The 144,179-nt window shown below is 38.4% G+C and overlaps 3 protein-coding genes and 1 long non-coding RNA gene across 8 annotated transcripts; 2 read left to right on the top strand and 2 right to left on the bottom strand.

Annotated features, from left to right (window-relative positions):
* Nucleotides 1-4,317: 4,317 nt before the first annotated feature.
* nkx2.2a (NK2 homeobox 2a) lies at nucleotides 4,318-90,100 on the top strand. Of its 3 annotated transcripts, XM_059354024.1 has the most exons (5): nucleotides 4,318-4,696; nucleotides 28,053-28,110; nucleotides 66,145-66,243; nucleotides 88,119-88,443; nucleotides 89,120-90,100. In XM_059354024.1, the coding sequence occupies exons 3-5, from the start codon at nucleotides 66,157-66,159 to the stop codon at nucleotides 89,671-89,673; spliced, it is 966 nt and encodes a 321-aa protein (XP_059210007.1). In that variant the 5' UTR covers nucleotides 4,318-4,696; nucleotides 28,053-28,110; nucleotides 66,145-66,156; the 3' UTR covers nucleotides 89,674-90,100. The 3 variants fall into 3 exon arrangements, with proteins under 3 accessions (XP_059210007.1, XP_059210008.1, XP_059210009.1); XM_059354025.1 differs by lacking the exon at nucleotides 88,119-88,443; XM_059354026.1 differs by lacking the exons at nucleotides 28,053-28,110; nucleotides 88,119-88,443.
* LOC131988777 (uncharacterized) lies at nucleotides 16,129-17,650 on the bottom strand. Its single transcript, XR_009395892.1, has 3 exons — nucleotides 17,521-17,650; nucleotides 17,341-17,437; nucleotides 16,129-16,716 (listed from the first exon to the last, which is right to left on the bottom strand). It is a non-coding gene; the product is annotated as an uncharacterized LOC131988777 (long non-coding RNA).
* pax1a (paired box 1a) lies at nucleotides 47,896-52,225 on the bottom strand. The gene is made up of 5 exons (XM_059353537.1): nucleotides 52,222-52,225; nucleotides 50,896-51,525; nucleotides 49,785-49,918; nucleotides 49,027-49,243; nucleotides 47,896-48,507 (listed from the first exon to the last, which is right to left on the bottom strand). The coding sequence occupies exons 1-5, from the start codon at nucleotides 52,223-52,225 to the stop codon at nucleotides 48,398-48,400; spliced, it is 1,095 nt and encodes a 364-aa protein (XP_059209520.1). The 3' UTR covers nucleotides 47,896-48,397.
* A 21,416-nt stretch (nucleotides 90,101-111,516) lies between the features above and the next one.
* On the top strand, nucleotides 111,517-113,373 carry nkx2.4a (NK2 homeobox 4a). Of its 3 annotated transcripts, XM_059353629.1 has the most exons (3): nucleotides 111,517-112,053; nucleotides 112,602-113,050; nucleotides 113,132-113,373. In XM_059353629.1, the coding sequence occupies exons 1-3, from the start codon at nucleotides 111,684-111,686 to the stop codon at nucleotides 113,291-113,293; spliced, it is 981 nt and encodes a 326-aa protein (XP_059209612.1). In that variant the 5' UTR covers nucleotides 111,517-111,683; the 3' UTR covers nucleotides 113,294-113,373. The 3 variants fall into 3 exon arrangements, with proteins under 3 accessions (XP_059209612.1, XP_059209610.1, XP_059209611.1); XM_059353627.1 differs by having other exon boundaries at nucleotides 112,602-113,373; XM_059353628.1 differs by having other exon boundaries at nucleotides 112,629-113,373.
* The last annotated feature ends 30,806 nt before the right edge of the window (nucleotides 113,374-144,179 follow it).

Raw genomic sequence — 144,179 nt, forward strand, 5'->3', positions numbered from 1 at the left:
ATGGAAAATACAAAAACAATCAAAGGAAGACTGTTCTGTATGAGTGTAGCAGGAAACCATTAGACGTTAGAACACTATCAGATTGTTATACTTTTAAACCTCTCATATAAGATAACAGACATTTAAGAAAATCAAAGTACCACACATGTGATGTAATGACACTTTAAATCTCACTCTAAAAATACTAAGAGTCAAAGTGAAGCGGAATGAGTCAGAGACTCAGTGGTGTCTGTGGTAGTGCTGACAGCTTTTAATCAGGTTGCCAGGTTGAACATAGGTTACTGTCAAAGGAATAATACTCTGATTATCAACTCGACTGCCACATGCAAAGCATAAATACTGAATGTAAACAGGTGTCTCCAGTAGATCACTCGGTGCTAAACATACTAACTATGTATCATAGTACCATATCACCACCATGGTGAGTGATCATTTAAATATGGGTTTTTGGGATGCAATAACCGGAGTATTTAAAGGTGCTGTACTCGAAATACAAAAAAAAAAATCTGTCTGCGCTAGGATTGTCTCCACACGGCTCTCAGGAGAGTTTGATTGACATTCAGAATCTGGGCCAGGAAAGGCTGCACACCGCCGTCGCCTCTGACGTGACGAGCAAACATTGAGGTGGCTAAGCTGTTAAGTGCTCTCAGTGGCTAGCTAATTGTTGCCGCTCTGCATTGTGCACTAACCAGAATGGCCCTCCGTGGGAGATGGGTGCTCAAATGGAGATAACTGTTGATCAGTGCATTATGAAAGGAAGGAGAGGATGGAAGACATGGGGAGAACGAATGGCAAGACTGACAAAGCTAACAGTAGTAATGGGGCTTAGCTAGTTCACACTCATCAGCAGTAATGTTAACCGTACCGTACGATCTCCAGAAGAAGCCTGGTCATGGCAGCGCAGTGTAGAGCTCCAGTAAGTCGCCGGCGACTAGCCAGTTGGCAGAACCTGCACACAAACAGAGGGGCCAACGGTTTCAACAAGTCATTCCCAGGAAGTCAAATACATAATAATGATGACAAAGGGAGGAACAAAGAGGTTCGAACTACAACACAGACAGGTTATGTGACACAATTCTTTGCTGCAATACAAATTTATTACAGTTACATTACAGGAACGGTAAGCTGTTGTCAGTGTCCCAAAACACTACTTTTATACTGCTTTAAGATTAACTGTCTCTACTAGATCCTGACCTTACTCAGCAAATTTTATTAAAAGATTTCATTATTTCAATCTATAAAGCTCCACTTTCATAAAATAGCTTAATCTGTTTACATTGGATTACATGTCAGAAGGTCATGTACAGGAACATCTCTGAAAACCTTTCTTATAATAACATTCATTAAAATGTTATTATAAGAAAGGTTTTCAGAGATGTTAACCCTGCTAGTTTGACTTGGATAACTGCCTCTGTAAATACTTAAGCTTACACTATTTACTCATTGCTGGATGAGTAAGGTAACTTTACCTTTGTGTGCACTTCTTTGTATGAATTGTTTGTATATTGAGTTGCGTCCCTGACAGGATGTAGGAGCAGTGCCCTAAAGCAAGGCGAGAAAAAAAAGAGCAATCAGATTAGGACGTAGTGACATCATCAAAACAGTTTTTCATGGCTATCAGCGCGCTGGGCAACACAAAGCACTTGAGTCGAGGACATGAAAGGCCTGTGACAGCATTTTCTCATTTGAAGTAACTTAAGCTAAACTTTCACCTCTCACTTGTGCTACAAAAATACCTGTTGTGAGAAGTCTGGCACGGTCTGTTTGTGGTTAAGTCGGCCATGGTTGCCCCTGAGGCAATTTCATATATTTCCTTCACACTTCTGTCAAAGCTCGTAATATGTGACAGACTATACCCCCAAAGAAGCACTAGAAGGAAAAGTACAACTTCACCACCTTTAGTGTGTTGGTGTACACCCCGCTGCTATCATTAGTATAGCAGTCATACAGTATGTGACTAGCAAAACAACAGTGCTGTGTCTTCAATAGTCTATATGCATTATTTAATATTGTAAATGTGCTCTAGTCCCTTGTTTTATGCATGAGAAATCTGCAGTTAAATTACTATTTTTTCCACTAAAAAAAATCACTGTTTCTTATGTTTATGATTACGTGAAAGACTATCTGTCTCTTTCCTTTTTATCTATCGATCCAAACCTGATGTTCTGTGATTTAAACCATCACAATTTCTGCCATCACAATTTCTGCAGCTCTGAAATGGAATTCATGAAAATAAACAAATCTTTTAAATAACAATTGCACTGCCTGCGATATTAAACCTCTGTGAGCCACATGTTGGTACTAAAGTAAACTATGCAAGTAACTGGGTAGTTTATGTAAACACAGTGAAAATGGCTGCTTAGCCCAGCAGCAGCACCAAATCCCTAAGTACTGGAGCCTATGATTAGACTCACTCAACCTTTGGAATAATAAACTTCAACTTCTGGTCGTCCTTAATCGGACATTTAATCTCATTTTTTTTCCTAGATCAGAGTTGGTTCAAAAGCTCCTAACTGTCCTTTAATGCCCCTTAAGTGTTCATGTTGAGCAGCTGTGTTTCATGTGCTGAAGCCAGCTTTTCATAAGCTGAATAAGATAGGGGATGGAAGAAACAACTTGTCCGAAGTGGGTGATACAGGAGATGTTGAGTTAGTTTCAGTACTGATTCAAATTTAGTAATGTCTGTTTCAGCACAAAAGGAGAAAAATCTAAGATGACACTACAGTATTTCAGGAATTGAAGAAAAAAAGAGATGGCAGAAGTCCCATTAACACTCCAAAAGGACCAAGACAGATCATTCTCCAAAGAAATGTACGTCAATATTCTGCAGTTATATTAATAATATTCGGCAGTTCAGAAACAAGCTAAACATAAACATTAAAAATGGTGAAATAATTCAAATGACAAATATGTTGAAAGTTTCATTGGTTTTTAGAAATGTAAAAAGTAAACTGCTGTTTGCATCCTGTGTGAAACTGACTTATTGTAACTTACGTTCCATATGTAAAACATCACATGTCAAAAGTTCATTAATGCTTCACAAAGTTTACGCCCACAATCTCTTAATAATCCAATCATAACCCCCAAATGAACTGCAAAGTGCGCAACCTCAAGGAAATCTGTGTTTTTGTCAGCAAAGGAGAAAAAAGCCAGCTTTACCTCCCAGTTTCTCCAGGAGTTGCCACTGCAAACCTGCCTAGGTGCGCCTCTTTTCACACAGCAGTGTGAAATACGAAATACGCCACACGATCTTGCGAGAAGTGATGAAGAGTGGTGAGGGAGGAGTACATCTCTGAAATAGAGGGGAAATATCTGTTCAAGGCGTCACTTTAAACAATATGAGATCAAGGTTTATTGTGTCATTAATTGTCAATGAGATTATGCCACATAGAAGACCAGCCAGTGGGTATCTTTTTCTCTAAGTAATAGGCAACATAGTTGTTAATGTACAGCTTGGTTTCCGACTTTTCAATGGTAGTGCAATGCATCTGACTTATGAGACGCTGTTTTGGCCTCGATGGTGTGAAGGCTCACCATACTCAAAGCAAAGAAAGCTAGATACAGTGTTGGAGGCGGACTGTGCTTATTCTCTATGACAGTTGCTCAATGGCTTATGAAGCTAGAAAGTTCAACTTCTGTGAATTAAAAATACAGCTCTTCCACATCTATTGGGCCCATGGAGCATATGCACTAACGACTTCCAATTTAGGCCACGGCCACACAACCCTGAATTTAAGATTATTCACCTGCTATTCACCTCCATTCTATGCAGGCCAAAGAGGGAATAACACATTCACTTCCAGTTGCGAAATAAACTTGTGTACGTTATTGTTTGATGCTGAACTACACAATATGCAAATACATGTTTGTGGTGAACTCAACTTAGACCGCATACCAGTGCACAAATATCCCTGTGAGTCACATATTTTACTGCCCTAGTGGACAATGGTCACTCACCTGCATACACTCATGTGGGACTGCAGCCTTACAGATGTTCTTCTTCTTCTTCTTCTTCTTTTTCTTATTCTTCTTCTTCTTCTTTTGAGTTTTATTGGTGGTTGGCAGACCAACTTACAGGTACATTACCGCCACCTACTGGACTGGAGTGTGGAGCAATAGATTGACAGGAAATTAAGGAGAGAAGATAATAATACCATAGACTGTATAAAATGAATAATACTGATTAAAATATAAATAAATGATTTAACGGGAAAAGGGAGGGAACAATAGTGTAAATAATAACATTTAACAATACAAATATAAATAATTAATTACATATCTAAATTGACGTTTCTTTACCAAAGTAAGTATATGGGAAAAAGTCTTCCTACATCACGTGACAGACACGTTTCGCGCTCTTCTTGGGTGGGTGGGGCTATTTTGGTGCGAAACCGGTAGCTAAAATAAATGGCGTCTCCGCCAGAGTTCAATGCCACTTTAAGTCAAAGTACAGTGCAAAATTTGCTTGTTTAAAACATTACCAAGCAATATAACACCTCCAAAGTGATTTTCACAAGTCTTGAAACAGCCGTAACGGAAAATGTTGCAGGCCAGCAGTGTTCATACATCTATCCAGTGGTCAACTTTCATACATCCTACTCGAGAGTCCCTGAAAACCTACAAAAGCCTGGAGGGGTTCAAATTGACTAAATCCATGGGAGTCTACCAGCTGAAATTGCTTGACGACGCTAAAAGGGTAAGCAATGGCAAAGCAACGTTAATGTAACCGGTGTGATAGCTTGTATGTATCCTTAATTGGTCTGTATAATTGATAAAGTTACCTAAATCATTACTGTCTTGGTGAATTTCGAAAGACACCATCTCATACGTGAAATTCTACCTTTATGATAAACAGCGGTTATCATGGAGTTGTACGGTGACGGTAATACAAGCCTATTACACAAGGTGGTAATGGTAGTAAACTATGTATTCTGTACCTGACATCAAGTTGTCACTACACAGTCCGAGTCCGTTGCTTGTGAGGTCCCGTCGTTCAGTTTTCTTGTTTTCTTCTCGTTTTACAGCAGTTGTTGCTGTATAAAATGCTTTCCAATTAACTTTTCCCTGTTTGTTCTGGCATGCCAGCTATTTACCACACTCACCCTGTACTGTATAATTACAGCAGGTGCTTGCCTGCCAATATGGCGGCGTTTTAATTACGATTAATTGCGTGACAAAAACTCCCTGTGCTCTCTATTATATTGTAAATATCACTGTTACCGAAGTGTCAATTCAGACGCTGTTAATCTCTTGATTTCCTGATTTGTGATGTCTAGAGGGAATCCCTGCGAAAACGCGTAGTGGACTTTTGAGTTGACTTACTTGTAGGCTAGTTGTTGTGGACTGGATCTGGACTGAACTGTTTTTTGTTGTTGGGAAAACAAAGCGGATTCAATGCTGAGTGGACAGAACTCTGAGGTACGATTCTTGAAACTGAATTAAGTTGTGGTCTATTTGTATTTGCCTTGGTGTTTTTTGGCGACTTGTATTTTATTACAACTCTCAACTTTATTGTTTTTTTTTTATGGTTTCATGGAGCTATTTTCTTTCTACGTTGTAATCATTATATGTCAGCTGTGACTCTGATTGGCACCTGCAACTTCATACTTGTGATTAGAGGAAATCATAATTAGGTAACTATTATGTAAATAGTTTTCTTACTCTTGTGATCAAAAATGTTGATCTAAAGCTCCATCCCTAGTCTGTTTTAGAAAAAGATTTCTAATAAATAATAAATAATAGCAACTTTTGATCAACCTATATCAAGTTTAGGCTAACTAACTTCTGCTTATATCCAACCTGCAGTTTAAATTACACCTACTGTAAGCCACCACACTCATTCTGAGTAAGGATAAAGATCATTTAGTTGGTTAAACAGATACAGATAATAGTGTACTTGGCCATCCCTAGTAAAGCACTTAACTTATGTTACATTTGTAACATACTTAGCTTTAAATATGTAACATACTTATTTTAAACCAAATCATGAACTTTTCCGAAACCTAATCAAGTATTTTGTTGTCACAATCTAACAAAGTCAATGTTAACCATGCTTACATTCAGTCGTATAATAGTTTGATTCATACGTGTGTTTTTGATGTAACTTTTTTTATTGAGGCAGAGACAGAAAGTCCCCAAAAGATTAAATATCTACAACAGACCCTGTGCTATAAATGTCCACTTTATCATTTCCTGCAGCTGCTAACCATCATAATGATAATTTGTCCTATTGAGATGGGTCCACCTCAGCAATTTGTGCTGATTTAAGATACTAAATTGGTTGCCCTGTTTGTTTGCTTCAGTAATGTCTAACAACTGAAGAAATATCTGCTGTCCCAGTCTGGAGCAATCAGGGTGTATTCTGATTGGCATGCTTGAGTGCTCCTGTAGTCCACTGGGTGAAGGGGAACTACACTGGATCTCAGCCCAGCTGGAAAACTGTCCTGTGAGCAGCTCATCAGCTGTGAAATAGACGGTCTGCATTTGATACAGCACAACTGCACGAGCACTCATGAACTGACAAGACAAACAGACGTCTAAAGACTTAAAATCAAATCAAAATTCTTAGAAAGATTTAGGGTTTACATTTAAAAGACCTCAAGTTGCCATTTTTGAGTGAAGCAGTTAAGTTTTGTTCCATTCATATCATGTTTATTTACACAGTGATCAATTGGTTGCAAGAATAGCAGTCAGCTACAAATTATGTGCGAGCACGAGTGCTTACCACGCTGCACTCACACTCAGCTGGTTTTGATGCAGGGATGGGATCATGGGACAAGTCTTGGACGGCTGTGAAAGGGCTGTGGACTCTGGCGGTCTGCTGCAATGCTCTGTGGGTGGGAACACACACCAGTGTCCTCAGCAACCCAAAAGCAGCCCTATGGTACTGGAATAAGTAGGCCCGACCCCGTGGCCCGCGACGCAGTGGTCCAACGGCGCCTGTCGGCTGAGCCCAAAAACACCATTTCTACCCCAGATGTATTTCTAAGATTTGGTAGTACAACAACTTCAAAGTCCCACTTGATTGTTTTTGATTGTATGATTATTCAACGCTGCCGTCTTTTTCTTTTATTTCTGGGGGGAAAAGATATTATCATTCAACCACACTTATTTAATTGCAGCAATTGGAGCCACTCTAATTGGGCCTTGCCTTTCATCTGTAATGGTAATGATTATGAGATTGTGTTTGTGCTGAGCAGTCTAGTCTGATGAGTCAGAGTGAAATGATATGACTGCTTTAGCTCCCATTTCATCTGTTTTTTTCTAGAATATTGTGTTCTAGCCTCCTACGCAATGATGTGGTTTATTACAACACATATTTCTGTTTTTACAGATATCAAACAAACCGTACGTGCGTTCACATTGTTCTCCATCTTGATGCTTGCAGCTGATTGGATCTTTGTAATGGAGGTCTTGAATAAGTAAACAGTGAATGCCTGTTCACAATGTCAGCGTGCTTTGTCAGGGCCACGCAGACATTTTAAGAGCATCTTATCATGTTGATTTAAGCAATTAAACATGAAGTTGCCCACTGCAAGCTCCGACTGACTGTATCATCTTAATTATTATCTACAGAACCTTATCCTCAAAGCATTTTCTGAACCCCGATAACGAGGACTTATCACGGTCATTATGTGGTTAAATGTCTGGCTATTTGGGAAAAAAAAGGTTGAATTTGGGAAATGTTAGACGCAGTACAACCTAGCCTTTAATGTGTTTGGGTATGGTGGTTTCCAAATGCTTTCAGGTTGCATGTATGATAAACAAAGTAATTAATCCTTAAATGATACCTTCTACTCTAATCATTTCGTGTGACAAGCAGGTCTAGATTAAAGCAGTGTAAACAGACTGTGCTTTGACCCAGGAAATTGTTAGTGGGGTCTGAAAAGCTGCTAAATAGGCAGATCACTACACTTTTCACTTTGCATTTTTCTAAAACCTGGTTTGATAGTTCCCAGCCGTACATTTCGTGCAGGATTCAGGATTTGCTGTTATAAGTTTGTGATCCAAATCAATTTTAACATCAGTAGATTTTTTTTTCTCCTATTCACCCAGTATTAAAGACAACTCTGTAGCTGCAGTTGTGCATGAGTTTACTAATATTCATTCTATGACTGCAGTCTTTTGCCCCTAAGTCAACCACATCCAGATCCCGATCTAATCAAATGTGACAAAGCTTTGCAGGGAAAGATGGGCAGCGATCTGGACTCTGCCCATGCCAGTATAGGAGCTGTTTTGACAAGGATTATCACTTTCATCACCAGGTAATTTATAACAACCCCCAGCTTCTACAGACCTCATATCTCTCCTAAAGAACTGTGCTTACAAACACGGGAGCGATGCTGGTAGCTCGGTTTCTCACCTTCTGCCTAAGTAGGAGGGGGGAAAAAGCCCCAAACATTCAAACATCACGTTATCTTTGGCCCATATTGCAGGCTGACTCTTGCACAGAAGCCCGGGCCATGAGTGTCTTGGCAGAACAATCACCTGCATAGTGATGCAAAAGCAAAGGAATTTATCCAGGAGCCTTCATAAATCAACCCTTTACGTTAAAATAAACTCTGCCCATGCAGCTCTGAAGGGCAGTGGATTAATTCGGTAAAATTCAAAGTTTTGAAACCACTATCTTGCTTATATTATTATTCATAGTTTTCAGTTTGTGACATATGGAAGCCCATTTCTGCCAATGTGATGGAAAAAAAAAGATCTGAAAATGTTGCATCTGTCAAAATAAAGAGAACTTTTTCAGAAAAAAATATAGTATCTTTTGAGAACTTTTCAACATTTTGAGATAAGTAAGTCATTAGAAATAATGGCTTGGAAACTAAAATAAAGAAGTAATTGTTTCGAGATAAGCCATTATTTTGGCAGACTTTTTCCTTTTTTTTTGCGATACTAAGCATTATTTTTGAGTTGTTAGAGAAAGTTTCCCTTTTTTTTAGATATTAGGTTAGTTAGGTTAGAATTATTAAAATAATTCTTTTATTATTAAAAGTAAATAATTATTTCAAGTTAAGTTGGTCATTTTGTTTTGCAGTATTATGTCATTATTTTTAAGATACAAATCATTCTTTTTGCAATATTAAACCATTAATTTGACAAAAGTTAGTCATTACATCTATTTTCACTTTTTTTTTTTTAGATAGAAGTCATTGTGTTTGTCATTATAATAACTTACAGGTTCCATTTTCTTTTACGACAAGGCTAACAAGTTTTTTTTACTGGCAGAAACGGGCTTCCATAGTGACATGTTCTCAAAATATTCACAGTTATTCCTGTAATCTTGACAGGTTCAGGAGAAAAGATATTATGATATGACCAGTATAAACCTGACAAATGATACCACAATGCATATTATAGCAAGCTCAGTCTTGTAATGAATTACAAACACGAGTGATAGTTAGAACATTTTATTTCAATCTATCACAACAAAATTATGAACAGACTTTGCCCACAGTCCATGCAAGAATGTGCAACAGTGGATTAACCAGAACCCCAATCCAGACGTGGATATGAAGACTGTTTATGATGTAAGCATGCCATCTTTTCAGTTTGTGCAATACAAATGTTTTCACAGTGGAGTGCTATCATAACAGCATCTGAAGTGCCTCCACCCCTTCCTTCAACATTAACTGAACACTCAGGTAATACAATTATACTGTGGCGCCAGTGGTCTGCAAAGATAAGCAGTTTAGAGTATGCTGAAGCAGCACTTTAATGCAGAATTTTTTAATTAATTTGTATGTTAACTAAAGACTTAATCCCTGCCTAACAGTACATTTTACACATCTTGAATCCGTGAATGAAAACATTGCGACTTTTAAAGAAATCAGCAAAAATATTAATAAAAAACCAGTGTGAAAGCTCCATGATTTACAAAAAACAAAGACAAAAACTATTAACAGCTATTTGTTACTGTGGTTCTGGCAGATTTTCTCCCAATTTCTCAATAGATTACTTTTAAACGTTAACATTTGCAAGATGTCGACTACATTTCAGATCTACTCACCACAGAGTAATGAGACTCAGTCCAATGGAATCCTTGTAGGAATGCATGTTAACATATAATATACAAAAATCAAAGACAGAGAGACAACCAGAGAAACCATCCACCAATGCTCGAGCCATGTTCTTGTCAGTCTGCCTGCTTTGGTTAAACAACACTGAAAGGGCGCTGTGCTCAAGCATTCACAAGGGATATCCTACACATGTTTGTTATACATCAAATTGAAAATTATCACACAGAATTTGCAAAGAGGGCGAGAGAATAAAAGCGAGAGGAAAGGAAACCAAAAATGTGGCCACACGAGATTTTCCTCATTGCTTTTTTCTGTGCTTAAACTATAGTTCCAAAAAGCCACCCACGCTTCACCACGTAGGGAGAAACCAGTCTCAAACTGGCACCTATTTATGGACTTTGCTACTGCCAGAGAGAAATTCCTCCTACAGTGAAAAAAGCCTATTGAATGTGTAGCTCATCCATCATTCTAAAGCCATTGGCTTCAAAACAGAAGCAGCAAGGCTATGATTTGGTTGCACACTTTGCTTTGATTGGTTCCCCACTTATGCTTTTGACTTCTCTTTTAAACTTTTATCCTCCAAATAAAGCCCTTCCTCTCTGCAATACAACTTTTTTTATTAGTTCCACTCGGTTCCTTCCGTGGCCGAGTTTATGACCTTCAGATATGTGCAGTAAGCGAGTTCCCGAGGTTCATCGTATGTCGTGTGAACTCCTCATTGGTGTGAGTGGGCGTCGAGCTGACGTCATGAACTCCACTTCACCTGCACAAGCTGCAGCTCATGTAAAGAAAGACGTGGTGGCCCCTGCCCTACCTGCTTTGAAGCCAATTAACTAATCTTCTCACCGGCTTCTTAAAGTATGAAAACACCATCGCGCTATCTGTGTGAAAATCAGCCCAATAGTCAAAATGACGTCTATTCAGCACGCTCAAAACCAAAACAGGAGAAGCATTCCTGTGTGTGTGTCAGGGTGTTGGTGTGATATCCATTCACTCTGTTATTTATGATCCACTGAGACACTCATGGTAGCCATTGGTGAAGCTGTAAATATCCACAGTTTAACTTTGGCTGCTATGTTGTTATTATAGTCATTTATCCAATTGTAATCAAGAGTGTGTTGCTTAACTTTGCAAAGTGCTGGGAATCATTCATTATTTATTAGAATAACAAAATGAATAATGGGTGCCGAGAAAAGCCTTTTTCACCATAACAGCTGATATTTAAAATAGACCTATTTGCTGTTTAGGATATAAATGTATTTCTTAGTCTGACCTATTTTTGTATTTTATTTCCTTCTGGCAAAAGCTAAGTCCCTGCGCTACTGTAAGTCACTGCTCATTTTAGCTGAAGAAAGAAAAAAAAGAAGAATAGACTTTGATGCTGACAGCTTTATCCGTGCAGCCCCAGTGTGCAGTATGCTGGAAATGGTGCAGACAACAACACGGACACATGAAGGGTTTGGCACCAGCGGCCACAACGTTGTATTGTTGTTTTTGCCCTGAATTTTCCAGAGATCACGTCAGTCAAAGAAGGTGGCCAGTGCGCTCTCAAGTGCAGAGACGGCGTGAGACAAAGCAGACGTAGTTATACATTGTCATGTAGTGTCTGGGAGATAAGAAGTGACAGACTGCAGAGATCTAAGTGATACGGAGACAATAGAAAGCTGAGCAGGGTTCAACTTTATTCAGTGCAGTGTGGTATATTCAACAGGCTCTATGATTAAAGGCATTGTTTGGATTTTTTTAAGTTAAGTTGCATGACATATCCTGATCAGTGTATTACTAACATTGTACATTGCATTGCTTCTTTCGCTTCTTTAAGTGTTTGATATATTCAGAATATTTTCTGTTAGACAGCCCTTTGCTTTGGCTCTTTAGTTCCTTAACTGTACTGTATAACATCTGTATTCCTACACATAAGCATTGTGCTGCAAACTGTATCAAGCTGTAGATTGAACTGTTTCAGTCAGACTTTACCACAGGTTTTGGAAGACACAACAAAAAAAACTGGAGGCAGAGAAAAAGGCTGTCTGATGACACGTTCAAAGTGGTGGCTTTTGAAATTAACTCACATTTGTCTGATAACATAATATAATATAATATAATATAATATAATATTGTATTATATTATATTATGTTATCAGACAAATGTGAGATATAATATAATGCAACTTCAAATTAGCGAAAAAGCTGACCGTAGCCATAGCCACAAGTGTCCCCATTGATTTACAGTCATGGCAAAGAGAATAAACCACAAAGCACATTTTCAGGTTATAAGGGTATAAGGTAAGGGTATAAGGTCCTTGGTAAGAATTAGGTCTGGGCGATATACCGATATAAAAAATATATTGAATATTTTTAAATATACAGCCTAAATACATTGGGATATGACTTTTGGCCCAGCCCTAGTAAGGATTATACAGGACTTGCAAGTTGGTGATAAAAATGGCAACATTAACATTAGTACCATTGGTTAAGTTTATTTTGATCCTCCTGGAAAAACTACCAAAGAACTCTTATTGGGTAGGATTTGTGCATGTATCCCGCTCAGATTCTCATGTATGTTTTGGTTACCACAATAAGTTTCACACCTATCAGATATTACCACATAAGCAATATAACTCTCCAGTAAAGTCATAGCAACCAGAAACGGATGGCAGAGTGATGCATCTGGGCTTTTAAGCGGAGTGAACAAATATTATCAGTCAGGGTCAGTGTGCTGAGGCTGGTGCTTGTTGGACCGCTACCAGTAGGGTCTTTCCTCCAGTTCACAGCTTTAACAAGTCTGATTTGAGTGACCTGGGGAAACGGTTTAATGACCGTGTGTCAGCGTTTCAACACTGTGTGGGTGGGTGGTCTGACGCGACTGGGCAGGGACCGTACACTGATGTACAGTGCTGTAAATGGATGTTTCAGCAGAACAACAAACACTTTTCTGTTCACCATCCCAGGAAAGTCCCTGATTAGGTCATGTTGTGTATTTATACGGCGGTTCTAAATTGTTTGTTTTCTGAAAGAGGTTAGTCCAATGATTTCACACAGATAATATATTGTGTCCTAATATTTTAGAGCTTTTTTATACCTGAAATATTCTTAAGTTTGTATTTATGCCACATTTCTTTTTTCCCATAATGTTATCGTGAGCATTAAGGAACACCTATATATATTATACCCTTTATGCCAACCTGCATGACGTCCTCTAAAGATACTGTAATCCATTTTCACTGGCAGAGTCTTAATAACCGTCACAGACTTTTATAGGAGGCCCGGCGCCACATCTCTCTAGTCAGCTGTGCTCCTCGAGCACATTTCCCAGGAGCCCAGTGTCCGAGTGTCATTTGTTTCATCTGCAATTAATCAGCCATCATGTGTATCCTGAGTTTGTTAGGTTTACCTCCCCATCCCTCCCCGCAGCTCCTGCAGGTTTATGGTCAACACAGAGCCGACGCCAGGATTTAAGAGAGTTCTGCCACTCGACATGCTTTTCAAGTTTTTATTCCCTTGTAACACTCAATAAATAGATGACTGAGTAAAGCAACATGTGATCTTTTGAGATGCAACATGTGATCTTTTTAGATGCGGCATGTGAAATTAAATTCAGTATATAAATGCAATTATTAGTTTAATAATGTTTGAATTAATATGTAAGACATTAAAATATTGACATTTTTTCATCTAATTTCAAAATTTTTAAAGCAGCTTTCATACTCACAATTTATCGAGAGAAAAAAATGGGTCACTAAAAGTGATTTGTCATGTAGTTCTGCATCTCCTCTCAGTTCTACAGAGTGCTTAAGTGTCATTCAGTTTATTGTATTCTCACAACTTTACTGTTTTGGTTCAGTCTCACTGCTCTCGTCAGTGTTTTCTGCAGCTGCAGCAGGCAGCTGTTTTCAGCTGACACTACCTGCTCATGCACCAAACTACAGACACAGAGCAAGCAACTAGCTGATGAAGATAATGGAGCATTTAGCAAATAAAGAGCCAAATATTTTCAGCCTGAGTTGTAGGAGACCAAAATAGAGCTTAAAGGAATCTGAATATTCTCTCTGCCAGGCATAAGCGCGTGTGTATCTGTCTGATGCAGAAAATCTTTCATACTACCGGACTCATCAGGCTAATGTGTTTTGTGCACATTTATGACTGTATGTTCAAGGAATTACCATGGTCGCAGTGAATTATACTTTTTGAAAAAAAAAAAAAACTGCTTATTGACTGTTCTGTTTATACCTAGGGACAGCATATGTGGCGGTTATGTAAGTGTTCTTTTGTCAGTATTTTCACTTTGAAAATTTTTACACCACTGGAGTTTATGAATTGCTCATGTCCTGATTTGGAATAATATTTATGAAATATCAGAGAGAAGTAGAGTGCAGAGCGCACATAGTGGTCTTTTCTGAGTGCATTTTTCTAGTTTGTTGTTAGTTACATTCAAGAAAAATGAGTACTAATGTTGCTCCATGTCTGCAGGATTTGCTAATATGTTTACCTTATCAACTTTATATTCTAATTTGTCCATATATTGTGTTTACAGCTTGTTGTGAAACTCCCAAGGAGCCCAAAAAAATAATTAATGCAGGTTTAACTTGCCTACTTATACTCTTTAAAAAGTGAAAACTAAAGCATCACAATAACTCTGTTTTCAAAGTTATTGTTTGCCTGAAGCACCACCTGAAATATACTGAGGAGAAAAAACGTGTGTAGTTACACGTCAGCTTCTCAACCAGAGCCATGTTAATTTATTTTCACTTCCCTAATGGAAAAATATTCCCCTAATTACGGTAAACAGAAAGTTGCTATTTCATATGGAATCATTCATGTTTGATGCCTGACTCCGATAAGACACTTTTGAAGTTCCACTGTATATGTTGTAAATTGTTTCTTTGAGCTTGCTCAAGTACCAAAATCACCCCTGCTTCACCCACGGGAATAGCGAGCAGAGCGGGTACCACTCCAGCCCTTGGAATCTGGGCCAGAAGTTTCCAAACATCTTTTCCTGGTGCCTAAAATTAGCAGCATAATGAGCTAGTGGCTTCCTTTTCTCTGAACTAATACCCCATCCCTGTGGGACGGCATGATGTGGACTAACACTCGAGATCAACAGAAAACTCTCCCACTGACACTTAAGGCCCCAGGGCTGAACATTTCAAACTGAAAAGAAAGAATTTATCTCTAGTACTTTGAATTCTAAACGAAATATCTTGTAAATGTACAAAAGTAAGAGCAGTTTTATAAATAATAATCTGATCTTTACATAGTTTTTTTTTCTAAGCTGCTGCATTAAATGGTTGCAAACACAACCCAGAGCAGTTAAAATTTCCTCAGCAGTCTCCTTCACCACTGTTTCCAGCGTACACCTTCACTGAAACAAGTTTTATGTGGACTCTGGGACGGCTGGGGAGAATGGAAAAGACATGCTTAAGTAGACTCCACTTCATTATTAAACCTATAGGTCACATTTAATTGCACTTGCATTAATCTGTTTTATTTCAACTAATGAGTACTGCCATAAATTTAACTGAAGGTGAGGAATTTTTATGACCTTCAGCAAACTTTTGATCAGGTGCTGAAGCTGTTCAGGGGAACACGACTTGGAGGATCTTTACTGTGTACAGTACAGTGTCCGATTACACAACGGTTTGATTTTCAGCTCTCATTAGGAATTCTTCATCACACATAATGGATGCCTTTTGGGTTTAGTGGACTGCTTTCTTTGAGGTCCACTATAGGGACCACTACAGGTAATCTTTCAAACACAGACTGGTTGCGTGTTATTTGTGTCTAAAATTCTCGAATGATGGCAGGAAACGTCTGGCACACTAATCAGCCTGCGATTGCCAAGTTTTTATTATTTTGTTGGGTTTTCCTTATTAGCTTTTGTTATATAGTCTTTTTAATGTCCTAATTTTGATGTAAGAGTACTCTGTGTCAACAGCTGAAAGTCACATTTACTTAAACTGCTAAAAAATCTTAAATGCTATCATAATAGGCATATATAAAAAAAATTCACAGCATGTCGAATGTATTTTAACTTTAATACAGAGGTAGGATTTGGGGGGCTTAAAGCATAGGACAGGTTTGATCTCAGTTTGAAGAACATTTTTATACATTTATATTTTATCATATTTAAAAAGATTAAGATTTCCTTTAGTCCTACAATTGGGAAAATTCAAGTATTACAGCAGCAAAGTGGGCTATCAAAATACAATAAATAGCAAACAGCAGTATAAAATAGAAATATAAGAGGTATTGGCAAATAAAAAAGTAGAAATATGAAAATTATTAACAATTCAAAACTAGAATAAAATATAAACATTAACATTAAATACAATGTAGACAGAGTCAGCAGTTGGATATGTATCCTGTTATCTAAGATTAGCACATTACTGAGCATTACTCAAGCAAAATGTGTCATATTTTTATGCGATTACATTTTAAGCATCTACCCATACACATGTTGCATTATGACTTCCCCTTTTTTCCTTTGCAACACAAGTTAACTTACTACATCCCCTTTTAAGTGAGACGCTATTTACAATCATCCATCCTGGACATGATCACTAGAAACATGAACAGAGATCAGCAAAGACTCTGTTTGTTACTTCAGTGTAGCATAGAGGTTGCCTGGATCAGCAGAGGAAGCGTTCACCGTGCTGTAGGTCACTGCATCTACGTCATCATCACGTTTTCTCCCAATCTTGATAGAAAAAACAAGATGTAAATGACACAAAAGGATACTGCACTACTTAACCAACCAAAAAGCATTAACAGTATCCAACACAAAACAACATTAAAGGTCATGCTCTCAGATTTAATGCTTTGCAGACGACATCCCGCTTTAAAAAAAAAAAAAACAAACACGAAGACGTACAAAACAATGAAAAGAGACTGAAATAGACTACAAATGGACATAATATAACTACATCCCCCCAAAAGACTACAAAAAGACACAAAATGACCACAAATAGACACAAAACAACTAAAAGAGACACAGAATGACTACAAAGGGACACACTACAACTACAAAAAACCCAAAAGACTACAAAGAGACACAAAATTACCATAAAGAGACACAAAACAACTTTGATAAAATGCAAAATATCAACAAAATGATTATAGAGAGGAAAACTAAAAAGTTACTCAACATGGAGTAACAGAATAACAATAGAGATGAAAACAATAGGGCCTAAAACAACTTCAAAAGGACACAGAAAGACTACAAAGAGACACAAAATGACCATGAAGAGACACAAAACAACTAGAAGTGACACAAAATCAACAGAGAGATTCTAGGTTCCCAATTATACAGACACTCACACACCTTTCAAGCATGGGTTAGCCATGCCGGCTAGCTATAAGAACAAGCTGTTCATGTTTGTACCGTTACATGTTCGTCATGGCTGAGCCACCAAAAAGACCTAAGAAATGGTGTTCAGTAAGTACCACTTTGTTTTCAGCTTATTTATTATAGTAGTGTTTGTAAATGTGTTCAGTCCATTACCATTGTCGGTCACTGGCTTGCTATCAGCTAGCTCCAAACCTTCCAGAGTTCATTAGCGTCTCTTTGTCCTAATAATGTGGACTGTCTGTTCCTGTGAGCCTTGTGTGTTTCTGATGTTTATCCGGTTCTTATTAAGGGTAAAACCTCCCACAATGTTACAAAATCACTTCTCCTTTAGTTTTCAGATGAAAACAAACTGCAAAGATGCAAAGAGAAACCAACAGGTCTCTGAACCAGGAATGTTTTGTTGTCTTTTCCTCCGGGGAGGTTGGGAAATGTAGTTTCTGTCTCAATTCAGTCTGAAATATTACACAGTTTCAAACAGGTGTTGCAATTTTGTCTCAGACGGTTCAAGTTTTTATTCAAAAGTAATTAAAGCAAACTAATAGGAAGTGAGAGTTAATTTGCGTCACATAAGAAGGATGACTAGACAAGGTTGCACATCAACAATTAGAAGAAGTTAATGCAACGTTTGTCTATAAGAAGCAAGTCTTTCAGAGACTTAGAGCAGTTTTATTCAATTATTTAATTGCTTAATTGTCTTTAATGTTAAATTTCAGTGATTTCTATGTAATAAATGAATAAATAATATATATATATATATATATATATATATATATATATATATATATATATATATATATATATATATATATATATATATATGGACCATAGAATATTGCACATATAAATTAAATTATCGAAAGTAGCATTTATACATAAAATAACTCTCTGAAAGCTGAAATAGGCTGGAAATTCAACAGCTACTTTAAAGCAGCATGAGCTGATTTTTGGCCACTTGGGGGCAGCACAAACAAGCTGTAAACACAATATGACATATTTTACTTATTTTATAGGCTATATGAATAACTTATCAGCAAATTGTTGCTTATTTAAACATCAAGTAAATATGGAGCAACATTAGAATTCATTATCAGTTGTGTTTTTGACCACTTTGCAAATTCATTCCTCTTTAAGCTCTGTTTTTGGTCTCCACCAAAAAGATTTCTTAATGCTACGTTCACCAGCTAGTTGCTGGTGCTGTGCAGGTAGCCTACAGTGTACCCAAGATTCTTGCTTAAAACAGCTGCATCTGTAAACAATGTTAATGAGACCAGTGAGACTGAATTAAAAGTGAAAGTCGGGTTCTGTTAAACCAAAACAATGAGCTGAAAGATGCTAAAACAGTCTGAGGCTGAGGGAAACTGCAGAGATAAATGTGAAATAGGTCACTAAAAGTGACAAAATTTACAGTCATCATCTGTCTTATAATCCATTTTTAATAATGAAATATTGATTTGGTCAGTGCAGGAGGGGTGCACTCTTCACCTCTGTTAACATGTGAATGGAATTCGGATATCAACAGTTGCCTCGTCATTTTAGAAATACATGGTATGAATGAATCATCCAGCAAGCCATATTACTATCTGACACGCAGCTTTTCTCTGTGAACCCTAAACTTCCTCTAGTCCATTGACTACGGGACGCCTCTACAAGAACCAAGCATGTTCTCAAAACAAACAGCACAACCTGTACAGGAGTCCAGACCCGGACCTAAAGAGCCAGACACTGGGATTGCCTCTGACAGCTGTTTCCTGTTATGTAACTACACACAGCTGCTATTTCTAAGAGAGGGCATCTTGGTGTTGTAGACATTTCCAAGGGTCAAGAGGAAGAAAAATAATGCAGCTTTAATAGTGACCAACAATGGACCACCAAGGTTTCCTCCTGTAGCATGCAACGTTCTGACTGACCAAATATGTCAAGCGTCTTCACAGGATCTCTCTTTAATGAAGTTGTTGTGAGCGCTTTAATGTATGGGTGGTGATATTATATGCTGTAATGGTTCTTCAGGGGAAGTTTTTGAAGAGGCAGACTGAAGGAATCACATGGGTCTCTTAGTGGGTTTTCACCCAGACTATTTGCGGAACCATAAGTGATCCACACGCATGCGATCACTCTTTATAGAACCTAATTGTTGTGGTTGTGGATTTCACTGTTCTGTTATTGCCTCATTGTTCAAGTCAAATTTTTCTATTCCAAGAATAGTTGAAGTCTGTGAAATACTTAAAAATAATACAGAGAAAATATTATAGTGTCCTTGAGGCTTCAGACGCATTAGTTTCCTTGTCGACATTTTGCTCAGGAGAATAGAAGATAAATGAGGGAGCAGTAATGGCTGGGAAAAAGGCAGAATATTTGGCTGCCGTACTCTGTAAATATTGTTTCAGTTTGTTTGAGGTCCCTTTACAAAATAAACATTTTACATATTGAATAGATTATCATACTTGTCTGACCTGGATTCTGTATGATAGCATGTGAGCATGTCTTTAACCTCCACGCATGGCCGACGGAAAGAGACCACCCTTAGAACGAGAGGAGTGGAAGTCACTTAATGTGGAAGTTTGTGTCCCTTTGAAATGCACCATTTGTGATGGTTATCAGACATCAGCATCTCAGTGAGCATCACAGTCCAACCTTCACTAAGGACCTCACTTATGTACAACCTCGATTACAAAAAAGTTTGGACACTGTAAAACGTAGCCCAAATAAAAACTAAATGCACACTGGAGAATAAGTGTACATTTTTACCCCCCTGAAATTTTTTTTTCCCAGTTTGACCATTAGATATCTTGTCTTTGTATTGCATTCCGTTCCATTACGTATTTAAAACAAGCACAAACTACAACCCCGATTCCGAAAAATCTGCTGTCAAAGTTACAATTATTCCCAACAATTCCATCAAACCATATCGTCACTTGAGTCATTTGTTCCTATCATGTAATGCCACCCACACGAGTATTTCCTAAATTAGCGCCCCAAGTGGTCATAGCCAAGACATCAACACAACATCCTCATTCCTCAGCTGTTTTAAACCCTAAACTGTAAAAGAAGACAACTTGTCTCAACCTTCTCCACTCTACAGAAGTGAAGCCAAAGTATCCTGGATATGTGATCTGCCATCTTGCATATTTAAAGCCTGAGTAGCTGTAACAGGGTCTTTACCATAACATCCACCTGACCAATAGCTGCCGAACATGATGCTATCAAATTAAAATTTACTTTAAACCAAACTTGGCAAACTTGTCTTGGGAAGACGTGTAGGTTTTTTTTTTTTTAGTTTGGCCCATGTCCCATATGATAATATAATTGTCGCCATCTTGGGTCTCCAACTTTTTTTTCAGAACTGCGGAGCAGACCATTTTTGTTGACTGTGGAGGAGCGAGAGGGCTCTCACGACAATGATACCATGGATACGCATTGCTTTGCTTCTCTTCTGATGACTGCTCGCCTTGTTAGTGACCTGTCAAAAAGTGTCAAAAGTAGCCACGCCCCAAATCATACAATTCTTTATCTTCTATTTTCTTCTAATTGGGGCCATTATTTACTCTATTAACATCAAATTGTCTTGAAGAAGATTTTTTACTAGGGATTGAGACCATAGAGTTGTCTTAAAAAAATTCTGAGGTAATAAATCAAGTGAGAAGTTTAATCATTTTGTATTGAAATGAATGGCGCTGTCAGCGCCTCCTGTTGGAATTTTCGGTAGAATGCAGCTTAAGGCATTTCCTGGTTTGCCTCGCTGCTCAGACCCGGAGGTTGCCGCCTGGCTAACATGAAGGCAGGGTTATTTATTACCTGTACTGCAGCCAGCCAACTGGGGGTGGCGAGTGAGATGTTTTGGCTCACTTATGGGGAGTTGTCATGTCGTCCATCTTTGTATACAGTTTGTCTTTTGGCCACGAAACTACTTGCTTAAGTTTAGGAAAGCTAGTTTGCCTTAAAATAACAACTGCCAGACATGAGAAGGAGTTATGATAGTTAAGTAGTTGTTATTTTAAGTTACATATGTAATTTATGTCACATATGTCAAAGCTGATTTTGGGTTTAGCTGAGAACTCAAACTCTGGTGTCCTTGGTCAAAGCCTTGTGTTTGTTTGACACATTCATCACCACTTGCCCATGCCCCAAGTGGACCTTGTTGTGACTTCCCTCATAATAATAAAATAAAATAATAATTGAAATTTATATAGCGCCTTTCAAGAAACCCAAGGACGCATTACATGGGACATAACTGACAGATAGAGAAAGTGGGCACTTATGATATTTGCTATGGCCACTACAGGGTGTCGCATAACAATTAACGCAAATATGGGTCGGAAAAAATCTGCTGTACAAAAGACACATAAGGTAGTTTTTTGAAGGAGGACAGTCTTATTCTTTTTTTAATCTAATGACTGAATAAAACAAGTAAATTTGGCAGTTACACTGTAGATTAGAAACGACTCTCCTGACAGGTTCTGTTTGTAAAATGATAGATCAAAACTGGCCGCGGTGATTGTGAAATTCCACCAAAACGGAAGATGAATCGGTATAACTAGAAATCAAACCTAGGCAAAAAAAAAAAAAGACACACCAATTGACTCAAACATGCTAACGTGGAAATGCCACATTTTGGGCCAGACCGAGTTTCAAAGTCAATGGAAAACCGAAGACATGTTGCAGTAAAGCACGAGAGGACATGTAAATCTCTCCTTACAGATGTTTGTGGAAAGATTAGAATGGCAAGGCGATAGGTCATAACTTAGTAGCAGACCTTGTAACAGGAGGCAGATTGTAGCGGTTCTCACACTGCTCCCATGGGAGCTGGCAGTGTGTGTAAGCTAAGCCGTTACTTTACCCAATGAGTTTTTAAAGCATCGCTGTTTCTCAAACACCTATGCCAAATGATTACACGAAAAGAGCCTTTACACATCTATATTGTAAACCTTGCAGTTTGGTCAGGTGTTGACCAGCTAGACAAGCCAGACTAGCACGCTACAAAAAAAAAAAGACCTCGATCACACGCTGGAATGCCTCCACGGGTCAGGGGTATTTATTGATGACATCTGTTCTAGGTTAAAGGGCCACAGAAGGTACAAGTACATATGGAAGTCTCTTTTCACAGTAGAGGGGGCTTTTCCTCCATGACTGCGGATGTCCAGTGTGTGTGTGCCCTTTTTTAACCACATACCTGCTCCTGCCTTACACTTCAACTCTTGTGCACATGTCAAGTGACAGGCGTCCATTGAGATTTATCAGGGCAAGATTTATGCTTTTAGCAGCCAGCTCTCGCTTCTTAGTAGCCGCGCTCACTGCGGGCGGTGTTTTTCTTCCTGCACATTCTTATTAGTTTAGTTTATTACAGCAGCACGTCTGGTGAGGTCATTTATGGCCAACCATGGTGGTATGACAAACTCATTTATAACGGTGAGGCTTCAGCACATTGGATGAGATCACTTGTGCCTTCCTCCTCTCTCTCTCTCTCTCTCTCTCTCTCTCTCTCTCTCTCTCTCTCTCTCTCTCTCTCTCTCTCTCTCTCTCTCTCTCATCTGTTTATCTATATATTTGTGCAGGAATACGATGGACTGGGGGATCACTGTTGTTGGTGTGCAATCGCTGGCTTGGGGGCCATTTCACACACTGCTAAACACTATTGAGATCATATGAGAGAGGCGGCAGGTTGGGACCACATGCTGTCAGTGTGGATCACCTCCTGACTGCTTGTGCAGCAGTGATGGAAAACACTTTCTTTTAAGCTTCTGTATAATAATCGGCATGTGATTATCACCTAGAAAATAGAAGGTTTCTTTTCTGCTAAATTTATATTAAAGTCCTTGTAATAAGCATTAGTAATAGGTAATAATGTCTTATATGTCATTAAACATTATGTCTCAGTATTTATTAAAGCATCATAAACGCATATAAAAATGATAACTTTTCATAAAGATGTTTAGCACTGGTTTAACAGTTAAAAGACTGCTTATGAACATTTATAAAAATTGTTATGAGTTCCCATAACACTTATACTATAATAACTAACTAACATTACAACCATGTTTATTGAGTGTAATTACTTTACTACCTGTTATGTGATTGTAAAACCTTTACTAAGCTTTTTTGTTTTATTAAGATGAATACATACTTTATTACACATTTATTAGTAGTTGACTTTGCACTTACTAAGAGTTAACTACACTCTTTGCAGCTACCAGATTTAATTTTTTTTATTTTTTATTTTTTATTGGTGAAATGACGTAACAAACAAGGTGACACGAGAGACAAATACACTACACCATGTGGACCACAAGTATACAGACAGCAGACATACAGCGCAAACAACAACAAAGAAAAACATAAATTATAGAAAAACATAAATGATACCAGATTTAATTTGATGCATCCCAACTTTTTTGAACAACTGTTGTATGCTCTTTTTAGCCACCGTATTTAAAGCATCAACAATGCTGTATTAAGGTTATAAAAATCTTTATTATGCATTAATTAACGGTACAATATTTTAGTGGCAAAGCACAAAAACACTTTATGTTTAAAATTATTTTTTAAACTTTCACATCAATGGCAGTTACATGCTGCTACAAAAGCAATGTTATAATTATTATTACCATTAATGTAGCATCTTTCAACATTCAGGTTAAATGTATATTACTGTATAAACTGTTAACATGTATTATAAATGCATGTTTTGAAATCTATATCTCATACCTATCTCTACTTCTGTCGTTCAAATAACATCTTACAAGGACTTATTACAGCCCTTTTTAACCTATAAATTTGTTACAAGGACTTCAAGTTGTTGTTTTTTACTTAAAAAAAAAAAGAAGTAGTACAATTAATCCTAGTTTGCATTAGTCATGGCTGACGAGATGCTGAAGGATAATTAGCAGCTCAGCAGCATGTGTTCGTCTCAGCACAGGTTCCCTGCTGTTATTGAACTTATGACCCTGATCCCAGAGGGACGTGTTCAGACAAAGATAGAGGGCAGCAGAGAGATTTAGACGTGCTTATGGAACCTGTGTGGTCTCCAGATATGCAATGTGCAGTCCAACACACACATTCGGGCCTTGGCTGAAACTTAGCCCTGATTCATACCGAATATCCATCTGGTAGAATACCCAGCAGTGTTGTACCCAGCTCTCTGCAGTTCCCATCCAGGAGAGAAAGCATGCCGACAGAAGGAAGCACAAAGGAATAAAGCTGTCCAAATGTCCAAATCCCAAATGATGAGGATGCCACATAATTTGCTTATTTTGAAAAGGAAGTGCTTGCTCCAATAGATGTGTATATTTAACATTTTCAGAATGAAAAATGACGGCAAAACAGTCAATGTGTAAAGACTGGAACTTTTCCACGTAAAACATTCGGATTTCTGTTTTGCCACAAACGTTTTTCACATTAATATTGGAAATATATTTCTTCAGCTAAACCCACAACTCAGAGCTTATGTCTATCCAGTTGTCATACATATGCGGTGGTCAAACTTTTAATATTTCTATTTTCTGTGTAAACATTTTTATATAATTCAGTAAAAAGGTTCCAAGAAGATGTGGCATTTCATCTGTTTTTCTTTTGCTTTCTAAATCACACAACACTTCACATCCATTTGTTAGAAACAACTAAAATGTTTGTTTTATTAAGAGCGGGGGATTAAGTTGCACCGCATGCTTTTTATTTTGAAAGGCAGTGGAAATTTTGCTATTGTGAAAGCGGAGATGGAGAGTTTTTCTCAGGAGGACTAGGCTGCACAATTGCTATCCTTTGGTCGCAGAGTGTAACAGGAGTCGTATCTGTGGCAACAACTTCTCACAGTGCGGAATGGGGCGCAAGCGACAATAAGGAAATGTTACTCATCATTTCATAAAAGTGGATCATACCCAGACTCTTAACAGATATTTATGTTTTATGAAAACCAGTCTTGCAATTTCACCAACAGAGTCAGTGATGAGGCGTCTTTTACCAGCTCTGAATGAAGGCAGCTGAAGTGGATTAGGCTAAATGTCCTTGGAAAAAATGCTCACCACAAGAGTGAAGGAAAAAATTTACAGCACAACACTGACCGCTTGGTGTGTTCCAACAGATACAAGTACCAAGTTTGGCCATCTTGTCTTGCATGCAGCAATAGAGAAGAAAACTTCTCCTTATAGGGATTAGCAGTGGTTTCCCTTATACCTTAGGGCTGGGCGATGTATCGATATAAAATATATATGGATATATTTTTAAATGTGCTATGGAATTAGACCATATTGCATATATCAATATAGTTTTTTTTCTCTTCTTTCTTTATATATAAATGCTGCCTTACTAGGGTTTGTCATATTTAGTTCATTTGTAATGTTTGTTATTCTTTTCTCATATAAATATATTTATTTCAGAAAAAGATTGGCCTATTTTATTTCATAGGCTATGTTTTTTTATTTAAATGTGCAATTTATGGAGCTTTGTTTTTTTGTTTTTTTAAGAAAAAAAGGTACTCCTATAGTATTTATGTTCACTGTTTCAATAAAACTACTTATGACTTTTGGACCATATTGCCCAGCCCTACTACATATACTTATATTATAATATTTTTGGACACAGCTTTACCACAGTATCTACTGATGCTATTAACTACCTACCGGTGGTGTAGTGGTTCGCGCTCTCGCCGCACAGCAAGAGGGTTCGCCTCCAGCTTGTGGCTCTTCTGTGTGGAGTTTGCATGTTCTCCCCGTGTCAGCGTGGGTTCTCACCGGCTACTCCGGCTTCCTCCCACAGACCAAAAACATGCACTTAGGTTTAATTGGTGACTCTAAATTGCCCTAGGTGTGAATGAGAGGGTCCAGGGGTCCTGTAGCTTGTTCGAGGTTAAAGGGGCAAGGTAAGAAAATGCCTTTAGTCCATAATCCATGGTCCTAGATTACCTGTAATACATGGTAGTTGGCCCCAGCTTGGAGAAGCAGGAAGGTATGTTATAATATGACTTGTGAACCTGAACTAACCGTTTAAAACACCAAAGTCACACAATCACACAAACAATCTAACCGATCGAGGAAGCAATAGAACTCCCATATTAGCAAGGTAAAATTACTTTTCTTGGTGGCTTTTATAGAGACCATAGATAGATATAGTGGCTTCCATTCCCTGTCATGAAAGGTTGTCTGACTACAAGGTGAAGCGACGAAAAATATTCTGAATATTTTTCTTTTTCAGGTAGCTAATATACGTTTTGCTACTGCCCCTGTCCACAGCAGTAATTTGCTTAACTTCCATGTTAGCACTCCTGCTTGCTTCCTTGAACTGGTTGCGTGCCAACCAGCCATCTAACATAGAAAATACACTATTGATAAGTATCTCATTCAACCCCACTAAAAAAATCCAAACTATGCCTTTAATGTACAGCTGCACTGTCAGCAGCTGGACAGAGTAACAGTGTTGAGATGAAATATAAAAGGTTTGGATATTGGATGTGGAGGAAAAAATCTGCACTAGGAAATATCTGTGTCATACAGAGTAGAAATCAGTTCATTGCGTTGACGTGTAACCGTCAGTTTGTTTGCCTTTCAGCACGCAGAAAAGCGAACGTGGATACCATTTCCATTTTCCTCCTTTACCACCCATGTGGATGCCTCCTAGATTGAGATACCTCCCTCCACTGCACACAGTCAATGTGCCCTCATGTAGGACAAACCCTACACAATCAGTTGGACCACAGCCTATTCAGATTGGCTGCGATTAGAGAAAGCACATTTTGGCAGTTTTGCATTGGCTGAGTCAAAGAACGATGCTGATGCTGAGGAGGGTAAAATGCATGTTGCATGGGTGGCATTTTTTCTTTTTAATTGATAAGCATAAACATAAGATCCCTTTGAATTGCTTCACAGAACGTCTGATGGCCCTTGAAAGAGATTAGAAAGAAAAGTATGATAGGTGTAGTAAGAATACCAGCGACTGACAAGGTTTTACGGTTCATATCACATAGATGAGGAAGGAATGTTTAAACATCTGAGATGAAAATCCAGCTTTCTCCCAGCTGTTCCAAAAAAAAAAAATGGAACTGGGCACGAGAGATCATGTTATACAAGTTTGTTGGGATGTGCAAAGGGCTTTTTCGAAAATCATCAGCAATCATTTTAGCCACATCCATCCAAACCAGTGGAAAATAAATGATATGAGGACGTGCTGACATGTTGAAGTTTACTCTAATTCTCATTTTGGCTCACGCTCCGCTGCTGTAGCCACAGAGGAGGATCTTTGCTCCCATCTGGCTGGCTGCGCAGCACTGAAGTGCAGGCCAGCTCAGTCGCTCATTATGGAACTAAATCCAACTCACAACAGTAATTGCTGAATGGGTAATATTGGAGTAAAGCCTTTAACTGGATTCAGGAGGCCGACTCAGTTAGGATTTGAATTCAATTAGAAGGACTGTCAAATAAGACATATTTTAAAAAAAAAACATTATAACTCTAATGTTTATGTTAAATTAAATATTTTGACAAGGCTAAATTATTAAAATGACTGTGGACTAAATTCTTAATTACAACATATAATAGATTAACGATAGATTCAACGTAATTATTTTGTTATATAAAGATCGTTTTTGGGCTATTTTCTTTGCTGACTTTTCATTTTCATATATTCCATTTTTATTGCACAAATTTTAAAAAGTCAGCAGTGAAATATATAATAATATCTGGTCTTTTCTCTGTCATCCTTAGAACCAGGAGTCCCCCCACCTGCATGCAGTGTTGATCCTCTAATCCCCTGGATCTGAAGGTAAACACACTGACTCTCGGATATAAAGGGGGGCACTCACAATATTTAGTTAAGAGATTCAGGCTGGAGGAGGGTTACTCACCTGAGCACTGGGAATGGCTTTTGTGTGGCTGGACAGGTCAACAACATATCCATTTTCACTAGCGGATGGGAATGTGTTTGCTCAGGCCTATCTCCGGTCTCATGGAAGCCCATTTCATCCTGAATGGATAATCTATCGCTGATGGTATCTCCCATCAATTTTTCACCTCGATTATCCAAGAAGGAAACTGTTTAGTTTTAAATTTATTTCAATTAAATTACATGTCTGTGTTACCTGCTTTGAATTGAGTGTAATTAGATGAGAGTTTAGCCCCACATACTTGCCAAAACCTCATTAGCTGTACTTTGAGGTGAGAAGACATTTCCTTACCTGTTCAGGGCAGGTCAGCACCTGTCACCCTGAGTAAAGCTCTTCTCTCAGCAGCGTCTCATCTTCTGCTTTATCTGCTCTTTGCTCAGATAAGCCCGTCTTAAATGGATACCAGAAACTTAATATTACCTTCTTATTAGGTGAAGGCGAAGGAAAGAAATGTGCTGACAAAATAGTAGTTAATTGGAATACTGAAATTAATTAAGCACAATAATCTATCTCCCTGCTGATTTAGTTTTGTCTTTATCAATATCCTAAACTATTTATCAGTGTTGTAGTACAGGAGATCGGTCTTGGTCTCAAGACCACTTATTGAAGGTCTCGGTCCCATCTTGGAATTGACTGCATTTTTACCCGGTCTTGTCTCGGTCTCAGACTAAGCGGCCTCTGCATTTTATTTCAAGACCGGTCAAGACCACAACAGTTTATGTTTTGATTTACTTGTTAATACCATTACTGTGATTTTGCATAAATCGTATTGCTTCAAGTACAACCAGTAACGGTACTCATATATCATTTGTCCATGTGAGTGACGGGAGAAGAGGCCGTGAGAAGATGTCAGCCAACTCGTCTGTAATAAAATTTGGTTACCTGAACCACAAAGATGTTTTGTGCACAACTATAAAAAACAAAAAAAAAACAAAGCACAACTTGTACATTCTGCAAAGCAATGCTAACGGAGACGGCTAGGACTGGTCTTGGTCTTGTCTCTGCCTCGACCCCTCAAAGTCTTGGTCTTGTCTTGGTCTCCATACACTGTGGTCTTGGCATTGACTTGGTCTCGGTTTAGGTGGTCTTGACTACAACACTGCTATTCATCAGCCATGCGGGCGGTATGAGGATGTCAATATCAGTCTGTCGGTGTGTCCAAGACCACAATATTTTAACAACTATTGGATGGATTATATGGAAGCTTTTTTTTTCTGTAATTCTTCTGCGTTCCATTTGCATTCTCCACAACTCAAGTGGGCACACCTTCAGCTCTGGCTGGCTCAGACACAAGCATTATTACAGCTAGATAGATTACTAGCAGAACTAGTTAGCCTAGATCTCTCACAGACTTCTGCCGAGGCTGATTGACACATGCTGTGTCAGTGATTACGACTTTCACCAAGGGAGCTTTGGCTGTTGCTGTCACTGTGATTGTGGCTGTGCTTTTATGTCATGATTATGGATGTGACATATTAGTTTATAAGATGTGCATGCTAATTAGATTAGGGTTGTGTTTGTGCAGTGAATTGACCCATATTTGTAGCTTTTTTTGCTCACGTTCACAGGGGCAGTAAAGATTTGCCATATTGCATCTTCTGTATAGCCATATCAATATCACTGTAGATTCAACCACAAATGCTGCCAAGCAATAACAGCATCCACGGCTTCAACCAGCACAGCCCGACAGAGCAGCTGTGCTCACAGTGGCTGTATACTCTCAGATCTCTGCCTTTTTCAAAGGAGTATTAAACAATCAATGCATAATTGAAAGCGTCACATCATCTCTCCTTTTGGTAGGATCTTCAGAGCGTTAACTGACAGTGTATACAAAAAAAGACTGGACCAACACACCACAACACAAATGTTATTACAAGGTAAGGCAAAAGTATTGCAAGGGAATGGAAAAGTTGTTCAAAAAAGATTTTCCACTATGACCATTTCAGTAATCACATACTAACTTTAGTAGTATGTGATAGTTTTATTAATTCTAAATATAACTAACTACTCTAAAAATTGAGTATGTAGTTTGTTCATACTGCATACAATGTGCATGCAAGAACTGGATTTATACCACATTAGCAAGAGTTCCTGAGTTTCTGGTGAGCATACTGGACACACAATACATGCTAAAAGCTGTTAATATGTCACATTATTAGGTTTTTAATATTTTTCAGGTGAGAAAGTAGCCATTTAGATTCCCTGTGCATGGTTGTTTAAACAATGCCTCTTTGGAAACTTGCTGCAAAATTTTTGGACTTAGCCATTGGCCAAGTCAGACCCTCCGTTAGTATTATGTTGCAGTTACACGACTGACTTGCTTGAACAGTCTGTTGGCATATTTAATCATTCATTTAGTAGGCAGTATGATGTCCATACTAATTGAGTATGTAGCAGTACTTTATGTGATTCTGAGTAAGCGTCTCTTCACAAATCAGTCATCAAAACACCACCAGAAAGAACTATCTTCTGTTCCAAGTTTTAATAACTTAAACAGCTTGGTTGATATCAGCCAATAAATTTGTAATTGGATGACTCCCATCATCATCGTTATTATCATTAAACCTAGCTAATCTGGCTAAGGGATGATCCAAAAATCTATTCCAAGAACATATAAAAAAGACTGTGTGGCTGGAGTAAAGAAATCTCTGGCTTAAACTCCAATCTGTCACGTTACAAAATTTCAAATGCAAACAAAAAAAGATCCCTGACGAGTAATCTTTTAATTTAACTTGCTTCTATAGCAGGTACTGGGCAGACATGTTCTTAAGGTGGACTTGTCTGGCGTGACTGATGGCTTTGATGACAGCATCAGCCATGATTACAGTAATAAGTCATTTTCATTTCGCTCTTTTATAGGGTTAGGTTAGAAATTAGCAAACAGAGCCGCGGGTGTTACAAAACACAGCATTAGGGTTGACAGCTTGTCAAAGTGAGACTTGACTAATTACAGTTCTCATCTAGCCCTGGGGAGATCACAGTACAGAGCAGTTTGCTTGCTTGTCTCATTACATTGTCAGGAAGAGGATGAGCAATCCCACAAACATCAGTCAAGTATGACAGCAGACACCCACTGACTGATGCCTTGACTGTTCTCTTGTGTTTTTTTTCTACAAGAAAATGTCTCTGCTACTGGTTATCAAAAACCGCAAACCTACATTATGAAGCTTAACTGGGCCTCAACAGCTATTAAACCTCATTTGCAGTATCAGCATAGTATTTTGCAAATTATACACAGTCTACTCTGGATCTTGCAGACGATAAGGACTCTCCCAGGAGATTGGGGGAAATGGCTCAATTTGGGCTTTTCAGACGCACTCACAGGGAGCTGTGCTTGTGCCTTTAGTCGCCAGCCGCGCCATCCCGCCTTTTTATAAGGCGGTTAGCCGTGCGGTATCTCCACCTGAGATCTGAAAGCGCCAACAAAGAGTCAGCGTTCACATCGACAGATAGATCGTGGAGCTGGGAGGGGAGGGGGGTGTTCAGACTTGGAGTTGTCGAGTTGGGCAAGAATGTCTAGCTGGTGCCAAGTTTTATTTTGGTGTAGGTCCATTGCGAGAGCAATCTCAGAGTGTGTGGCATTATGGAGGACATCCAAACGGTTAAGATGGAATTCCCTGATTGTTATTGAGACCTGAACCCTACCGTTCCTGCAATGATCTCTATCAGCCAGCACTCCTTGAAGCACACAGCTATTCATTAAAGATGGTTATCGGCTGGTCTGAGACGAGAGCGGCGTTTTCAGGGGCAGTCATCGAGGCGAGATCATTAGGTAGCATCTAAGATTGTCTCGGCTTGACATTTTTCTACGCCCTTCGTTTACAATTAAGACAACTTCAAACAGTCTTGCAGGTATCCTTTTAGCTCCTTTGGTGTCACTGAGAGAAAGGGGACTAATGAGCTTGCATTCATAAAGCGCACAAGTAAATAAAATCACCCAACGTCCCAAAACAAATAAACACAAAACACCTCACAGTTGCAACAAAAGATCAAAGCAGCGCTGCTAGGAGTTAGCCATGCTCAGTTCCCTTTGGACCCAGTGTAGCATGAAGCTGCTATTATCTCCGTGAATGTCATATCTAGAGCCTATATTTTCCATGACTGAGTTGTGCCTATCTTGCAGCTGCAAATCTGCAAGATTTGTTCGTACAGCAGCTCATGCGTCAGTGTGGTTTAGCTGGATCTCATCTTTGTTGGTTACTTTCATGGTCGAGTGATTGCATGTTGTAGTAAGAAAGTGGGGTCATTTATGTTTCAGGGGTTTATTGCAAAAAGTCCGAATGCATTATCAGTCTGTCAGTGTTGTGTCTTCTTTGACCTGTAAAGATTGGTTCAAAATTGCTTTTTGTGTTAAATCTCTAATTTATGAGAAGCTTGTGCACTCTTAGTGACCTAATGAAGTAGCAAACACTTCCTGATTTATTACTGCAGGCATGGATGGATTACTGAATGGCTGTAGTAGGCACAGGCACAGACCCAGGGCACCCCTGGGCTTCACCCACAAAATGCCACTCAAAGAGACACGTCCCAACAAGGAAGAGACTCACAATGACCACGAAGAAACATAAAACCACTACAAAGAGATACAAAATGACCACAAAGAGACTAAAAGCATCTACAAACTCACTTAAAGCTTCTACAAAAAGTGGCGAAACAACCTCAGGAAACAGAAGTAACTGCAAAAAAGACCAAAACAACTACAAAGATACACAAAATGACCACAAAGGGATGGAAAACGACTGAAACAGGCAAAACGACCTCAGACAAAAATAATAACTTCAGAAAAGACCAAAAAACTACAAATATACATAAAAAAACTCTGACTACAAAGAGACACAAAAAAAGGCTTAATAACTATAAAGTCTGTGTGTCTTGCTCATATGTAGGAGAGGTGGTGGAGTACTTTTCATTAATGACTGCAGGCAGTAAGACAGGAGAGTGTGTGTGTGTGTGTGTGTGTGTGTGTACAGAGCTGTATGGTGGCTTGACTCAGCAGTAGAGGGCTCCCTTTTCCCTCTGAGCCTCTAATTTTGCATTGGTCACTACAACAGGAGAGATCACACAAATAACAGATGCATTTTGTAAACCAAACTGTTGGATAAACCTTTAAGAGACAGTTGATAGTGGTTTTCACAGCATTATCTACAAAATGAACACTGCAAACACTCTATACAGGACCGGCATCCATGTATACCGCATGCTTCTTAAAATAGTATATGCATATTTTTATACTTTTGAACAACATAGTCCCTCACATGCTCCCAAAGCAACCTTTTCTGCTCCAGCTCTGTATCTGAGAACTATTTCTCAAACCAAGTTATCTGTTTTGATTGAGTGGGATGTTTGCCAGATAGGAGTTCCCCTGCCATTAATCTTACTGTGGGCCTGAGTGACAGACCGGATTATCAACTAAAACTTTCAGCCACTTGAGACTGCTACTGATGTTTGGGCTTTCAAGAAGAAGAAAGAGTGGGAAACTATTCTTCTGGTTGGAAAAGAGCAGACGCTGGTGTAACTTAAGCATTGTGGAAACCCTCAGCAGCCCCGTAGCATTATCTGGACAAACTAATATTTACTCTTAAGACCGAGCAAACACGCTCATTTACTCTGGCTTTATTTAGCGCTCAGGCATTGTTGATGGATTAACTCTAATGATGAAATCGAACCTATCTTCTCAGTTTGATCTAAAGGCTTCACTTCTGAGAGAGCTGTGCATCAATCACTTACAAGTGAAATTACTAGAAACAATGTCAAGGAATCTGACCAGTGGTGGAAGATGTATTCCTGCATTCAAAAACTTAAGTATCACAATCAAAATGTACTCAAAGTATCAAAAGTAAAATTACTCATTATGCAGAATGGCCCCACTCAGATTATTATATATACTTTTAATATTTTATTTGTCTATTTGTATTGATGCATTTATATAAGCTGCATTTTTTTTTTCAAGTTAGAGCTCATTTTAACTACTTAACATATATGTCTAATCACTTTTAAGTTGATCATGTATTTTATGTGAAATCTTGACCTGAAAAGTAACTGAAGCTGACAGCTGAATGTAGTGGAGTAAAATGTACAATATTTGCCTAAAAAATGTAGTGGAGTAGACGTATAAAGTTGCATAAAATGGAAAAACTCAAGTAAAGTACACGCACCTCAAAATTGTACTTAAGTCCAACTGAATCTGACTACTAATGGCAGTTATTGGTTAAAGTTACTGACTAGTTTATGTCAAATAAAAGTCAAATTATATGAACTAGTTGCAGACTAAGACAAGATCTTTGCTTACAAATTGCCTCATCAGCTGCTTCGCCATCAATGTGCACATTATTACGGAGACAGCCTCCCACAAAGATAGAGGCAAAATCAACAACAGTCTTGTTTCTGTTTTGTAGCTGTGTTCAGAGGGATTGGAGATTTGCAGCAGTCTGAACATGAAAAAGGCAAGTAACGAGTTGGTTTGAAGTCTGACCACAGTGCGGTGCATCTCTGTTTGAGTCAGGTCTGCTTCGAATAAAAAGTGATTTGCCTCCCCCCCCTTAAATTTAGTCTCCAAAATTACACAGAGCATTGTCGGAATGCATGAGACTTGAAGGTCCTCCGTTCTCACCAGAGTGTAATGAGAAACTGCTTGTAGAGGACGCTGGTCGTAAAGGCAAACACCTGCAATGATGAGACTGAGGGAATCAATCTTCCTTTATCCCCCCTATCAACACCGAATAGAGAAGCTAGATTCTCCTGACCGACCCGTTGGCTGCATGTGATGAAAGCAGAGACGACTGCTCTGCTGCTTGAGCCAAGAGGACGGATGGATGTGGGAAGAACTCTGTGAATACTGAAGAAAAATAGCACATGCAAAATGCAGGAATGATGCAGGGAGGCTAATTCTGATCATTTTCTTATTGTTAGATGTTGTTTTGCAGCCTTAGTTTGGTCATTAATTAATTAAGAGATTAACCAGCCAAACAGAAGTGAATGTGTGTAGAATTTATGCAGCATTTCAGTATTTTCAATTATCCGTGCCTTTCTTGGCATCATAAAACTGACTTTTTATTATTATAATGATGCTTATTTACCTCATTAATGTAGTCGACAGTGTTGGAACAAGTACTCAGATCTTTTTACTTCAGAAAAAGTAGAAAAAAAAACAAAATACACAACAAAAAACAGAATTGAAAATGTAACTTACATATAAGTGCAAGTTTTATCAGCAAAATGTATTAAAAGTATCAAAATAAACGTACTCAGTGCAGTATGGGTTCTTCTCACAGTATTTTATTATTATAGAATAATATATTATTGTGTTTTTATACCTAAAAAATACATGCATATTGTAGATAGTCAATTTTTGTAGTTAGTTGGAGCCAATTCGAGATACTTTATATACTAGCATGTAGATATGCTGCATCATGTCATGAGCATATAATGTCTCTTTTTGTAAAAAAAAATAACTAAGTGTTAAATAAATGTAGTGTAACGACAAGTACAATAATTCCCTCTTAAGATGTAGTGTAGTAGAAGTATAAAGAAGCATAAAAACGGAAATACTAGTACAGTTTTGACATAGTTATGCTTCACCACAGGCAGCAAAGCATGCATAAGGGGTGTTTGCGATCATGCTGATATCAGTGGGGGAAGAATTATTCAGATACTGAACTTAAGTTAATATACCAATACAGCTTCAAACTCAGGTACATAACAAAGCATACTTAATGTATCAAAAGTAAAACTATGCGTCATGCAGATTAATGACCCTTGTCAGTGATATATTACATGTTTAGATTGTTAATACTGATGCATCAGTCTGTAGCATTTTCTGTTGGCTTCAACTCAACTAGTTTTAATCATAAACAGATAGTTTTGCCCAGTAGTTCCAAACCTAGGGGTCGGGCCCCCTGCAAAAGGTCAGAAGATAAATCTGCGGGGTCATGAGATGATTAATGGGATATTTTTCAGTCTTTTCTGCCATCTTCTCTAAATTATTTCTCTGAAATATTGGGTAATTCTGTCTTTGGGCGTTGACTAGTTATTTAAATGGCACCATCTGAGAATTTTAGATGAAAACCTTACAAGTATTTCAGTACTTGTCCTGTCACTTCACTGCTGCATTAGTGTGTGTGTGTTGCATTTTACTGCTACACTTTCTGTTTATCACAAACATTTAAATCCCAACTTTTGGAGATATATGGTGGACATGAAAAATTATAATCTGAAAAGTAAATGTACAAATGTAGTGGAGTAAAAAGTACAAAATGTGCCTCTGTGATAGTGAAAGTATGAAGGCGTATAAAAGGGAAATACTAGTAGTACAGCCTTGAATTTGAACTTAAGTGCAGTATTTGAATAAATGTATTTCTATATGTGTAAGTTTCACGACTGGAACAATGCATTTATTTTATTTTTTGATTTAATGTAAATTTCCTGTTATCTAAAGCTGTCAAATAAATGCAGTGATATGAAAAATAATTTAATCCTTTCCTCTGAATTGGAGTGGAGTTAAAGTATAAAGTAACATAAAATGGAAAAACTCACAATATTGCATAAATACTTAATTACTCTTCGTCACTGGCTGATTCTCTCAACTCAATGTAAATTGGTGGACAGTGCAATTAAGTTCTTCACATAATTAATTTAAAAAGCTGATTTTTGTTGTAAAATCTACATTTTTAAACTAAGTTGTTTGGACTGGGACTGATAGAACCTGCTGCACAGAGTATTTAGAGTGTAACCGAGCAGCACAGAGGCGCTTCACCGCCGCTTTTCCCGCCATGTTTTCATTGGGTAGCCCAGTCGGTCTGGCAGGAACAAACTCTTCTTTGGGGGAAATGTAAGCCTTCCTCTCACAACGTCCCTGTTTGCATTTGCAGGTGGACCCAAGATGGCATGATGGTGTATCCATACAGTGTCTTGTTTTTCATGGACAAGGCCTCAACATTCTTTGGCACGTATCGGCCTCCGAGTAAAAAAAACCCTCGACAAATTCATGTGCGTGTTTATTTGTTTTTTCTTCGGTGTGATGGACAGACAGAAAGCCTTGGATTTCACTTACAGAGTAGCCGAGACCTTGTTAACTCTGTAATGGATAGCCCCGGTGTACGCGAAGACATCCTCTTCATTCTTGTGCTGCTGAGAGCAGGAAGAGAAGACAAGCGCTTCCTCTATCACTCTGACACTCACCTTTTGTGTGTCTCAGCTAGCGAGGCACCGAGAGCTCCTTTTTTTGCCGAGAGATGGTTAATGGCTTTTCTTTGCCATTTCCCATGAAGAAACACGTAGAGGAAACATTTATGCTATATTGTTAGTGGGATAAACAAGAGTATACTGTCAACTTACACAATAAACAGCACAATGTGTATATAAACCATATACTTATACACCTGGAAGTACAAAATACATTTAAAGTGTTACTTTATTGAAATATTTAGCTAAATAAAACCCAAATCCACGCATAAAGAAGCACTTCAGCTATCCTCAAAACATGCACACTTTGTTTACTAAGCTGTTAAACTCCTCCTCAGCCAGAGGACAAAAAAAAAGATGGTGCTTCTCATTAGGGTTTCACATCATGACAGACGGAGTATTGGAGCTGAAAGACAGAAGGCTCACTAGACAATTGAATGCAGTTTAAGCATTTCTGCAGAGGCCCACCTTGCTATTGTGGCTTGGGAGTGTGACTGCTGGTGGATTCAGTCTGCAGTGCTGGGTGATGATTGAAAGGATCTCCAGTGTAGAGTAGCCACCCACATGACTCAGTGTCTTGTCTGCAGAGTGGTTACAGCATAGCCTATGTATTATTTTTGTTGTTGTTGGTTTTTTTTCTTAGCGAGCATAGATTTCTCACACTGATTCCCTTTGGTTCTTTAATGCATTTTTTCAATATGTCCTTGAAGCAAATTATTTACACCATGGTGTTCTCATCTGTATATTTGGTGTCACAAATGGTGTCATTTGACATTAACACTCTAAAAACCTGTATATAAGATTTTTACTGTGAGTATGTCATATATGAAAATATTTAAATAACATATTATTAAAATATTAACAAGACTAACAGTAGGTTTATAAATATTCACATTATTAGAAAATATTACATTATGGTATTGACTGTATTAGGCCTGTCACAATAATTACTATATCGACTTGTCGTTCGATCTATAAAAGTGGACACGATTGACTTTTGTGCTTTTTTTGTGTTGTTTTTAAAGTAATGCTGTTTGACAAGCAGTACGAATTGCCCAAAAAAAAATGTATTTCCCAAGCAGCCATTCCAGCTGTTTATTTGCTATTTTAATAATAAAAGAATATAATACATAATGGATATCTCATTGCAGTGTTTTGTTAACAGAGCCTGACAGTCTATTGTATTTGTTTTGGTTATTTATCTAGGATATTTATATATATATATGTGTGTTCTTGATATTAAAAATAATAAATAAATGCATTGCTGGGGAAAAAGATGCATTTATTATGCTTTAATATCGCTACAAAACGGCATCGATACAACGATACTATTGTTTATCGTGATAGTTTCTAGGAAGATATATTGTCCTAAAAAATGTGTTATCGTGACAGGTCTAGACAGTATCGACCTAACAAAGAGTATTGTATAATAATTTACTGTACAAATAGTGGTGTTTTATTGTTTTGATATGTAGAACCATTTAATTGTTTTTACAAAGGCCACAGAATACATAAATCAGATACATTTGATACATAGTCATCTTTACATGGCGTATGCACAGTATATATACTGTATATTTTTACATTTAAGATGTGGATTATAGTATATATTCATACACAAGACCTGTACAGCTGTAGCAGAAAGTAAGAACGGTAAGAACAATTTTGATTTACTTTTACTTTACTTAAGTGTTAGCATTTTATGCCGCTTTATATTTCTATGCCACAACATTTCAAATAGTTTTTACATTTATCTGACAACTTGTAATAAATATCATATATCAAAACGTAATGTGTTTTGCATGTACAGTGTTAGAGCGGAAACTGCCCAATAAATGTTTTTTATTTTTTTCCACTTTGAAAAACTACGGCATAGAAATTCTGCTTACACATTCACACATCATCAGAAAATATGATTATATAAATGTAGCACTATGAAGATGCCAGCGCCTGACCAGTGATACTGTAAAGTAGTAAAGATTTGGAACTTAAGCTGGTAGTGGAAAATATTTTACGTTGTGGTATTTGTACTTGACTAAAGTCGTACAGCCGCTCTGCAGTGTAAAGCTTTTTGGTTTACTATTTTAACATGCAGGCCGATATTATTTGTGTGTGCGTGTGCGTGTGTGTTTGAGTAAACTTTTCCATCCGTCAGTACAAACACAAAGCCCACGTGGTTGGCCATAGTTTGCATTTTAATGTTTTCTTCATATGAAAATACAAACCTCAGTTTTAATAGCACAGATGTACACTACTTTCCTGTGGTAGTGATTTACATAATAACTATAACATCTCCTGTGTTGCCTATACCAAGCACACGTCAACCTAAACACACACACACAGTTTCTTAATTTCCTCTTGAACACACGCTTTGTCATGTCGCTTATTTCCATATTGCTGTGATGTCATGAGTCTGGCTTGTGGAGTGGTGCTCCCTTCCCAGTGGAGTGGCTATATCAGACCCTTCATTCAGTTTAAAACCCATGTTTTCGCCATGCCAAATTAACAGCCACCCTTTGGGTCAATGCTGCGTGCGAGTGTTGAGATGGGAGAGGCGTGTCTGAGTGGAAAGCACCAATAACAGCAACATGCATGGTTCTCCACAACTGGCTCCACTCCGCGTTCTTCAAAGGGCCCTCTTCCTCCCCTCTCCCTCTCTGACTGCGAGCTGGTTTGTAGCTGCAGCCGACTGCACCGCAGACCGTGCTCCCTGGGCCTCGCCACTCACGGGACAGACCAAACAGAAATATTGTCTGTTTAAATCTGATGATACTGTCAATATGGGAAAGGTCAGAAGCTCGTGTATTTGTTTTATATCATCCCGGATGTTGCCAAAGTGACTAGGTCGTGCAAGTTTGTGTTGATTTAGACGTGAGCCTGTCTTGGTTATCGGCCAACAAGTTCCTTAAAATCTGATAAGTGATAGGGGCTGGCAGCGACGACTGGCGCTGTTGTCACAAATGCCTAGGGAGTGGCAGCAGAAGGGCACGGTCAAAAGGTTGATTAATGACAGTCAGTGTTGTTTACCTTTCACCTTTTGTTGCACTATCTCTACAACTCATTACACGCTGACAGCACTGACTCCTGGGCTGCTGTACACATGCAGGATTCAGCAACAGGTTCTGCATGGTTTATACCTGCAATACACACCAGTGTGACCTACTTCCTGTTTCTCTTCCAAATAATATATAACACAGCACCAATAAACTGGGTCATTATTCGCCTCAAATGCTCAATAAACTATCTGAGTTAGCATGGTGATGTTACTTCAATCAAGCTTGACATTTTCTACCATTTTTGGCCTTAATAATACATCTTGAACTTTAAATCCACCTGTATAAAGTTAGCTAGTTAAGCTTTAATTATCCATTAAGACTCTTTGTGATCAAGATTTCCGATGTAAAATACACTAATTAAGATTATCATATTATAGAAAATCCCAATAAAGTAAGTCAGGCACACAAAACACCACACACTCTTAAATTATAAATATTATTTAGAAAATAACCAAGAAGAATATAAATGTGATCGAGGTTTTCATGAAGAAAAATATACTGCATGGTGGTTTAATACTTACTTTATTTTCTGTAATTATATGTCCTTTATACATTTAGACCCATCATCAATAGTAAATAGCGATCATCCTGAAGTAGTTTGTTCTAGCAAAAAAAAATGGTTATTTATTTATATTTTAGAATGTGCTTTGACGTGACTCCCTGTCCCTAACTTATGTAGAGCTTACGGTATAATCACAGTGAGAATTACTCGTTGAAAAAAATATGTTTTAAAGTCTTAACCGTCAATTGATAAAATCAGTATTTGTGCTTCCCAATTCTCAGATGAATGCATTATATTCAAACAATATGATGAGACTTCCTGAGCTCTGTTGTACAAGGCTGAACTCTAACCGTCACACTGATCCTTAACTGGAAGGTGTACAGATGCCATATTATTGCATAAAATGTAGGAACTATTTTTTGTCATTGACAGTTGAGTAAAAATTTAGTACCACTGAAATTCACGTTTACAGTACAAAGCTGCCCGTGATCACAGACCTGCACTGTGACACTGAGTGAAACGTTCATTACTATTAACACACACACTGCCGTTTAAAATCCACATGCTGTAAATACCATAAACACACCGTAGCACGAAATATGTGTTAATCCTCGGCTGAAAATAGTCCCCAACAAAAGCACTCTTTCTCCTGTTTGAGTAATGCCCAGGTGTTCAACGAGATTACTCGGATACCACCTTCTCATAAATATCTCTAATGCACCATAACAATAATGTAGCACATTATAAAGCATTTTATATGGACTTATTATGTCAAATTCCTCAATACTCCATATTTGATGGTCACTTAGACTTTTTTTCTAGCAACGATCATAATGTATTATAATTGTTGTGGCTTTAATACATTATAATCTTATTATAATGCTTTACAATCACTGTTATGATGCATTATAATACAATTATATGGTATGGTATTATAATGTATTATAGATATGGACATGCAAGTATGTCATTAAGTGACCAGTAATTATAAAGTCTGGTGACACTTGACCTTATAAGTCATAAAAAAAATGTTAAATATGCTATGATTAATGCTAAAAAGCATAATTAATATTCATGAGTGCTTATAACTATAGTTATACAGTCGTATGAGCAGATTAGAACGCATTTAGGTGTGTTCATAATGCATTATAGTCATGGCCGTCATAGAAAGTGGTACCTTTATTTGTGAGTCATATTTAAAGATTTACATCTTCCGAAATGTGCTTTGAGCTGAGAGTCACAAAGTATTGCGAGATAAATTAACGCACTGCTGCTTTTGATCTTATCACACTTATTGTTGATTATAACAAATATCTAGTATCACACCAGCTGTAAAATTAAACAAAACAATACGTGTTTTTTTTAAAAATCAAGTAGTGCATCAAAACACAGAAACATCTCTCATTTCATAAATCCAGCTGAGTTCCTTCCAGGATTTTCCCTTCCAAACCAACAGACAGTACGGCGGTTTACCACTCACATTTTTGAGACAAGAGTCATCATCTTATTATCACCTAATAAGAATTTGAGCCAAAAATTAAGTTGAAGGCAGCCCTTAAATCCAACTCCCCATAGCTTTTTCTGCCGGTAGCCTTTGGCATGTGTGTGGCAACATTTAGCACAGTATATGTTTCAGCACACTTTAAATAAGTCACAGATGGGCAGCAGGGCAGAACATTAATTCTATAGTCTCCACAAATTAGAGAGGATCCTCCTGTCTCTCTGTCTGTGCCCAGATCCTCACCAAAATAGACTAGAAAACTGCTGACAAATTTCCATAATGAAAGTTTTGACTTTCCAGTAAAGAGCTGCACACTCTCCTACATGATGACATTTACATACTGACACAAATTACAAGCATTCTTAGATTTTTATAAAAATATGCCTGCTTCCATGGCAGTGTTTTCAAAGAGTGCATTTTAATTGTGTTTGCAAACATAATTTCATGCTCTTTTAGTCATCTGTATATAATAATCAAAGCCGGGCTCTGCAATTCAATGTGATCCTGCGGTTATTCTCTTTATTGCTGTATCGCTGGATCCTCCGAGGACCCAAAAGACTGGCGGCGGAATCTCCTGAGAGCAAATGTGAAATGATACGTTTTCATTTAGAAAGCCCAAATGTCATCATCATGTCTCTGTCCCTTTTTGCTTTTCGAGCATCTGGTTGATGTGGTGAGCTGGCAGAGCAAGTAAGAACATGGGAGGGAGACATTTATCATCCTCTAGACTACAGAGCTGTAACTCTGCCTGCTTGGAAATCCTGCGGACAGTCAGCAGGAAAAAAGGGAAAAAAGAATGGTGATTGCATTTCAAGGATGACATCCACTGCCTTTTAGTTTTGGGTGGTAAAAACATGAATGCATCACTTACAAATTGGCCAAATAACATTATTGATCTTCTTCTCCTGCTCGTGTCAAACGTCCGTGAGCGTTTCTTTACCCTGTTTTATTTTCAAATGTGCATCACATTCTGTCGTACAATGTAAACATCAAACTGTCAGCTACTGCCAGGAGTTTGATTCATGACTTCATTTCTCAAAGAATTATATCCTGCCTGTCAAAGTTCGTGACAAGTACATGTTTCAGCATTGCACATGTTTGCATGCACCGTGTTTCCATGGCAAGTCAATTAATTTGAAATTTCAGACGTGAGAACTGCTGACAACAACCTTTTTCTGTTCACATTTTGACAGTTTGCCAGCTTGCCACTCTCTTTTTAAAAGGTTTTTCGTGTATCTTTCTTGGACCTGTCTGGCCTGCCATGTCGCCTGTCCTGAGATGCTCTCTTGTTGACTTAGAGTCATGCAAATGCTGCAAAGTGAGTGAGTGACTCCTGGCCAGCCCGGGGTAGTTTCCCCCCTCGACACAAAAAGTACAGATAACAGTAAAATGTCTTCAATCATACCCAGCAAAGTGTCCAACACATAAACTGAACTTTTGGTCTCTAAAGAACACTCAATCCTTTCCAGTACACATGGCAGACGTTCATGAATTGAAGATAGGAGCGCCTGTTCGTGCTTTCTCTGTCACCATTTCACTGCTGCTTGGATTTTTAATATCATATCCATTAGGATGAAGGAGGCCAAGTCTCCCATCCATCTCTCCAAGTATCTGTTTAAGCTTGTGGCATTTGAGAATCCTTTCAAGTTGAAGTTGCAGAGGTAGCACTCTACAGAGATCAGAGCCCGGTGCAGTGTTTAAGTCTGGACATGTGAACACTTATGTATTTCAGTAGTTTGGCATTTAACGTCTCCTTTTCTGTTCTTTACCCACAATCAGGTGTTGTTTGTCAGGATGTTTCATAGACTGGACTGAAGTAAAAGGGGTAAAATGTATTTTGCAAAAATATATAGGTCAGTTATTAATAGCAATTATTTTGCATAGGGATTATTCTAATGCAAGGAAAATGGGAAATTACCTATTGAACTTCCTGATCTATTGCATCCAACCCTAACTCCATAAATCTGTTACGATAGACAAGAGGGAAGTAGGAAAGTATTAATACACTTTTATACTGCACTGAGAATTGTGGTTTATCTCTAGTGATACTGTATCAATTTTTATTTAATAGTTTACATGAAAAATTTGAGGCAGATTGCACAAAAAGTGGTGCAAATTCAAATTCCACTGTTCTTATTGCATAAAAATTAACTTTTAAATTCAGACTTTATGCATATGTTTGAAGGTAAAGAAGATTTTTAATTAAATTAGATTAAAAATGGCAGTATATCAACTTGCATACACTATCGCAATATATCGCAGAATATTCCTCTGTATCATGATGCGTATCATATCACCAGATTCTTGCCAATACACAGATCTGCCAGACAGCAGAATATATAAACAACAAAACATTGGCAAATTATTTTATAGTGACAATCAAATAGTTTATTGTAATAGTTGTGTATATAAATAATAGGAGTTTTATCTTGTGTAAAAACATCATTAGAAGAACAGTAATGATGGCTCACTGGGAACTATTTGAACAATGTTCAAAATACACTGTTGCTCATAAAGTTTGAATTAAATATATTTTTTTATCTCTTTCCATAACAATGTGACTTATTCTTGATGGATAAAGTGTATATATTCTCACAATTGTATTAATCAATCTCTTACAAACATGAAAATGAAACCACAATAAACAGAGGATTGTGTCTGAAAACAAAATAATTCCAACTTTATGGGCAGCAGCGTAGATAAAAACATCTTCCTCATAGTAATTCTGGGCTCAAAAAGTGGCCTCACTAGCATGCTGTTGTGTCGCACCCATCTCAAAGTATACACATTAAAAGTTAAAGACATTTGATGTTTTAGTGCTCTGTATCAATAGGAAAGAAGCATCTCAAAGTGGCCCACCTGCTGCCCCTCTAACACAGAGGCTCTGCAGAAGACGCGGTGGGGGGTATCACTTTGCTGCCCTGATTGATGACCATAGGTCCCGCAGGAAGTAACCCCGCCACCATGAAGGAGTGTTTTCTGAACCCCAAGTGGTATCCGGGAAAACAGAACGACTCCAGTCAGGGAGCGTGTGTACTCATAGGCCATCTTAATGTTTGGATATACTGAGTCACTTGGGATTCTGCTGCGAAACGGGGGAAAGGAATCAGCGGCTGCAAAATAGAGCTCGGAGGGCACACGGATTCCAGGGTGTATCCGAAAACGTGCTATAAAAACTGATCATGAGCGTGGACGCCTCAGGGCTTTATATTTTGTTTCACACGATCATAGTGAATAAATTGCTTCCTGTTATCTAAGATGCTTTCTATGAACTCTTAACAATTTTCCAATCAATTTAGATTTGAAAGCGAGGTTTATTTTTGTCATATAGTTAACACCATGCCTGCATGACAACAAGGCAAATAAAATCCAGATTTGTGTTCACATTTAAAACTACAAAATGTAACTAATACCGTCAGGTCTTTGAATAGTATTTACTTGTTCTATGGTGCTTTGAGTTTTCAACTGTCTCACAGCCAGAATCGAGAAAACAGAATCTAAATATATGTTAATCCACAAAGTCAGTGAAATGTTCTGCTTATTTTGTTTGGGATGAAATGTCGTACATAACTGAATTTAATATTCACCTTTTAAGATAAACACAGGATTATAAAAACCCTCTAAACGGATCGTATACCTCCAGGCTCTGGGCTACTTTCTTAGTTAGTTGGCTTCAGTGACATCAGTCAGTCACCTGGAACCGTTTGTGTCTGTCAGAGTGTTAAAAACCCTTGAAGCAGATTTGGACATTGATTTGGAACAGTGTTTACAATAAACAGATACAATCAATAATGTCATTAAATAAGCCACAACCAGTCATATAATTTCCTCTTCTACATTTAGGGTCAATAGAAACCATAAATAAAATCCTAAAAAAATACTGGTTTATAGTTTCCAAAGAATACTGGCACTAAAAAGGGGAAGAACACTTTACCAATGAATGTATTATTGGGTCTTTTGAAGGCATAAAATAAATATTTATTTACTTCCTGATTGCACTCACACGCAATGTTTTGTTAAAAACCTCAACCAAATTATCCTGGTTCCTCTTCCTGACCTCACTGAGCTGAATCAAGCCACAATACAGTAATGTGAGATGTCCAGTTTAATAGCAGGAAATTTAGGTTAAAGCTGTCTACACAAACACATAAACCACTATTAAAATAATGTTAAAATGTAAGGGGAAAAAGGGCATTTATTTGTATTTTCCCCCTAATGATCCAACTTCATTTTGATTCACAATAAGGGTAGAAAAAATATTCAAAATTAACTTTAGTTTGTCATAATTTTGATTTTAGACTTATTTATTTTATATTTTGGGTTGCAGATAATAATTAGAAGAAAATCTCTAAAAGTATTAATTTCTTGTAAGTAATAACCAAAATTTAGAACTACTCAGCCTTTTCAAAATAGCTATATTGTCCATAAAATATTTGTATTAAAATTTTTAGCCAAGACATTTATTTGCTCATTAAGGCCACACAGACCTTTTCTAATAAAGGGATCCAATGTTTAAAAAAACCCTCGAAAAACAAACAAACCATGACAATAATTCTATCATACAATGTATTACATATAAGGTACATGATGTTTTCTTATAAGAAAACATATGTGAATCGCACAAAAATGTTAATTATGCGTAATATTTTATTATTTTTCAAAAGCATCCTACCACAAAAACAAAACCCTGGAGCCAAACATATAAATATTCAGTGGAAAGCTGTGAGGAGGCTTTCAGTGGAAGCCAACAGGCCACAGGAACTGACAGATTAGGGAGAGAGCAGAGGCTGGAGGCCTGTATGGGAACATTCTCGTTATTTGTATACGGGAAAACAGATCCCTGAGGCTGCATGTGGGTGGATACTCTCCTGTACACACCGGTCATTAACGCGCATGATCACATCTCTGATGTTCATCACGGCAGGTATCATTTACAGGTGAGATACCATCAGCGAAGGCGCCGGAGTGCAGGCAGGTAACACCTTGAGTCAAGAAATTACTTTTTCCCACCGATTAGTGCGATCTGATTCAGTTCTCTTAAAATGTTACGCTACAATATTAATTATTAACCTATTATTATTAATAAAAAGGTATTAAAAGCGTCAGAGGAACCAAAATATCACTGCCAAGAACGAAGTCATATTCAGAGAAACATATTTCTGTCACCTCCAGCTGAAAAAACGCACCACTGCGCTTGAATAAATAGGTGCTATACCTTTAAGACATTATAAAAATGTAAAAAAAATTTCAAATTATAGAGCATAAATTGTTTTGGAAACATTAATTTTCTGTGTCTTTAATCCGATATAATAAACAGCGAATATACATGACTTCGGCCTTGATAATTAACAGAATGGACCACATTTAATAGAGTTATAAAACATTATAAACTACTACAACATATGACATTTAAGAAAGCCTTTATTTTTTTTTTTATATTTACAATGAAATTATAAAAATATATAATTAAAGCTTTGGCAAATATTTTACATTTAGACAATTTTATCTCTTTGTTCACATCGTTGAGTCACTGTAGAATCGAGATCATGGCCACAAATTAAGATAATATAATATATGGCGGATTACAGAATAGCCCTTTTTGGTTTTTATAATAAAACATCAATGACAGACTGGACCGAAAAAATGTGTTGAAAAAAAATCCTGCAGTCTCCATGAGAATATACAGTCTAGCAAGATGAAGTATTTCAATGGAGAAAAAAAAGATGAAGGGGGAAACACCGATACATCCATGCAAGCTTACATTCATATGGCCATGAAGGGCCGATAAAGCTATAGTGCATTCATAATGCACGTGAATAGGCCTGTGTGTGTCTGCAACAAGCCGTTAGTGTTCACACTTACTGTTGGGAGCTGTTGAAATGAGTTCAGTTAAATGGGTCAGCTGATTAAGGTGCTGTAAGTCCCGGTTATGATGATGAGGTAGGGAGATTGAGTCCATGCACACTGTTCAAGTCTTCATGTTGCTGCTGCTGCTGCTGTTGCTGCTTGCTCAGGGGAGTGGGCGGTTTTCTGTCTCCTGCACAACACAAATAAGAAATACAGTCAACCTTTGCATGCAAAAGATTATTATTCATCCCCTTAGATAAATGCATTTAATGGGAGTTATTTAACCTGCAAGTTAGAGCAGATATAAGTAGACTGTATGAATATAATTATTAATAAAGAATCTCTTTTTAAAATGAAGCTTCTCTTTTATTTCATGTGCGTAAAAATGTCCCCGGACCACCTGGCACGCAAAGTCTGGAAGGTCAATATCATAATGCAACTTGATTGACGTATAATTAGGCTTCATTTGGGATTTGGTAAATGTTTACACTCGCTGCGGTCGTTGCTTATTGCGAGAGCGAGTGTGCGTGAGAAGGCACGAGGGAGGCAGAGAGATCCTCTGTGGATATGAGATGGTATGGAGACTCAATAATAATAACAACGATACTAATAATAATAATAATAATTTAAAAGAAATAAGAATATTAATATTCACAATGCGCTGGAAAAAATCTTTCTAATAAAGCAACTGCATATCCACGCTGCGTACCGTCTCGCGCCTGATGCTTGAAGGTCATTGGTGAGTGGATGTCTCCCGCGTGCATGCTCATCCCGCCGCCTGCATGGTGCGTCAGGGCCGGGCTCTGCGGCTGCCAGTGGTGGTGGCCCGGGGCCACGTAGCCGCCTGCAGGCCCGCTGTACACCCCGTACTGGTTGGTGGGAGAGTAGGCGCACGCCGAGACGTAACTGGACAGTGTCGAGGAGGGCTGCGTGCAAACAGAAAAATAAATAAATAAGCAAACCTCCAACACTCAGTGCGCTTTAATTGCATGTGGCAGTGACATGTGGCCTCCAGCAGTGCGTCCTAAACACTGTATAAGTCCGTTTAAAGGAAATGGAGGAATACATCACATTCACTGTAATTTAATTTACCATAGATTAAGCTAATTAGTGGACACAGATGGGTTCAGTCTCTCTGTCTGTCAACATTTAATCAACAGTGACAAACTCCTCAGAGTTTCATGTTATCAAGCTCATGTCTGTGGCCTTATATGACTCTTTCCCTGATATGGAAACTTTTCACAGCTCTTCCACAGGCCCCTTTGCAACAACAGCACTAATTCACCAAAGGCCTCTGCCCAGACATTTGGACTAGTTCCTATAAAGAAAGGAAAATGGCGCATTTATAGTAATCCTTGCTGCACACACACACACACACGCACACACACACACACACACACACACACACACACACGCACGTGGTGTAGAGACATTACAGGCTACACACATGTCCATGTATTTATTTACCTGTGCGTATTTTATGTCGGCGTCAATGGCTGATTTGTCGATCCCGTTGACCGAGTGAGCTGCGGGGAAAGCTGCTCTGTTGACGCTACTCCACTCCTCCATTTTTGGTGGATATCCCTCCGTCCCAGCGATGGCTGATTTAAAAACAGCATGGCAAACATGTGTAAAATGCCCAAAAGCTACAAAACAATGCAGTCTCATATAGCTTTATAATTTATTCAGCAAATTCTGGACATATTTAAAATGCTTTACGCACGAATTTACCTGCCCTATAAAACACATTTCATTCTCAAAAGAGCAGGCCTATCTAAAATAGTTTTGATGACAGGGTAAATCAAACAGTTATATAATTAAATATCATAATTATTATAATTTTTAGTCGTGCGTAATAGGTTGTAATAAGCGTTTATAATTAGAATTAGGCCTGCGTTCTTATTTAATCTTGCAGATAAAGAAATCTCTTCAAAAGACAAAGTTTAAAGATAAAAAGCACCGGATTACACAGTACATATTGTAAACATTCTTCTCTTATTTAATAAATTATGTGAAGAATTCTTTAGGCTTACTGTACCCAAAGAAGTATTATCTTTTATCATATGTCTGCGTAAAAAAATGCAACATTCTCGTTTAAGGAGCGTCGAGCCATTTCAATCAGAATAAATAATGTATAATATATAATTTTTCCCACTTTAAAAACATATATTTATTTTTGGACTGGGTCAAGCGACTTAACGCAGGATGCAGACAGTGATGCACAGAAAACAGCGAGGCAAAGAAAAACTGCCTGTAATGACTACTTGAGGGATTAGAGGGGATATAGCAGGTGAGCAAGGTATTTGCAAATGCATCATCACATGAAAAGGTCTATTGAGAGTGGCCTTACTGCTTTCTGGCTCAATGGTGAAGCGGAGGCCTGTACAGCCTCTAATGGATTGTCCTATATTTTGCATTAACAGGTTTCACAAGAGATATGGCAATCTATGATGGACAACACAGTGATCAGCAGCTGGACGGGTTTACTAAACTGTAGTGTGGGAACAGTGAGAGATAGAGACGCCTATATGATGGAGAGAGGCCTAAGATTTCTCCCAAAGCAGCTTGTTTTGCTCACCTGAAGGATCCATGAAGGCTCGGATACCGAGGATGTTGCTGACGGTGTGCGCAGAAGGCCAGGCCCTCATGCTCATATGTCCCGCTGTCATGGGTACTCCAGGACCGCTGCCCATTTTAGTGCCAGTGGGCGACATGGTGTTGGGGTAGGAATAAGCGTTGTATATGTGGTTGTAGGCGATACCGGCCTGCGCGGAGGCTTGCTTACTGCTCTCGTACTGGTTGGGCTGGGAGAGATTTCCAATCTTGTTGCGTAAAATCCTGCTGATCGAGCTCACCGACGGGACATTGTACTTGTCACAAACTCCGTCTGCCAAAAGCCTGTCCCGGATCTCCCAGGCAAAGATCCCGGGGTCGCCCTGTTTGTATTCCCTGATATTTTTCACCACGTTCGGCGTCGTGACCCGCGGTTTGCTTCCACCGATGGCACCGGGTAAGATAGAGCCCGTCTCGTTGTACCTCGCCAGGATCTTGCTCACGCAGCCGTGGGAGACTCGAAGTTGCCTGCTTATATCGCAGGGTCTGATCCCGAGCTGGGCCAGCTCCACTATTCTTAACCGTATGGCGTTAGGCAGGGGTCGGCCATTGACGAACACCCCTCCTAACTGGTTCACCTCTCCATAGTTTTGCTCTGCAGGAAAATAGAGACACATGAAGTGAGTTCTCATGCATTTCTGACATACATAAATAAAATAATACAATAATATCCTCCTGTTGAGATTTTAATGCACTTATTCAGCCATAATATATAATATATATATTATAAAATATGTCTATGCATTTATTATAAGAAAAAAGAAAAACAGAAGAAGAAGATTGAAAATGACAACTTTAACATGTTCATCCTGCAGCAGTTTGAGGCCAGCTGCTGTGATTTACACTATAAATTGAGGTTACAAAGCTGTCTAACATGTGTCAGACTAAACACACTCTTAATCTCTAGTTGGTAACCGCTATTCTGCAACTTTACAAAAGTGTGTGAACGACTATTCCTGCGTACACAACCCCAAAACAACATTAAAAATGGCGAGCTGGAGTTTTTGACACTCGAGAGCTCTTCAAAGACACTTTTCATGGGTGTAATTGCCGCTGTGGTTCCATTTAACATTTAAAGCTTTAAACAATGCCCTGCCTACATTGAAGCTGGAAAAAAATCCACCATGAAATAAACTTGAGCAGCTGTCGCCAAAAAGACACTCTTCATTTTGCACATCTCAACTTTGAGGGAAAAAAAACTTATTTCTGTGTTTTTACGCAGGCGTGGTGAGAGTACGCGTCCATAAGCTCCCTGCCAGTGAAGCATGCAGATGGGGAACGCGGGGCTTACCCATTTAGCTATACGTCTCGAGATGCCGGGGAGTATAGGTGCCTCTTCAAATGGCTGAATGCGTCCGAGCAGAAGGCAGAGAAGGAAAGGGGAACGGGAAGAATGAGCCCCAGAAGAGGAAAAATCGACCTCTTTAAAAAATCTCCTCCTTGACTGCAGCGCGCCCCCTTCTTTTTTTTGGAAACAAGTGACTGCAAGGTACAATGGCACCGAAATGATCTTCATCCGATAAAAGCAAATTGGAGTTATCCTGGGGAGTCCGGCGTTTGCTGGAATTAATTTGACGCGTCCTCCACGTCAATCTTCGCTGTTATACGCCGTGCCTCTACTCTGGTTTCATTGGTCGCCTCTGCGCTGGGAAGCGCCGTCAGCCAATGCAAACCCCATCCGGTGCCGGAGCCGCGCAGCCTCCTTGAATATTTTACATATAGGGGGAAGTGTTTCATGCAACATGCAGCCTTCTGGTGAGGACTGTATGCGTAAACTGGGATGACAGAGGAGGATGACCCTTCCTGGACTGGTTTCCAGTGCTTTATACTGGTTTTAGTGTGCATCACAGGGGGTAGCATCTATATGATGTATACAATGATCCACCTGTGGCTGACACTGGCAACTTTACATGCACACATTTATATATTTTTGTATGCATAAATTCATTTTTTTCTACATTTTGGTTCATATCGAGTCATTTGGCCACCAGAGCTTGCACACAAGCAGTCTAGCAAGATGAAGTATTTGCAGAGTGTTTTTATAAGCCGGTGTTGGAGCATCAAACATGGGCAGGGGCTCATGTAATCGATAGCTCTGTACATGTGTGCGCTCCCAGACGCTGGCATATCGACTGGATGCCAGAGACATGCATTATCACAGCATGTTTTCGGAGTTTCCTGTGCAAGTTTAGAAGGTATCGTTTATAAGCTCGCAAAACGTTACTTGTAAAAGTTAACAGTCGACCCAATGGTAACAAGGTGCAGTGTCCTTATCCCCCCATTAACCACCTCCACCTCCACCTCTCTGTCTCCTGGACACTTCACATGGAAAGCATCAGGTTGGCTCAGAGGAGCTGGGTGCTGGAGAAGATTTCTAGTGATGGACACTTCTTTTTGGACGCCTGGATATGAACTCATAAGTCATATTTATTTACATGCAGGGTGTTGGCACGCCGGAGGGAACATCTGTTGCTTCTTCTGTTGCTATATTGCAGTTTTAATATTTAATATATTCCTCAGTCTCACTCTGTGTCCCCGCTGTCTCTGTCTCACTCCCAACCGTCCTGTCCGTCTCTGTCTTCTCTCTGTTGCTTGGCTGGCAGGACTCCCCTCATCTGGACAACGTAGGAATTGCACACTTACTTATGTGACATGAGCACTGTTCTGGGGGTAGGTAGACCTTTTCTGAGCGTTTCAGCAGAAAACAAGTTACTTTTTAAAAATGATTTATATTTAATATGGACATAAAAAAGGTGCGTTGATTAACGCCTATATACATATTTATTCTTTGAGTTTTTTTTTTTGTTTTTATCTTGTGAGTTTTTTTTCTTTACACACCCACTTCAGTAATATCATTTGAAAATTAATATTTCTTAGTAATATTTTTCCCCTCCTGGATTATACCTCTACGACTTTTAAATACATGTGTTTTTTAATTATTATTTTTTGCAGTATTAATATATACATTGCATCCCTGGGTTGCAGTCGTTTTCTCATATCATGTTGCATATATATTTATAAAATTGCATTTAACGAATGGTGTGCCTGTTTTTAAACCTAAAATAATCTTACTGGAATAGCATCATTATGTGCAGAAGCGAATGCAATCTATAAATCGTGCAAAGAGATATAATATTCAATTCTTTTTCTTAATTATTTACCTTTACGTGGGTGATAAGCTTAAAAAATGTCTAAAGTCTTTATCTTGTTACTGATTAGTTGTACAGTTTTTATTTTTATTTCTCTGATGTCATGGTTGAAAGGCATTAAAGGCCGAGCTGTTCGCGGCAGCAGTGTGATCCAGGCTATGTAGGTTAGATAAACAGAAAATAGAAGCAGTACTTTTATTGTGGAATCTTACAGTGCTCTGCGAAATGATTTGCTCTAAAATGTCTTTTAATTTGTCCGCATGGACGTTGAAGCGTAAAAAGGGTTTATTTAAAAAAAGTGAGTGAAGTATTGAATAAATATTCCCGTTGGTGCTGTTTGCACGTATATATCAGGTGCACGCGGCTCTGCAACCGTCTGTTTGTGGTGTGTGACAAAACAAAAACAATCTGCATGTATTCATACAATATGTACCCACATAAATACTGCAGCAGCTAGCACAAACACCAAACTCGCAGCCGTTAATATTCTATTTGAAATGTAATGATGGATAATTATTATAGCCTACATATAAACCACTGAGTGACCTGTTATTACTCTATTCTTCTTATCTTCGAGCTGCTCCAGAGGTGTTCATACTTAAAACAAACAAAATGTCTTCATATTACTTTCATATGAGGTTAAGACTGGGAGTGCATATTAAATTATTTTTTCTTCTTCATGAGTAAATTAATGTTTTTGTGATCGTCTTTCTGTCTTATAATGATAGAGCAATGGTCATATTTCCACACGTTTTAATGAAAAAGTAGAACTGGATATTACTGCTGAGAGTTGGTGCCCTTGAATGCAGCATTCTTAATTATTTTTATTTAGCTTCTATCAATGACTTTTACTCTATTTCTATAATATATTTCAATAATATTAATGAGGCTGTGCTCCCAAAAAGATGCGGATTAAAAACTATTTGCATCGGGCTAATATTAATATTTGCAATAATATTTGTAGGCGATTAGATTTTTTTCCTTTTAGCTAATTAAATAAACTGACCGCCAGAGAATATTATCTCTTGAGGCCTGTTTGGTCCCAACAGGCCACACTGTATCACCCCATGTGTTCTCAAATGTACCAAGACATTATTTGCCTTTCTAATGATTTAATGCTGTTTTTTTCCAGTTCAGTGAGCTTATTAATCGCGCACAAAAACACTCCGGTCTTCAAAGTGTGAATTTCGCTCCAATCGCTTTCAGATCAGACACGTGAACTCATCCGATCGACACCTGACGCCCGCGAGGTGCGTCGACCCCCGTCGGTAAATATTGATGTTGGTTTTAAGTGTCATCAAAGGATTCACTTCCTTAAGAGAGCTCTGTCTGGATCGTTTTAAAGGGAATTTAAAGTTGTGTTAGTCATTGTCTCAAAGGGAGCGGCAGTGCGAGTGGATGGAGTGTGTTCTGGAATTATAAAGATCTTTCACTTTTACTTTATTAACTGATTTGTTGGTGTAAAAAAGCTAAAAGGATATCTATGTGTGTAACTTCTTTGCATGAGAAAAACATGCAAAGTATAGTAGCTGTGGTGCATGAAGTTTAAATGATTATATAATGTGTAGCATGTTGGACAATAGCTTCCCATCTGTCATCAGGTAAACACCATAATACGTGCCCATAGTTAAATGTCTCTTTCCCATTTCAACACAGTCTGTATTTTATTTTATTTTATTATCATGGTTTGAATTTTCTTCCCACAACTGGATGACCCATAGTGTTTTATTAAAGAGCATTTTTTATGCCTACGTTTTTGATTTTGTGTGTGTAGTGATCCCAGTGCTCAGTATGGAAATTATTAGGCACCAGACACCAACATGAGGCTGTGAGTTTGTGCTCCTTATATTCCCATAAGGATCCAAACAGCATTAAAGCAAACGATATGCATTTGCTAATGAGGCTCTCTGTGTTTTTTTGTAATGTTAAAACCAATACATTAAACCTAAAGTTTCACATTTAGTCTAATAATCCCTTGTAGCTCATTATTGGTGGTATCAATGTTTATCCTGTTGAAAGCCAACCAAGCCCAACCTGTAAAGAAACACACCGATTCCTCGGTCAAGTAGCCCCCCTCCTTTAAAAAAAAAAAAAAAAAAGGTTTGTCCACTCCTATCTGATCCAGAGGTGGTGATGTGTAGTTTCTTTGTGCTCCTGCTGGTGAGGTTCTGCTAAAAGGAGGCTTGGAAGGCAGCGAGCTCACTTCTTTTATAGCCACAAGACCCACTCTGAGCTGCAGAACACGCCTAATGAGGGCGTGCAGCGGTGCCATGTGAGACATGCCAGCTTTTACCAGGCTGGGTAATTGCTTGTGACCTTCACTAAACACGTCTCATGTGTCTTCATGTTCTGAGCGAACTTCTAATTGTTACATAGAGGGAGATGTCTGAGGATCATGCATGTACTTTGACTGTTTAGTGGCAGCAGACACGTCCACCAAGTGTCTATTTTCAGTCTTTACCCCGACTTGCAGTTACCCCATATCAATCATTAAGGCAACTATAAGTGTCTCTAGTCATTTTTTCTGTTATTTACTGTTCCTATTACACCACCTAACACAAACTCCTCCATTAGAAATGGGTGTTTTCAGTTTGTTTTAATTTCATACTGCTGGCTGTCCTTGGGATTCCATGACAACTTTGTTGTGTTGAGGGACAAATCTGGTTTTCATTTAAAGTGGAAACATATTAGAAAAATACAAAGGACTTTTTTCTCTCTGCTGCTGTAGTAAAGATCCCTATATTTTCTTTATTTTTTCACCCTTTTCCCTCATCTACTTCACTTACTTTAAGCTCACTTTCTCCCCCCCTTTCCTCACCACTGATTGGCTCCCGTTTTCACACTTTGTCTCCCCTAATTTGCCTGATTCAGTTCACCTGGTCTCATTCACCTGATAAGTTCACCTGGTCACTCCTGATCCCTCTCACTTCTTTTTTTCACCTTTGCGTAGGATGGCAGCTCTGTTAAGAGGGGTTTTGTTTCTCACTCTTTTAGGTCTCATGTCATGTCCATGTAAGACAATTTTACTTCTCCTTATTTCTGTGAAAGTAATTCACTTATTTTGAAATAGCTTTCTTTCCGACTCACCAGTTTTTGGAGAAAATAAACCTGAACTTCCTGGCTGTACTGCCGTGCATTCAGACTCAATGCCTGTGATGATGGTCAATTTTTTATTCTGAACGTCCTTATTAACAGTTGCTGTGATTCAAAAAACTGTCATCAAAAAATATTAAAAGACTAGAGCGTGAGCATGCAAAAACTATAATCTGGGATCAGATTTGTGGTGGTTTCCACATAATTTATGTTTTGTTAGCCTGTTATTGAATACACTTGGATCAAAATCCATCATCTAAGAATATAATCTGACCCTCTTTCCAAAGAAAGACAAAAAATGTAGTTTTAGGAATTTTAATAGCTATTTTTTGGCTGCAGTGAGATGATGTTTAAAATAAGAATTTTTATTAATATTATTTGTACCAGATGAAGTTTAGCACTCGGTGTACATGCCTTCCACTCCTGCATTACAGCAGCTGTTACATTGTTTTAATGCACAGTAGCAATCTGTATGATTGAACAAAGAGGCTGCACTTATCACGATGCACTTCATTAAGATAAAAACTAGACTTCTAAAAAGAAGCAGCAACCATGAATTAAGGGAAGATGACGATCTGTTCTGGAAATGGAAAAGATAATAACTCGCAAGTATTAGTGATAAGTACACACACATGTTAAGCATCTGCTATCAGACTGGAGCCAGATTCAAGGTGTGACCTCTTTATCAGACATGGCTTTAATTCACAGCCTAGATGAGAATCTGAATCGAAGGTGTATTACTTCCTATAGATAGTTTTTTTATTATGTCAGATTTATGAATTCCAGGATAAATAATTTTAGCTTTGTAAAGAAGAATAACATTTCATTGTTTCATACATTTTCTGGTCTACATTTCCGAAGATTATCAACAGCATGACTAGGCAAGAGTATTTTGTGCCAAGTTATATAAAGGTTTTCATACTTTTTAACATGAACTATTTTCAGATTAACAGATCTGTTTGAAATGCTAAACTTATTGCCATGTTTTAAACCTAATCCCTTCATGACCCAGACCATGGTATACCCCAGTGCTGCATGAGAGTTAAACAGTATAAAATGATGAAGAAGAGCTCCCTCTATGGCCATCAGCAGAATAGTGAAACTTTTTTTTTGCATGTATTATATCAACAAGAAATTAGAAATGAGTTGATAAAATAATAACAGTAATTTCTTAGTTGATATAGTAAGTCAACTAAGACATTCTTTAACATTAACCATGTTTGGGGAAAAAAAGTGCCCTCTCGGATGCCCCCATGGTAGATAAAACACAATAAAGTGCCCTTTATGGTGCCTGTACATAGAGGAAACATAATTGGATGAAGTGCCCTCTAGGGTGCCCATAAATAGGGAAAACATTTTAAATTGTCCTCTCTGTGTCCCTAATTGGAGAAAACATGATTTAATGTCCCATAGGACGCCCTTCCAGTTGAGGAAACATGATAAAGTGCCCCTTAGGTTGCTCTTCCAGTAAAGAAAATGGGATACAGTGCCCTTTCGGGTGCCCATAAATAGAGAAAACATTGTAAATTGCCCTCTCGGGTGGCCTTAATCGGAGAAAACATGATTCCATGCCACCTAGGATGCCCTTGAATTCAAAACATGTTGAAGTGTCCTTTTGGGTGCCCATAAATAGAGGAAAGATTGTACATTGCCCTCTCGGGTGGCCTTAATTGGAGAAAACATGATTGAATACCCCCTAGGATGCCCCTCCACTAGGGAAAACATGACAAGGTGCCCTCTAGGGTGCCCTTCCAGTCATGAAACTGTGATGAAGTGTCCTTTCAGGTGCCCATAAATAGAGGAAATATTGTAAATTGCCCTCTCAGGTGACCTAATTGGAAAAAACATGATTTAGTGGCCTCTAGAATGCCCCTTCCAGTAGAGGATGTGATGAAATACCCAGAGGGTGCCCTTCAGGGAAGAAAATGGGATAAAGTGCTCTCTTGGTTGCCCACAGATAGAAAGACCAACGTAAATTGCTCCCTTGGGTGGCCTTAAATGGAGAAAACATGATATAATGCCCCCTAGGGTGAGAAGAAACATGATGAAGTGGCCTCAAAATTACAAAGATGTTATGCAATGCTGTATAGGCTGGCCTACATGCAAAAAACCCAACCTTCTGCACACTGGTGCCACACAGCACACTGCTGGTGCCCTTTTAGTTTTCTCTTCACCCCTGCAACTCAGTCCGCCCCTGCCAAGAAGCTTGTAAATATTCTTCTTGTCTGGTGATGGGGTTGGTTAAAACAGTTTAGAGGGATAAATACAGACAGCAACACCTGCAGTACGGACGGGATCACATAAACTTCATGAAATATTGAAAAAACAATGCCTTTTAAATGTGGTTTACTTTGTGACCCAGCTGCACAGCTACACCTTTGTTTGTTACTACATCATTAACACTCTTGCTCATAGTCTATCCAGTCAGAAAGCTATGCATTATTACACACACCTTTTTTATACTCACATGCTTGGTTGTTGTTTGGAACTTCACTGGGTTGGATCTGTTGTCAATTAAGAGGAGGAACCTTAATTACTTTTGGAGCACTTCAGACTCCATCCACGGCTGCTGCTGATTCATGCCTGCCCTACTTGGAAATCAGCCCAGGGAGTCAAAAACACGGGGTCACATGTGGAAATTGACATGGATCTTTTATATTTAATACAATTCTGCTGTAATGTTTCTGATTAACGTTTGGCTTTTTAGCTTTTTATTTCACTCATTGTGTTGACTCTCTCTTACTATAAATTTCAGTACTCATGAAGATCCGAGACACCTGTAATAACAATAAGTGGTGATTCCTCAAATGACCCTCTTTGAGCCGTAAATCCAGTCGTGTGTCATGAATTCCTGTTGTGGTTTAATTCTCCGCTGCTAAGCTTAAGAATGCCAGATCCATAATGGAAAAGTCTGCAAAGGGACATTCAAGGCCTTCTATCGGAGGCAGTGTGATATCGTTTTCCGCCAAACCAGAAATCAAGGCCTCGGATGGGCCTTTTTTATGTCAGGGATAGGGGTGCTGTATGTTTTCTGACAGTTGCTCCTTTTAAGATTAATGGGCTTATGAAAACCGTGTGTCTTCTTCCAAAAGCCAAGCTCAATATCAGTCAATGTTACCAGCATAATCGTGCCGTCCTGACAAAGAAATCCCAAAGACAGATTGAATATTGATGTCACAACATTGCAGAATCAGAAGCAGTGTTTTGTGTATGTGCGTGCACAGAAGGAGAGGGCTGGTAGCAATAGTGGATTTGATTACTTACTTGAAACTCATGCCTTTTATATTTACCTTTATAAAAGAAAGGTAAAAGTTCATCAATTTACCAAAAAGGCAGAAAACCACATGACCTACAAGCTAGCTCTTCTTCTGGAATATATAGCAGGGATCTATCCTGTGCTCTATCAGTGCACTGACCTCACTGAACCACAGCCAGATGCTCATAAATACATTCCCTTATTTCTACCCTTGTGTGGATGCCAGTTGGGCCGGGGGAAGTGGGTTTGTTTTGGGTGTTCTCAGTATATTCCAGCCAGAGCCGCACTTTCACTTTTCTCACAAGAGAGCTGTGCCTGACTTCCTGAAATGCATATGTATTCCTGCTTGTGGTCGTCTGTCATGGCAGTGATCTGTTGAAAGCTGCACAACTCGAGTCCAGTGTCTGCATAATGGAGACTTGTTTGTCCCCGACACCCGTGGATTAATCAAGTGGACGTGTCTCCTCCGTGAATTGTAGTGCGGCACTGTGCGAGTCCACATTTAAGAGTGTAAACGTGAAAACTGACTCCACACTCTGGTTAAGTGAGCAGTTAAACCTGCGTCGACCAATGTCAGAAAACTCAACCCACATGATTATTTTTTGGTCACATCTGGACACATTGCCTTTCAGCTTTTAAAAACATGCATGTGTGTTTTGGAGTTTGCAGATATTTCAGGAATCCTGCATGTCTCTCATCAGCTTCCCATATTTAGAAAGAATACGCATAGAAGCTAATTATGTAGCATTAACAAATTAACCCTGTTGAGCACAATTCAGGCTCACAGTGTGAGGTGGAGATCACTTCAACCTACAGCAAAGGATTGAGGGACCTTAGCGCGCTCATACCGGTGGTGAAATGTCTGACATGTTTGCGCTGAGTAGGGACAGACAGGCCTGCAACCAAGCCTGGACTTGCTGGCCAAGAAAAAGCCCCTCATAGCTCCCCCATTTTCCTTAGCATGCCCCTTCCTGAATGAATGCACTGCCTAACCCTGCATAGTCAGTTGCTGCTTTTACAATAATGAGCAAGTCTATGAAAATATGCAACTACTGGGTGTGAATGGACTTTTACTGTCTGCTGTTTGTTGCCTTCTTTAGTATAACGACTGTAAATATAGAAGGACGTTGGTATGTGTGAACAGAATAGAAACCAGCTGGCAGAAAAGCATTGTGTGTACAAATGAGAGATGAAAGCAGTGGGAGTGAAAGAGCAGGCAAGGTAAACTGAGGTCAAATTAAAAACATATGACAATACAGTACTGTGTGTGATAATACTGAGACTGGAATTTAAATAAAATGAAATAAACTATTTTAATGACATTGTTTCAACTCTGTTACGGTAATGAAAAACATATTCAATAAAAAAACCCACTTATGTAAAATATTAGCACCGACATTTTCTTAAAGTATCGAAGTAAAAGCATTCATGTTGTCCCTGTGACTTATATACTGTGGCATTATTAGATTATTAAAACTGAGGCATCAGTGTGTTAGTAGAATGGTTCCTGTTTTAGCTGGTTGAGGTGGAGCTAGCTAGAACTTTATATACCAAAAAGTCCTCCAATCCATTTGCCCTCATATGTCGCTTGTTCTTACCCTCAAATTTGATCCACAGCAATGTTTCCAAAATGAACACCCTTACTGGTTGCAGGAGATCAACATGTTCTCGTATGTAAATTTAACAATTGGCGTTGTAAAACGGGTCCAGTTTTGTCAGGTTAAGGCAACATAAGTACTTTCTTAAGGTTAGGGCAAAAGAGTACATGGTTAGGTGTTATAAAGGTTGGATAAAAAAGTAAAATAAATGCACTTCAGTGCTGGAAATGAGGTTCATGACTGACGTAACTATGGAAGTGAAGTTACTATATTGGTGACATGAAAAAATGGTGCAAAGAAGTTTGGTGATGTTCAAATTACGTTGTTTCACATGGAAACAATGTAATTTGATCTTGTGGGTTAAAGTCCTGTGTATTGTGCACTATGGCGTCTAAAGGGTGCCGCTAACTAAAAACATAAATATGGGGAGCATAATTAGATGTTTTGTAAACGAGACATATTTTTTGATATGCAGTTGGGTTTTTTTTTATTCCAGTAGGCCTCCTTCAAATGGCCAGAACCAAAAGCAATCTCCAGGTCTGAAAAGAAAAGCCAATGCAAGTGCCTTAAACTTCAGAATCAGAAAACTTTATTGTATTCATTCTAATAGCCAGCAGGAGGCGACTCCTCTGTTTGCAAAATTAAGTCTGATAGTCTGATTGTATAGAGGTTTAAAAGAAAATTTCCCTACTTCTCACCTGATTTATTCCCTTTTCTAATGGATTTATGGTCAGTGGCTGGTTTCAAGTCTTATTCAACAATGTTCATTTTGTAAATTATGGCCAAAAAAGACAGATCCTCACATTTAACAAGGTAATATTTGACTTTTTTGCTTGATAATTGATTTCACTGATTATTGGATTATTAATATTGTGGTCTACAAATGTTCTGTCCATCAACAACTGTAATATATTACTTAACTAATTACTTCAGCTCCAGTTCTAACAGAGAGTGCTGAATCAGTTGTTGTAGGACCCAATCAGTTCTGCATTTGTGGTTTTTGGAAAATGAATTTTGAATAAATTTAATATATTTATTAATTTACAATATTTGCTGTGTGTATTTTAAAACAGGTCAAATATGTGATAGTGATAGAATTCCTGAGATCAGTCAATGGAAAGTATTTAGTCTTTGTGGCTGTAGTCCTGATTATTTGTGGTCAAAGTTACAAGCGACATCATGATTCAAGTCATATTGTTGACATTAGCTGTAAAATGAGTGTGTGTGTGGTGGAGCCCACATGTGATGATGATTTGTTGAAAATGTAAAACAGCAAAACTGCGATTGCTCAATGTAAGTGTTGATGTAACCATACTTAAATTGTGTACGCCCATATTACAGCTAATTATGGGCTTGGTCAGAGGTCTCAGTGAGCTTTGTAGAAAAATCTCAGTGTTATAAAGATGTCAAGGAGAGCTTACCTTCATCCGGTGTAATTAGAGGATGTTCGGCAGAAATTTGCAACATGAGGAAATTATTCTGCCACCACCTTGCTACGTCTGTCCTTTCATTAACTCATTACACTGAAGACAATTTGTCCAAGATGATGAATTAAGTATCATTTTAATCCTGTTTAGTGTTATGTTAACATGTTAGATTTGTCAATGGAAAGTCTGAAGGGGTGGAAACTCATTGTCAACAACTGTGTTGATAAATCAAAGCCTTCTTGGTCTAATTCATGCTGCAATTATCTCAAAGGAGAAGCTTTTGTGGAGGTTTTAAAGTGAGCCCATATGCTGCAGACCACAACCTGTTGCCACATCTCCAAAACATCTACAGAGATGGAACTCGAGTGTTTCCTCCTACAGAAAAAAACATGTCCCAGACCTCCTGTCCTAGACAGAGAAACAATTACAACATCAAATAGAAGGAGTGCAGCTCACTCCCCAGGATCAGAGGGTTGAGTCTTTCCTTGGCAGTGAGCAGCGATACTGGCTGAGAGCCTCCTTCACTCAGAGACATGCAAGGATTTCCTCATGACATAGTGTGCAGGATACTTACCCAAGAAAAGGATGAAGCCTCTTGTGAACTGAAAAGCTAGGCCTTCCTGTTCTTTGTCACTGTAATGATGCTGATTGCTTTAATGATGATGATGATGCATACATTCTGTCCGCCTTGTTACTTGGATATTAAACAAATCAGTGGAGTGTATGCATTTTTATTTATTTTTGACTTGCCAGATTAGTGACATCATGTTTCAGTTTAACCTTTGCATTTATTTTAACAATATACGTAGGTTATAGGGTGATCAATCAATCAATCAGACAGGAAAAGATAGAATTATTCCTCTGACATCACTAATAGGGTTTTCCATTGGAGGCGGTTCCTGACCAGTGCCCAATTGCGAACGGTTCTTTGCTTTTCACCACCAAAGAGCCGGCTCCCAGCCAGGAAAACGAGTTTCACAGCGGCAACTCTTTGCTGGTCTTGAACCGTGAATCGCTAGGTCAGGGGCTGGTGCAGTTGAGAGAGACCAACTAAAACGTCTATCATTAATTTATTTGATTTGTTTAACTGCAATGTGATTGATACAGGCTAGCGCTAGCATGGCGATCTATAGCCTGCTAACGTTAGCGGCTGATCAGCGTGCTATTATTATCCAGCGATCAATAGCGTGCTAGCGTTAGTGGGCTAGAAGGACCAAGACCAACTTAAATGTGTATCATTCATTTATTTTATTTGTTTAACTGCAATGTGATTAATACGGGCAAGGAGGCTAACGTTAGCTTACAAGAAAGACATTACATATATATTATGTATTATGTATTATGTATATTACATACAACATTAACATCTGATTCGGTGTAAATAAGAATGTATTCGGCATTCATAGTGATCAAGATGAGCAGCACAGATGTGTTGTAGAGACATGTAGTCTTCTGTTGTTGTTATTATTCTTGCCGGGAGGGCGGAGACATATACAGACGTTAATAGTGACGTAATGGCTCTAGAGCCTGTGGAAAAGCAAACAGGTTGAGAGTTGAACTAACTGCTAACCACATGAGCACTGGCCAGCCACTGACTCCCTGACAATATTTTATACATTTCTTACGAGTAATAGCGTTTTGAGCAGAGATTTAAATAACGTGTGTGTGTGTGTGTGTGTGTGTGTGTGTGTGTGTGTGTGTTGTAATCCATGCATGGTGAGCACCTCCGTTTGAAACTGTTCCAGAGAGTGTGAGTTAAGCTCAATTAACAATAGAAAGTATGAAATAAACATTAGTCATTAGTCATTCAATTAACACTAGTCATGTTTCTGTCAACAAGGCATGAGAAGTTTTTACGCTTGCTTGAGGTGTTTTTTGTCTTTTTCCAAAAATAGTTAATGCAGTAAACAGGAGATGGAAACATCAGCTGTTTCCACCCTGCCAGTGAAGGCGAGCTGACATGAATGAACAATTATAAGTTGCCCAATTGAATCCAATTCCTGAAGACTTGTCTCTTCATTTTCTCTCATGGGTGGCCAACGTTTTCCAATTAGAAAAGCTCTTTTTTGTTGTTCTTTTTTCTCTTCTTCACTTCTTATCCTGTTTACTGACTGATTAGCTGACAGCAATACATTACACTGCCATCTTCTGATGAAAGTACATTTATGCTGCTTTGTTTATTCGCTCTGAACCAGTTGATGGAAAGATCCCTTATTCGTATTTTCTGTAATGCGACATTTAAAAATTTTGCTTCAAAATTCACTTTGACTTTAATGGAAACATGGATACTCTTAGCGCTTTTAGCAACATTAGCACGGCTAGCCACCGTTTTCTGCTCAGACACCACCTTGTCTGCATGTGATGTCAGGGGAATTTCATTCTGAATTTCATGTAAAGCTCCTCTAAAACAGGTCCCAAATATATATTCTTAAAAATGTTCATTAATTTCCTGAAATGGCTGGGCACTGTAGTTTTTAGCAAACATTACTCAAACAGAAGTAAATGGTTCATTTGTTGGGGATTATTTTCTGCCGTACTACAAATTCAGTGCTCTATTTACAGAGTAAAGAAAGTGTTTGTGGGAATGACTCAAAGTCAACTAAATTAGCCACTTTCATTGTAATGGAGAAACATGTCATCCCATCCAACACTGTGACTCACTGGAGTGTGTTTTTTTATGTTTTTGAACAGCAATGGAGGTCTATGACACAGAGGAACGAACTCGACCAGGATTCGGATACACAGACGATACATGTCATCTCATTGATCTTTTCGTGGGCTTCGTGTATGGTAAGAAAAAGCAACTTCTCATCTATGAATGACAAATTCAAGGAAAAGCCAAAATAAAGATGTTTCTTCACTTATTTCTTCAGGTTCTTCCTTTAATTTGTCACCTTTTAAATTCTTACTACAAAATATATCTGAATCCCAAACATAATTTTCACCTTTTCTAGAAGCAAAACCTTTTAATTAAATGTGACTTTTACATACCTTTACACTAATACACACATGAAAATGAGAGGCTATTGCCAGATATCTGATCATATAATACATATCCAAAGATGCCTGCACCATCTGATCCTTACTTTTGGAGCACACATAATCCAGCTTCAGCTCCTGTATCATAACTTTACACTGCCGTGTGAAGTGTTAATGCTGAGGGGAGCTGAGTCGGTGTCAGTGGTGTTTCTTCAGCAGGGCTGTGACCTGTCAACAAAGAGGGAAAACCTCTGAAAGTGATACTCACTCTTCAGAGACCGTTTGACTAACCCAAGCGAGACGTTATTAGCATTCTGGAGCTAAAATGTTTGAGTTAAAGCTAAAAATGGATTTGTCACTGTCTCCTTGTCTTCAGATGATTCATTCTGAGCCATTCTCTGCCCTCTTTCTCTTTTGCTGAACTTGAGCCAAGACAAGTGCAAGCAAGTCCTGGAGGACAGGTTTGATGGGCTACTTTTAATAGTTTTCTGTTCTTTTCTTTACACACACACACCAGGGGAAGAAAGACACCGGTTTTTCCAGCTGAATTGAGGATTACTGAAAGAATAAATAACTTTTGGAAATTTAAATGGTGTGTTTTTTTACACTTTGTTGTTTTTAGAATTAATCTATTATATTTAGTTTAAAAATGGGAGATTTCTGTCAGATTAATTACACGATGCAATCGCTCTGACTCTCCTGAGGCGCTACACCTTTAAATAGTGGCCTATGACTTTTACTGGGCAGCTGTGCACTGTGAATGCACTGTGCCCTTCATTCCCTGCGACTTGACAGACTTGCAGACGTTTTTCCTTGACTTCATAGCACTCTGGGTCATATCAAGTTCTCCGGGAGAATGCAGATAGCCGCGATAGCGTCGACAAGATGGTGCAAAGTGATGACACGTTTGCAGAATCAGCCTGTCTTACGAGGCGTGGGTCACGGGTGACTGAGAACACGTAGTCAGTCGGTCATGTCATCATCGGTAAGCGCTGTCGAGACTTAGCTCCACGTTTTTCTCTGGAGAAAGTTGTTAAATGCAGACTGAAGTGTTGGAGACAGAGCTGCACTGAAGAAAAAAGGCCACTGATTGAATTAGACCTCAACAGACGAGGCCAAGTTTTTCTAGGAATGTCAGTAATTTTATGTATAAAGGTTTTAAGGAGTAATCAATTATATTTTGATTATTGTCTTTATAATTAAGTGAAACAAAGCATTAAAAGTTACCCAGGTTGCACTATCTGGCATGTTACTAGTCTAGCCAGTGGACCTTCCAGGAATAAGAATGTCAAGGTTTAGGAAACTAAATCACTGCGGCACATATTTGTTATTTCAGGTTCCTTCTTTGCCTTTAAAGCGTCCCGATGGGATGCATTGTGTGCCATAAGACTCTCTTTCGCTCCATCCGTTTGTATTAAACATTCTTACTCAACAGCTGCTGCCTGTAGGAATAGGCCTTCGTCAAAACATGAACTATTACCAATCACACCCATACATTCCTCCTTGTTCATTTGTTATGTTTAAACCTACTGACTGAGTAACGCGGGGGCTCATAATTATCACATGATACATTAGGTTTGCTATTTAAGTAGAAGCTTTATTCTTAAAATGTACAGATTTGACATGATTCTGTAAAAAACACAAACGGTTGCCACAAATGTGTATTAGCTGATTCGTCCCATGCGGAGCACCCTGAGCAATTTGTTGTCCAGAACGTTCCACCTCCTTTACACTGCTCACTGAGATAGACGGTGAAGTATTATGAAAGACGGAGAGAGAGAGATATGGGGGGCAAAGAGGGGATAAAGAGAGCATGACCGAGCTTTAGCGCCAGATTGACAGAACAGAGACCTTGGAGTGAACTGCCTCTCTTTTAGGGAAGTTTACATATAAACATCTTCAACATGCAGGTGGAAATACGGGCCAGAAGGGGTAAATAAAGAGTCCTAGTCTGGAGTTCTGGGCATTTTGCAAACAATAGAAGTTTTCAGATAAACTTGGACTTGAACGCTCCCTAGGAAAAGAAAAACGTAGCTGGGAAAGTGTTTACCTTTAGATGATCAGATCAAAGATAGGCTTCTTTACAAACACACTTAAATCAAACCCTTTTGACTTCTTTACTGACATTTATTAAAACTTGTTCTGTATAAGCGATTAAAGGCTGCAGAGGCTCATCCAGGTCAGATCTGTTTGTTTGCCGTTAATTTCAGCATTTGCATACAACGTTACTTCACATTCCTGCATGTCTGCGCTGCCTGGTACAAACACGCCATCGTCTGGACTTAAGAGGAAGTTGCTCACTTGGGCTTTTACTTGCAGGACACTGTTTATAAAGGGAAAGCTCACCCTGCAATCAAAAAACCCCTTATTTAACTTATGTAGTTCCTGCATGAAACAAGGTCTGTGGATTATCCTGATTAACCAGGTCGTAATTTCTGTAATGAGACATTGCTGTTAAGATTTTCAAATTTATTTTTTGGGCACTTTGAGTACCACAAGCCATGTACCATCTACTTCCATTATTATCAGGAAAGGGCAGACTTCTCTAAAGCTGATATCTCAAACTCTCAGCATCACACCAAAACAATCTAGATAGATAAATAGCACTACAGGTTAAAAAAAAGTGTACTTTTTATTTAGCAATAAATCTTTAATTTCTTCTAATGTTGAGTGTTTTATCTCGGAGAGAGATTTTACTATTCCTAACCGCTACTTGCCGAACCCTAACCTTATCTGAACTGTTACTTTAAAATATAACTGTAATGTTAAATCCATACTTTATCCTAAAATGTAATCATTTTCTGGAGACTTTCATGGACCCCAATCGCTCCCCGCTACTTGTTTTAACCCTAACCCTAACTCTAACCTTACCCTTATGTAACCAATAATGAACTTAACTGTAAAAGTAAAACCCAATCTTTGTCCTAAAATGTAATCCTTTACATTATGGGGACTTGTTCTTTCCTAGTAAGGATGGTGAGTCCCCACAATGTAACTGTGTTAACAGATTTATGTCCCTAACAACATGAGTAATACACAGCCAAATATATACATGTTGCATTTTCATCACTTTAGAGGAAATTACAGTGACTAACATTAATTTCCTGGAGACTTTCATTGACTCTATCCCTCACTGCTACTTGCATAACTCTAACCTTAACCCTAACTAACTTTAACCTTATTCTGATGTTAAACCCTGTCGTTACCCTAATATTTATTAATTTAAAATTAATTTAAAGACTTTTATTCAGCCTGTCCCTCACCGCTACTTGCCTCACCCTAACCTTACCCTGATGTTTAAATCCATCTTTACCCTAAAAAGTCCCCATGAGGAAGGCGAGTCCCGACAATGTGACTGTGTAAACAGATGAATGTCCCCATAACAGGCGTCATATTGTTCCCCCCTACACACACAAACACACACAAATTGAAGACAATACCAGCCGAAACTGCACAAAACACACATATGACCACAGCTTTGATTTTTCTAATAGTCTTGCTGTTCATATTCAGAGCAGAGAGGTTGAAAGCTGCTCAGTTGCTTCAGAGTTGCATCTCAAATTACACACAGTCACTTCAGTGTATTGTCCAGTAGATGGCAGCATAGGCTCAAAGAACAGCAAGAGCATTTGTTCTGTGGAAGCAACTGACTTATTCCATACATTTTTCTCATTTAGATTTTTTAAAACTAATTTATAACAATTTGAAAATTCTTTAAATTAGACTTGTTTGTGTAATTCTCTCAAAGCTGGAATTAAACATGTGTTAGGATAACCCCAGACCATGACCATAACAAAAGGGGAGGTCAGTGTGTGAGGTTGCCAGAGGGTGGCAGTCTTTACCCATGTCTTCAGAGTGGCTTTAACATCTTTTATCAGCATCTCTTTCCGGGATGAGAAAAGAGAAAACAATGAGTCAAAACAGCAGGCATCTTCGCTGAAGACTTTTACGATTTTGTTTTTGAGTCAAGTACCAATTTTTTTTCATTTAAATTGTATTTTGCTAAACCTTAAGTGGGTTATTTGTTTTTATAAAAATCTGGTGATATAAACAACTGTGTTATGAAGTCACAATAAACAAGAAATAATTTCTTCAAGGCTTGTTGATGATTTTTTAATGTTTTTTAAATTCCACAAAATTTGGGCTTAACTACTTGTTTGAATTTGGTATGTGACTGTCACAGAGATGGTTCATGCTGCCAAGGTCCCCCTTTGATTAGAATGGGATTCAAGTGATGAAAAATTTGACCCCACATTGTCATTGTTAATCACTTCACCTCCTTTCATGAAATCGTCTCAGATGCCGGACAAAAAGCTCCACAGACCACACATTTAGCTGAGTTCAGGGAATGTAATATCTCTATTACGAATGTCTGCGGCGAAACTGCACTGGGAAGTTGAAAAGACACCTCTGATTGATGTGACACTGTATGAAAAAAAATATTGACAGCTAAGCCAACATTCCTCATCGGGTTCAGCAGTGTCAGCTTCCTTTTCTCTCCATCCTTCATCCGCTCAACCCCGTCCCCTCCACGATGAAAGTCGAACAAATCTGCTGACATTGATCCTGTCTCCACTGCTGGCCTAATTTCATTTCAGCCTGAGAGAGACGGCTATCTCCGAAGATCTTGACAGACAATTGTATTTACTATTTTCTTTTCACAAGCCAATAAAGGGAGAGCAGTTATTGCATCAGATTATATGAAAAACCGTTTAATGATTCCAATTTATAACTCTAGACTGAATAATGATACAGTTAAGAGCTGACAGGCCATGATAAATGAAGGCTCATATAAAACATATTTAGCGTGAAGAATGGCTGGAGATGAATTGCACAGTGATACAAACTCATGATAAAGAACAGTAAGAGCCACTAGAAGACTTAATAATGTGCTATTCATTTTGAAGTGATTTTGCTGGTTAATAAAAGAGCACAAATTAAAAATATATTTATTGTAGAAAGATGTCTGGGAATATTGCCCCCATGTCTCCAGACACCCACCCTCACCCAATCTAATCGCTCCCCATCTCTTTAGATTGAACCTATCAAATCCTCACTTTCCCTTTCCATCATTGCTGACTCTCGGTGCATTTCGCTGTCTGTAACTTGCCTGATTTAGTGCGCGTATATGATTTCTTCCACAGCATATATTACCGGCTTGTTCTCTGAAGGGACTGGCAACATCGTTTATGCTGCTGTTTGGACTGGACTGCTGAAATTTAAACCACATAACACACTGACTGCTACACCAAAGCTCCAATACAAGCTAGGTTATGTATCACAAAGGCTAACTGGGGGGAAAAAATAATTGATTTTGTAAATTAATGTAGTTCTTTTAATGCTGCAGCATCCTTGAGATGCAGAGGTGTAAACATACACATATCATTCAAAGGGAAGGACTAATGTGCATTGCCTATTGAATGTGCAGAAAACCATGGTCAAGTGGTGAATCCTTTAAAATCATGGTCAAGGACTATAGAGTATATATGCTGGTACTGGACTGGAGAATGTAATATCTAGCTCTTTTCACTGAGAGATAGGACATTTCATTTGCCACATACAATGACTGCCACCATTTCTATACATTGGCACACTACTCAAAAGTCACGAGGGCTTTTTTCAGGAAGGGGTTCAACAGCTGTTTTGTATTATTGCTATTGAAAAGAAGGTCATAGTCATCCGATTTATTTGTCGCTTGAAGCAGTGTATATATATGATATATTCAGAGGGTTTAAAGGCAATGCAGTCATATTACCTGCGGCCAACAACGGCTGAATCCATCCTCAGGCGGCGTACGATACAAATACAGACCCTCAAAAACTACCCGTCGCTTCTTTGTTGCTCAGGTTGATGCACATGGAGAGCAAGGGCAACAACATCTCCCATCAATCCGCCCATCCGTTTTTGTTTTTTTTTCCTCGACAACATACAAATTTGAATGATAAAAGTGCGGAGCTAATGAGAAAATGTAAATCAGACTAAGGGCAGGCGGACACTAGGCTTCATTTGATGAACAAGAAATGAGGAGCGAGGTAAATTATCCCAGGATCATGTTCGCGCTGACACCTGGGAGACAGATGAAGTAGAGGCCATTGTTGTTTCCTCAATGCAGATACAGCAGGGGCACAGGACAGTGAGGATAGGTGACCCCCAGCTCTGTTTGTTGCCAGAAGAAGAGCTGGATCAAACAGAGGGGTTGAGCAGTCTGTTGTGTCCATGTGAGCATTGTCTTTGACACTGACACAGATTGACACAGACCACAGTCTCACTAATGAATATTGTATAAAGTACCATTTAGGACAATACTAATAGTTTTGGCATGTGTGCCATTTATATAAGCTCCGGTCCCATATTAGTAGTGGGACAGATGGTTATGATTCTCTGAGCATGGCTCCAGGGATGGCAATGTTGCTTGTTGGTTAGTCCGTCTACCAATTTTACACTTTTTTAGTAAGATATTCCAACAATTATTATAGGACTTGCCATGAAATTAGAGTTGTTGCCCAGAGGATGAATCACAATGACTACAATGATCTCTGACTTTATTCGTCAAAAATTTTCACTCATCCTGTGAAATATCGCAACATCTACTAGATGGACTGGTGCAAACATCTGTCAAAATCAGGTTAGCATTTTAAACATGAATAATACTTTGGTTTCTGATCAAACTCGTGCAGAATGAATGACATTACCATCAGCCACAGCTGTACTTTGTGATGAGTGCTGCTTAAATGTTAGCATACTAGCACCCTAAACTTTGATGGTGAAGTTTATCACTGGCACAATCCGGCCACATTCCAAAGCGGGCGATTACCGTATACAAGTAGAGTTTGCATGGTTATCCCCTGAAAAATTTACCAAATTGTGGGCGAAAATTTGCCAACATAAGATGGGGCTATGGTAACAATGTCATTTGAGAATGTAAACATTAGTCACATGTTGCAACAGACATTTAACCCAGGGCTAGTAGAAGAAGCTGTGTGAAACATATAGCCTTGGTCTTAGGTTAAAAAGTCTTAACCTAGGGTCAACTCTTCATTCAGGGCAAGAATATTTATTGTAGAAAAGCTCTAATACCTGCTGAACACCAGCATGTTAGTATCATCATCGTCTGCATATTAGCATGCTGACAGTAGCATTAACTCGAGTACAGCCTCACAAGGCTGCTAGCATGGCTGTAGTCTCTTAGTCCAGTTGGCCCCTGACCTTTTTCTTGGATATACAGTCCGGAAAAATATATTTCATTGTAACCTGTAAAAAAATGATACCATCTCTCATGTTTGTCCACTGTTTCACCTTGTTCTGCAATTTCTTTTTTCTCCCTATGTGTCTGCATAGACTTTGATAGTGACCATGATAGTGAACATTATATCTGCTAAACATCAGCATTTTAGCATCATCATTGTTCGCATGAAGCTCGAGCATAGTCTCACAGAGCCGCTAGCATGGCTTAAACTTCTTCTTGTTGGTTCTTGATTCTTGTGTTTTTTTTGTGGATACAGTCTGGAGAAACATTGTAGCCTGCTGAAATATTTGTTTAAAACACCATCACCTGTACTATAAATGCACAAGGTGTAACAGTGGACAATGTTCAGAAATTCCTGTTGGGACCCATGTGTCTGAAACTCCCTCAGTGCCTCAGTGCCTCGAATACAATGCGCAATGTGTCCGCAATGATTTAGAAACACAATAATGATGATTATGTATCTGCAGATAGTATCGCTTACCGAACATCAAAATAATAGAGGAAAATGATTGACTCAATCATGCATTAGATCCAAAATCATAGTGTCTAATTTGCTATGAATGATTTACTCTACAGTATACTCGGACGAGGGCGAGAGAGAAAGGGGAAGGAAGCGAGTAATAAGGACAGCAAAACAAACCATGCAGAAGCCTATAAAAATACAGCTTCTTCCTCTCAACAGCCCCCTCCTTGAGATGCAGATCATCCGTGATCACCTGATAGTTCCGGACACAGGGAGGGCTATGCTCTCGTCAACCTCTCAGGGACAACCTAGCAACCTCCCTACTCTCCTTATCCCTCCGGACACCCACACACTGCCTCTCTCTTCTTTGCCACCTCCCCCAGGCCTCCCACCCAGACCCTCAGTCCTTGGAGAAGACCCCAGGCCAACGGTGGACAAGGGGCTCCTGAATGGGGCCTGGACTGGCCTTTGTCTGGCCCCACTGCAGAGTCCCTTTATTTACACAGGCTTTAACGCTGTATGTTTTCTTGTCTCTTAATTGCATTGGCCTTTGGTGGCCCTTGGTCAATCAATACCATCTCTCCAATGACATCAGCAACTCTATTCAGCAAGACCCTTCCAGGTGATGGCTGTTTCGTGGGAGAGCTGGTGGGAACGAGCCTTGTAAATGCTCTCCTTCCTCACATCACTGACCCCAACCATTTATATATGTTTACATTGACGTACCCCAACCATGACACACACACATATATATATATATATATATATATATCAGCATACCATGTCCGTCTACATATGTGGATTCTAACTATATATGCATATTCAACGCTCTGCGCCTTTGTTGATTCCCAATGGATGCACTCATGTGGTTTTTGGGGAGAGGGTGTGTCTCTTCAGCTGCAGGCTTAGCGCTCGGGTGTCCATAGGTGAGCCCACTGCATGATAAGTCTGGCTGATGTGACAATCAGTGCCATCAAAACAATTTTGCCGACCCTTGACTCTCGAGGAGAGCGGGAGAAAGAGGGAGTTGACATGCCTTTACCAATCCTGAGTGCGTGTGACCAAGCACATTAATCATAAGAGGTCTAACCCTCTCCTGTGTCCAATTCAGCGATGATTCTCTAGTGCGGCACCATGGCAATGTTTAGACAGAGCCGGACATAATTATCTTTTTGTGTACTTTAATAAGGAGACATCCGAGTGTTCCGACGACAGGGGCACACACGCCACAAAACTACCGTACAGTGATATTATCCCCTTCATTCCGTGTAATTAAAACATAAATAATTAAAAGGCACTAACTAACATAACTGGTATGCAAATTTGACGATTTAGTGAGTTGAAGAACACAGGGATTTTTTTTTGCCAAATGGGGACCATTTAAAGTTGACCTTTGGAAATGTTATTTTGAATGCAATGTGATGGTGCTGTTTAATTTGAAGAGGTACTTATCTCAAAGTCAACATCTTACTTCTGTTTTCCTGACGCACACTCAGTCACCATATATTAGGCAGTAGCCTGGCAACCACAAGAGTAGAGCCGTACCAAATGGATATGTTTGCAGTATGACAGGCCCGGTGTGCTCCTCACCGCTGACCCCGCCTGCCATTTTGTTTCTGTCCTGCGAAGGTGTCAGTGATAAACGTTACCTTGTCTCAGCAGGTGTGCCTGGATGGAGGGCCCTGTCGCACGGAGGGGGTCACCAACCCCACAGTGTTTCCCCCATTTATTTGAATAATGGCCCATTAGGACGGCTGGATATCCAATGTTAAAGTAGCTGTATGTGTCTCCTACATAAAAGACATAATTACCTGAGAGAGGGAGGATGTGTTGGTGCACACTTTTCCTCAGCTGGGGCTCCAGAGCTCAGAATGAACACACACTGTTGCCATTAGGTGGCGACAGAGAGAGGTTTACCCAGTGAAGTCCCTGGCCATGGCTTGCACACAAACACCACCTCAGCTGCTGCATAAACAAACTGCACAGCCAAACTGAGTCAAGAAGTAAATGTCTGAAAAGGCACCTATGAAAATACAGCTCAAACTCTAACAGATTAGCATATTTAAAGGCAATCACACAGTGTGTTGAGGATTTCCAACTTGGTGTTGAGTTTAGACATCATCGCAGCTTGTCCTTTTTTGAGTCAGGAAGCACTTATTCGTGTTTCAATTCAAATTTATTCAAATAAGCAACGGAACATTCATTCAGTTTCCCGAGTGAAGGTTTCTCTAAAACTGCAGTATGTATCTTTTAAACTATTTTCAGGCAATTACTGTTCTCATTGAATTGCATAGTATCATGGTGAACAGAGAGTGGGCAATTTGTAAACCTTTGGCTTGCTGAGAGATGGAGTTGTCCTTTTTGGTCGGCATTGTGGCTCCTTTTGCCTTTCATAATTCTAGTTCAAGAGAGACTTGCCATGCAGTCAATGGAAATGTGGATTGGAAATTTGGAGTGGTATTTATATGAACCAAAAAGATTGCCAATTAAGGATGAGTTCTTTATCATTTATTTGCCCTTGGGGTTTTATTCCTCAATTGCTATCACCATATAAAAGCATCCTTTTAGCACAAAGAATGGAAGCCCATTTTCGTGACCTCCTCTAATGCATTTCCATCCATCTTCACTGCCTCGAAAAAAGTTTTCACCTCTCCACAAAACATGTTAATTGCCATCGTGGCCCAGTATAAAGAAAATATCTACACGTTAATTATCCAAATATGTTGGCAACCCATCTGCAGACAGCTCATTGAAATTACTAAATTGTGTTTTCTCCTTTTCGGCTTTCATTTTGGACACATTGTTAATCAAAAGGCTTCAAAAATGTGCAGATGGGTAATCCTTGTGTCTGCAAGGAGCAGCCTGGTTCAAGGTGAGTGTTTCATGCCCCTAAGCACTTCTGTTTCTCTCCATTGTGCTGTTTAGGTTACATATCCTGATGGGATGTTCACCGTACTCCAATAGGGACTTTCCTTGCACACATGCAGACGCACACACACAAACTCCCGCAGTGATAAGCATGCACACACACGTACACTGCTCCATATTCAACTATACACACACCTACTCACAGCAAAGCTTGGCCTTCACTATGTAATACTGGTCATTATTAGTGTAATTACCTATTTTAGTGCGATTTGAAGCCAAGCACGTGTATTTCTGCTCGGCATTGTGGAACCAGCATTAATGTGGAAATTTTCCCCCTCAAAGAGCTGCATAGTGTGAGCTATAAGAAGAAATCCTTAACCTCTGTGTTTTTATTAAGTAAAATAGTTAAGAATCACTTGATGGTGGTTAAAAACATGTTTTGAATAACTTGCTATCTTTTATAGAAATCATTTATCATCATGACAGCCTTGGTTCCAGTTCCCCTTAGAAATCGATAATATTTAATCTCACTTTGATTTCATTGGCTACTCATTCATTAATGAGTAAGTATGATTAAGTGTATACCTGTTGTAAAAGTGAGTTGGAAGTAGTTTTAAAAAGATAGGGTGAATATGGAGCATGGTTTACAAATTATTAGTTCTTCGATATGGGTTTGGATACTGGATATAAGGGTTGCCATATTGCCATTATTATAATGTCATCTAGGGATGTATGCTTCATATTGGTACTGATTAATTATTGGCAGATAATAGGAAATTTATGTTATTATGTATTATTCCAATAATGAAATTATAGCTGATGAATTATCATCCTATAACAAGCAGCCAGATTGTTTTCTTTAACTTAACTCCGATACAATAGGTGGCGGTATGCACCTTTTAAAGTTGGTTTGCGATCCGCCAATAAACAAGTATAGACTATTTAAGACAAGGACAAGTCTGATTGGACAGACTATGTCAAATATTTTATTTGAATTCTTCGACAAAATGCTCTATAAAAGCTTTTGTTTTTTGTTTTTGAATCTTTTTTATGTAGTTCAAAAGCAGAAATAAATGAGTCGGAAATGTTTATTTTGTGTGCTAACAATAGCGGTGTAAGTTAGATTTGGGTATGTCAAAGTCGTGGGATATCAAATCATACACCTGAGCCTTTTTTTTTTTACCTTCGTATGCATAAACTGCAGGTAATAAACTTCTTTGAAAAATTTAAAAATGTATCAGTTACTATATTGGTATCGGCCATGAGAAGCAGTTAATTATCAGTTATCGTATCAGCTGAAAAAAATCCACATAGTGCATCCATAATGTGCTCTTTTGCTCCCAAACATCGGACAAAAAAAAATCTTCATGCAATAAGGGTGTTTGGACAATAAACTGGTCCATCTTCTGTATGTCTCCTGTTAAAGATGCAATATCTCTGCAAAAACATGGCATCATTTTTCACCTTCTGCATGTATATTAGCACGTGAAACTATGTAGTTGCTACCATCAGTGTTTTGAACTCAACAACTAAACTTCCACAATAATCCATGAATTAATTTGTAGTACTCTCTGTTTATTTTAAGGCCCCGGGTTGATGCATGTGAATCATTCAAAAGATTATTCAGACATTAAACATCAAATTGCTTTCTTCAGCTCTCAATGCAAATGATGATTTTTCAATGGAGCCTTGAAGTGACACCACACTGCACCCTCTACATGAATTAAAAGAGTTGAATACAGACTTCACTACTACTAAACAAATCTTTAAATCTTTTGTCAAACATCTTCACAGAAACCATAAAGACATCTTAAAGTTCTCAGATGTATTCCCAATGCTGCATTGAGCTACAGTGCTGCAGAGAACAGCGGGTTAAAGGGTCCGTGTATTTATATTGTGATATGATGTATATGATATTAGCTTCCTCTGTTAGGTTCTCAAGGTAAAGTGGCTGAACAGCCAAATGTCACTGAATCAACATTACCGTGATAATTCCTGCTTCTGATTTGTCGCTTGTTGTATCTCTTTGAAGAACATGTTGAGTTTTCTCTCTAAAGAAAGATCCAACATTAAGAATAATTTGCCCTCCGTTTTGTACATCTGATAAAATGTACGCTTTCCTGAATAGATTCTGCCACAGAGATCTTACATACATTTTTTTTTCAGCAAGATACATTTGTAAAAAAAAACAACAACAAAAAAAACCTGTCCTTGAGACATGCCTCCTCCTGATTCAACGTGTTTTGTCCATGCAGCACCATTCAAATACAAGAGTTATATTCTTCCTTCCCTACTTCACTATGGACATACTGCTGAAGGTAACAGTCGATATCCTTGCAAAGCCTTTGAGTCTTTGCTCTGTGCAGCTGGAGCGAAGGCAAGGCCGAGCTCGCCCATACTGCAATGATCTGTCCTTGACTCTTGCTACCATTTATTGTTTCAGAAGATGGAAGAGGTCTTGAAAGACTAAAGCAACCTAATTATTGCCCTCTGCAATTCTTGAGTTCTTGTCTTTTTTCTTCATCTTCTTCTTCAGATTCACTCTGGAATCAATCAGCTACCTTGAGAAGCAACCCTTCCATTTCTAGTCGTGCTACTCTTCACTTTGAGGTTGTTTTTATTTATTTATTTACCACATGATTTGGTTCTCCAGCCTGCTCAAAGACCTCTCCAAGGGAAGAAAGCATTTTACTGTTGAAGTGGTCACAACTGTGACTTGATACAGCTCTTCGGGCTCACCTTGGATGATGGCTATTGTCCAGAGTGATGGAAGTGATCCTGTCAGGTGACCTTCTTGCTTATTACTCGAGACCTATATACCTTTCATACCCCCGGCTATAGAAGAAGATAACAGCCTCACTGTGCTTGCCTCACAATTAGTTCACAGTAATTCATCACGTGGGAGGGAGAAGTTCTCCCTCTTGCTGTGTGGATATCAGCTGTCTTGCCTGATGGTACCTGACTCTATCGACATATAGTTAAGTGAAAAGTTTGATGGGGTCAATTCTTCATTATTATTTGAAGCTCGGAGCTTTTCAAGCGTGTGACCTTGACTGGGGCCGTTTGTTTTGTACCCACATGCCACAGAGGCTAAAATGCTTCCAGAATGTATCCGCTAAGTACTGTGTTTTTGGCCCTTAGCCTCGGCAGCAGGGTTTACAAACAGCTATATGGCTCTCCAAGGCCAAGCGCTGGCCTTGCACCAGATGCTTAGCACTGGAAAAGAAGTATTCACACCTAAAGTTATTCGTGTCAAGTAATGCTCACAAAACCATTCCATGCAATCCATAAATCTGACATTTTAATGGAAATACCAGGCGATTCATGAGTGCTCTAAAGGAACTTTTTATTCTCTGACACAGCTCACCACGTTCACACTAGTTGTTCCCTCCCTTCTTCTTCTCAACTTCAGTGCTTAATATAACAGGGCACAAATGTTGAGGCTGATCGCCCTACACTCCAAAACTCCTCAAATCCACAATGCACTGTTGTCATTTAAGAAATGTTAATATTCAGCCTTGTGTGAGAAATGGGCACTTTGTTGGAAAACAGCTCATCTCCTCTTACTTTGCTTCACATCTCTTGAAGGGCTAAAAACACCCATTCACTCGCCTTAACACTAAAGGGCCTTACTGATCAAATGCTAAACCTCTCTAAGTGAGGGAAAAAAATTTGCTAAGCCTTTCCACATTGATAGGACTGACTATCATCCGTCTCAACCAGCACAAGTGAGACCCTCAGGTTTAATCAAACTTTTTTTTTCAAAGTGTATCTTCCATGAAAATCAAGCCCAGCCTCTGTGGCATTTGTGTGTGGCGAAGCTCTCCCTCTCTTGAGTGGTCGATACATTAAAACTTGAACTGATTGATTTCAGAATGCCAGTGCCATCAGTGTCCTTACGCCGCTGTTAACTACATCTGAAGTATGTTAGTCATCAAGCTTTAGGCCAGGGATTGATAATAGCTTGACCGCCAGGGCCTATCTTACCCATCCTTTTCAGGAGACCTTGTATTTAGCACCCAGAGCACTTGTGGCAAATCTCAAACAGGCACAAGAGTATTCACAGAGCGGCTGAGTGGAAAGCTTTCTCTCATTCGTCTGCACCTCATGAATACATTCCAACTCTAACTAACTACTTTGCCTTAATGTGGAATTTCAAACGAGGTATGAGGCCAATTTATTTATTTGTATTCTCCGCATCTTAGCAATACTCTTGAGCGCAGCGATGGCAGCAAGGATAATCTCTGTCTTTCATCAGCAAAGTGGCTCTGCACAAAAAACCCATCAGTAATGTATTCTCTATTGATTGATGGTCGCTCCTGCACTACTAGGCAACACCATTATTATCATGCATAGATTCCACACTGCCCACAATAAAATCATTGTCTTGATTTAAGTCATCCACCTCCCTCCCCCCCCTCCTGAGGTGTCATAATAGCACAACTGGTGTTTGCCTGTTTTCTTCCCCAACAATTACTATCATCATGTTTACACCGAGCACATATTCTCACAGTCTTTGATACAGGAGAGGAGTTTTTCTATAGTGTGCGTGCAACAGGTGTAAATAAATGAGCTGGAGACACTTTTATAAGGACAGCTACACAATAAAAAATAGTTCTTTTGTGTTTAACCACTCGTGTTGGAGGAAAATAAGATGGAAAAGAGGAAATTAAATGTTTTGCATTTTTTTCTTTGAACACATATTCCTTATATTATCTACATAAGCCTGTAGCCTTTCATTGTTGCACAATCAACACATATTTATTTACTATAATATATTGTGTTTTATACAGATTTTATCTTAAAGAAATGTTGAATAAAGAAAAAGAAAAATCCAGTTATTTATTTCTAGTAATACATGTATATGACACAAACTGTGAATTTTATTTTTTATTTATAAATTTATGAATTTTAATTATATTACATTTTAAACTATGTCTAAAAGTATATTACATGGTATAAATGATCCTAAAACAAACATGTAAAATATATTTTTTTTAATGTGTGGCTTAAAGACAGATCTATGTTATGCATACACACACAAACATACACATATTAATAATTATTATAATTATTTATTATTAGTTTTTGTTATTTTGCGCCTTTAGATGCGCCTGTGCAGAGATTTTTGTAATTTCTAACAGTAATTTTGTGCCTCAGCCTGCGCGTTACTAACGTGGCCTCAGCTCACACAGTTGCTGGTGCCTCCAGTGTCGACACATGTGGATCCATGTCGCAAACATTAGGCGTTAGTAGTCCGCCTCATGGGAGATGCCCGAATCATTGTGAATCACTGTGACCTTGGTTATCAATCATTGTATCAGGGGGTATCTAATGTAAACGCAACTGTGGCGTGGATAACATGCCACATCTGCTCTTTGGACAGCGCTGCTTCTTGGTTACCAAGCGATTTATTAGAGAGCCCTGTGTGTGGGGGGGAAATAATAGGTGGCAGTATAAAGATCAACCGGCAGCTCTTCCATAGGCGTACACTTATCTCTCAAACAGCCTGTTGTAACATTATCACTTATTATACTGCGGATAGTTTCGTGTCCCCAAAAACATCCCAAAGAGAGTCAAACTCGCAGTGCGGGGTTAAAAGCACGGTGCGCACGGAGCTGTGTTTGCGCTCAAGACCAATTTATTGCCGATGAACATATGGCCAATATTTTTCCTCACGTCATAGCAAGGGGGGAAAACAAACACCATGCAATGTTAGCCAGTCAGCAAGAGCAGAGCCACTTGGCCAGCTATGCAAACGCTCTTGGACAATATGAGAAGAGGAGCACTTGCTTTCTGGGTATATAAACCACATCAGGCTTATCTCTGCACGCACTCCTGACTCCCATTTGGAGATATTTCATTAACTCTGCGCGCTGTCTTAACGCTGGCAACACATTCAGCCCCTCCAGTATAGGTAAGCAGTCAGTTTGGATACATTATTTTTTTTGCAGCCTGCTTATTTTCTTTTACCTACTTTATTACGCGCTGCTTGGTCCTTGACTGGCCTGATCTTATATTAAAAACTGTTTCAAATAGATTATTCAGAGTTTAGGCCTGTGCGCATTTAAGCCTACAGTAGTTGGTGACCATACGCACTCACATTGGTTACTTGGACATTATCTGTGCACTGAGAGTGAATTCATCTCCTTATTATTTGGAAATATATAAAATATTAAACTAATCTGAGAAGTTTTCAGAAGATGCACCAACACACACAGCCTACATAAATTACGCGCTCACACCAGCCACACTTCATTCACAGAGAACATTTGTGTATCTTAATGTAAAATGATCATGGATGAAGATAATTTGCAGATGAAGTATCAAAAAAAACCTATAACATAGCATGTGTTTAATTCCACTGCTTATATCCCTAGCATTATTGGCTAATATAAGTTGTTTAATTGGGTTCACACAATGCGCACCCCCTGTTGTTTCTTAAATGTGCCGGTAGAGACCGCTAGAGCTCTACAGATGTCAACAGCTGTTAATGTTATTACTGCACTCACACACAGGCTGCCTAACAAGGAGGACAACTTGTCTGTACTTGTGTCATCTAGAGCGGGGCAGATCAGGTTCTCCTGAAGAGGATGATTTATTTATTTATTTGTTTGCTTATGTATTTATTTATTCATAAATCTGTTCTACACATTTACAAATAATCACCGCTTATTCTTTTTTTTATTTATCTGAAGAAGTCCCAGAGACTTAAGCCATTTCCCCCTCCTCCCCTGCCAATGTCAGCGCGATACTGAAAATGGGAAGTGATTAAAAAATAATAAACCCCCTTTTTAAGCAATTCGTCTTACACAGGAAAAAAAGATTAAGGCGAATGGCACAGTGTGGCATGAAATTCAGCGTTACAAATAAACTGGTGGTTTAACAAATGAAGGCATCTCCTCGGGCCATGGGCGCAGTGCTATAATCTCGCCGTGACATGTTTAATCATTAGAGGGAAGGAGACGAATAAAGACTTTTGCCCGGGAGGGAAAGGTGGCTGGATTTCTGTTAAAAAGAAAAAAATCCCAAAATGATTTCTACCCTGAAGCCAAGTCTCCCCGGGCCATGGCTTAGCCCCCATAATAAATAAACCGGACCCGCTTTACCTGCATATCATATATAGGCTTTTAATCATAGAGGGAGGAAATCGGTCTTGTCACTCTGTACATTTATCATGTGCACCCTGAGGCAGAAGGGGTTACCTTTATCAAAGACTAACTCCCTGCCTGAGGCATCCAAACACGCTGAAATTCAGCGATTAAAGGAGGGAATGATCAGCATTATTATGGATTCTCCTGCGGCATTCTTATTTGTGCATTCAATCGAAAGATTTATTTAATCAAGAATATAAAAAGCTCTTTCTTCACTTATTTGGGAACAATCGTGGGCATGAATTTTTAGGAGGGAATTATAATTAATCAGACGGGGCCCGTTTTTTGGGGTTCATCCGAAAAATTAATTGTTTTTGGATGAGTCCATTCTGCTGTACGTTTGATTGCAAAGCTGGGGATCAGAAAAAAAATGTAACGAGCTTTAATAATGAGCCAGTCAGCTCTGTTGCTTATAATATTAAAATGGGAGCACTGGCGAAACTGGTGATAGCATAATTATATATCACATAAAAAGGGTTTGTGCGTACTTTGCACTTTTACGCACAAAAAGTCAAAAGAGAAACACTATTATAATGCATCGTTTTCCAGTCAGATCTGCAGATTTAGTGTCAGCTGAACTCAAATAAGGCGGGTGATGGGAAGCAGCAGCCCTGCGCCCCGTATTGTCCTTTAAATCCTGATGCATCTGCAGCTCAGAGGCCCTTCTTTACTCCCATCTTCTCTCTGGTTTAACACCCCCAACACACACACATTTCACAGCAGACACACAGAGGATTGAGGGTGATTTACCCACGGAGAGGGAAAAGCACTGGAAACATATTTGCAACCATAATTTAACTTTTAAAGTTTGTTAAAAACGGGATATCTTTTTTTATTATTTATTTTTACCACTTAATAATTAAGAAAATAACACAAAAATAATGGGATATATATACAATAATACAAATAAGAATAAAATAATTATTAATATAACATACATTTATTATATAATAATTATAATTTAATAATAGTAATTATAATAATAATAATAATAATAATAATAATGATAATAAAAATACATATAATTATTATAATTATGCCATCTTCATCCTGTAAAAAAACACAACTCAAAATCTGGCATCTATTTTTACACCAAATTAATTCTGCATTATTGTACATGATTTCAGCCTGAACGCATTCTGATCAGATTTACTGGGCTGTAAACAGTTCCCGGTGCTGGTCCCGTTAACTCGCCCCGCTCTGCAACAACAGTCTGCATACTGGCCACTGTCAGAGTGAAAAGGCACGCGGCCTGTTTGAACTACCTGTGAAAGTAAACAGGTAAACACAGAGCGATAGGCTCTCCAAGTGGAGTACGTCCACTTAGCCTGTGCACATTTACCTCTTCTTGCCGAAACCCTCGGCTCAATTGATCAAATAGTACATCCCCAGCAACTGGCCTCAGTCTGCAGCCCAGTGCGCTCCCATGCACCGTCACCAAACCTACTGTGACTTCCCCCCTTGTCACCGTGCCACACGCAGCCCAAGCACAGCAGAATGACACGGGTGATAAGCCTGCGTGCTCTAACACACCCTGATTCAGCTCCACACACTAAATAAGTGTGAGTGAAATAATGTCCTGCATGGGCCCAAAGTGAGTTTTCCTGATGAGATGCGCATAGAGGCTACAGCCCCGGCCATTCCTCCGTGCTGCGTAAAGCTCTCTTGGTGTCTGCTGCGGGCTGGATGTCCCTTCACATGTCGGATTTAACTGTGGATCAGGTCAGTAACCTCTCTCTCCCTTATAGAGGCTCAGGCGCTGCTCCAGTTTGTCCATATAGCCCGTTCAGCTCAATGGAGCCTTTGTGGGATGTGGAGACTTGTGATTAATTCTGCCAGTCTGGTGGAATATTTACCTCAGGCCTGCATGTCAGGTGCACAGAAACTGTCCTCTAAAGAAAATCTGGAAATAATATAATGATAGTATTCATAATAACGTTTAAAATCGAATTGTTTAAGTAAAATTCTGCTATTAGTATAATGGAAAAAATACAATATAATAATGTTATTATTAATATATTAATAATACAATATCATTATAATAATAATAATATTTCTAATAATAACAACAGTAGTAGTAATAATGATAATAATAATAATCTAAAAAATATTGAGAAAGTGCTGAAGCCAATTCAATTTAATTTTAATTCAATAATCTAGAAGAAACTAAAAGACACAATAGTTCATAGCTCCTTCAGCAAGGAGACAGACTACTGTGTGTGTGTGTGTGTGTGTGTGTGTGTGTGTGTGTGTGTGTGTGTATGTGTGTGTGTCGGTGTGTGTGTGTGTGTGTGTGTGCACTGAGATGAAGGACTTTCCTTAATATTGTGGAAGGATCCAGGAATTGAATGAAGAGATAGTCCATTGAAAGCAGTTGAATGCCATGACAACTAGGAACAACCTCAGATTTATTCCAAACAGTTAGAAAGCATTGTGCATGGGGCGTCAATCATCTATTATTTCGCCCCCTGAAATAAATGCAAAAACTGCGGCCGGACAAAAGCTTCCAACAGGAGCCGGACATTTGTCTACATTTCCCCCATTGTCTGCAGCTTAGCAATCGGTTTGTATTTGTGTTTGCCCGGGTCCGACCACCCAGGATGCGCAGAGGACTCGCTTAAAAAACGTGAAACATTGTCACCCACATCACATACTGGATAGGAGGCAGAGGGAGGAGAACGAAAGGGAAAGTCTTGAAGGGGAGGAAAATAAAGTAACCAACAATGGTACTCGGATTTCCACAGAAAAAAAGCAAGATGGAGCACTTTAGAGGGGGCTCTACACACGTAGAAAACAAATATTAGGATGCGCTGCCATCGTGGAACTGGGGAGATTTATTGAGGGAAAAATGCAAAAGAAAAATCGAATTTTTAATAGCATGATAAAGTATGCAGAAATGTGTATGCATAAAGAAAGAAAACGCTGATTTAGGCCTATTGTTTTTATTATTTTATTTTTATTTGTAATATTATTTTATTATTATAATTATATTAAACATGGCTTACTATCACCACTATCATTATTATTATTATTATTATTAATAAAAAATATATTATTATTTTTACTATTATTAATGGTATAACTATTATTGATGGCTTTATTTGTTATCAGCACCACATTTGGATAGGCCTACTGTCTTAAATACTTGCTTAGCGTTTTCAAACAAACAGAGTCCTGCTTCAGTTTCAACACAGCCTCTTGTCCTTAAGCCCTGGCAAAAATATTGACACAAAAGGTTTACATAAATTATCCCGAATATTTGAACAATAGTCTCTCCTCCTCGTGGTTCCCATCGCTAAAATATAAAAATGAGCTAAAATGTATTTTTTTTTAAATGTGTGGATATATTCGTGAGAAAAGTAAAAAGGCTTCAGTGGAGCAATTTGTTAAAACGGGCTTTTTAAGTATTGTGAGTATAAAGCTACTTGGAGGTTCTTTGTATGTAAATAGGGTGTAAAAAAGGCCCTCCCCGTCTTTGTAATTAATTGACACGTTATACCACTCATCATGCTCTGAAGCACCAATGGTAGAGGCTCGGATCTCCCCAAAACCCACAATTTCACATCTGCAAACACTGTCTTCATCCACTTGACTCCTAAGACCCGCCCACACGTGGCCAACCTTTCGCGTGTTTTAATGCTTTTTCACTGCAGGTTCATGTGTTGAGACCAACCTTATATGGACTGATCGGACAAGGTAATGGCTTATTTCCCTCTAGCACCCAGCAGTAGCACAGTATCCATGAGCCACATATAGCACTTCAGCCACTTTGGCATTCTTCCTGGACTTACAGACACTGAATCCACTGCTCCTTGCTTAGGCAATGGTTATCCACAGTGGCTGCTTTCACTGTACTTCAGCGTAGAGCGACTCTTACTCATCCTATTTTTCCTGAAACATCGCCTCTGCTTCTTCTTTTTTTTCTCTCTTCTCCTTCTTTCTCCCAAAAAAACAGCGGATTGTCCGAAAAGCTGGTGCAGCAACTTTTCCCTGCATATTTCCCCCCCACCAGAATATGTCGTTGACCAACACAAAGACGGGCTTTTCTGTAAAGGACATTTTGGACCTTCCTGACACAAATGACGAAGAAGGATCTATCACCGGAGCGGAGGAAGACACGGAGGGATCGGAGACAACATCCACGACAAAAACCACTGGAGTTTTGGTGCAAAGTCCTCTAGAAAACGTTCAAAATCTGCCTTTAAAGAACCCCTTTTATGACAGTAGTGACAATCCTTACACACGATGGCTTGCTACTACGGACAGTATTCAATATTCATGTAAGTAGAGTCTAAGAATCCTTCTTGATCTTGTTTATAATGACTTGTGTGATATTTCCAAGCTATGCGGTTACATTAAGCCATAATTGATGGCATGCAGCCTCCTATCCCACCCTAACGATGCCCTTGGGTGGCGTGCAGCATTCATCTTTATGCACCGTGCACTGCTGCGCTCGTCTTGAGGCGTTTACAGCTCAACAAAATGCATGCAGTGTTTAGGCTGTTTGCATTGCAAGAATTTGATCGATAAAGCGCCGTGGAGGAAAAAAACCCACACACGGTGGATGTAAGTTATTCAGAGTATAAGCACGGTGTGAAATATAAGACTGCATTCTGTGGGGATTTACAGCCACACAATGCACCTTTTAATGCTTCACTGACTCGCTCTGCTTGTGGAGATTTGGGCTCAAGAATATTTTTTTCCCATTTTTACGCAAAAGAGTTCAAATTAGCCCAAAAATGGCTCGTTGTTTCATAAATCAGTCGCGTTTATGTGCTCTAAATGTTGTGCGTAATCCTGCACAAACATTAACAGGTTATTTGTCTCATTACGCAGCAGCATAATTACCAATGCAAAGTTTTGATGGATGCATCTATGGATTGTGCTTGTGATAAATGTCTCTTGGAACTTTACAACATAACATTTTGACAGTGTTTCTCCCGTTTCTTGCCGCAGTGCACGGTCTATCCGCCAGCTCTCAGGACTCGGCCAAGTCCCCGGAGCCGTCCGCGGACGACGAATCGCCGGACAACGACAAGGAAACTTCCAGCAGCGGCGGCAGCGACTCCGGCAAGAAGCGGAAAAGGAGGGTGTTGTTTTCCAAGGCGCAGACCTACGAGCTGGAGCGCCGCTTCAGGCAGCAGAGGTACCTGTCCGCCCCGGAGAGGGAGCACCTGGCCAGCCTGATCCGCCTCACCCCGACCCAAGTGAAGATCTGGTTCCAGAACCACCGGTATAAGATGAAGAGAGCCCGGGCCGAGAAAGGTATGGAAGTGACCCATCTCCCTTCTCCCAGGCGGGTGGCCGTGCCCGTCTTAGTCAGGGATGGAAAGCCTTGTCACACTCTTAAAGCTCAGGACTTGGCGGCCACTTTTCAGGCCGGGATCCCCTTCTCGGCTTATAGTGCCCAGTCGCTCCAACACATGCAGTATAACGCGCAGTACAGCGCCGCGGCCACGCCACAGTTCCCAGCACATCACTTGGTGCAAACGCAACAGTGGACTTGGTGAGAGAAATTATAGAGACTTGTCTTGGAGGCACGATAGGGAGTTTCACCACAAAGCAAAGAAAAAAATAAAACACAAAAAACAAAAGACTTTTCATTTTTGCAGCTTGACTCATATATATACTACCATTTTTATTCGGGGCTCATGTGTGCGCCGTGTTTACATGTTTTCGTTAAGAGAACTGGGTCCGAACCTCTCCCTTATAGATTTTATTAAGAATGTCAATGCTCTTCTTGTGAAAATTTTTTGTAAAGTATGTTGTGTGTTGGTTGTAGAGATGTTTTCCTCTCTTTTATTTTTTTTCTTTTGTCCCTTCGTGTTATTATCAGCACGTACGAACCACTTTATAATTATAGAAATTTTAATTTCTTGCTTCTTTTATGGACCGAAAAAATATTTATGGCCATGAATAAACACTGGCAACTTTGCAGCTATTTTTCCTTTTGTTTTTATTTCCTGTAAATATTTTGTGGCAAATGTTTGAGAGCTTTCGGGTGCGTAAAGCTGAAGATCGGCCTCTATATATATATTGACACATTTTAAAAACAATGAGGGAGTGATTCTTTTTTTTTTATTTTAATTTTTTTTTTATAAAAACGCCAGATCACATATGTAAATAATAACTGTAGCCGCGCGCTGATGGCTAAATATCCCAATTTTTTTTATAAGGATTTTAAAATAAAATGCTGTGTTTCTGAAATGAGGTTTGGTTTATATAATTTTGTCTGCAAAGACATCGCTAAACATGACAAAGAAAGACGAGGAGATAAACACTTTATTATGACACAGAATGGCACAAATCTCCTGCGCACTTCACTCCTTTCTTTTTTACGCAAATCTAATCCGGAGAATATTTTTCCTCAATCCGACCACCGTCACTAATAAAGAGCCTGAAGTCACTTGTGAAATGGGACTAAAATCCACTCACTTAATATAAGAGGGCTTCTCCACAGAAGAAGCTTTTGAGTCAAAAGCTCTCCTTTTTGTCAGCATCCCCAGCCAGCCTCGGCCTTGGGTGGAAAGTGGGGGGAAAGAATCGTTTAATGCAATAAATGTTTTGTTATCTTGTTAGCCGCTAAACTGCAAATAGAGCAGAGTAATCAATGAGTCACCAGTCGTCTTTGTTTAACCACGGCCAGCCAAAATACGCACGGCTTTAAGAGGCTTTAACCGCCTAATAAAGTTATTTTTCACATCATCATATAACGTGTTAACAACAATATTCAGCTACACTCTGCTCTATTAGTCTCCATCTTCTTTAAGGTGCGACCCAAACCAGCACAAATGGCTCCCCAGTGATGCGTATAGCGCACTGCGGATTATCAGACACCCCCCTCCAAGTCAATATCTTGGGTAAATATGAGTCGAAAAATCTATGCATCATGTTTGTCCCGGGACACACAAAAAAAATCCCACAACAGATGTTAGAGTCGCCCCTATCATCACTGAACAAACAGCCAAATTAGGGCAGATTTGCTAATTATTTACAGAATTGAGTCTCAAGGGGGCTACTGCTTCTTTTGTAAGGGAGGGCGACACAGACTCAATTTGTCCCCGGACAGAAAGGTTTTGTGTTCCACCACTGGTTGAGCTTGTAGGGTCAAATAAATAAATCAGCACTTTTTAATGGATAAAGGAGAAATACGCAGCGTTGCTTACAGCGTTTCAATAATTGATCCAGAGTGTGAGGAGAAATATAGAATTATAAAGTGATTTTAAAATAAAATGTAGGGATATTTAAAAGTAATTGGGGGAAAAAAAGCTTTGTGTGGCTCAGATTTGGCCTCTGTGATGAGGCACTTTTTGTGACTCCATCATTGCATAATACAGTACACAGAAGACAAGACAGAGACAAAAGCCCAGGCCTGGTTGTACTGGGTGTTAGAGGCGTGCATGTTAACGAGCAGCAGCAGTGAGTGGGGCTGCAGACAGTGTAGATAGACAGAGTTTGTTGGTGCTGTTCAGAGTCAGGGAGATGTATCCTTGGGCTTTTTGTCCTGCCTGTCACTTGGTGCCATTGTGATCTTTGCTGCACACGTTGTATCCCATATGGGCAGCTGGGCCCGGACAAGGAGAAAAGGGTCTCTACACAAACCCCCAAATTGTATCAAGCTTTCAAATAAAGCATTGTTGTCTCTCTAAGAAAAACGAATTAAAAATTCGCGCTATATCTATTCTGGTTTAAAAAAGAAGAAGCCCCATTCACAGATAACAGGGAGTCCTTCTTCCTTGATAGAGCTTTGCCAACAACAGCCTTCTCATGTCTCTCTCCCCTCTCTCTCCTCAGTGAAAGGCTGATTATTGTCTGTCCTCAAAAGTCGCTCGTCACAGCGCGAAAACTATTTTTAATAGCAGACAGAGTTCTTCCTTATTTGCTTTGAGCCCCGCTGCTGTGCGTAGGCCTGGCTTTAAAATAGAAACATGGCATTAAAGTGTGCTAAATGGATTTCCGCATTAGGTGTAAAACTGAGCTGGACATTCTGCAACCAAATGTAAGATTTCACAAGTATTTTTCCTCTAAAATTAAGACGCTTTTCATGCTGGTAGCAATTACAGAAATATGCAAATAGTAAGATTGATTAATCTAAGAGGTAAACCTGCATCCTGATTTTATTGTGGATGCGAGGATGTGGAAGTGATGCTGTCGGATGCAGATGTTTTTCCTCTGGAACAAAAAACTGGCAGGTGTTTCGTGGACTTAAGCGCCAAGATTTAAAGACTAGAAATTAAGTTATAAAAATGCCTCCTGTGTTCCTAAATATCCTATTGTATTGTATTTAATTTCTGTATTTTATTATAATGTTTTCATATTATTTGCAAGCACTAAACTAAAGCATGCTTTGTGCCCAAATTTATTGCAGATTTAAACACATTTTCTGGTCATCCAAAAAAAAAAGAAAGAAATCTGATTTGCGCATCCGGTCACGCTCTGACGTGTTTGCCCTCAAACAGAAGCAAAATAAAAGCATCAGCTGTGTAATATAACTTTTTACGGTGCACAAAATTCGCTTCGCACCCGTGTTTTGTCATTAACGCACCAGAAAATTACAGCAGCCCCTCCACGTGCACAGCAACAGGGTCAGATTTATGGGAAATTGCTTTTTGGCTGCTTGAAGGGATAAAGCAAGGCGACATTAAAAACAAGCACCTCTGCGTGCGGCGCAGTTCAACCCGCGTGGATAACACTATTATATACCTTTTGGAATACAATACTTGAGGAAATGTGCACTCGGGACACCGTGGATCTTCGTCATCCTGCACATTTGAACCCTTCGACATGAATCATTTTTTTCTATCACGCACATCGCCAAATAAACGAGGATTTCAAAGCTGTAATAAGCGGTGCTTTTCATTTAAAAGGAAGCTATCTGGGTTTTATTGCCTTAAAGGAGATCCAGATTAGATTCGCCACAGTGGCGATATTAAAGCGGAGAGAGAGGGAGAGAGAGGGAGGGAGAGGATGGAGAGATGCGCAAAGCTGCCACAAGATGGAAGCAGAGGTCTGTGGTTGGCGTCATGCAGCGTTTACCTGCACAACTTTATCATGTGCAAATTATGGCAACACAATTACAAGCAAAACTGCTCAAATTATGTGATTATTTATTTATTTTCATCTTCTTTTTAGGCATCCCATTTCAGCAATCTTGACTGTCTTTTTAAGTGCATGATTGCGGTTTATGACATTGTTATGGATCTTAAGAGCATAATCATATCGCACTCGAAAACAAACTAGACTCAACGTAAACAGTCCACACACAGGCAATTAGCACTGGTTCTATCAAAACTTGGGGGAAAAAGTGACAGAGAGAGAAAGAAAGAAGGTGCTGGAGAAAGAGAGAGCGAGTCTGGGTGTTTCCACGGTGTGGCGCAATAGGATAGGGGGACAAATATGGCGCAGATTAATTCACTTCAGTGAAAGTGAACAATAGAGCTGAAGTGAGGGTTTTTTTCAAGGAAAGTCTCAGCTCAATCAGTGTCCTTCACAACAAAGAGGAGTCTGAGTCAAATGTCCTCAGCAATATGAAAAACTGCATCACTCTTATTCCTTTTCTTCCGCAACAAACATGACAACAAATATCCTCTTGAAGCAACAAACAGTGGAGTCTTGTGGCTTTCTTTAAAAAAACAAATCTCATTTGATGCTATTATTGTCATGTCCTTCACGTGATGCAGAGTATACTTTCCAGGCTGTAAAGTGCACCACCATCTCCTCATGCGTATAGAAAGAGTATGCAAAGCATTGCAAAATGGGTCAAATGACAACAACAAAAAAAGAAAGAAAGAAAAAAGGCTACCATGTTTATGCACCTGCTCAGTTCAGCATCAGTGAGTCTGCACCTGTAGGGGGCCTCATTGGGTTAGAAAGAGGCACCAGCAGGGGGTGGAGGGATGCTGGACATGATGGGAGAGGAGCGAGGGAGGAAAGGTTTCATCTGCAAGAGTTTTTTGGAGGAAAAAGACTAAACAAGGTGCTACAAAACTGCACAGGAAAGCAATTTATACTAATATTCAAAATATGGTGCAGAATTTCCTTTGTTTAGTTCATGATCTTATTAAAAAATATCCAAGAGAGGAGGAATTGTTATGGCGCTGTGTGAACCAGAGTGAAGCCACACAGCAAATCCACAAGTTGACTCAGTGGGACAGAGCGTCTGCAGAGCATTGTTCACATCAGAATCCAGTCTGCGTGAGAAGAAGCCGGTGAGCTGAGAGCTGACTGACACACACACAAGTATCCACTTTCATCTTTAAACAAGCAAGAAACAGAAGAGCTGCAGCTTGATGACACTTTCTACAGAGCTTGAGGAAAGAGAGAAAGTCTTCAACTACTGTCATGTTGTCTACGTCTATAACACAAATAAAAATTGGATTATTTTTCTTATTGAACCCAATTTGGAAGCATAGTCATATGTGTTGATAGAGAAAAACTACACACATTACATACCTGCAACAAAACTGTCTATTTGATGACAAATAAAGAGTTAAAATGTAGTTTATGGAATACTTTCTCACCCAATTTGCTTATAATAAGCCCCTCTATTGGGATCATATTTTTAAAAGTTTTTTTAATTGAATTTGAATTGAACAGAATGGGAAAAATACAGGTAAATAAGAAGGCAAAATTTAGCTTTTGGAATTTAAATTGTAAGAATTTACTGGTAATTCTACACTCATGCATTATTATATCCCTCATATTCTACATCTGTATAACTTGTATCATTTAAATCATTTGCATGCATGTAGCAAATAAACACCCTGTCATAAATATTGTTTAATTGCTTTTACAATTTGCTCTCCCGCTGCATACTCTGAGGTGTCGTGACACTTGTGTTTAGCTCCTTTTCTTCATCAGCTCTGGTTAACGTTCACATGCATTAAAACATAGCTGAGAGGAAAATATAGCATCCATTTGCTTTAAGTGTCCTTGTCTCCATGTAAGGTCATTTTTCTCTTCACAAACTTCAAGTGTAAGTAGAAGATTTTCAGCTCATTTCATGTTCAGACTGAAACTCAGGTATAAAGCCATGACAGGACTGACATTTTTAACAAAGTCTCACATGGAAATAAGCATTACAGCTCCTTTGGACGAGACAAAACACACGAGAAGCTGATAGTGCACTTCTTAAATTGTGCTAGCAGCAGGTCTGTGATGAGCAGCAGCCAGCTCCGAGTCATCTTTGTGAGAAAGCATTGAGCGTCAAGCTTCTTGACTTTGCTGAATGTTGAGATTAGGAAAACAGCAGAGTCTGCAGAGTACACACAGAGACTGTCATGATCTGATCTGCTAGAGTGCTCAGACACAGGAGTTTATTTTTTCTTCTTCCCAGGTACCTTTCTTCACCTGTCTGCTAGTATTCCACCACTGCAGCCGTGTTAAAAATAACATCATGGTGAATGAAAATAAAGGACTACAGAAAATTATTCTGGCTTTTTATTCTGGTCATTTTATTCTGCAGAGTGGGTTTAAAATGCACATAAGGGTCATAATTAACATTTTTCATATAATGTATGTATCAATAGTATAAGATCTCACCAGGTTAAGTCATATATTTTAACAGTGGATACCCCGTGTGTTTCTCTGAGAGTCTATGACAAAGCATTGTGACAGTGAGTGTAAAAAAAAAAAAAAAAAGCTGTTGAGAGCTATTAACAACTAAATGTGTCTCAAGCAGGACTGTTTCATTCAGCGTCCTCCTGCTCTCACTGCTGTGCAAAATCTGCTACATTACTGGGGGGGAAATATATATATATGCATATATATGAGCATTCATGCATCACTCCTGAATGTGATTAAAAGTGCAAAGAAATATAGCGAGCATTTATTAGTTTTCTGCCTTTATATCGCATGTCAGTTCTTGATTGTTTTACATTTTGAAAAGTTAGTTTCTCTGCGTTATTCTAATAGAGTTGCTGCCTATCAATCTGTTAGGATCTTAATATTGGATTTTTGGAACAAAAATGTGTTCAAACATTTTTTTTTAAATCTAATATAAATTTAAAAGGATGTTTTAAGCTTCTTAAAATAAACTTTCAATAAGAAAAAGGCAGATTCAGTTTAAAGTTGCTACATTGTGTTTCTCACACTGGCTCATTGTGACCAAAGCAGGCTGACTCACAAGCTGTGTTAGTCATACTGAGTCATGTACAAGATTAATATAATAATAACAATATATATAATGATTACAGACCCTGTGCGGTGCTCCTGAAACTGTTTGTAACAGCAGTGACTCAGTGCTTATTGCCAACTGGAGCAATTTATGCATTTATGAGATATTTTCATTTTCATTCAGCTGCTTTTGTTCAATTTGCCGTCTGTGGTATTTTTAAATTGTTATGGATTTGACATAAAACTTGCTACATTTTAATAACATTATGCAGAAAAAACTAACAAACAAACTTGTTTTTTTAATCCCAATTTATGTGCAAAATGAGAAATATATTAATGCTATTCCATGTTATTTTCATTAATGTAATTAATTTCCCTTTTTAATTAATAAGTGAATTTTGGCTGCAAAGACCAAAATACATATGGCAAACATGTCAGGTGCTGGAATTTAATTCTAAAATTGTAATTTTTAACAATAATTTAGATAATGTGGTTACTTTAAATTGTTTTTCTTGCAGATACATTTAAAGCAACAATGCATGATAATTAATATCTCGAGCCAACTGGTGTCAAAGTGCTCCATCTCTTCTATATTAAAAGTTGTGCTGCTGATGTTATGATATGCAAATTGCCATATGGTCTTATTTCCCTTTGTCTTCTCTTTCTCAATGTTCCATCTTAGGACTTGAGTTGTCTTGTATAAAACCCACAGTCCGCTGCAGTCAGATGGGCTGGATGGGGGACTGCGCCAACAATCAGGTTCCCAGAGTTGAGTGTTTATGCCTTTCACTTAATGGATTGTCTCACCTTCTTCAGAGGATGAACATGAGGTGCTTGAGATGCCAGCACTGCAAATGGATCCTGGGGCTTTGAGCCTCATAAAAAACATAAAAAAAACCCAGCCATCATCTGTTTCAGACATGCTTCAATCAGCAAGCGTGATGATCAAAGAGCAACAATGTGGCAGCAATGCGTTTTACCAATTCAAGTTGCCTAATTAACTTCCTGTTTAAAGAGGATGTAAAATATGTGTAGCAAGTTGTGCCTATCATGTGTTTGTGCACTTGTACCCTGTTGGTGAATTTATAATGTGTTCCTTCACTCAATGGAAAATAAATAAATAAAATCTCTTTTTTGTGTGGACTATTTCAGTATGACTTTATTGTACCATGTACCATATTCAGCTTTTATGCTCCTTGTGGTGCATAAGATGGAAGCAATAACCTTCACATATTGTATCCATAGTCTCCGATACAATCCGCTGACGATGTTTTTGTCCACACGAAGGAGATGCAGTAAACAGCTTCACATCATTTCTCCCTGTCGTATGCTTTGACACTGCTACTATAAGGGATGAAAGCACAGTTTTTCTCTGTCTGATCAGCTGATCAAGGCCCCCCATTGACCCCCTGGGCCCCTCATATCTTGTGTCCCCTGCCCCAGTTAAAACTCCATATATAGTTGAGTATTTTCCTTTGTTCCCTATGTCTTCTTCTGCCACTGTTGTTGCCATTTTTATATGCTCTACATACACGGTCACCCATAAAGTTGGAATAATTTAGTTTTTAGACACAATCCTCTGTTAATTGTGACTTCATTTTCATTGTGATATGTTTGGAAGAGATTGATTTATACAGTTTTGACAAGATATACCCTTGTCTGTTCAGAATAATTCACACTGTCATAATCATTTCATGAAAAGAGGTTAAAAAAAATGTTTTAATTCCGACTTCATGAGCGACCTTGTATTTACTTTCACAAACATAATGATTGTTTATATTCTATTTAACTTCATGTATTTCTGTGCCCTGTGTTTTCCCCATCTTGTATATTTAAAATGTATTTATTATGTTTTTAAATTAATTTTTAATTTATCTGTACAGCACAAAGTTTGTTGTATTAAAATGTACAAAATGACCAGACTTGTTCAATAAAATGAATGCCACCATTGCAATTTTATAATATTTTATGATTTTTTTATGATTTAGTTCAGAGTGTAAATCAGAGCTATATGACACATTCGAAATGAGGAAGAACACATTAAAAAAATAATAATTCTAAAATACAACAAATTTAACATCATGTAACACAAATAATAGAGGTGCATTTATATAAAATCATAAAATATATTTATATACTGTATAATAAACTATATATTTACACAAGTAATTACATGAGACTTGCTTTTACCCCTCTACATTTCAGAGCAAAATGCTGCACACTTCATTCCACTTTATTTATCAGACAACAGATATTAAAAGTTTCTTACTGCAGAGTAAGATGTAACATACAAAACAGCCACTCAGCTGAATATTATGCAGTATAAGCCTAAAGGTGAAAGGATCACTACAGCTTTAAACACTGTGGAATTAAATTCTGAATGAACGTCTTTACCTGGGAAACTTAAGTAAGTCTAAAAAATATATACCATATGTAATATATGAAGTAATTTTAAACTGTGGTGTTACTACCTTCACACATGTAACTTCAGTAATTAAGGATTGGATTTTATGGTGCTGAGTCATGTGCATTAAACCCAACAGTATGCTGGTTCATACCTCAGCTATTTATATATTTCAGTTACCTGAAGTTCATCATTGTAAAAAAAAAAAATCAAGTTTAATACTAGAAATGTGTAAACATGTGACATTAGGATGAATATAGGAGTGTCAAGGCATGTTAAGTCAGTAATTTCAGGAAATTAATCGAAAACATGCAGTTGGATTAAATGTATTTGTGTCTTGTGAATGTAATAAATGAATCCCTACTTTCAAATACAACTCACATTTTATTTTAAAAGCTCAATTATTTTAGGACTTTTATTTTGAAGTATTGGAGCCAAATCAGCTAACTCTAACTGAAGCACAACTGTGAACGGTTCAGTTCCCCAGATGAGCTGGAAACACTTGGGAAAGAAATACTTAAAGGTGTCCTCCGCCTCTGCAAATGCCACTGAGGTGCTCTTGTGTGTGTGTGTGTCTGTGTGTGTGTGTTCCTCCTCCACTGTACGGCTGTGAGCTGGACTTCTGCTGACACACTGCAGCCATGTTCAGTTAAATAAATTAAAATGTTGAAATGAATCAGGATGTCAGTGCATATACCTCCAATGAATTTTAGAAGAAGAGTTCCTGCATTGTCTGAGAGATTATGAAGGCAGAAGTGCATGTAAACATAGCTCATCCAAATAGCAAAAGACGATGCAAGCAACTGATACTTTTGATATAGTGTATTATGTAAAATAGTAAAATTCCAGAGTCAAGTTTACTCACAATAATTTATAAAACATTACTGAGTTACAGCAATTGCTATATTGTACAAGCAAGTAAGTTTGTTTATTTATATTGCACCGTTCAACAGCAGATAAGTGCTTTAGAGGGTAAAATAAGCATGAACATACATACAAATACAAATAAAAATAGACAATTACACAAAGGCTTGTGTAAACAAAAGCGCCGGTAACGCTTTATAATAAGGTCCTTAATAACCATTAATTAACAAGTAATAAGGCATTGTTCTCGCTTTAGATCCGGTAGTTGCAAAAAGCATAGTTAACTTATAGTTAACTTATAATAGATGAGCAATAAAGTATATTTTAATATCAATAAGCAAACAAAATAAGATTAATAAAGGCATGGCAAAGACATAATGGGTGGGTCATGGGTGTTTGTAATGCCGTTATTAACACTTATATAAGCTTATAAACACACAATAATGTTAATAAGCATCTTGTGAGGACTTACAAGGGCATCATCATTTTTCAAGTATGTCCTAAAACAATAGTCAGGCACCCATTTGAACAATAATTTTTGTTTGTTCTCTTTCATACGGCTCAGCAAGAGATCCGCTCTTTGCACGGTTTTAGTGAAGATAGAGGACAAAACCCCTAGCCTTCCTTATGTAAAAAAAAATAATTCTGAAGTTTATGTGAATCTTTGGATATGCAGAGTACATCATTTCTACATTTGTTGTTGTCCTCCTTTATTATCTGTATTATTTACACAGCTCCACAGAGTTTGAACTGCATTAAAGAGGCACTTAATGAGATGAATGCAGTCACTCACTCACTGTGTTTGTTAAAGTTCAGGAAAATATTTCTCCTTAAGTATTTTCATGAAAGATGATAGATAAATATTTTGTTTGGTTAGCTTTGAGACACCCTGTAACACAACAGAGAACATTATCAGCATTCTTTGGGCATTTTAGCAGCGACTTTTCAAGTGTTGACATTGTACACTGCAATCTGCATCATACATTTCACAGCACACATTTAAACTTGTCATAGGAGGAAACCGCCGGTGTTACCTATAATGTTAATATGATGGTGTGACAGTGGGCTAGCATGCACAATATCAGGATGCAGAACTGGAGCAGCAACATGGACTTCAACCTGTGCTTCTCCTTTAACAACAGATGGATTATTGAATGGGACTTTCGGGCACATGCTCAGGGGCCCAAAGTGTCAGGGTCCCCCCTATCCTTCACCTACCAAATGTGGCTCAGGGAGACACATATCAACCAGGAGGAGACTAAAAATGAGCACAAAGAAACAGAAAACAACTACAAAGAGACACACAGTGGCAATTGGAATGGGCAAAACAACTACAAACAAAAAATAACGACAGAGACCACAAAGAGACCTAAAACAACTTCAAAGAGGCACAGACCAAATACAAAAGGGGCCAAACTACCACAAACAAAACAGCTACAAAACAATTAAAAGGGACATAAAACAACTACAAAAGGGGCAAAACAAAACAAACAAAACTACTACAAAAAGGCCAACAGTACAAAAAACTTCAAAAAGATAAATTACAAAGGGATGCAAAACAACTACAAAGAGACAAAACATGACCACAAAGAGACACAAAATACATACAAAGAGGCACAGAACTACTACAAAGGGATGCAAAATGCCTACACATAGGGGCAAAAGGCAAACAAAAATTACTACAAAAGGACCAAAACGATTACAAAGTGACACAACACAACAACAAAGAGACACAAAATAAGTATGAAGAGACGAAACATGACCACAAAGAGACACAAAATAAATACATTTGCAAAGAGATGCAAAACAACAAAGAGGAAAAACAACCACAACAAAGAAATTCTAAAAAGGCCAACAATTACAAAATGACACAAAACAAATACAAAGGGGGCAACACAACCAAAAACAAAATAACTACAAAAAGACCAAAACGTTTACAAAGTGATGTTTTAACATGACCACGAAGAGACCCAAACAACTTCAAAGAGGCACAGACAGATAATAGAGATGCAAAAAAGGGAAGAAAAAAAAATACAAGAACAAAACAACTACAAAGATACAAAACATGACCACAAAGAGACACAAAATAAGTACAAAGAGGCACAGACCAATAACAAAGAAATGCAAAACAACAACAAAAAAGGGGAAAATAGCTACAAAGTTAACACAATGAGACACAAAACAAGTACAAAGGGATGCAAAATGTCTACAAAAAAGGCAAAAAAAAAAGATAAATAAAAAACTACACAAAAACCAAAACGATCACAAATGGACACAAAACAGCTAGGAAAGACAAAAAAATGACCACAAAGGGATGCAAAATGCTACAAATACAGGCAAATAACAAACTTAAACCAAAATGATCAGAAAGTGACTAACTATAAGTACAAAGAGACACAGAACAATTACAAAGATATGCAAAACAACAGCAAAAGGGGAAAAACAACCAAAAATATCACAAAAAGGCTAACAATTACAAAGTGACAAGATGCCAAACGACTGCAAAAAGTGGCCAAACAAACACCCCAAAAAATACCTACAGAAAAAAAACAAATTAAAGGTGACATAAAACAACTATGAAGAGACACAAATTAACAAAAAAGAGACACAAAACTACAGAGAGATGCGTTATGACAACAAAGAGATACAAAACAACAACAAAAAGAGGGTAAACAACCATACATGCTGTCTTGCTCCTATGCAGGAGACGTGCTGGGGCCTTTTGCATGTCTGTGCCCAGGAGTAGATAAAATTTCATAATTAGCCCATGATTATGACTTGTTAATAAAAGGAACTCATTTTTTAAATAACTTGGTTTGTGTCCATAAATGATGATGGATATTGCTGTAAGATGGCATAGATTGGAAACATGAGGAAATGCAGTAAAAGCAGAGAGAGCTGAGCGGTGGCAGGCAGCTGAAAGGCGTTTTGTGTGTTTTCCCTTCGACTGAGCAGCAGTCGTCCGAGTGGAGGAATCTGTTTCTGGCTCCTGCACACATGGCTGGAGGGAGGAGAGAGGAGGAACAGTCTGCAGCGTTTTAGCACACAATTTCATGATGGTTTCAGAGAAGAGGCCAGCCAAGCATTTCAAGTGGCGGAGCAGCGAGAGGGCAGCATTGTAGAGGAGAGCAGGTAGTGTAATGATCAGGTAGACAAGATGACATCAAGCGTCCTCAGGGATGGCCAGGCACAGAGAGCTGACATCCTTCCAGAGAGAAAGAACCACTGAAACACAACGAGACAAAACCAACAAACAGGAGAGCCATTAGCCTCAGGCAGACTTGTTATTACTGTACTGCAGCACAAAGTCACACAAGCTGGAGACAAAGAGATTTAAACACTGAAGGAAAATAATAAAACATGTCGGCCTGTGTGTGTAACAAGACATATTAGGAATGTTGTGTTTTGGGGAACAAACATTAACATTTCAAACCCACTTCCTTCAATTCCCAAGATCCCTTGCTCTAAAGAAGAACAGTGGAATGATAAATGATAAGTAATAAAATAGGAAATTATAAAATATATGAATATATTAATCTCAACCCTCACTAATTTTAGATTTGTCACAGCTGAATAGAATTAAAATAGTTTATGTTACAATGCCAAAACAGAAATGACTGCATGATAATTCTTGCATTTTATAATATTTTATGATGTTATGATGACATGGAAAAATGCCGGCCTTAAGAGGTAAAATTATCATTTCTACATGATGTTCGATAAGTAGGAAGTGAAGAGACGATCAGTCAAGATGCAGCAAAAAATTTAGCCGCACATTTAAACAATTTACTGAACATAAACATCAACAGTAATCGTAGGCTTTTTAAAATGAAATTATATTATTTACTTGCTTTTCTGAGTATCTTTCCTATCAAAATACAGCTATAATTTACACCAGATTGATTTACATCAGGTGTTATTCTCCTCTTAAACCAGTGCTATGAGGATAATAGTATGTTGTGTTTATGTGCCACTTAAAATATATATTAATTTATATATAAGCATATAATGTTACAGAAATTTAAAAAAGCCTTCTCACTTATGCATTGATATAATTGCATACTTGCTATAATATATATTTTTTTAAACTATGAATAAAAAGAAAGAGATGCACATGATTGCAAACTAAAAAAGTATCTTGATTCAGAGCAATACCTGGATTCTGATTTATGTCACTGATGGTAATTCATATTGGTTCATATTTAATGATGATAATAATAATAATAATAATAATAATAATAATAATAATAATAATAATAAGAAGAAGAAGAAGAAGAAGAAGAAAAATACATTTAATTTATAAAGCACTTTTATAGATATTCAAACACACCTAACAGCAACAACATATTTGTGTATTAATGACATTCAAGCCACCATAATTCAATTTAATACTTGTCTTTTTGAGTGATGTTTTCGCACACTACATTAATAAATTAAATATAATCTGCCAGACACCAGCTCTGCTGCTGCTGTAATAAAGAAGTCTCTGTGTATTCCACTCTGATGCTCACGTTCTCCATTACAGTTTATTAAGAAAAACAAAATGCACATTTTGCTGCGGTTATTATCAGTAGACTGACTTTGACCTTCCTGCTGTAGTTCCTCTGATGGCCACTGAAGAAATATTAAAAGAATTATTCAGGTCATAAAAGATATGAATTAGTTAACATCTGGTAGGTTTGGATGTTAATTTGAATAGGCTATATATCATTTTTTACATTTTGACTTTTTACACAGGATTACTACTTGAGCTTATTTAGCATTAACAACTTATATAATGCAGTATTTTCCAACTTTGCCTTGAGGGTAAATGTCCAAAGTTTTAATTATAATATGTCCCTTTTAAAATTACTACAGACTGCAAAGTGAAGCTCTAACCAACTTCTTGTTCTTGGTGATTGGAGCAGCAGCTCTTTGACTGAAAGTTTGATTTTTTTCAACATGGAAAACCAAAATGTGGCCTTGAGCAAGACATTAAAAACAAAATGTCTCTCTTCCATAATATCCCAGTTTTTGTGCTTTAAGTATAATCTTAGTTAAAAATGAGAAGATCTAAGACTGAGAAAATGATATTCCAAATAAAATATGCAATCATACACAATTATTGTTTTGTTTTTTTGTTTTCTGTTCTTGTTTGTTTGGTTGTTGTTTTTTATAAGTGTTAGATGATCATGACCACAGTTATGCTAATAAAAATGCTAATAATAACAAGAGGTAAAAACAGCAATTATTTTATTATAAAAAATATTGCAGAAATAAGACACATTAGACAACCCCTAATATTTAAATGTTATTATTATTAAATTGTTCATAAGAAAATGTTTTTATGTTGTTTTTGACTGAGACAAATTTAAATTCATACTGTACAAGATAAAATAGATAGATAGATAGATAGATAGATAGATAGATAGATAGATAGATAGATAGATAGATAGATAGATAGATAGATAGATAGATAGATAGATAGATAGATAGATAGATAGAAATTAAGATAATAATAAATTAAGATAATAATAAATTAAGAACACAAATAAATATCCAATCATAAAGAATATTCAGGTGAATTACTGGTATTACAATAAACAGTGAAATATAAATTATGTGCACAAATTAGTAATTTGATGTTAAACTGATTTACACTATATCATTACTTTATATATATATATGTATACATATATATATATATATATATATATATATATATATATATATATATATATATATATATATATATATATAAATATTTCAAAGGTATCATCCCATTGTATATTTATAATTCTGCATATAATCTTTTATTCCCTGAGGTCTAACTGGCGCCCTACTTCAGCATGCAGCAGCTGATTTGGTCACAGTTCATTTTCTGGAAAGAAAACGAGCAGAAATGAAAATTTAAATCTTTGAACGCAGTGCAGTAAAAACAGGCTTAGAGTTTTTATTCCAAATTGCAGCACGTGGTGCGTGCTTGTACCCGTCAGGATCAATACATTCAGAATTTGAAGTAGTTTTTGTGATGTGTTTATGTGGATTCATCTAAATAATGGTAGGTTATCAGGTGGCCTACGTGATAAAAGCATCCCAAAGTGGGGATAAACAGACAGGTAAAAATACCGCATTGATATGCAGCTTCTGCTCACATTTCCATTGTTGAGTTGTGGAGCCATTTAAAAAGTTTCCGTCTCCACACACAGCACTCAGAGTGCTTTGAAACTTTTGATTAGAAGATGCATCTCTTGACTGTTGCATGAAAACAAGCCGGATAAATGAATTCCTGGCATAAATGGACATCAGGAAACACTTGATAAAGATTGCAGCTATTTGCATGCATTTCAGGTGTAAAAGCACATTTGATTATTATTATTATTATTTCTTTTAGCACACATGATGGTGTAAAATGAACGCACTGAATGAACTATTGCTGCGGCAGCAAAATTCCTGGCAAAATAATTCAACAGAACTTTAAAAGAAAATACATGCAGAAAATGGCCAGTTTGCCTTGTAACTTAGCTGGAAAATACACATTATTTGGAAAATATATTGGATTGAAATGAGTAAGAAAAGGCTCTAATAAACTATTTCATGCTGCACAAAAACAATTCCATACTGCATGTATTGTGTAAATGTAACTAATAAATAAAAACTATTGGACACACACAAGAACTATCAAACATATCTAATGTCATTGAGAGCTCTCAAAAATAACAGTTTATACCTAAATCTATCATGCCAACACTTAAACACAAATGCTTTGTGCAGTGAAGTGAACCAAATTTTTTTGTATCTAAATTTCAGGACATGTCATCAAACAGGCCTCATCTTATCACAACAAATGGCTGCCAAGGGCAACCAGACGCAGAAAAAAAGATTGGCAGAGACATTTTGCCACATGAGTAACCGGGTGAGAGTGAGCCGTGGTTGAGTCACAACCATACTCTCTAACAGCTTTGTTTACCTGCCCTCATGCTGCCACAATTAATGCAGCACAGAAGTGGACCAACCAGGTACCCTTGGAACCTTGGTAATCTGCATTGATCTGTTGCTGTTGCTGTGTGTGTGTGTGTGTGTGTGTGTGTTTTAATTGTTGTTACAAAGAGAGCAGCTATGGTAAAATGTTGCCACTCAAAACAATGCAGAGGACAGCGGCACTCACAGAACCCTGAGTACCTCAAAATTCAGGAGGCTAAATCTGTTTCAGATCCCCGGATTGTGGCTTTTTTCCCCCCTACAAATCTCAAGCAAGGTGACATGGTACAGAATTATATTTATGTATGTGTATTTAGTTATTAATTAATCTATTGATACAACATAGCATATGTATGTGTATCAAAGAAACTGTGAGTGCATATCTTAAACAAAACTACAGGAAGGAGTTGTGATTTATATGTCTTTGTATGTTTCAATTTAAGATTAAAGCTACAATTATGATAAACACAACACTTCATAAGTATAATGGCTGTACCCCATAATACAAATGATTTTTGATTTTTTACAGAAATGTGTTTGCATAGCTGATTAGTTTGGTTTCATCAATGCAAATGGCTGCTGCACACACTTCCTGTTTGAAATTGTGAAAAATATTAAATTTAATCATATTTGAGCGTTCATTCTTCCAGCAATCTCAAAGCAAAAAGTTATAGTAATATAGTAATATATTAGCCTAAAAAATATATATTTTTAGTGGTTTTATGTCTTTCAAAAAGAGCAACAACAAAAAAAAAGGTTTTCAAACCCATCATGCTGTGTCAGTGTGTCTTTAGTGTTGCATAGCCTTGGGTTAGTGGCTTGAAAGTTCAAGGGACATTGCTTCTTTCAAGGGACAGAGAAATGAATTTAACACCGTTTCACAGTAATTAAACATCCTCCTTTTATATAGTAAATCTAAAGTAGTTTCCTCTGAAAAAACAACAACCATTTTACAGGCCAGTTAGAGGCTTCCCCCAGCAGCCAGAGCAGCTCCCAGTGTCTGATTATAACTTTAATCAACTAAATGAAGTGCTGCATATTATAGAGTGAAACTTAAAGAAACTTCTTACAATCTAATCCTGTTTCAAATTTGAATCCTTCACCATTTCCCCCAGCTGTCAGATTATGGTCAGCATCCCATAAAAGCCCATATTCTGTTTTTTAGCGCCCTATTAGCATCATTTCGTCCATCAAGCGACATTAATTGTGAATGAATGCAAACTCCTGCAGAAGAATACGGTCTTCAAGAGGCCTGTCACATACTTTCTCCACTTGGGAGGACCTTTAACCTACTTAGCTGAGGAACCGCACCGTTTCAAGTAGTGCAGCTGAAAGATATGCACCTGCCCGCTTTTTACTCTCACACTGCTCGGAGATTTAAGAGGAGAGAAAGTATTTGATCTAAATGGTACTACACTGACTTGCAGGTGTGGACTTTTTCTCCACAAATTTCCACAGCAATTCAGCCACTGGGCCGGCCACACTGCAGATGTGGTTTAAACATTTAGTTTGGAGAGAGGGAGAAAATAAATGTGTGGTATTCAAGATTTAGTGGAAGTATTCAAAATGGGGTTCACGGAGCTGTAAATATGTTTATTATATTTCGTGCTTAAAAACGCACCGAAAAAATTCTTTCACGGACATTTTTTCCATCAACATCAATTCATATCGCTTGCAAATCGTTTACTATTTGCTAAAAATAATACTTAGACTATTGTCCTTCACTTTAGCTGTTGGCAGACATCAAATAATTTATAATGCGGCACATGGAAGCCTCAATAAAGCTTCGAATTATTTGTAATATGTTTTTTCTGAAATTTAGAAATAAAATGGAGTCCTAAAGAAGGCAGCTTAGTGCACGACCAAACCACTTTGTAAGCTTTTCTCTTTCTTAAAAATCATACCCAAGATGCACCATTTTCTTTAGCTGATGTATTGATTTGTAAAACTAATCCTAGAAATCTCATAATAAGTGTACTGTGTGGCCCAGGACAAAGGGAAACTATGTGCCAAGGTCGTGCGTAAATTACGCACACAAAATTGAACCTTGTTGAAAAATGTAACCATTGATTTTGGTTTCATAATAGCAGTGCACCGGCATTTATCATCTCATCTTTACCGTGGCAATATTCCCTTTCTATTGTCCAGATGCCACATAAGATTCAATCTGCACGAAGAGAGACGTGAAGAGAAAACCGGAAACATGGATGGTGTTTATTTAAATCGCATTATAGAGAACAAGTTAAAAGTTGGAGCTTTAAGGCCTGCAGGACGAAATAAATCCCCATGTTTTCTGCACTTTGTGCTCGCCGGTGTGTGGCTGAGGTTGCAGGTCAGGACCCCGGCCCTTCAGCCATCTCTCCACATCTCTCAGGGTATTGAACCAGCAACGACGAGATGGAGAAAAGCACTTCAGTGACCAGGCGCTTTGGTCCATCTGCTGTGCTGAGCTGAACTGAGGGGGGTGATGATATCGGAAAAAGCGTGTCTATATGATGTAAACTACATAAATGGGTTATTATTTGGTCCTGGTTAGCAACACTTAAATGTCCCGATAAACGCTTACACATCATATATTGGAAAGGTGGGTAAATATCCCTATAGGATGTCCTCACTGTTTATTTTTAAGTCTTATTAATGCACACAGGTGCATTGGTGGCGAGCAATGCTTGGCTCGTTATAGCATAATGGCAAACTTGGCTGTCATTCTTTTAATACAGACTTTAATCATTGTATTAACAATTTAGTATTTTAAATTTATCATGAAGTACATATTTTTCTGAGTCAAATTATCAATAAAGTTTGACAATAAAGTGGTCTGCAAACAGCAGGATTTTGAAAGCGTGTAAGCAGCGAAAAGTAACACACCGTCCCGTGCGTAATTCTGGGAATAAAATGTATTTTTCTTCGCTATACAGCCACAAAGGTCTCATATATTCTCCTTGGGACGGCGAGGGTCAGAGTGATTCAAATAAATATATTTGTCTGGATGTTATCACACACCCTGTAACACACACACACACACACACACACACACACACACACACACACACACAGCTTTATCCAATATCATACAAAGCTGCAAAAAGGTTTGGCAATTTGAATGAGATTTATTAACAAACCTTTGCTGGGCCTTCTCCACAGCTCCTTGGCGTGTCCGTGAATCCCGCTGCTGCTGGCTTGGCCACATCACATTCACTGGATGTACCAAAAAGAAAAAGAAAAAAGTTAACTTAGATTGACAACTATATTAATGTGGACAATACACTCTCATAAGCGGTGCATGCAGCCAACCAGCTCCAGATTTTTATGGGATCCTAATGTGGAGGGTCTGTGGACCAGGGTCCTGCTCTCTGACTCAGTAATCCACAAGGTTGAGAGGTTTGCCTCATTTACATAATGTTAGAGGTCTGGGCCGAGGCCTACCTTTTCTTTTCACCCTGAAAAGACACCATGCTGCCGCTGCTACAAGAGTGGAAAAGGCGCACAGGGATATTTGCAGGTATGAAATATTACTTTACTTCACTAAAAGATTGATTTTCTTTAGTATAGATACGCTTTTTTTCAACTAAGCGCATTTGGCTTCCACCTGTTCCATCTCTTGTCAAACACATGTTTAGATTTAGGATGTTTTTTCCACTTCGGTGTCTTTCCTGACAACTCCAGCTGACTTTGGATTACGCACGCATTGTTTGCTTTACCTCAACAACAATAAAGTCCAAGCACTTCACATTAAATCCGCTGCGGAATCCAGGCATCTGATGGAGGGGGGAAGAAATTTGGAAATATGCATAAGAACAATGATTTATTACAAGCAGGGTATCAAGTTAACCGGAGATTGGTGTTCTTGATATGTCGCTATATAATTGATGGCTGACCATGTCACGTCTTCAATTGCTCAATTAGGGGTAGGTAGCTACTTGCTGCCATGCCATGCTAAATTACATTAGTGGCTTCATGGAGACGAGTGTTTCCTTCCTCCAATAAAGGAACACATTTTCACGTGTGGAAAATAAGCTCAATACAGAACACCTGCTCCTGCTGCTGCTGCTGCTACTGCTGCTGCAAGGTGATGGAAATCATACAAATATCATCATGATTATAAGCAATAACCCCTTGCAATTATTGGGATGGTTATGATCTATATAGGCTCAATAATGCGTCATGGATCCATAAAGGATGTTATATAGGCTATAATGGGAAGCTGCATTAACTGGTGTTCATTATTGCAATTTGTAGAAGCTCTTTTCTCTTTTGACCCCCCTTGTTGTGTCTCCTCGTCCTCTGATTCTTCCCCTGGCGCCAGTCAGTTTGCTCAGAGATTACAATGTCAGGTCAAGACTGCAGAGTGTCATTAGTGCATGAGACTTGAGGGTTTTGAGGCTTACAATATTGTCTCCAAATTGCATTAAGTCGATAGAAGAATAAAATTTATTTTCTGAGAATTTTATAAATGTGTGATTTCTCCTGAAATAAGAATTCGGTGTCAGTAAAAGTGCAAATATAATGTATAAATCCCTCCCCTGATCATGGATGTGAGGTGGTGATATACTCACAGGTCGGATCTCTATCGCCGCTCCCTTTCAGCATTTTGTCATTTTGAGCTTATTTGGACTTGTCCCCCTTTTCTGTTGGGGCAAAATGATGCTTAAGAAGCATAAATGAGCCGGTCATACAACTTCATTGTGCCTCTTTGATGATACTCGGTGGCCCTTATGTCTGTTCAAAGTGCTCTCAAAGTTTCTAGAAAGAGTGGAATTCCCTACTGACGCAAAATAGTCATATGTGGTCAGATCAGCTGATGTGCAGAGCATAATGGGTTTATTCTCACCTGGTTATAGTTGTCAGAAAGGACAGAATCATATCGTTTTATTCATGTATATAGAAGTTAATATACAGCAAAGTGCGTTTTCATGAATTATTTCCCTAAAATGTCAATGACTATTGTTTGCTGGTTTAGGAGGTTTGCTCCGCCCCCTGTGTTTGTCGTAAACCTGGCTCCTGGCTCCAATAAACCCGGGCTAAGAGCGCCCTGGGCTCGCCTCCTTCTCCAAGGCGATCAATAGGATCTCAGGCGCTCTACAAGCACTCTCTTACGTAGACATCCACCAAGGAGAGAGCCGATACAACAACACGGTTGATCTGCTCAAACACAAAAATCTACCTGCTTTCTGAATCATGTCGTTGAGCCCAAAGCACACTACGCCTTTTTCAGTGACAGATATTTTGAGTCCAATCGAGGAGACCTACAAGAAGTTCAGTGGCATGGACGGCGCAGGGAACCTAACCTCTCCACTGGGAGCCTACCGACAGCCTCAGGTGTCTCAGACCGGCATGCAACAGCACTCCATGGGCCACAACGCCACCGTGGCCACCACTTACCACATGCCGCACACCGTCTCCCAGTTCTCCCACAGCGCAATGGGGGGATACTGCAATGGAAGCATTGGCAACATGGGAGACCTCCCGTCGTACCAGGAAAGCATGCGGAATAGTGCAGCAGCAACAGGGTGGTACAGCGCCAACCCTGATCCCAGATACTCCACAAGTAAGTTCTTTACTCCATTTATGCACATTTTTCTCTTTTTTATTTCATCCGATATAAAAGAAAATTAATTCACATCACAGCAGTGAGAGAGAAATGCGCACAAATGTGTATCGCTTTGTAATAATATTTAATTCATATTTGGGGATAAAAAGTGAATGCAAATTATTTTAATACATCTTTGATTTAAAATGATTATTTCTTAAACTGAAAAGGAGATCATTCTTTCAAGTCTGGCTCGACTTTTTTAAATCTTTGGCATGAGCAAATATTTAAAAGCAAGCTCTGGATATCTATTATTATCATCATTATTATCATTATTATTATTATTATTATTATTATTATTTGTAATTGTATTATTATTTGTAATTGTATTATTATTTTTATTATTATTATCATTTTTATCATCAGATGTGTTTTTTAAGACAATGATTTCCAGCTTCAATAGTTATCGTATATAATAGTAAATAATCAATAAAAAGTACTTCAGGCGAAACAGTGTTCTCCTCTTCTGTTTATTGAACGCACGTATATGTATGTATATTTTTAAGTTTCTAGATTCATGGGACCTTCCACAGGTATGAACATGACCGGCATGGGGAGTCTCTCAGGAATGGCGGACGCCTCCAAATCCATGCCAGTTCTCCACGCTGCGCCCAGGAGGAAACGGCGCGTCCTGTTCTCGCAGGCTCAGGTCTACGAGCTGGAGAGGAGGTTTAAGCAGCAGAAATACCTGTCCGCCCCGGAGAGGGAGCACCTGGCCAGCATGATCCACCTGACGCCGACCCAGGTGAAGATCTGGTTTCAGAACCACCGGTACAAGATGAAGCGACAGGCCAAGGACAAGGCAGCGCAGCAGATGCAGCAGCAGCAGCAACAGGACGGTAACCTGTGCCAACAGCAGGCGCAGTCCCCGAGGCGCGTAGCCGTGCCAGTTCTGGTGAAGGACGGTAAACCGTGCCAGAACGGCTCCAACACGCCGACGCCGAACCAGCAACAGGTACAACAGAGCCAGCAGCAGAGCCAACAACAGAACGGAGCCGGAGTTGTGCTCGCGTCCCCGACCGCCAGCCTCAGCCAGCACCAGAGCCAGCAGCAGGTGAACGCACTGGAGCTGGAGGAGATGTCGCCCAGCCCCCCCTCACTGCACAGCCAGCTCAACATGGGCCAGATAGACACATCTGCTGTAGATTACACCAGTAACATGGTCAGCTCAAACCTCCTCTACGGCAGAACGTGGTAGGACCACATACAGTACTGTGACTTTCCACTTTTTCTATGTGAACCTGCGGATGAGCCCATGCAACAGCAGAACTGCATATATATACATATATGTATTATATATATATATATATACACATACATATATATATTTATATATATATATGTGTGTATGTATTATATATATATATATATATATATATATATCTCAAGGCTGAAAAAGGGGGCCCTGTGGGTTTGGAGGGGACAAGGCGCACAGACAGAGGCGCACCAGCTGATCAGGGCACATTTTCTTGACATCTCTGAGAGGGGAGTCTATTTTTGAACATTACAGAAATGGCTGCCCTTGAAAGCAATTATGTCGTTTCTGGACCTTTTGTAATCCATGTTTTGGACCTTCCTCATGATGTTTTAAACGTAGTCTATGTTGTTGAAACAAAAAGGAATGCTGCTTCACTTGGACTGGGGGTTTGGGGGGGTTGGTTTTGGGGGGAGGGAGGTGGGGGGGATCAGGTTTTGAAGTACACTAAGCCACCACTCCTTATTTACGGTGATAACCTGGTATTTTATCATATTAATATTGTAAACTAATGTATTCATTTAGACTTATTAAAATAAAGTAGGGACTTGTATATTTGGCTAACACACAAGAATGCGTTTAACTGTATAATAATCGTTATGGCGTCCACTTTTATGTTTTTTTTCTTTATTCTTTTGTAAGTTAAAAAGGAACAAATGCGTGATGGCTGCTGTATATGTTTCAAAAACCAAGTGAACGTTAACAATAAATAACTTGAAGTGTGAGAGCTATTCCTGAAGAAGTAATTTTTTAAAAGGGGATCTGTTTTTGGAGTGCATTTTCATTATGTTGTGATTGAGACCAAATTGAGCAGGAAAGCAAGGTCGATGAGGGAGCCAGCATTGTTCATGTGACATTTTGGAGGGCTGCCTTTCATGGAAGATGTCTGCAGGAGACTCAGATCGGGAAATCACCCTTCTAAAAATCTTTCCAGCAGGTTCAATAGCGGCATTAATTAATGCTTTAATTAATTTGTATTATTTATTTTATTTTTTAACTGCTCCAACATATTGATCTCACTGTTTTTATTAGGCCCAGACCTTCGTTTTGCCGCAATGTAATTGGTCAATTTATTGTGAATGCGAGCTTTCATAAAATACACAATGACTGGCAATTATTGTAAGAACGAATATATTATCTAAAGGAATGGAGTACATGCCTCGCATTATTATGATGCTGCATTAAAGTTAATTACACTCTAATTATTATTATTATTATTATTATTATTATTATTATTATTATTATTATTATTATTATTATTATGCACAGGCCTCAGTCGTCAAATTATACATTTTTCAAAATAAAGGTTTCTAATGTTACTTGCTTTAGAAATCAAATACGAATAATAAAAAAATACGCTTCTAAATTTAACTCTACATTTCAAATTATTAATTTCAAATAATTCATTATTTAACATTTCATTCATATTCCTCGCTTTTTACTTAAACTAAGTTCGAGCGTCAAGCTAGATGGATACGTTCGTAATTTCCCCCCACATTTTTTTAAACTAATACATGTATTTATGATGAGCGCTATTTTGGTGATCAAATAATAAAATTATATTATTATATACATTTATTTGCAATATGTCATATGATTTAAAAATGTTTTTAAACTTCAGAGTTAAAAATCTTGAAAGATACATACTTGTTGTTATTTTTTATTTATTTGACAAAATGTATCACAAATATAATTTTTAAAAAGTCTAAATATTTTCAAACAATGCCTCTAAAGTTTAAACAATGTATGCAGTGTTAATTTAATTTTAAATAACAGTGATATCAATGTTATGTTATGATGCATTCAATGATCAAAATACCCAGCAGCACATTGCTACAGTTTTTTTTATTTACACACACACACACACACACACACACACACACACACACACACACACACACACACACACACACACACACACACACACCTCATTCTGATCAATCTCTTTAGAAGATGAATGATTTGTGCAAACAAACTCCAAAGTGTTTAAGGTCATCACTTAGCATCAATGTCGCTTCCCCTTTGCTTCTGTCCTCCAAAACCTTTTTTTTTTTACACCAGCAGTGGCTGATAATAGGATCTAACATTTCATTTCCTGTGGTCATTTAAACACGTTTGGAAATTACTTCTCAATCCCCTTTGCTGATGACACCCTGTGATGATGATGATGATGGCTATCAGTGTGTCTCATTGGAGACCTTGGAGAGCCCCCATTTCCAACCCCTTCACATACCTGGCAGCTGTATGTATATGTGCTATCATCCCTACACTCGAAGGAAGCATCAGAGCCAATATGCACCTGACATTTGGAATTGAGCGCGGCAACTCCATCAGAAGGGAGTTTGATAAGAGCATTAAAAAGAGAAATGCATTCCACAATATACACTTTGATGCTGCAAGGTGTTCCTGATAGATTTTGTGTCTAAATTGAGGGCATGAATGAGCTGTCAACAAAGATTTTGATGGTGTACCACATGAAATGAAAGTGGAGGTGAAGCCATTCTTTTCTCTTTTCAATAGCCATAGTTATGGCGCACTAATAGGCTATGCTTGGTAATCACTAGCTATTGTGCCTGTTGCTTCTCTCAGTTTATTTGGAGGTACCTCTCTTTGTAAGGATATATGAGACAGGCTGGGCACTGTAATTGGTGCTGGCATCATCATTTCTGTCTGGAAAGTTTTTGAGGGCTGCAGCGCCTACTGTGTGGTGTTACTTCCATGTTGCAGAACATGCACACACATGCACATGCATGCATAGAAATAGACACATTAAAAGCATGAGGGATACATTTATAAAAAAACTGCGTCATATACACGAAGCGGATATTTCCATAGGAGCTGGAGTGCCACATCCTACATCCGAGGATAATCTATTTCTCTGATGTAATTATTTTTTAGACTATTCTCAGGTAATTGCAGGTTGCACTGCATAATGTGAATGTAGAAGGAAGCCTTGCTTCAGACTCTGCATCCCACCCCCCCACCTCCAACTCCCTTCCTCCCCATTATTCTACTTAATATGTCAGAAGGTCTGATCGCAGAGAAACCTTTTCAGGTCCTATTGATGTGTCCCTCAATTGACCATGGCGACCTAGCAACCTAGAGAGCGCTAATTGGCAAGGGCTTAACATTATTGGCTGCATAGTTTACACAGAAACATAGGCCAAACATATAAGCCTCATCATACACAAATCTCTGTTTTTAGTACGAGAGGAGGACATTTTTTCCTAAAATAGCAGTTAAAACAGTAGAGTCTGGCCTGAGTGGAATATAGAGGATAATGAAGATTTTTACTGAATGCACTCAGGTAAATGAAGAAAAATGTGGCCTTACTTTACATAGAGGATTTTGTATTATTTGTATGGTGCAATAAATTCACATAGTATAGATAGACTTCAATAATATATATTAAGTCACATGCAAAGTTTACTCCCACAAATTCCACCACCTCCTCTCACTTTCCTAGAAATAGTCCCCAAATCTTGCCCCATGTGAAATGATTAGAAGAGGCGAGGTCCGCCTTTTCATTTCACTGTGCGAATGAATGCATTGAATTGGCAAGTTCTGAGAGACACAGAGCGAGATTTTTAATTAGTGTATTGCCCTCGCATTCTGCCAAGGAGAGACAATCTTTCTCTTTTCTATGACAGACCTGTGCCTGCTGGGTTTGTTTGCTTTCCAAAGAATGAGTCACTGCAAGTGTTCAAGTCTTTGCCCCAGGAAGCAAAAAGTTTCCTAATTCCAGTCATTTTCAAAATGGAAAAAATAGCCTGCAAATAATCATCTTCCTACAGAGTGAAAAAAAAAATTCAAGAAGGTCATAGGACTCTGAAAGCAATTCTCACTCTAATAGATTTCCATGAAATTAAATACATGAAACCACACTTTTACCATTGCCTTTGGTTTGACGATTACATGAACTCAAATGCACACACACGCACACACATGCATGCACGCACACACAATTATATGCAATGCCAGGACTTGCACTGGCTAATTCCATTGCTTACTATGAATACCATTTTAGCAATATGAGGCATTGCAGGGCCAAAGCAACCTTTTGAAGACTATTCACTAATGTCTGTACTAGAGGGGGGTGAAGGATGGAGGACCAGGTTAGGAGTGTGTGTGTATGTGTGTGTGTGTGTGTGTGTGTGTGTGTGTGTGGTGGGGGGGCAGCATCCCTTATTAGAAAACCATGTCACATTCTCTCCTGCGCCGGCCGGACTCGCTGCGCTGCCAGTAATCCCCCCTCCAAGTCCCCCTATGCATGTTATTCAATTCGCTCATAAGTAGTTAGAGAAACTGTTTTCAGTTGCCACTAATAACTACTGACCTCCGGTGACACAGGCCAACAATAGGTTTGTCAGGCCTGAAACGCACAACCAAAGAAGCTGATTAGGAACTCAAGAGGTTTGAAGCAAGAATCAATGGCTGCTCTGTCCTGCCACGGTGCTTCCAGCATGGCACTGATGATTGTGGGACCTCCATTAGTTATGCCTCATTAAGTCCCACAAACTCTTCTTTAAGAAAATTAGTTTAGGCAATTCCAAAATCTATTACAGCCGTGGAGCCCCTACTGAGGTGCAAAAGTGTTTAGACTCCAGGACAGGAGGGGATGGAGAAAGACCTGTTTTACTGTGTGGGGACATGTGTGGGAGCCTGTGATGCTAAACACATTGTACTTAATCTGTTTGAGCCCGATACCGATTTAAGAGGGGAAAAACTCCCTGATTCCCAATATGGCAGCCGATATAATGAATTTTTGAGCTGGAATGAAAATAGACCTTTTTTATGTGGATTATGCAGAGTTTTCTGCACCAATAAGAATGTTACTTTCTTTAACAAGTAACTCAATTTTGAACATTATCATATATTGTTCATATAGGATATTCCATTGTCAATTACATCAGCATCTATCGTTAGAGAAAAGAAGATTTCATTTATCCAGCGATCTGCTGGAAGCTATTGTACTTATTGATGACACCATTTCTAAATCACATCAAGTATCATTTATGTATAATATGTTCTGTAATAAAGTTGTCATATTCTTGCATTTGAGACAACATATACTAATTTATCCATGAGGGGCTGATATATCAGTTTTAATCTAATTTGTACACTCTTTCCTTGATTTAATATCACTACATTATAAGCTCAAAACATTTATTTCTAATTATGTCTCTCCTTTCTTTGTATTATGTGCAATACATCAGATTATTTCACACTTGCAGAACTGCAAAGAGCCACATCCTCTTTAAAGGAAGCATTTCAAGTACAAACTTTGCTAATTATATAACACTAGCTCTGTGAAGTGAGACCATGCTATCACACTACTAACAAGGAATTTAGTATACTTTTTATTACTGTTGTGTCATGAACTTAAAAAAAAAAATGTTGTTATAGAAAATATCTGACATATTTTTGCCACCATAAAATGTCTGGTGAAAGATATGTCATCCCATAGTGTTTATTAATCTGTTTATTATCCTCATATTGATGAAGTAAAATGGAACAATGAGTTAACACACTGAAATGGCTGACTGTAAAGACCAGTCACCAATATTTTTCATGACATGAAGGAAAAGCTTCTCTATACAAGATTTGTTAGCCATTCAGAATACTCCTGTACTCTTCCTCTGTTTTTTTCTGTTATACTGAAAGGACCATACTTGATATAATTATACTTCATCCTTGGAATGGTTTTCACTCTGCCTGAAATGACAAAAAAGAAAAAAAAATCAAGCGCACATAAAAGACATTTAATCATCACCTCCAAATATGTGAAGAGTTGAAGTGAAAAAGAGTAAGAAATTGATTTTTTTAAATTCAAAAATATGAAAAAGACACATTTACAGGACAAAAGAGTTCATCTTTGTCCTTCACAACACTCCTCTTTACTTTTGAACCAGCAAGCCGTTTTCTCCCAGCTCACCGTTGCCACAGTAATGGCCAGCTGCCAGTCTGCGGATTACTGGTTAATAGGGCCAGGGCTGAAGAGCAGTTCAATGAAGGTAGGCAATGGATAAGATCAGTGTGTGTTGGCTAGGGCATAGTTATCTATGTGTGTGTGCCTGTACGTCTGTGTTACTTTGTTTAATTTCCTTTTTATTGCCTAGTTTCTTTTACAATCTTTTCATACCGTTAATGTATTGAGATTCACAGTCATGCATTTTAATTTGAGATAAACAGGCGTACACGCTGCAAGCACATAACACAAAGGGAGTCAGAAATTGTGCAAAAAAATGCTTTGCAAAAAAATTCAAGGACGCTTTAAACATTCTTGCAAAAAAAAAGAAGGAAAAATGCTCTCAGAACTAGTTAATAGGGGGCAATGATCCAACAGCAAACAGCCAAATATACGCGCACACACACACTAACACACAAATCCACATGAATAGCAAAAGACAACAGAAAACAGCCACCACTCAATAGGTACGTCTGTCAAATTAAGCCCAGAAGGACATAATCGTTTCTTCAAATATAACATTCTGTAATCTGCCCCCTCCAAAACACGCAGGCGTCTCAATATAACTGTCCCATAGGGCCACGGGGGCCAAAGAGGACCACCCACTTTCTTTTCAATTATCATCTTGCAGCAACCTGTCTCCTCTCCAGCATTCAGCAGGAGACACTGACTGCTCTCCAGAGGGAATTACAATTAGACTGCTGTTTGTCCCTCGAATAAACTTCCAGACTGTAGCGGACAATCTCAACTCTGTAGAGCATGTGACCCCGAGGACAAACAGGATTACGCCCCAAATCCCATGTTCCTTTACACTCTCCCCTCGTCCTCTTGAGTCGCCGTGGTCAGGGGGTCTCAGGGTGGAGGCAGGGAAGGGAAATGTGGGGACACAGCTGAATACCCCTCTGCAATGTCTGCAAATACACAGTTTCCTCAGGTGTAAGTGACATCAATGTGATCTCATATGATACGAAAAAGAATGGCTTTTTTCTGGATTATTACTATGAAGTTTGGTTCATTTTGAGGGGGTTAAACTCAGGTTATTCTTATTATTTTTATTTATCATAACCTTAATTATAACCAGGAAAAGTCTAATTGAGATTAAAAATCTCCTTTAAAACAGGCCAAGATAGGCAGCAGCAACATTTTCAGACATAAAACACATAACAATAATGAACATAAATGAATGAATGAATGAATAAATGAATGAAATAGATAGATAGATAGATAGATAGATAGATAGATAGATAGATAGATAGATAGATAGATAGATAGATAGATAGATAGATAGATAGATAGATAGATAGATAGATAGATAGATAGATAGATAGATAAATAAATAAAGGCAAAAAATATTCATCAATATTTGACAAAAATCGTCATCAACATGGAGTCAAAAGGGGCAAAATTAGTCAGTCAAAGGTTAAGTAATTTTGGTTTCCACTCCAATCTAAAGAGGTGGTTCCCAACCTGGGGTAGAGGTCACCCAAAGGGATCACCAGATAAATCTGATGGGTCATGACATTATAGGAGAATTCTTCCTAAAATTGTTAACTTCACCTCAGAGCTGATTACAGGGCTATCCCACATGAAGCAGCTTTCAACAAGTAGCCATCCCTAACCTGACAGATGCTTGTGAGGGGGAGCAGTTTGATGCAGCAGCTGAGTCTCTATCAAAGAGACCATCCTGCCTTGCAAAAACAAACTCATATGTAGTTTGTAAAGCAGCTTATTACAACCCAAATTTTTGTTTTCAGTGGCATCCTCAAGTGACTGTAGTAAATATGATGGAAACATGGGTGGAAGTGAGAATACATAGTATAAAGATCATTAACCCACTAAGGATGGGTGGGAGAGATGGTGGATGTCAAACAAACCCACACTTGACCCAGTAGACCAGTGTGTGTGTGTGTGTGTGTGTGTGTGTGTGTGTGTGTGTGTGTGTGTGTCCAGTGACATCAAAAGCCAGATAAGTTATTTGAAGTTTTGTTTGTGATTAAACTTTTCAGTGTGTAGCTACGTCATATTCTACATCGCGTTTAACATAACCTATGTAATTGGAAAAATAAGTCACATCTGGCAGTAGTAATTTATGCTAAACTATCTTTTCTTAAGCCTGAACTGCGACTGTTTGACAATGTTAACCACCTGTTTAAAATTACATTACATTTAGCTATTAGGACGTGTTGGTCTCCTGCCAGCCACTGGTAGGAGCGCTAACAGGAGATGCTTCTGTGTGTTGTGTTTAACCGTAGGTTTGAAGTTCTTGTTGATATTATATGTAATCTACTGAAAGTAAAGGTATATCACTGAACAGTGGAAGATTTAAATATAATTCATGCATTTTATGTCAGTTTGGGAGCCGCCATTGGCAGCACTTTGAGCAACTATGTTTGAAGGGATACAAGCCAAAAAGGTTGGGTCGTTCTACATAGTCAACAGTGTTTCAGTCAAGTAAAGGCCAAAATGTGAATTTTTCAATCATACAACTCTACATTTGTTGATGGACTGACTCTAGAATATCTTACTAGTTTGATTATAAGGTGACATATTGTTTATAGCTCAATAATTCTTGATAGAGCATACCTTTGTGTGTGTGTTTTTAAACAAATATTTATTAAAAGTATATTTAGTATGATTCAGAGCATTACGCTTTTATTTCTTAGTTTCTGAATGATTACATTTGGGTTTTTCTGTTCCACTAACTGCTTTTTTATTGTTTTCAACATTGAAAAAAACAAGGGGAGTCTCCCCCTTTTCTTCCAGCAGGCTAACATTAGTCTATTATTTACTTGTAACTTGTATCTTCGGTGTATTATCTGTCTGTTAAAACCTCATCAGTGCAAATAACAATCACACTGAGAATTTGTCTCAGGGACACCAATTAGGGCACAATCCACATGGGACAAAGGCTCTGTTTCAGATGGGTGTTACACTGGCCAGTGGATCTGGAGTGTTTATTTGCCCCGCTGTAGCCAGCTGGTCATACGAAGCCACAGAAAGGCTACATTGACTCCACCCTGCAGGGGGTAGTGGCACAGCAAAAGGGAAATGGGACTCTTTTTCAACTCCTGTCTCCACAATGCAGCGCACCCAATCAAAGAGCCCCAGACCCTTTTGTGGGGGTGGTGAGTGGACAAGGGAGGGAGGGGGTGAGTTTGGGCTGCCAACCCCTCCTCCTGCCGCTGTCCTGTCTGTGCGGCCAGCCACACTTCACTGCTAATTAGCGGTCAGATCCACTGGCCCCTAATCAGCAGGACATGTTAAAACTGCCCTAATCAGGCCTAATCCTGGCTTTGTGTCAAACATACAGCCTTCCCCTGCCTACTTACTGCGTCTGCTGTATTGATTAAGGCATCATTCGGGGATTTAGTTGTCAATACACTGCAATCTGCAATGGGCCATAGGTGTGCCCTGGATAACATTGTATGATGTTGCCTAAGGAAACTTTCAGGTAAATACTCAAGTAAAAGATTTCATTGTTCATGGAAAAAACCACGACTACATAAGATAGTTGACAATATGTACCTCCACACAAGTAGAGCTTCTCTTCTGTATACATATTCAGTTAAATCTATTCTGTTATAATAATGCCTTCTGCCTTGTATCCCATTCAGCTTTCTATGCTGCTAGTATGGACTATGCTTCTACACATAAGTGGATACCCTGATATTATTATGAATGTAAATATTATTAAGAAATGCTTTGTGTTGGATTGTATGCATTTTATATTGTTAACAAATGGAAAAACTATTTCCTTACAGGTATTTTTTTAAATAATAAATCTGCCTTCTCCTTTTCATTCAATATGAATACACGCTCTGACAAACAGTATAGACAATTACCTTAGTATTGTACTAGATCGACAACATAAATGTTCAGTTAATTAGAAATATATTTTGAAAACGATGTTCTGGAGCTTGTTTTTCTTTAGACCATCATTCATACCATTTTACTATTCATGATGGAGACGCTGGTATTGTCATAAAGAATTCTTAGAAAAAGGTTTCTATGACTTTCCATGAAAATGAAATGTGACGTGCTCTTTTCACATGCGACTATGACACACTGTTAATATGTGACACCTTTGATGCACCCTACATTACAATCGCTGTGTTTATTGTAAAGATCACTTTTTTAAACAAACTTAGGAAAACAGTTAAGTTTAGGCACCAGAACCACTTCTAGGGTTAGGAAAAAAGAACGGGTTAGGCTTTAAAAAACAAACACGATTTCCAGACGTGACAAAAGAGGGCAAAAACTCCCTGTTTAGGTGTTATAAAAGACAATTCAAAAAGTAAATAAATGTACGTAAATGCCGGAAGTGATGTAGTTACAAAGGGGACTTGAGCTGCGGAAGTTACCTAAACACCAGAAGTTACGTAAAAAGTAATTCGCTTTTGTTTTCACATGGGACACGAAACCCTGTTGTCCTGGTTTGTTCGACCCATCCACCCTTCCTCTCTTCCTGTGTGTGACATCTACCATTTAAACTCTGCATCGCCATCAATCATTACTACTATGTTCGCAAGATGGTGGTGGAGGACAGCCTAAAACTTAAATATGACTCGTATTTTATGTACAAATGCCTCATATTGACGTTTTTTAGGGGAGACCAGTCTCGTCTAAATACCAGTCTGTCAGCAGCCAGGTTTTGCCACCTTGATAGTGTCAGAACTGTGCAACATCATCAGAGTTTACAGTTGAAGCAATGCAACCCATTTTCAATTCCAATTTGTCAGTTGTCAGTGCCCCTCTGCATCAGATACACCCCTTTTCGACCAAGCCGGTTCCCGGCTCATTGTTAATATGAATGTATTTGGTGTCCATAGTGATCAAGATGAGCAGCACAGATGTGTTGAGGAGACATTTAGTCTGCTGTTGTTATTATACTTGCTGAGAGGGCAGAGACATATACATACGTTAACAGTGACGTAATGACATGGCTCTAGAGCAGACCTGGGCATTAGGCGGCCCGGGGGCCACATCCGGCCCGTTGGCTGTCCCAGTCCGGCCCGCATGAGGTTACCCGGAAATTAGAAATCAATACAACCGCAGTGTTTTTATTTTGAAGACGATTTAGGTATGCATAAGCACCTACACAAAAATGAGTTCCACAAAAAACAAGAGTTACCTTGTTAAAAGCACTTAAAGCTTGTTGCATTAAGTTAATAAATTGCAGGTTTACTGCATAACATACATGCTCTATATTGTTTTTGTGGTTTGAATGTATGTTGTGTTTAAAATAAATGGGAAAGTGAGATAATGATTGGAGTTTTTACTATTTTTTACTGCTATATTTGAATTACTCCACGCTAACATAGTTATCATAACATGTATTTTTACCAGTAGCAGCTCAAAACCAGATCATTTACTGACTTTTCTAAGGTGATTAAATTAATATTGAGCAGAATTTAGTTTAGACTATTGGTCCGGCCCTCTGCAACCTTCACAGTATCTCATGTGGCCCCTTGGGAAAATGAATTGCCCACCCCTGCTCTAGAGCCTGTGGAAAAGCAAACAGGTTCAGAGCTGGTTCGCAAGTTGAACCAACCGCGAACCAGCACTAGCACTGGCTCCCAACTGGCCCTGAAACTGCTTTGGTTGAAAAGGGGTAATATAGATGCACAAGCAACCCTTTGGCATCAGCATGAGATGAACCAGGCTTTCCATTAACTCTGATGTTAACCCCTTCTGTTGTAGTATTAGACTTCCTGAGCAACTAATGTAATATAAAGAGTGCAAAGGTCCGTTTAGGGGTGGTGGATGGGTCAAACAAGCCACGGACTATGACCCAGGAAACCACTGCTTGTGTCCTTTGTGATATCAAAATTTAAAGATGTTATTTTACGTTAACATGTAAATTATGTTCAATGTGTAGTTACCACATGTTCTACCTCATCTACATTACTGTATCCAGTAGTTACCTATGGAAGCAGTTATTTTAACCCAAACCCTGATCTTTTTTCCTAACCATAACAAAATCGCTTTCTATCTAACCAAGTAGTTTTGGTGCCTAAACCTAATTGTACTTTTACTGTGACAACAAGTGGAAACTGTCCAAAAGAATGTCATATTTTGAAGAGAATAGGCCACTGACCAAGTGTCACTATTTAATGATTTGGGATATCTTTACTTTGAAAAAATTGGTGCAAAATCAAGATAGAAAAGGCCAATTCTATTTCAGCTCAAAACTTCATTATATCAGTCTCAAAAATCCCATATTGGTCAGGTTCTAGTGCATACTATACCAATGTATCTGTTTGCTATTACCTGTTTCACAACGTTCTGTCATTTAAGGGTTATAACTACTGTATTTACTAAATTATGGCACAGGCAAATTTGTGTCATAAGAGGTGTTGTAATTTATCACTTAGTTCAGTCTTTTAGTCATTAGCTGGCCCATAGTGTTAATTAGGATGTAATGCACAGACACTCAGAGATGGGTGTGAATAATAATAAGCTTTTCCTTATGCAGATTATTCCATGATCATTCATGAGTAATGGGCCTGTTGCCAGAGCAGGATGGAAATACAACCACGAGTAAGTGAAATAAACCAAAACATCTGTCAGAAAATGTATTAATCTGTTTTCATGCAATATGGTGTTTGTACAGTCTTTGCTCCCCATCTTGAAGTCACTGACAACATAAATGGAGGCTGTCCTTTTTTTGCGTGATTCAGAGACTACTTAGAAACTTTAGGAGGAAAAATGAGGTCATCAACATTGACAGTATGGATGAATTTTAATCCAAGTGCTGCACTGTGGAGAATGGATTAGGTAATTACCATACTTTTCAGCGATATAAGGCCATAAATTAAAATCTCCAACAACTTCTCAAGTGACAACTCATCTAATCAGGGGGACAATCACGGAGAGGCCTTGCTGTTTACTGATTGCTCTAATCAAAAATGGCTTCTTCAAACACAGCTAATTGGTCAGTTTACTCACGGAACGGGGAGGCAAATGTAGAGGGGCTACTGTCGTGATTTGAAGGACCCAAATATCTCCCATTTGCATTGAGTGCCACCAGAATACACTTGACTCCCACAAGTTATCAGCAAACCAGACAATTATTCATCAGGCACAAATTGGTACATCAAAGTCAAATCAGAGAATTACCGACAGGAAGACCCCAACACAAGGGCTGAGAGAGGAAAGGTGGCCTTTGATTGACCGCGTTGCCCTTCGCTCAGTCTATCGGCCCTGAACTGCCGAGCTTGGTACCTTCCAGAAAGCTTCAAAGTGCTTCACATGTAAAACCACACAACATTTCAACAAGGCAAAAAGAAGAAAAGGAGAAAGAAGGTGTTTCTTTCTTTTCTCTTGCAACTTTAACAATGAATATACTGCAAGTAAGGGTAAATTTAAAACTGCCATTAAAGGATCTGACATGGCATGGTTCAAGCTACAGATATATTGGGATATAAGGACACCTAATTCATCATTTTGACTTTTTAACTGTTGTTAGAATGTTTGTCTTTTAAGCCACATTAAATTGAAGGTGTAAGACAGATTTGTTGGTAGTTATAGCCTGTTTCATACAATAATAAATACAAAATAGTGTAATGTGTGTAGTGTAATGTGATCTATTTTTTGTTTCAGTGTCTGATAATCCATAAATAATATCTATAAACTTTCATTGCTGACCTGGAATTAAAAAAATGAGTAAACTGTAACAGTAAGATGTGACAAACAAAAAGTCTAAACCTATGCAATTTATACAAATATTTAATATTAAATGAAGTTGTAAAATTGAAAATTTTTAAAAGATTGTAAACCTGTCTGTCATACTTGTCCATTAAACTTCTCAGCTTCGGGCCAGGGAGAGACAAATCGGGCAGCCATTAAGGACAGCATCACTTACACCAGTCTGCAGTTTTCTAACCATTTTATCTGGCAAGCTTACACTTTTTTCTTTCTTCCAAAGATATAATAATAATAATAATAATAATAATAATAATAATAATAATAATAACAATGGATTGGATTAATATTGTGCTTTAAACGATTCTCAAAGTCGCTTAACATAATACATTAAAAACTAGAACTGCAAGCAGTACTGAACGGGCCCTCGCAGTACACGCGTGTCGGGGCATGCTGCCGTCGGGGTGTGTGCATTACAGGGGCCAGTCTATACCACCCCTATGAATTTCATTGCCTTAAGTGTTAAAGTGTGGCCACGGTACCAAATATGAAATTAGACTGCTACTCCACTACATTTTGAGGCAAATATTGTACTTTTTACTCCTCTACATTTAGCTGACAGCTTTAATTACTTTTCAGGTCAAGATTTAAAATGACAAACATGATACATTTAAAATTATTACCCATTTTAATAAATTAAACCACTTAAAAGTTTATTAGGTAGTTAAAATGAGCGGATTGAGCTCATTGAGCATTGAGCATTTTTTGCAATGCGCGGCCCCGCTGCGCAATGTGGTTATGGATATGAGCTTTGGCTAAAAATAATGCGCAATACTCTGAATACTTCTTCCACCACTGTCCTTTTTACTTCTTTACTTTTTAATTTTTTAAATTTTATTTAATTTTTTTATTGATTTATCTTTTTCATTATTTTTTTAATTTAATTTTTTAGTTTTTATTATTACTAGGTCAAGTGTGGGTTTGTTTGCGCATGCGCAGCTTTTTGCGCTCCTGCAGAAAGGCCGCGCATGCGTAAAATGCATAAATTAAAAAATAAAAAAATAAAAAAATAAAAAAATAAAAAAAATAAAAAAAATAAATCAATAAAAAAATTTAATTAAATTAAAAAATTAAAAAGTAAAGAAGTAAAAAGGACAGTGGTGGAAGAAGTATTCAGAGTATTGCGCATATTATTTTTAGCCAAAGCTCATATCCATAACCACATTGCGCATGCGCATTGCGGAAAAAAAAATTAAAAAAAAAAAATTAAATAAAATTTAAAAATAAAAAATAAAAATGTAAAGAAGTAAAAAGGACAGTGGTGGAAGAAGTATTCAGATCCTTTACTTCAGTAAAAGTACTAATACCACACTGTGAAATGACTCCACTCCGCTTATTTTAACTACCTAATAAACTTTTAAGTGGTTTAATTTATTAAAATGGGTAATCATTTTAAATGTATCATGTTTTTCATTTTAAATCTTGACTTGAAAAGTAATTAAAGCTGTCAGCTAAATGTAGAGGAGTAAAAAGTACAATATTTGCCTCAAAATGTAGTGGAGTAGAAGTATGAAGTTACATAAAATGTACATAAAAGTACCTCAAAATTTTACTTTAAGTCCAGTACTTGAGTAAATGTACATAGTTACTTTCCACCATTGCTACCTGCCTCTTCTAACTTATACATATCAGTTAAGAATTAGCCTAGCGCTTTAATGGATGAGTCATTTTCATCTCCTCGCTGTTAAACAATGGGGGCTGCTGATTTTTTCAGGGGGAAATTGGATGTTTCTGGGTAAGCCAATAAATATCACCATTATCAACCATCGTTATCAACACACCCCGGTCTGGTTCCGTATTTATTCAGTCCTTCACAATAAGTCACAGTACAGTAAAAATACAGATGTAGCCTATAGTACATGCTACATCAGTCTTTGCTATGGATGATTTACCATCTTGGCACCAGTGACAACTTATTTTACATGATTTCTAGAGTGTAGCCTACAGATGAGGTGTGTATGTAACTAGTTACATACCAATGATAGAGATTTTGTGGATTGTGCTACAAAACTATCAACCTCTGTAGCACCAGTGTTATAAGCAAAAGAAGTTAATGTACAGACCTGTAATGTAATGTTGAACATAACATCCCAACAGGCCATTATGAACCTATTTTATTTTAATCTTTGTAGCATTTTGTGAATGGGCAGCCTACCTCATGGAGGTATTACTCCAAAAACACTCGCTAAAACAGCGCCATGGCTGCTGGCAGTCTTCGAAGCTTGACGGACATAGCAACAGTAACTAAGGGGGCAGAGCTTTTGCGAATGGTTAATTTGTCCTGCAACACAGTACTCCAGTGACTAAGCATTGCATTTCTGTAACATTATCAAACTCATAATGGATAGTTTGAAAGAAGTATCAACTTCATTGCAGCAGAACTGGCTATCACCACACATTCTTCTTCTTGTCAAAAGTTGGCACTTACATCACCTACAATTCAACTCAACTGCAGACAGTTCAGTTGGAGATTCAGGTGTGTATGTGGCCTTCAGTTATTTCTTTTCATTACAACATTGTACAGTAGTCTTCAATTTACGTGAGGCATTTTATCAATTTATCCCATTGCAAATCATGGAAAGATAGCATGTAGCCTGGAAATATGTGGGCATCATGCCATTGCTTTGTAACAATAATACCCTAATGTGAATTCAAGGTTTCTTACCAGCTGTATAGAAACATGTTTAAAGATGAATCTACTTGAGGTTATTGTTACCCAAGGACTGTTTTTCATGATGAAAAACTGTAGTTACATTAAACGGTAACCAACACAGTAAAGTGTTGGTTTTCAATGAACACTCATATAAGCAACATAAGCTTTAGATCATAAAGCATAATTACATTTTTAAGCGGACAATCTGATTTAAAAGGATTAACTTAAAATATCTTCCTTACTGTTAAAGCAGCTCGTTCCTCATTGCTTGTCCCTGGATGAAGTAAAGAATCTTATTAATGTGACAAGCTATTTTTAGTGAAATTGAGAGACTGTAGTTTAAGATGTCCGTATTGAAAATCGGATATCTACAGTGGAACAGCTGGTATGTAGCATCTGAGACCGCCTTCCAACATTTTAAATTATATAATTCTAACTCTAATTGAGTTAGCATCTGCCATATGACAATTCAGGTAAATGCTGATGTCACCAGAGTGAAAAAACATGCACATTACAGAGGACAAATCCTCACAAACAGACATATAAATTCACATTAATTCAAAACAGCAAATCTACCAAATTTAGTGATAAAAAACTCCTAATTAACATCTTTGCTAACTTGAGTGTTTTGCACTTGCAAATTATTTTTCTTTAAGTGAAACACACTTTGATCGTATGAAAATGTGTGCAGATCGACCAGTTTGTTGTGCAGAAAAAAATCTGAATCTTGTATTAAGTATCTTAGTTTGTTTCACTTAATAATATACATTTAGTTATTTAGAATAAAAAATAAAGTCTTTGTGCTCTGATCTGCAATAAAAGATATCTACATGAATGAAACTGCATCACTCCTTTTTTGGAGTTGAAAATATCCAAATTTGAATTAGAAGTATCACGATTCAATTTAATTTCCATTTATACAACACTGTTACAATTACTAGATACAGATAATTTGTGCAAGACTTTGTGTGAAACACCACTGAAAGATAAAGATTTCAAAATGAAAATATATGTAAAATAAAGTGTGTTTTTACCAGCTGTCCTTCTTTGCCACAGAATAGGAAACAATCAGTTTGAGTAACAATTGATGTCCCTGACATTTTTTTTATTTAATCTTAGTTTACTCTACCTCCTCACCAATCATTTTTCACAACATTCCACCTTGACATAATTTCTCTCCAAATGCTACATGATTGCATCCTTGAAAATGTAAGCAACAGGTCAGAAATTAGTAATAACTTAACTAATTAAATACATTCAATAATTAATTTGACTTCAAAAAGTGCATTTGGAATTAAACAGCATTTGTCCCTCAGTTTCCATCAAGAAATTGCTTGTCAACATTTGCAGCATTGCTCCCTTACAGCACAGGACACAGCTGAAGGTCAGCAAGGTGGCTTTTATGGGAAACAAAGAACAAATCTAATAAATCTTTTTTGAACAAAGTGATGAGGGAAATTAAACATTAAGTTATCCTTTGAAATTCAGAATTAATTCAGAGATGGAACCTTTAATAACTTCCACCTGCTTTGATTTTTCAACCCTCAACTTTTATACAATAAACTACATTCATGAATGTGTGCTGGGTCAAAATAAGCAGTGGTACTGAGGGGGAGCAGCTTTGTTAAGTCAGGTCTGTATAGTTACCCTTTATGTGTTGTGCTGTTTTTGCATTTCCTGTTTTATTTTGTAATCCTAATGTTTCCTGATTGTCTTTAGTTTTGCTTCCTGTTTTCCCGCCTCTGTGATGACATGCCTGCCCCGATGTAGTGTAATGTGTTGAATTGTATTTGTACTGTAATCAGGACGCCATTGGAAATGAGAGCTTGTTCTCAATTGGCCCTCCCTGAATAAATAAAGGTGAAATGAAAAAGAAAAATGAATTAGTTTCACCTGTGCCTTGTTATCTGGTCTATATATACCCTGTCTTCTCCTTGTTGCCAGTTTGTCTCTTGTCACTAGTGACACTTCTTTCTGTGGTTCCTTTACTTTGGCTGTCCTTTCATTATATACCTGCAAAACTAATGGCATCAGCCCTGGCTGCCATTTTTAAAGTGCTATTTAGTATAGATTAGCATGCTAACAAGCTAAACTAAAATGGGGGACATGTTGTATAACCAACTCTGCCTCATAAAAATTATGTTCCCATACAACAAAGGGAAACGCATTCTCTGCAATCTTTTGAGGTGCTGTGACAATGTGCTGTGGCACTGCAAACTTTTGTTTGGCGGAAAGTACTGTCTTTTATGCTCTATTTAAAAGGTGTTTCATGTCTTAACTTATCAAAGTACTTCTGATTCTGATTAATGTGGAGAGCACAAATTTTTCACAGATAACCTGCCTCAATTACTGTGGCAAAGTCCCGATCGCCGATAGTTTCCCCTTTGGTTTAACATGGAGATGTTAACGCTGCAGGTGCACAGGATCCATGACCCACAGATCCCTCTCTCCGCAGAAAAAACGTGTGTGGGAAATCATTTCAGACTTCGTCTGTCCCCACACCAGACTGTACTTTTGGAGCCAGAGTTTTCAGGTTCACAGCTCCAACCCTCTGGAACGCTCTCCCTACTGATATCTGCAATGCTTCATCTTTGGACAAAATTCCTCGAACTCCATCTTTTCACCACAGCCTACAACCTGTCCTTATACTGCTTCTGCAGCGGACATTCACCTTTGTTACCTGTTTCAGTTTGTTTGTTTCCTTGTTTGTGTTTTGTTGTACTGTGTAAAGCGTCCTTGGGTCATACTCAAAGGCACTATAGAAATCCAAGATAAAACGAAGTTAAGTGTGGCTTATAAACTGCTGCGTAAAAATGAGTTCGGCACACATTACACACTGGCTGATCTATCGGTTCTGAAAAAGGACAAACAACGGTGGACTTTAGAAAGGTGCACAGAGCCTGGCTTAAGCACAGTTTGATACATGTGGAGGTGAGTTTGCGTACATATTTTCTACTTTTGGAGTACGCGATCTTTCAGTATGAAAGCTACTCTCTCTTTGATACATGAGGCCCCTGATCTCCAACCTGAACGACAGAATAGGTTGTCAATACTGTACTGTTCTATTTATGTGATTTACTTCCAAAGTGTTAACAAAAATAAACAGCCAGCCAAACTCCTTTTTTAAGGGCCAGGAAGTGAGCGTGCTTGCTCCTTTAATGACTTCTTAACAGCAGGTCAAGTCAGGATGACACATTGAACCGGAGTAAAACTAGAAAAGAAAATACAAAAATGTGCTTAATAGACTGCTATGACAGAAATATGTAAATATAAACAGTCTGCCATTAACTATGATAAATAAGGTGTACAACAGGGAAGTATAAACACTGTAAGTAACAAAGACAACATATCAGGTGAGTAGCAAGGTATGTATTACAACAGCAAAGTCATCTTATAGGCTCACACACAAGTTATTATACATGAACAAACCTACAAAAATGTCCGCCAAAAGTCATCAATATTAATTGTCAAACATGTAAAAAACATCCACAACTTACAGCCATTGCTTTCTGAAGGATTCACATGGAAAATTGCGCTGGAATCATTAAGAGAAACCTTACAACTGCAGTCATGCTCTATTCTCTGTTTACATGCCTTCACTACTTCCTGTTTCCTGTTTCCTGTTTCTTTTCCACCTTCAAAGTAAAAGCTCAACCAACTTTTTTAAGGAAATAACAATACAAATACATTTTTAACAGTTAACTTAAACTCTTCACATATTAAAGACATACAGGGCAGAACAAATACCACCCATAACGACCCATATGAGCATTTGTCAGAACGACCCATATCAGCGTTTCACAGAACAGAGCAGAGCAGAATGTTCCAAAAATACCGCACACGGACGGTTTGCATTTTCATTGATTTAAGCTACAAAACCACTGATCCACGTTTAAGGCAAAAAAGTCTTGGTGAGGTGTTATAAAAGGCAGTTTAAAAGGTAAATAAATGTACACAAATGCCAGAAGTGAAGTAGTTAAAAGGGCGACGTTAGTACTGAAATGGCAATTTCCAGCATTTAAATTCTGCATTGCTGCCATTCATTATTATTAAGGCTGCTAGAGGGTGGCGAAGGGCAGTCTGAAACGTAAATAGGTTGTATTTTGCTGCCTGAACAAACGACCTATGTAGTCGTTTTTGAGGGAAGACCAGTCTGAAAGTTCCACGCTGAAAGTCTCATTTTAAGTTAGTTAGGATAAGATAGTTTAAATAAAGTCAACGTTGAATTTTGGTTTCACACAAACAGGGTGAGAGTCTTGTGTTTGTTACTTGGTTAGGTTTAGGAAAGTAATGTATTGTGTTAAAAGTTTAGTCCAAACTTATAGTGTGTATGTAAGTTAAATATGTTAGGGTGAAAGTCCTGCATTTGTTTTATCCATCCAACCCGACTTCCTCCTCACACTTTAATTTTACTTTACTTTTATTAGAAACATACTTTATGTTTGATAGGGGCAAACAGGGAGAAAAAACATTTCTGATGGAAATGTTCTACTACACTGCAGATGGAGAGCTTCAACATATTTCATAAGAAAATATTGACAGCGAAGAGAGAGTGTGGCAGAAAGGGATAGCACTGTTTCAAACAACCATAGGAGCTTTAAACATAACACTCAAGAGCTTAAACATTCTGTGATGTTTTCTCAAAGCACTGTGAAGAGCTTGTTCAGCACTGGATCTGGGCTATTTTTATTCTTACTAAATGAAGAACTAAATAGAGGGAAAACCATGTTTGACCATGGATTTTGTTTGTTTTTAAATCAATCTATTATTTTACTTTTTTCTTTAGGGACATTTTCCCCATACAGAATGGAGCAGTTCTATCAAAAGCAGGAGCTAATGAATAGGCCTACTGCTTGGCCTTCCTTTGCAGAGTATGACACTTTTGAAAAGAGACCTAACTGAATGGCATACATCCCTGTGTTCATGTCAATGTTTACATACAAACATACATACAAAGAGCGGTACTTATATTTCCCTGTGCCTGATTGACTGTGTGGCAGACCATACTAGTTTTCCTTGAGCCCGTGATAAAGCTGCTAACATCATCAGCCTAGTATGGTTATTGGGAGCATGTTTACATGCTTAACCTCACAGAACAGCTAACGTAGAGTAGTTTTGGTCCATTTCTAGTTTCATCTTGTCCAAAACTGATCAGAAAATGTGACAAATAACACTAAACTGAAGGCTGGCTGCTCTTTAGGCCATGATGTCTTGTTTTTCATTTCTACAGATGTCAAATATGGACGTAACGCAAGGATTTTAAGGTATCTAAAGCTATGTTTGAACAAAAGTACCATCTTTCAAGTATCTTGCCCAACACTGGAAATGTATTTATGATTACATGAGAGTAAATAAAGGAAGCCTGATATTTTCAATGCACTCACAGAATGTGTCACCACCTCATACATTTCTCCTTTACACTGAGGGACCTGAGGCTGAATTTGTTAAATCCAGCAGATTTACAAGCTACCTTGCCTAATACTGACTTTCAGTCATGCTAATTCCATGGTGATGATGAAGACTCTGCAGCACCATATTTTTTTAAGATGGAAAATCCACATTTCGTTCTCAACATGAAGCATATGACTATGGGTATATGAATAATGAGCGAATTTCTTGTTTGATTCAAGGATAAATTTTCTACTTACATGTCACATTACTAGAGGTCATCTGATGTGGGGGCCTTGGGTATAGATCTGCATGAAACTGCTGCACATTATCACACCTGGCTGGTGAAAATGTGCTGCTGCATTGCTGATGGAGTGCTTCAAGGCATTTCATGAGGAAATATCGACAGCGAGGAGAAGAGAGTGTTGCACTAAAGGATGAGGGGAATTACTCAAAAAATATGATTAGGATGCTTTTCTACTGAGAGGAATGTGCACATCCCTTTATATGAATGTATTTTGTACATACATTTATATTTATATATTTTAAGACATGTTGAATTAAGCAAGCTGATTATGATGAATGAAGCTGTGAATAGTTTGTTACTTTCACTTTATTCTGGACTGCTTTTATTCAGAATGACACTTTCTGTCACTCATGGTCATCAACTCCTCCTTGGAATTTGGCACAGTTCCCTCCTGCTCTGAAACGGCCCAGTAACCCCTGTCTGCAAGAAGCCAGGACTTCAACAACTTCCTACCGATCTCCAAGATGTTCAGAGCACACCACTGCACTGAGACTGCCAGCATCAAAATCACCAATGATGTCTTCATCGCTGCTGGTTCTGGACTAATTAGTATACTCTTCTTGACCTCTCTGCATCCTTTGACACAATCTCCCATCCCATCCTCCTCAACTGTCTATCTCACCACCTAGGCATTACCGGAACAGCTCTCTCCTGGTTTCATACCTCTCCCGCTCCCCTCCAGCATTGGTCAACCAAGGTGTGCCTCAAGGCTCTCTGCTTGGACACCTCCAAGTCATCTACATGCACCCCCCTTGGTCAGATCATCCACCAATACAGTCTCAGTTTCCACTTCTACGCCGATGACACATGGCTCCATCTCAGGACTAAACCATCTACTCAGAAGGTTGGAGATCTCATTCTGGATGTAGACCAGTGCTCTATCTGCCCATCCTCCGAGGTCTGCAACCTTGGACTCCACCCTTTCTTTTCAGTCTCGTATAAAATCCATTAATAAATCTTTCACCTTAAAAACATCTCGAAACTCCAACCATACCTCTCCATCTCCGCGGCAGAAACCCTCATCTATGCATTCTAACCACCCCTTTGGACTATTGTAATGGAATCCTGTCTGGGGTGCCAGGCAAAGCCCTGGACAGGCTCCAGTATGTCCACATTCAGCCACCAGGGTTCTCACCCGCACCAAACACGAGCAGCACATATAGTTCCATATAAATAACACTGAAAAATCGATCCATGCCCTTGCCACTCGATACCTCTCCAACCTCCTTCTTCCATACATTGGGCCTCATTCCCGAACCGTTCTTAAGAACAAATTTGTTCTTAAGTCCTACTTACGAAGATTTTACGAAGATTGTGGCATTCATGATTTTTTTTCTTATCCAGGATTTTTCTTAGGTCAGAGTTCAGTTAAGTTCAATAAAATACATTACAGTGAAATTTCCGTCATATTTATGTATTTATTTATTCATTTCATTTTTTTCCTAATTTTTCATTTTAATTAAATTAAATGTGCCAACGCTTTAACATGAATCAAGAAAATTGGAAATCATGCTGTCCATTAGTGATACCACCCTATTTATAGGTGGCATTTCTCCATCCATGGACTACAAAACAATGGCATATATATTGCTGCTGCAGGAGGGCTCTGTTCATTCTGGTTGTGTTGCAAGTTGGCTCTGCAGGGCTTCATATGTGATTAAAAAAATAAAATCAAGCCAAATTTGCATCCCCTCGGTCCAATACTGAAGACATATGGTAAACTCCTGCCTTACAGGGCACACGTTTTAAATATATATATATATATATATATATATATATATATGTATATATATATATATATATATATATATATATATATGTATATGTATATATATATATATATATATATATATATATATATATATATATATATATATATATATATATATATATATATATACATATATACATATATATATATATGTAAGGTATTATTCCAGAAAATAAATTGTTTGTGTTGTTGCAACCTGCACTAAGGCTGCTAAATTTAAATTTCCTCCTCCAAGTGATCTCCTGCAGCAGAACTTCTAGCTCTGAACTGCTAAAGTTTTTTTTCTTCTTTTTACCTGTGCTCCAACGGATTTACGCTTTGCTTTAGGCATTCTGTTGCTGTTTCCTCTGTGTGGCGTCGACACACGGCCCTGCAGTCCTTTTTATGGGCATTAATGGGCGGTTACCTATGCTAATCCTATGTTAATTAGACTCACCTAGCACGCCCGCTCAACTTACGAGGACATGGCATTCATCAATTTAAGAACACGGCTGCAGTAGGGTCTTCTTAGAAATCTTCTTAAGGAAGACTTAAGAAAGAATCTAAGAAGATTCTTTAGAAGATATTGGTGAATGAGGCCCATTGTGTCTCAGAACCTCCGGTCCTCCCACACTGGCCTGCTCTCTATTCCCCACACCAGACTGTACTTTTGGAGCCAGAGTGTTCAGGTTCACAGAAGGTTCACTGATATCTGCAATGCTTCATCTTTGGACAAAATTCCTCAAACTCCATCTTTTCACCACAGCCTACAACCTGTCCTTATACTGCTTCTGCAGCGGACATTCACCTTTGTTACCTGTTTCAGTTTGTTTCTTTCCTTGTTTGTGTTTTGTTGTACTGTGTAAAGCGTCCTTGGGTCATACTCAAAGGCACTATAGAAATCCAAGATAAAACTATTATTATTATGAACTAAATAGAGGAGAAACACATGTTTGCTTTTCTGTTTGTTTGTTTGTTTGTTTGTATGTTTGAGGGGCATTTTCCCCATACAGCACTGAGCAGGTTTATCAAAGCAGGGCTAATGAATAGGCCTACTCCTTGGCCTTCCTTTGCAGAGTATGGAGCTTTTGAAAAGAGACCTAACTGAATGGCATACATAGTACCTGTGTTCATGACAGTGTTGACAATTTTTACCGTGCCCGACTGACTGTGTAGCTTATTTTTCTCGAGTTTGCATTGAAAGGGTGGTATAAAATATCTTTCTTGAAACCCCTCTAACCAGGAGATCATCACCTGAATCCATCTATCCATCTATCCATCCAAATATAAAGTTTTGTTCAGATTTTCATTCATAGATCTCTGCTTAAATGTTTCAGGAAATCCTTTTTGCATTAATGACAACAGTGGCCATTAGGTGAACTGCAGTCAGCATCCTATTGCTCACACTTGTGTCCAAAATAGTGACGGGACATACGTAAGACTGAACATGACTGACCAGCATCATGCTGACAGAATGCTGGAACAAAAAATAACAATCATATTTCACACGATTGAATGGGTGAGTAGGAGCCTGTTCCCCCTGCCGGCAGGCTGGAAAAGGTTGTTATCACCCCATTTGATACAAAGCTGTAAATTGTATTTGCAATCCTGATTCCAAAATAGTTAGGATGCTGTGTAAAATGCAAACAAAAACAGAAATTTATTGAATTAATTTAAATGTTTTAAGTGTATATTTACAAAGACAAAGGTTTATCAGTTAGATAGTATTTCTTTTTATTTATAATTATAATTAAATATATGTCAAAAATGATTAGCAAATTTCTGCATTCTGTCTTATTTACATTTAAATTGTATTTCAAATTCTGTTTTTGATTGAACAATTCGTCTTTCAGGTAGTCTGAATTCCTTGGTTGGTAAAATCAACTCTTCTCTACATATAAAAGCAATGCGGAACACCTGTTACACATGTCAAAATGTAATGTTACGAGTTACCCTATCTCATAGAAAAAGTCTGTCACATTTCTCCTCTGACGGTACAATATTGTCACCTACCGAAGGAAAGAGGCTACCCTCAGTCTGGGAACAGCATGTGCATGTATTGTGTAACAAATATTGATAGCACTCGTGTTTTGATGCCCAGGGAACCAAATTCATAGAGCTAATTGTCAAAATACCTCTTCCACCTCAAGCACTGCAAGACTTGAGGGCACTTGTTTGCCTCTTCTGCTCTGATGATTCAATAACTCCAAACAAGTTTGCAGCCTCAGGAGTGATGCCTCGTACTTCCTTTTATCACTGTGAGAGATGAGGGGATGTGTGAAGCTCTCAGCCACACTACTGTGATCTAATAGTGTGTTTTCACCTTTGTGTCGCACTCCCGGGCTTGTAATGTTTGTGATGCTTTAGGTTAAAGTGTGACACATGAAAGGCCAGGTCGTACATGTGATGTTCTGCATCGACATAAGACCTTTTTTATGGAGTATGTGCTTCGTGACAAAAGGCCATTTCTTGGTTATGTTGTGAGTGCCCTCGCGTGCCCAGAAGCAACTACCCACAAAGCTTAGCGAAGCCACAGTTCACCTGTTTGCGTCACCGGCTAATAACGGCCTTTAAACCTCTGCAGTAAATAAATGGTGGCAGGCAGTCAGGGATCTGTTGATTCAAGTTACGCATTAGCATTTCTACTCCATGCTAATGGCTGACCCTATATTCCCCCAGTGAGGACTAGCGAGCGTGCCGGCTCCCAGATAACAGCCTGTGTTAATGACAGGGGGTCTGACCAATCCCTCTGCTGTGTCTTGGGCTAATCTGCTTTGATCACCTTTGCTAACATCTCTATTATCAACAGATTTCAGCCATCAACAAGGAATTACATTAATGCCACTTCCTGTGACCCAGCTGCAGCGAGCACAGACGTGTGTAAGTTTGTTAACAGGCGTATTCCCTTGGGGAGAAAAGGGAGAAAAGAAGAGGTTGCGAGGGTGAAGATTTGTAAACGCAATAACATTCACTAGCCTGACATTATGCATTGTCTTCATTTTGGAGACTTGTACACGGTGCAGAGACAAGTCACTCACCCAGAGATCAACCAGGTTCCCGCAAAGGTAGGAATATAAGACACCGCAACAACTCCCTCAGATCATTTAGTATTATTTGTGCATTCGGGGGAAGATGCAGAGCAGGAAATCTGTGGATGTGTGGCAGGCGGGTACAGACACGTCTCTAGTGGCTGTGGGAGAGCGTACCATGAATAAATTTAGCGCTGTCCCCAGGAGATTGCCTTCAATCACGAAGCATAAGGTGTCAATGCTGCGCCCTGTGTGCATGGAGCACCAAATTACCTTCCACCAGATTGCTGAGCTGGGTCTAATAGGAATTGGGGAACGGACTGCTGAGGACGGACTGCTAATTAATCTGGCCAAAGTCAGAGCCCATGTCCTGGGCCCACTGACAACTGGTCAAGATGAGGCCAGGGATACATACTGTCAAATGAGTTTGTGTTTCAAAGATTTGGGTAAGGCTTTGGGAGAACATACTACTGAACAAAATGATGTAGATAATCTTTGGGAAAAGACAATTAAATCTGTTTATTTAGTTTCGATTGTGATATCTCTACTAATACTGACAGCTGAATGGTGAAACAACAACAACATGGTGCATTATCTCTCTTCAAACAAATATTTGACAATGAATTTGACATAATCAAATATTTATAACCTTTGTTATGCTGTGCAAAATCCCTGAAGCTACAGTAATGTGGATCCATAATCATTAAAGCATTTTATGTCGTGTAACAGCATCAAATGTTCCCAGTGAATCCTATGGTGTATGAACCATAACATTAAAGGCCATATCCAGTATTCAGCACAAGCTGATATATTAACATCTCAATTTACATACAAATTTCCATGCATCTAAAAGCAAAAACTCTTTACCAAGCCATTTTCCTATTTTGAATAATAGCTGGTTTTCTGAGATCCAGTTGATTGACTAAACAAAGACATGACTAGTGCATTAAAGCAATTGTTTATTGCCACTGAATCATGGCGTATGTATAATTTTGCTGTAAATGGTTATTAACTGATACAGAAACCATGGATTTGTATAATAGCTGGTAATCATTCTACCTCAGGATGTGTTTTCACCCTCATACACAGGGTTAAAGAATTAGAGTGTAGTCAATTACATTTAGCAGGTCACAGAAATTGATTTACTGCCTAAGGAATGTTTTTTTTTTCCTGGTGGGCTTCGGCTCTGTGGTGGCATTCTGCTCACATAATCAAGGATGAGCGTTGCCTGTCTACCCAATCTACTACTTGGTCCCACAGGGAAAGATGACTTGCAACAGGAAAACCTGCATGAATACTAATTTACCTACTTGGCTTTAACAGCTTTTGCAAGCCAATCTCATAGGAATTTGTAGAATATGATGCCTTTCCATCTTTCCATATTAATTACCCCAACTGAAAATAGGGACAGCAAGAGATGGGGACGGAGGAAGAGAGTGTGAGGTAGAGAAAGAGAGAGAGAGAGAGAATCATGGGAATAGCTCTAAGCAGGGACTCTCTGCTCTCCATCCTAAATGCGGTTAATTATAATGTGATTTGAAGCATCTCGAGCAGGAATCTGGCAATCTAGATTTGGAGCTCTCTGACCACAGCTCCAGTTTGGGTCTCTTCATTATGGCTCAGCATAGCTGGCCCTTCTCGTCCCCTCAGCCTAAGGATCGCAGAAATGGCAGGGGAAAAACCGGGGCGCATTGGTTATGTTCACTCCGGGCATGTTTGGAGTAGATTATTCTGACTCCTGAACTCTTAATCCTTTTAGTTAATTTCAATCTGGCAGGTAAGAGCCATGCCTTTAACCTGAGCTAATGCACCAATACCTGGGAATATTTCCAAATCCAGTGCTCCAAGTAGTAAACTGTGTGATTTAAAGGTGCAATGTGTAAGATAGGACCAGTTTAAACGATATCGAAGGTATGTGAAAAACAGTTTTGACGTTGTGCCCTGTAGATGTTTTTGTACCGTGTTGCAGAGATATCGACTGAAATGAACATGCTAACCAGCTAGCCCTGGCCAGTTCTGTCTTGTTATACCGCTTGTACCTCAAGAGGCCATAGTGAGTCACTTGCTGTGTTTCCATTAAAATTGAATTTTAGAGTGAAATATTGAAATGTTGCATTGAAGAAAATGCAAATTGGGGAAGTTTCCATCAACTGGTATAGAGCAAATAAACAAAGCTGCGTAAAAGTACTTTAGTCAGAAGAAGGCAGTGTAATGTATTGCCGTAGGCTATCTGTCAGTAAACAGGAGAAGTAAAGATTGAAGCGCATTAACTATTTTAAGACAAGAGAAAAACCACCTCAAGAGAGGGTACAGAGTTTTATGTGCATTTTAAAAAGTTTTATACAATTTTGGTGTTTCCATCAAACTTTTAAGTTCAACATGAGAGGACCAAGAAAAAGAGCTGCCCCAACAGCCAAAAAAGATCAACTTCCGTGTATAAAATTATCTTGGAACATCTGCACTGTTGGGCCCATACAACCCACGTACCAGAGACTTCCACTGGCAGAGCCAAATAACTTTCAAATTGGTGCGCCACCATCTTGAGTGGGAATAAAACTATTTAATCAAGTGGCTTTTAGATGTCTTTCAGATGGCATGGCTTTCCACCACTGGTAGCTCTTAGCAAGCAAAGAGATGAGGTTTGATGCTAAATTTACTTGCAAGTGCAAAAGAATGTTATCTATTTTGAAATGTATCTTAAAAGCAACTAATGATGATACAAACCGTACAGAAAAGCATTTCCAAAATAGAGTTGACGTATTGTGGTTGTTTTCTTGCTACTATGGTGTTGCTAAAACTGACCTCAGAAAGGGGTGATGCGACACATAAGGTTATAGGATAGTAGGCCTGGGCAATTATATGATCGCAATTTATGATCGTGATAAATTTCAGGTGGATTACGGTGATCAGCTGTGAGCATATTTACTCGATCAAACATGTTGGAAATGTGGGTGCAGCCAACAGCTGACAATAGCCAATCAGAGAAGTAAACACGGAGCTGAGGGCAGCGAAATAGATGTTAGCCATGACTTAGAGCAATAAACCATGGAGGAACAGGTAAATGTTGGGAAAAATTAAGCAATTAAGCTCACAATTTTTGGATCTTGCATACATGCAAAAACACTCAGTACTGTAAAATAGTTCAATGTGGTATTTTATATTTTTCTACATTTGTTGTACTGTTGAGTAAAAATTGTTTTTAAATGTTCCTATGTTCATCTTATTTAATTTGCTTTGTTATTTACTTTGTATGTTACAATATTGAACTAATCTTTAGTTTCTTTAGTTTTCAGTACAAATGCTTTAAAACTGGCAGTTTAAAAACAATAGAAAAAATTGTCATAATAATCAACATCGGACAATATGAAAAAATATATTGTGATAATTTTTTTTGCCATATCGCCCAGCCCTCAATAGTAGTGATATTTTTGACCGTAAATTCAGCACTGGTCAAATTTTGCATATTTCTTTCTCATGTAGGACACATAACAGCAGAGTTTTGTAACAATGTGACCAACCAACTGATCCGTTTTCACTGGGGTTATCATGCTGTAAGGGGACAGGTTGTTTCTTTATAAATGCTACTAAACTGCTGATGTCGTCATCCTGTTTGTTCAATCATCATTGAAAGAGCCGGAGGGTCAAACACAGTGTAAGGACCACATTCATGCAGTGCTATGGCTGAAATATGTGGTCTCTATTGTGAAACATCTCAGCGGATCAACCTGATGTCGAGGTTCATCAAGGCTCAAACCTTGGACCCTCTATAAATACCTGATTTAAATAATTCCATTATGAAACATTCAACAAAACAATAATAACTTTCATAACTATGCAGACGACACCCACACACAAAGTCTGCATTCTGCCGGGTTAAAAAAAAAGCAGCAAGGATTTATTGTTCCGACACAATTTACAGAAATGAATGCTATTAATTCCAGCATGTTGGCCTCAGTCCTCAGGTCTTTTTACAGGCTTCCAGTTTGTTAAAGAATAGAGTTTAAAGTAACGCTTCTTGTCTCTAACTCTG

Source organism: Centropristis striata, chromosome 16 (genome assembly GCF_030273125.1).
Source record: "Centropristis striata isolate RG_2023a ecotype Rhode Island chromosome 16, C.striata_1.0, whole genome shotgun sequence".
Taxonomy (NCBI): domain Eukaryota; kingdom Metazoa; phylum Chordata; class Actinopteri; order Perciformes; family Serranidae; genus Centropristis; species Centropristis striata.

Coding starts and splice junctions, on each gene's coding strand:
- pax1a (XM_059353537.1), bottom strand. Junction 49,919..50,895: donor AGCCTTCATGGATCCTTCAG/GTGAGCAAAACA, acceptor TTTTTAAATCAG/CCATCGCTGGGACGGAGGGA. Junction 48,508..49,026: donor CAAGCATCAGGCGCGAGACG/GTACGCAGCGTG, acceptor TGTGTTGTGCAG/GAGACAGAAAACCGCCCACT.
- nkx2.2a (XM_059354024.1), top strand. CDS start 66,157: ATGACACAGAGGAACGAACTCGACCAGGATTCGGATACACAGACGATA. Junction 66,244..88,118: donor TTTCGTGGGCTTCGTGTATG/GTAAGAAAAAGC, acceptor CCAAAAAAACAG/CGGATTGTCCGAAAAGCTGG. Junction 88,444..89,119: donor GGACAGTATTCAATATTCAT/GTAAGTAGAGTC, acceptor TTCTTGCCGCAG/TGCACGGTCTATCCGCCAGC.
- nkx2.4a (XM_059353627.1), top strand. CDS start 111,684: ATGTCGTTGAGCCCAAAGCACACTACGCCTTTTTCAGTGACAGATATT. Junction 112,054..112,601: donor TGATCCCAGATACTCCACAA/GTAAGTTCTTTA, acceptor TATATTTTTAAG/TTTCTAGATTCATGGGACCT.